The sequence below is a fragment of the Nyctereutes procyonoides genome, unplaced genomic scaffold, assembly GCF_905146905.1.
Source record: "Nyctereutes procyonoides isolate TBG_1078 unplaced genomic scaffold, NYPRO_anot_genome, whole genome shotgun sequence".
NCBI classification, from domain to species: Eukaryota; Metazoa; Chordata; class Mammalia; order Carnivora; family Canidae; genus Nyctereutes; species Nyctereutes procyonoides.
Window position 1 is genome coordinate 44,809,930 of NW_026575133.1, and position 144,179 is coordinate 44,954,108.

The window sequence follows — 144,179 nt, forward strand, 5'->3', positions numbered from 1 at the left end:
AGGCACTGAGTTATTAACTATTTCAGTCAGTTCTGATTCCACTTTTGAGATAAAAGTGAATTTATCTGAAACTGAAAATTAGGCCATGTGTACTCATGAAGAAGTAACGGGAAATAAGCACCCATCTCACAAATGGGTCAAAACGAGCAGGGGGTGAGTGCACAGCTTGTGTAAAACCCCCAGATCCAGTATTTAACCCCCAGATCCCTCGCAGAGGCAGTTATCAGACCTCCCTCGCCTCCCCCTCCCCCCCGTGCCTCCCTGCTCACCTCCACAGAGTCCTGTCTACTGTCATCCTGGGTGCTGCACCTGCTGAGGTTGCAGTGGCTGTGGCCCCTGTGGCTGTGGCGGTGGGGGCAGTGGCAGAAGCAATGGCCTGCTGGCGGGCAGCTGGCCTCTCCCGGAGTGTGCCCAGATGGCACTTGCCTGTCGGTGCGACTCTCCTCCAACCTTCCCCGTTTGTCTTCCCACGACCTGGCAGTCAGTCCTGGACCCTCAAGGGCTGGAAACGGATACTCTCCTCTGTGTCACATCACAAATCGGGTAAATTCCAAAAAAGACCCTGCTATTGACGGGAGCAACAAGACACAGCCCAGCTCCTGGAGTCAATGCACATGCTGCACGAACCGAACACGGAATCATAGTTACGAATTTATTTTTGTTTTTCTGAAATCCTTTCCTGTAACCCCGATGCCTGCACATCCTATGCCATTTCCACGATATTCATATAGACAGACCCAGCAGTTCTGTAAACCAAATGTGCAAACAGAATAATGTACCGTAGGTTGATGGCTAAGATCTCTTTTTTTATCTTTATTTGTTATCTTGCTATTAAAGGAGCGTTTCTGTTCCATAAATCCATGCAAGCTAAATAAAGAAATCCTTGAGGCCATGTGGGTGGCTCAGTGGTTGAGCATCTGCCTTTGGCTGGGGTTGTGATCCCGGGGTCCTGGGATCGAGTCCCACACCGGGCTCCCTGCAGGGAGCCTGCTTCTCCCTCTGCTTGTGTCTCTGCCTCTTGCTCTGTGTGTCTCATGAATAGATAAATAAAATCTTTAAAAAAAAAATAAAAGAAACCCTGTTGGGGAGAACATCCCCTAGTGTAGGAGTTGGGTCCTTTACGATCACAGGGCACTGGTCTGCATCACAGGCCAACACCCAGGGCTGCTCAAGCTCCAGAGGGATGAATAAGACCCTAGAGAAAGGATGTGCTAACCACAAGTCTTGCCTTAAAACCTATTTTCCAAAGAAAGGAATTGATGCGTCTTGCTCTATCATGTTTTGATGAACATGGCAATTCCCACGTATAGACCCTCAAAAGAATTGGATTTGCATGCCAGCCTCCACTCCAGGCAAGCAGCCCCGTCCCTGGGCATTGGTGAGCCCCTCTCATGGATGAAATTTTAATTTTCATCTTTAATCCCTGCCACAGACTGTGTAGATATTGCTTTATTAATCTTTAGTTTGAATGCTCTCCTGCCTCCTAGGGGCACTCAGGATTGGGACTGGCTCCATTTCTGGTTGTTGAAACTTGGCTTTCAGCTACCTGGCACCTGCTTGGGGGTTACCTGTGACCCAGAGGGCAAGGGGTCTGGGCTGTAGTCTGAAAGCCCTCGGGAAGAGGCACTTCTCACCACACACTAGTTACTCAGTGCCTGACAGAGCAGGACCTTTCCTCTACTTTGAGAATCGGAGGTGAAGAGATAGACCACAGCCATGCCCAGGGTTGTGCAGTAAAGATTTTTCCCTCTTCCTGCTGAAGTCACTTGGAATGGGAATTCCATCAGGAAGCCCAGAACTGGATATCTGCCTTTTCAGAAAAAGTCTTTCATTTTGCTTTGAGGTTTCGTGTCCTTCGTGTTACCCTAAAGCCAGAGCAATGTGTCAAGATGCACAGTGAGGTATCAAGGTAACTCTGAAATAAAAATCCCTATGGGATATTCCTGAACATAAACTTTTTCTCTTTTTTTCTTTATTAAAAGAGAAAATTCCATGAAGCCATTCCTTTCTCCAGTAAGAATCTTTCTCTCCCTGTTCACAGTCACAAACAGGTCTAGAACAGCCTTATTTACACAACTTCAATGTCACCTCTCACCATCTGGGACACTCAGTTCTTTGAAATCAATAGGATTTTATTATTCTTCCCTAAAAGGTCTACAACTTGCCTTGGGTTGAAGGAGCGTGATCCCAATTTGTGCTGTTAATGCTCTAGTAAAACAGCAGGTGTTTTACCCCAAATCAGCCTAACTCACCCCTGAAAAGGACATCTTAGGACAAACGTAATATACCTACCAATCTTCTTTAAGTCTTTCCATTTCAAATACCAATCGGAAGTATATGGCCTTTGATGCAAAACGCTTATCCCCAAGAATGATTTGTGGAAGAGTTCATGACCCGGTCATGCAAGCGCAGGCATTTAGCTCTTACATAGAATGGCTCTGTGCTGGGATGGGTTGAGAGGCACTGAGAGCAGGATTGTATACAACTGCTGTCAAAGTTCACTGATGCCACATTAGGCCTGTACCTGAAAATTTCAGTCCCAGTTTCTTCATTCTTACTCTGGCATTTGTCTTAGAAATGGTGAAAATACTTTAATTTTGCATTTTTCAGCTTCTGAGAGCGATTCTTCACCTCATTTTCATGAGAACAAACAAAGTAAGCGTGCAAAGTGGATCTAAGATGTTGACCAAGGATCTCCCCACCCTCCCCAATAATGTTTCTGTGCATTCGTGAGCGAGAAGATGAAGACTTTTGAAATCTCTGTGTGACATGGGGATGAGGACCCCAATGACTCTAGCACGAATATACCTACCATGAGTGCCCGATTATTAAGACCCGGAAAGATTCTCCTCCTGTGTAACTAGGAGACTACAAGTCAAGCATAAAGAGAAAACAGTTATACAGTTGAAGAATTTAATTACTACACCTAGTAGATTTAAAAATTGGAAAGAATTAATCTACACCAACTTTGCGGCATATCCTATATTTTGAGAGACTCAGTCATTTACCCTTAGATGAAGAACTTCCAAGTAATTCAGGCAAAAAATGTCCTGGGGCCTATTTTCTTTAGAAGGACTCAAGGTATAGAAAACCCATGCTCTCCTCTGTTGGTCCCAATGCACTATCACACCAGTACTTAATGTCTTCTATATCTACAACTGAAATCCACTCTACTTTACTATTTCTCCTTGTCCCCTGGAGACCCAAGAGTAACATCCAGAAATCTGCTCCTCTAAAGTTTTTATAGACCTGAGGACAGCCTTCAATCTTTTCCTTGTTGATTCTAACAACCCCAATATTTTTACCTTGGGGGGAGTGAAGAATAAACTATATTCCATCTCAGACAGGGTCCCTGGCACCAGCAGCCTCAGCATCATAAGGGAACTTGTTAGAAATGCACATTTCAGAGAGTCTGGAGGTGGGCCCTGGAATCTGTGTTCTAACAAGTCCTCCTGGTTATTCTGAGGCATGTTCCAATTTGAGACTTTTTGACTGTGTCAATCTAGAGGAAGAAGCTAGTTTCCATTTGGAGTTGGAGTGTCATGCCATCATAATAGAGACCTCATTTACTATTTGAATCTCATCTTTCGGGATCCCTGGGTGGCGCAGCGGTTTGGCGCCTGCCTTTGGCCCAGGGCGCGATCCTGGAGACCCGGGATCGAGTCCCACATCAGGCTCCCGGTGCATGGAGCCTGCTTCTCCCTCTGCCTGTGTCTCTGCCTCTCTCTCTGTCTCTCTGTGACTATCATAAATAAATAAAAATTAAAAAAAAATTTGAATCCCATCTTTCTGGAGAGGACGTTTTAAAAGTAGAGAAGATTAAAATTTTTTTTAATTTAAAAAAATAGAGAAGATAACTTTTTCCTAATTTGCATCATCCGCTCACCTTTCATATGCTTACTTTGCCTTGAGGATTTTCTTTCCATATCTTTTCTTAGACCCATGAGTCGATGAAGTCTATGATTTTGAAAGCAGCATCTTTTCTCACTATGGTTGCATCATCTGCTAAATTTGCACAAATATAATCCAAAATGCAGGGTTCCCTAATAATCACTTGGTGCTTCCAGGCTCACATCTCAATATATGTATTTCAACACATATACAATTTTTATATCAATAAATAATAACTTGGAACTCATTTAGTCAACTCTAATACCCAGTTTGGGGTTGGGAAGTGTGATCTCCCTAACAACACCAAGTGTTGAACATTTTTTTCATGATGTTGGTCAAATATACAAATCAAATATACAATATGAAATAGGATAGCTGTCCTTGGATCACAGCTGCCAGTCAGGCTAAGCCAGGTGTGTTTACCCTTTTCTGTGATCAGTGCTGCCAACCTTTGAGTTACATATTTTGAATATTAGTTCTTAGACTAGTAAGTGAATAAAATAGAAGCATGTAATTACTGCAGGTACATTTGGTACTTTCCGACAAAATATAAAACTCAAAGAGAGTGAAGTAAATATAGCTTGTATGAACGTTCTCTCAGGCCACCTGCCTAATTCTAAATAGAGCCAAAGAGCAAAAAACAGCAAACACAAAGAGCAGAGTGATTGCCCAAACAACAGAATCCCTTTCCCTGGAAACCGTGCTCCCCTCTTCTCTGACACACACAGACTCGCAGTGAATCCCAACCAAACATCACAAGCTTCCATGGAGGTAGAGGTGGTCTAATTCTTACCCAGATGAAGATTCAAGAAAATCAGGATTGAAATCGTGTTTGGGAAACTGCAATTCCAGGATGCGTGATTCTCTTAGAGATTTATATTTGCTAAAAGGTGCAACCTTTTACCTGAGAACAGATGGAGGGGTGGGAAGAGGGGGAAGTAGAGCAAAAAATAAGCTACATGCTAACAACAACCAACAAAATACCTGTGGAAACAGATTTAAAACAATACCATGTAAAATCACTCCAGAGAAAATGACACTTAGATATAAATCTAGCAAAACATGCCACAGAATCTACATTCTTAGAGCAAGTTACATAATGCAGATGGAAGAAATCATAGTCGACCTAAATAAATGGAGAAATACATCAAGTTGGTGGCATTTGAAGATTCAACATAGTGAAGTTCCCAATCTCCCCCACCTCCAAACTGGTCTGTAGGTTTGATTCCAAAATCCCATCCAGGTGTTTTTTTAGAAATAGACAAGCTTATTCGAAAATTTGTATAAAAAGGCACAGGACCTATAAGAGGTAAAACAATTCTGAAAAAGGACAGTAAAGTGAAAGGAATCACTTTATCTGACCCCCAGGATTATTATAAAGACACAGAAATCAAGACAGTGTGGAATGGGAAGAGAAACAGACTTACAGATCCACAGAACTAGACTTAGGGATCCAGAAGAGGACCAACACCGACATGCCCAGTTGATTTTTGATGAAGGAGCAAAAGCAATTCAGAATAGTCTTTTCAACAGATGCCCGCTGGACCACTTGGACATCCATAACCAAAAGAAAAAAAGAATCTCAACCTGAACTTCATACCTTATACAAAAATTAACTCAAAATCAATCATGAGTTTAAAGGTAAAATACAGGGATGCCTGGGGGGCTCCCTGGTTGAGTGTCTGCCTTCGGTTCAGGTCGTGATCCCAGGGTCCTCGGATTGAGTCCCCTCGTGAAACCTGCTTCTCCCTCTGCCTGTGTCTCTGCCTCTCTGTGTGTTTCTCACAAATAAACAAACAAAATCTTTAAAAATAAAGAAATAAAGGTAAAACATAAAGCTATAAATTTTTTAGGGAAAAAAAAGGACATTTTTAGGAACTAGAGCAAGGTGGGGGGTTCTTTGACTTAACACAAGCCATAAAAGGAAAATCGATTAGTCAGGCCTTGGCCAAATTAAAGTATTTGCTCTGCAAAAAGGCTGGCTTGACAGGATGAGAAGACAAGTGATGCACTGAGAGAAAACAGGTGCAAGCCCCGTATTCAGCAAGCAACTTGTTTCAGAATATGTAAAGAACACTCAACGGTAAAAGAAAACAACCAATTAGAAAACGAACAGGAGACGTGAACATACTTTTCACCGAACAAGATTACAGATGGCAAGTGAACACATGGAAAGGGGCTCAACAGTAATTTTTGAAGTTCCTAAAACTGAAAGGCATCCTCAAAAAAACCCTTTTTACTTATAGCTCCTTCCTCATAAAAAAATATATTTTATCAATATGTAAAACATCTAACATCAATAGATATATTAAAATATAAGTTTAATATGCAACTTTAAAACTTACTCCTTATCACATATTTCAAAATTTATGTTCATGAACATAGACTAATTACCATTATTATTTGGCTTTATGCATTGAAGTAGTCACGATTTTGAACTAATAAAAACTACTCATCTTAATAACATGCCATATGTTATGGACTGAATCGTATTCACTCAAAATTTATATGCCGATGCCCCAACCCCCAAAGTGACTGTATTTGGAGACAGGGCCTTTAAGGAGATAAATTTTTTTTAATTTATTTATTTATGATCGTCACAGAGAGAGAGAGAGAGAGAGAGAGAGGCAGAGACATAGGCAGAGGGAGAAGCAGGCTCCATGCACCGGGAGTCCGATATGGGATTCGATCCCGGGTCTCCAGGATCGCGCACTGGGCCAAAGGCAGGCGCCAAACCGCTGCGCCACCCAGGGATCCCTAAGGAGATAAAATTAAATGAGATTATAAAGTTGGGACTTAAAAAAAAAAAGGAAAGGGGCTCAACAACCACAGCCCATTGGGGAAATGCAAATTAAAACCACAGGGAGCTACCACTACCTACCTGCCAGAATGGCTAAAACACAAAATAGCGCTAACACCAAAAGCTGGTGAAGATGCTGAGAAACTGGATCGCTCACACTTTGTTAGCGCGAATGTCAAATGGCATAGCCATTCTGGAGAACTTTGGGCAGTTTCTCACAAAGCTAAGGTGTAGTCAAAGCATTCAGCACGTGCACTCTGGGGCAGCTAGCTCTCCCAGAGAAACGAAAACTCATGTTCACAAAAAACGATGGCACGTGCCTCGCCCTGGAACATGCAAAACGTTGGATGATCTCACCAGAATCATGCTGAGGGAAGAAAGCCTGTCTCAAAAGGGTCTCTACTGGATAATTCCATTTATATAACACTCTTGAGATGACAGGAGTCCAGGGACAGAGCACAGGGGAGGGGTTAGTAGGGGTTAAGCCAGGGGAAGCGGCTGGATGCGATGCCTCATGATGGAAGTGATCTGGATCTTCGCTGTGCTGTGGCCCCACGAGTCTCCACGCGTGATAACACTGCTCGGGTGTTCACAGGTGCAGACGAGCGCGTGCAGAACTGGTGAAAGCTGCCCACAGCCCCCCTACTGTGTCTCAGCTGTGGGATCCAACTGGAGTTGTGCAGGGTGTGACTACTGGGGAAACTGGGGAGGGGTGGAGGGGGTGCCGGACTCTCTCCAGCATTCCTTACACGTGCCTACGAACAGACAACCATCTCCCAATAACATTAAAAAAAAAAAAAAAAAACACCTGCTAGAAACACTTTGGATTAATATGGCATCAGGGCACAAAAAATTAAAAAATTAAATTAAATAAAAATAATATATAGCATCAGGAGGAATGGGATTCCCCAGCTCCCCCGTGTTCAGCTCCTCCCTGGTCACTGGTTGGCTGCTCCCAGCCCGGACCCGCTGCCCTGTCTCCCGGGCCTCCCTTCCCCTTGCACGCTCGCATCCTCTTGCTCTTCTGCAAACGTGCATCTCTTCCTCCAGCACCCCCAGCCCCCGGGACCAGGCACCGGGTCCCTTTTCTGAGCTCCCCAGGTAATCCCCCCGCCCTGTGGCTCCTGCCTCACTCTTCCCCCAGCTGCACCCCACCTTCCGCACAGCAGCCAGGGTCTGGACCACAGGTCCTGCCTGCCGATCCCCCACCCAAGGGGGCTCCCTTTAGCCTCGGGGTTTGTCAGAACCCCTTAGCCCAGCTCAGCAGGTGCCGCGGGGCCCTCCTCTGGCCCCTTCATCGGCCTCGCCACCTCCCTGCCGCTCTTGCTTTCTTCCCGAATCTCAAATACAGGCAGCCTGTCTCCGCCTTAATACCTCTGCCCTCACTCTTTCCTCTGCCTGGGATTTTTTTTCCCCCAAATCTTTGCACAACAGACTGCTGCCTAATCTCCAGTTCTGAACTTCAACTTCATGACCTCAAAGTCATCTGCACAGGTCCCCGCAGCTCCTAGGTTAGTTATGTTGTCGGTGAACCCCCAAGTTTTGCTGGCTAGTTGGCCCTTATTCATTTCTCTCTCTCTCTCTCTCTCTCTCTCTCTCTCTCTCTCTCTCTCTCTCTCTCTCTCTCTCCCCATGAGAGCTGAACCCCCTCCGCTCATCTACACCCTCGGGGCTGCGATCCCGCTGCTCATGGCAGTGCCAGGCACATGACTCGGCAAATGCCCGCTGAATACATAAAAGGAAGCTCTGTGAGCCTCTCTCTGCCCATCTCTCCTCTCCCCAGGTCACAGTCGTCACTCCCTCACCCGGGGGGGGGCACCTGCTTCTTACGCGATCTTACTGGCGCATCGACGCAGACATGCACAAGCCTGTTTACAAGACCTTGAAGTTTCTGAGGTCGGGAACCGTGTGTTCGGGGCTGCATTCCAGGCTCCCTCACCATACAAGGCATCCATTAATATTTGATGAATGAATGACCTCATCATCCTCTTTGCAAGGGTTGACACCAGGTGGTCACATCACCAACAATCCACTTAAAGCCATTTACAAGACCGGTGGTGATGGATATTGACTTGTGCCTTCTGTGGGGCGAGCGGGTCAGTCACGGGAGACCTGACGCTTCCCTCCTCCTTGAAGTCCACGACTGTGCCACGTCATTAAGCCTCTGGCCAAAGACCTGTTTCACAGAAAACACACAGAAAAGGAGCAAAGCCGCCAACCCAAAGCACAGTTGTATCATCTAGAAATATTTTGAACGGAAACACTTTTCCAGAAGGCACATCACCTAAAGCAGCAGAGAAGGGAAAGCCCCATAATAACAATACACCAAATTTCATCCAAATTCAAATCAGTGGTTTGCATAAGGGGTGTTCAAGTGGCCTCTGGGGACTACTAAGCTTCTGGGAGGTAACCAAAGTGGAGGATGGAACCTTGGAGAATAAAGTCATCCTAAAAGCAGACATGGCTTTTTAAAATCCATGCTATTATAAGATCACGCTAATCATCTTTTAAAGACACATTTAAACGATCCCCAATTCATCTAGAGCTTTATTGTTATTGTGGCTTTTATGGTTCGTTATAAAAATGTATAATTAGATACAAGCAAAACTGAGCTACCCCCCCCCCAATACAAGCCAAATAAAAGAAAACCTTTGAGGTGAAGTACCTAAAATGTCTGATCTTTGTGGATGTTGCATAATACCCTCGATCCACGTGTCTCAACTAGTTTTCAACAGGCTGGAACCTCAACCCCCAGAGAGAGGCCTTGCTCCCCGGCTGCCTCCCACCCAGTCCACACCTGCAGGCCACGCTGCCCCCAGCCACTAGCCCCGGGGCTCGGTGCCTTTGTTCAATTCACCCACCAGCCTCTTGATCCCGGGATACAAAGTTTTGCCAGCAGGAGTGAGACAAGAACCGAGTGACACACCTAATTCCCTGGGACCCAACGTCTTCAAAACGGCTTTTAACTATTTTTCAAGGAGGATGCTAGTGAATATTCTTTCCCCTTTGAGTTATTCTGACACAGAACAAAGAATTAGAAACTAAGAGCCATTGAAGGGAACATAAAACAGGTGTCTGGGAAACATTGCTAACCCGCCAGGAGCCAGCAGGTAAGACCAAAATCTCATCAAACGCTTCTCGGTGAGAGCCATAGGATATGGGGCTGAGTATTTTTACCCAGAAATAACCAGCTCTGTAACTGTTCATTACAATGAACTGTAGGAATGTAGGGGGGAGGCTATGGTTACCACTGGCAGCTCCATGAAACTTTTCGAACTGGAGGTCACAAAAGAGCCTGGGTGTTGGAAGGTTGATGAACTAGAATGAGTCAAGAGGGCGTGGGAGATGGAAGACGTTGGGCCTGGAGAGCTCAAACCGAGAATGGCAGAGACAACACAGAGAGAAAACCCCAGGGGCAAGTGGCCACAGTCACTCTTTGTCTTTTCCTTAACATGGGAGTTGATGCCTTGGAACAAGCATTGAGGGGGAGCGGGGGCGACAGTGTGATCTGGTTTTGTCCATACCACTGGCCAGCTCTCTGCCTATCCATGAGTCATTGAACCTCTCTGAACAACCTTTCTTCCCTGTAAACAGTGGCTCAGACCCCACCCCCCCCATGGGTCCCGTGAGCGCTGACATTCTTTAGTGATGATTCAGAATGGTCCGTTTTAACTAGACAGTCTTTCCCAGATACGTGCTTCTTTAGGGAAATACTCATTTGTCTAAACAGCGTGAAAGGAGTTATTTTTATTGGATCTGAATTGAAGCTCTCATTCTTACTGATTTGATGTGTACAATTAATGTGTGGATTTATTTCAATTAAATTTCTTTTCATGATGAGAGGCTAAGGAGGCAATGCTAGAATTGTAATTTAAATTAATATAAGCATATAGACCCAATTTTCTTTCCTTTTTTTTTAATATATTTTATTTATTCATAAGAGACACAGAGAGAGGCAGAGACATAGGCAGAGGGAGAAGCAGGTTCATTGAGAGGAGCCCAATGAGGGACTCGATCCCAGGACCCCGGGGTCACGACCTGAGCCAAAGGCATATGCCTAGCCACTGAGCCATCCAGGTGCCCCCAAATTTTATTCTTAAAAATTAGGTCAGACCGAAAAGAAATTTTAGACCCTGAACAAGTAAAAACTTGAAACTAGAGCAGCGATGATCACAATGAGGATAATAAGAGCTAACACCTATGGGGCACACACATACATCAATCTAATTTAATTCTGATGATAGTCCTGAAAGATCAATATCACGATCCACATTTTACAAATGGAGAAACATTCAAGGAAATTAAATAAGCTGCCAAAGGGGCAGGGCTTTCTGAGGAGGGGAGCCGGAAACAGAATCCAGATGTGAGGAATTCTAGAGCTCATGTTCTTGGTTACCTTGCTGCGAACCCCAGCAGAGTCTCGGGAACGGTGGGTTGCAGAACAAGGACAAACGACACTGGGGTTGACTAGATGTCTTTATGTATTTTAAGTGACTACTGGCCTTGTTCATTCTCTCTGGATATAGAAGACCGATTTATCAAGGTCTATTTGAAGGACAACTAAATTTTTTCTTGACTTGAGCAATGTCAGCGCCCCATCATGTTAAAAGTAGCACAGAAAAGTAACTATCAGGCTCTTTCTAAACTGGAGATGGGGCTATTTTCCATTTGCACCCAGGCTGATCCATCCCTTCTCTCACTGCCACTTGTACTTTCTCTCCCTCCTCCCATGGCGTCTCAACCCATGTCTGACATGGTGGTAATCGGATGCTTTCACTGCAGAAACATCCCATCCAGTTTCTTCATCCATGCTGTCCTGGTGTCCTATGTGAAATCTTAGAATGATCGTTAACAAATGATCCCATTAGGAGTAGGCCACTCATAGCACATCACTTGAGCAAATGGATAATATTTGGTAAGTGGCTGATGGCTTCCCTCCAGGGGAAGCTGTAGAATCACCAGCAGGGAAAGCAGCCACATCCCTGGGAAATGAGTCATAGAGACCCAGTTTTATCACCCCTGGGAAATGAGTCAAAGGAATTCAATTTAGGATAACGTATGTATTTAGTTCACTTGTCTAATTGCTCAAAGGAGAAAAAAATGAGTGCCTCGGAGGCACTGATCTGGTGCTATGGATTCAGATGAAGTCCTCTAGTCCATTAAGGGAGGTTGCTTATTTGTATAACTTATCCATACATAGCTTTTGCTTTTTTCAATTTTTAATTGAGATATAATTCACCTACCATACAATCTACCTTTTAAAGTATACAATGGTTTTTAGTTTATCCATAAAATTCACTATTTAAGGTCAGAACATTTTTATCACCCTGAAAAAGAAACTCTACACCCATTAGTGGTCATTTCCCATTCCCATTCCTCCCTCCTCCTAGTCCGGGTAACCCTACTCTACACTCCATCTCTGTGGATTTGCCTGAACACTTCATCTAAATGAATCATAAATAGGTGGCCTTTCGTGTCTCAATTAGTTCACTTTGCAGAATGTTGCCAAGGTCCATCCATGTTACAGCACTAATCAGTCCTTCATTCCTTCCTATGGCTGAAAATGATTCCATCGTCTGGTTAGTCCACATTTTATTCATCCATTTATCAGTTGAGACATTTGGGGCGGTGTCTACTTTTTGGCTATTATGAATAATGCTGCGATGAACATCTGTGTACAAATTTTTGTGCAGACATGTTTTGCATCATTTTAAATTTCCACCAGAAGTAGATGAGGGTGTGTTTCTTCCCATCCTCGCCAACACTTACCATTCTTTTTTTTTTTTTTTTTTTTTTTTTTAAATCACAGCCAAACCGGTAAGTGTGAAGTGGCATCTCATTTTGGGTTTGATTTGTGTGTGTGTGTGTGTGTGTGTGTGTGTGTGTGTGTATCCCTGATGACTGACGATGTTGCACATTTTTCCCATATGCTTATTGGCCATTTGTATATATTCACTGGAGATATCTCTGCTCTGCTCAGATCTTTTGCTCATGGTTTAGTTGGGTTGTCTTCCTTTTTGTCAAATTTTAAGAGTTGCTCCAGTTTAAAATACAAAAAGGAATACTGTACACTTTATGTTAAACAGACTTTAAAATACAGGTTTGGAACTCACATATAAGCATATTTTTGTTCTTTCAAGTTCAGCAATTTTTTTTACAAATTGACATTTAGGAAATTCAGTTCTAGCCACAGTTATCATCAAAAGGTAAGACATGCTAAAAGCTCTACCAACTCTTAAATAGATAGTAACAAAAAAAAAGTGCCAATAAACTTAGATTTTATTGTAGGAAAATAATTTCTCAACTGCCATGATAGCCAGTCACCTGCTAAGCTCTTCACTTGTAAACTGTCCACATGACTTTTTCCAATGATAAGCAATTAGAGAAAATTCTGTTATAGCTGCCTGAACTAAGATTATACACATACATTGAACCACAGGTCATTAAATATTGGGAAAACAAGATTTTAAATACCAAAATTGTGTTCTATAACACAGATATGCAATAATTTACTAAACATCCCAGCTTGCATTAATATTTTAATAAATATCCTTATACACAAATCGGTGTGTACATATAGTATTACCTTTTGAAAGATTTCCAGGAATAGGCTTACTGGGATTGATCTCCTCAAGATTCTTACTTCATATTACCAAAAAGTCCCTTCCAAGAGATTTTTTTTTAAGATTTTATTTATTTATTCATGAGAGACACAGAGGGAGAGAGAGAGGCAGAGAGACAGGCAGAGGGAGAAGCAGGCTCCATGCAGGGAGCCCAAGGCGGGACTAGATCTCGGGACTCCAGGACCACACCCTGGGCTGAAGGTGGTGCTAAACCACTGAGCCATCCAGGGACCGCCCCCCCCCCCCCCCACTTCCAAGAGATTTTGCCAAGTTTGCACTTTTACCTCAGGATGTGAATGGTCATCTTGCTTGATCTTTACTGATGGTGAATTTTTAAGTAGTCTTTAGTATTGCCATAAGCAGAAGATGGTATCTCACTGTCTAAATTTTATTCAAACTGCTAGAGAAGCTATTATTCCAAGTCCTATTTGCTGGTTCTAGTTCCTTTGGGGTGGGGGGTCAAGGGGACTTGTCTATTCACATCTTTAGTGTGTTTCTTAATTATTTAGTAAAGGAACATTTTTTCCTATTTGGAGTATATTCATTGTTCAAGATCTATTCCAGAGATTAGTTTATGGGACTGCAGTTGAGCAAAGATGCTGAAAGTTGGTTCATGACTAGAGAACACGAACAGCCTAAAGGTCCCCCGGGGCAGTGGGCCAACAGTAGCCTCCTGGCCTGGCTCTGTAAGTCGTGTCACTAGCACACAGCCCAGCTCTCCCATTTATATAGGGCTGCTTTGGCTCTGCTGAGAGAGTGTGCCCAGCAGGTGGGGACGGGAGACCATTCGGCCTACAAAGTCTAAATATGTACTATCTGGTCATTTAAGAGAAGTGTGCAGACCCCTCACCTACAGAACTAGTAAAGAAATTTATGGTCTGACTAAAGGAGACAGTTATTTCCATCATTAAAAATGACTTTATATACCACTAATGATGGGGAAGGAGAATTTTCAATTATTAAAATGTAAAAGTAGATACACTATTTACATAAATTGTATATCAAAAAAAACCCCACAAAAACCCCAACCAAACAAAACCCCACCCCCATTATAATTCTACACCGAATGCGGATACTGGTGATCTCAGGGTGATGAAGTTATTCTTTGGAGGGCGAGGGGTTCTTTTCAAGTTGTCTTCACAGCAGATTTTACTTTTGTGAAAATGCAAACAATTCATCTATGAAGTAACTGCTTTTAAATTTTCAAAGGTAAAAAAAAAAAAATTTTCAAAGGTAAATGGTTAGGGTACATGAAAAAATGGTTAAATCATTTCTTGAAGACCATCGTAGGAACCACTGCCCCTCTTTGGGCAGCAGAGGAGGTGCCACACACAGGATCCCCATCCTTTCCACCAGTGTTCTTCTGGGCTAACTGCTCCAACGTGGACTGGCATGGTTCAGCTGTCTCCACCAAGAAACACCTCCGGTGTCCTTAGGTGCTTCTGTTCTGTCATCTGCAGAGCCTTCTTCCCTTTCCAGTGACCGGCTTCGGTGACAGTGAAAACGGTGTCCTTCAAATTCCCCTCAACCACAATACCCGCCGAAGAGAATGGCTTGCCTCTTACACACACATCTGAGAGCATCGCCTGATGCCTTTGTGTTTTGAGGTCAGCACTGGTACATGACTTTACCAATTCTTTTTTCAGTAGATAAAATACCCTCTGCCCCGGCTCCTAATTCTGAGAAACAATGAAAACGGAGTATGTTTGAACAGGAACTGAATCCAAATGTGCTTTTACATAATTTTTGGTGAGTTTTTCTTAATCTCCCCTTCTTAAAATTCTCTAGGGCAATTTTAGCATGACCAATTTCTACAGATTTAAAAAGCTAGATGCAAAATTTATTTCTCTTAACATAGATAGGACCTAAATCAGAGCATCTCGATCTCTTCAACGTGTACAAATGTTACAATGCAGATGCTGACCTATTACCGGGGGATGAGATTCTGCATGGCTGACAAGTTCCCAGGCAACATGAAGGCTATAGGCCCCCAGGCCACACTCAGAGTAGGAAATGACCATGATCTGTAACACAATAGGTGCAATACAGATGTTGTAGAGAAGTCCAAATTACTACTACTTTGCAAAGGGAAGTATTTGCAACAAGTGTTTCTACACAGACACACACACCCACACACCATCTTTCAGTCTAATGCTCTAATGCCAGTTTGGGGACAAACTGGCCCAAGTGTCCCTAACAGCTGCTTTTCTAGCAGTATGAAATGCCCACAACCCAACCTCCTCTTCCTCCTGCTTCCTTTTGCTTCTTCTCAACCTTACCCCAGTCTTAAATCCTATTCTTTCAAAGGCTACCACTCCTTCATTGTCTACATTACGCAGGGTTGAAATCTTTTCCTACTCTCCGGAGCCCCTTTCCCTGCCCTTATTTGCACCCATCAGACCTCCCCTAGACCCCTCCTTGGCACCCCCACCTAGATGGTCATTTCCTTCAGGGGATTGTAAAGTGGTTCTGAGCACCTGCTGCAAGTCAGAGCTGGGTTCAATGCTCAGTTCTGCTACTCACTGTACCTGAGCAAGAAAACCACCAACTCTAAGCGTTTTGTCTTGTAAAATACGACCTATATATAAAGTTGTGAGGATTACAGAAAATAATGTTTAAAAATCATTCAGCAATGTGGCACCAAAATAGCATTAAATGGGAGCTACCATGACAAGGACATAAAGTATTCAGTGTATTTTACATGGGTATTTCTCACACATCACTTAAAAAGTCAAAATTGTTATGCATTTTAAAGACATTATTTCTAAATAGGAGAAACTCAAAATATTGGAAGTTTCTGAATGGCCCAGGATTGGCAAGTTCCTCCATCCTGAAATTCCCATAGTTGACTTGGGATGTTGGATATCTTATCTGGAAGATGTGGCAATTCCTCACTTCTCTCTTTGAGAGCTACCCAAACATGTTTAGTAACTGAAAATAAGGCTTGAAATGAACTGTACTGTTCTAAAATCATAACTAATGTATTCTATAAATACACAATATCCTTCTGTGATAATTTCATGGAAACTTAGTCTGAAATTTTATTTATAACTAAAGACGTTAATGTTTAAAATTCTAGGATTACACAGAATTTTATTTAGTTCTTTCAAAACCTTAAAAATTACTGTACAAGAGCATACAGCAGAGATAACATTTAAAGACAGAATGATCAAGAGACTTCCAGAACTGGTAAAAACAGCAACCCAGACTCGAGGCCCATCAAATTCCAGGCACAAAATAAAACACTTATATCCAGACACACCACAGCAAAACTAATACATCCCACAAAATAGCCATTTCTGCGTGTAGCAAAAGCAGGTAAGGGAGAAAAGAGCTCGTGAGCCAGTTCCAGTAGAGGATCTGAATAAGTAATCCTCTTCTGATCTAAAAAAACCCCAAACATTATGGAATTAGAAGGAATTTTAGCAGTTTTGTAGACTTGAAATCCCATTACAAATGAGGTTATTCATTCTAAATGACATCATTAGCATTAGAAAGGTTCTCCTCCGTGTCTCTGTAATCCCCCAACACAGAATGTGATGAATAAAAATATAAATTTAGGTGACCTAATTAATATTTTTAAATTAACTTTTAAAACAATCCATATGTGAGAAAATGCAACTAGGAAATCCTGGGGAAAATCAACTTCACCAGGAATCAAAGAAAGGAAAATAAGATGAGGCATTATTTCATATCCCTTAAATTAGCAATCATTAAAAAGAATTCCCTCTGGCAACTGGATACTGAAGTGAAAATGGGCCACATGCCTTTCTGGTATTTGTAAAAATTAAATCAATCCCTTTAAATAGCAATTTAGTTGAGAGGATAAAACGTTAATTCTTATAAGCCATTTGTGTGATTTTGTAAGAATTTATTCCAAGACATAACTCCAATGAAAAGTTATACACAGCAAGGTATTCAGTTTACATTAAATTATGAAAAATGATAAATGACCCAGATACATACAATTGCTCACTCAACAACTCCATTTCTAAGAAAACATGGTGCCCTAAGTGTGTAAAAGTGTATGTAAAATTTCCAATGTTGGAAAATTAGAAGCAATCTCAATGTTCAGCATTGGGATGTAAACCCCAAATAATGAAACATCATTGGCAGATAATGTAGATCTGTTTGAAAGAAACCCATGATATACCGAGGAAAAGATTACAAAATAGTGAGCATAGCATGATTCCACTGAGGAAGAGGTCTTTATATTTACTTATACATGGTACAGAATCCAGAAGTACTTAATATATCTACACAGAGTATAGTTTAAAAAAATAATTTTCCATATTTTCAGATTCTTTACAATAAGCCTATTACTTTTACAAGCAGGAAAAAATAGTAAATGTATTTCCAGTTTGGAAGAACATAGTTAATGTGGGGAAAGTATCTTAAAAATTAACTGGCTAGGACTACAATGCAAGATCTGCTATGGGCAAGGAGCAAATATGGACGGGAAAAATAAAAATCCAAAATTAGATGACATAGGATAAGACTTTTTTTTCACTTTCATTAATGTTTGCGAAATAAGTTGTTTCTTTAAAAATTCACTTATTAAAATTGCTGGAACCAGAAGCTTCAAAGCATGAATATAGGAGAGGATGAATTTTTAAGTCAGAGAGAATTCTGCTGCCACTTTCTAGATAACCATCATCTTGGCCAAACCACCACCTAAATATCAACTTTTCTATCACCAATACTGCCTGCAAAGTTGTTGTGACTGTTAAATTATAGCAATTACATGAGATGCAGGTCACAAAATTGCTAATTAACAGACAGTGGCCAAAAAACTAAACTGTATGATGTTGACACCTGGTATTTTTGATCTGTAAAAACACCCAATTTTGAGCTATTATTCTGAAACATTTAATTTCAATTGCCAAGGCTAATTGCTCTCTAATTTAAACATGTGTTCCGATGACTGAGGGGAATCTTACTTCATCATTTGGAAGAGGTCTCATTTTAAAGTTGAGAAACCGGAAGGATCTAAATTAGAGGCCCGAATGCCAGTTAATGGCAGAACTTAAGATTTGAATGCGGGAAATTTGACTCTAGGTTCTTTTACCAGAGCCCCAATCAAGTTCAGTAAAAACTGTCAGCAAACCATTTAAGCGGAAGAAAAAGGGGGGAAAAAGAAGTAATCTTTGCTCATTAAATGAGACTAAAATAAACATTAGTTTTCCCTGGGAGAAGAGGAAGTAATTCTGGTGGTCAGGGTGGAAATAAGGATTCTAAGGAGAGTAAATTTTCTTCTGGGTTCTGGTGATAGTTATTAACAAAAGTGATTTAAACAGAAATGTATAGGAGAATCAGGATGGATACAGATAATAGTGATGGCTACCACAAAGACTGGCGTGTAAAAAACTGGGTGGTAGTTTACCATTTTCCGGTTAGATGTTCTATAGGTCATGGAGTGAGTAAAACCCAATTACAGTAAATCTGTCTTAAAATCAAGCTAGGTCAACATGTATCTCAAGAAAAAAACATCTTTAAGGGGGAAAAAAAAGTATTGGAAACTCAGTAAAAACACATCCTTTAAAAAAGGTTTCATAATGTAAAAAGTAGACAAAAAAGTGAAAAATGTTACTAATGTATAATTAATGGAATAGAAAAGATGAAGATGGAATCAGATGCATGAGCTGTTTTACAGAAAATGTTATGTGACAATTAAAGAGGCTATTCTCAAATGGTACACAAATTGAGGTCTTTATTTTGAAAAAATTCTTCCAACAATATTTTACAAAGAACAAAAACTCAATAACCATATTTACCTACTATACTAAAAGGTTTCAGAGATGAATACTGAAATCAGCCTGTTACTTTTTTGTCCAACACCTAAAACCACCTCCTGCTTGAAGACTGGTCTTCATAAATGTTGGCATATCAAATACATCTTCCAAGGCATATTAAATATGCCTTCCTGGCTAAAAGGATCTTTCTTCTTTTCTTTCAGACTTCTCCATAAGTCCTCTCCCTCTCCATGCTTAGCCTGAAGGTGCTGCAGTACCTTCCCTATCAGCTGGGAGAGCTGATATGGGCCCTCATAAACAATTTCAGGAAGCACATCCTGTCTTGACTAATGGTAAATGCATGTTAAGAAATCCTCTGGCTCTAGTCTTTTGAGGAATAAGAATCAGAACTTGAAGTTATTACCCAAATCTTTTCTAAGGCAAAGGGAACTAATTTTGAAGAATAAAGTACACGGTTGTGCCAAAATGGTTTGCCATAATCTATACCTTTTCTTCTTAAATATAAGGTATATTTCTAAGCTAATGTTGATAAGGGAAGGTGCAACACCAACAAGCAGTAACAGGAAATGGCCCCAAAGCGCACTTTTAAAAAATTCCAGAGTCATGGGTAGGGACAACAGAAAAATTAAAGTGCAAAATGGGTATGAACTTGCAAAACCTTTCAATGAGCTGACTGAAAACCTTCGAAGTTCAATTAAAAAGCACAGGATTTTTCAGCTATCTTAAGATAGTCAATTTGAAGGATCCCCCAACCTCCCACACACACACCTTAACTGGAAGAATTTCCCTAAATAGATGCATAAGATAATAAACAGCTGGTGAGCCTCAAAATTGGATGAGGTCTGTTTTATTGAGTTTCCAGTTAGGCAGAGTCAAGACTTATTCTTCATATATGCACAAGGATGTTCTCAATTTAATTGTTTTTAGTAGAAAAATCTATACAAATACTCTTCAAAAGGAACATCCATATAATGAAATCCTGCAGCCATTAAAATAATGAGTTAGAGCTGGATGTGCTAATATGTAAAGATAACCAAGTTAAATAAAAAGAACCAAGTTACAAAATTGTACATTTAAAATAAGGGACGACAGCAAGAGGAGTATATATGTATACAGAGGCATATAAAATAAATGATAACATTTCTGAAAGACTGTACAAGAATACAAGAAACTATATTCCCCTGGGGCGTGGGAAAGAAGTCACAGGAAGGAGACAAGACATAATTTTTCACTTTACACCTTTTATATATTGCATAATTTTTAAAAATCGTAAGTATTATTTTATAACATATAAAAAAAGTTAAAGTCTTTAAAAAACCTGATTGTACCCACAGCATTCTATGAAACATTGACTGTATAACATCAGTTTACAATCCTTTGCTTCCTTTTATTTAATGGTCAATGAGTCAAAATTAGAAGGCTCCTTGGGTGTGTGCTTCCTCTCTCTCTCTCCACTCAAGATTATGGGAAAATTTAGAGTTGAGTTTAAATCTTAACTCTCATTGATTAAACTGTAGCTTGGATGACACCTAATGAAGATTCCAGAGAACCAACAACAAAATTAACCAACGAACATTTTAATCACTAATTAAAATTTCTTATCCAAGATCACTTTTCCTTTTTACAAGAGCCTGAATCACAACATTTCTCTTTTCATTACTCCACAGTCCTTTGAGTTGGACAAGCACAGATTTCAAAAATACATTTAAACACATGTTGAATTCTAATCTAAGGCCATAAAATCGGCAGAATACATAGATGCTACAGGTTTGAAAAGGAACACATTCTTAGCAAAAGTCTTCATTTAAAAGTAATACCATAAATTCAAATCCTACAGGATTCCAAAATCAGAACAATGAGGTGGCATAAGAGCTCTCTTACCTAGACACGGGATTTGCCAATTGGAAGATCTTAAAATACATCTGAATGTTTGAGGTTAAGAAAATTGGGATTGGTAGATTAGTGGCCACCTTAAGAGTGCATGCTTTAACGCTATTCAAAATCCAAGTTTTTAAAACACTGTGCTGGTCAAACAAAACAAAACTACAGACAGAATTCAAAGTATCTGTCATGGTAGTGTGTTGCAAGCCCTACCATTAGCACAATAACTGGACTTTTTAATAGCAGGGCTTACAATCCTTGAGTCTTTCTCACCTCAGTGCTCTGTCCACTTCTAAAAGTGATTTAGTGTCCAAATACTTGCAGAATTAATATAAAACAAAAAGCTCTTCAAATATTGGATACAATAACCAATAAATTTAATGAACAAGTTGTGGAATTTTGAGCACTGCGTTGGAGCTGGCATGCAAAGGCTTGGGAGCCAGGTGCACATCTCTTTCTAACTCCAAGTTAAATGACATCAGATTGATAGGTGACATCAGCCTTAGTGAGAGTCTTTATACCACAAATATAAGTTAATAGTACAAAGCAGGGCACTTTTTCATGAGAGAAAAAGAGTCTCATTAGCACAACACTAAGAATTACATCTTGGTCATATATTCACTTATCCAAATATACAATGCAAAATTTTAATGATATTATAATGTTTTAAAATATACAAAGAAAAATTTAACTAATGAGGACAAATTCCATACAATAGGCTAATTTAACACAAATTTTAATAATGGCCTCCTTTAGAAAGTAACCTTTAAAACTGCCTAGGGCATAAACGGTATCAATCAAAGTTGGAATGTTTCACAAAACAGGAATCATTATGATACTTCAGATGCCACTTTAGTTTAAAACAAGCTCCCCTAATTACCCCATTAATTAATTTGTAAAGTTTAAATAAAAGCCTAGTGAATAAACTGTACTGATTTCATCAAATTATGAATGGAACTCAAATAACTAAGTTTTATTAGGGACAGGAGAAATTTTAAGACTTTTTTAAAAGGCTACTTACACATAAATGTGACAGCTGTTCAATCCAACAGTGAAATATGTGCTCCCCAGAGCAAAAGCTGTCATTAGCTTAACCTCCCTATGCCTCATCGCCTTCTTTCATCCTTCAAGTATGCATCTACTTTAAGGACTGTATTATACATGAAAAGCACTTAGCAAGCTTCTCATACATTTAAAGGGCTTAATCAACCATACCGCATAATACCACCACATTACTCTGAAGTCATTACTTTTTAAAAAACATATCTTCACAATGGTCTCCTAGAGATTAATTTTCTGATAGAAGTCTGAGACTGCCGGTGGAGGCCAAAGATGAGAGGAGTCTCTCTGAATACAAGTTCAGTGAAGGAGCACAAACAGATGGACGAAGGCCCAAGAAGCAAGGCAGAAGGTCTGCCTGGGGCAGAAGGTCTGCCTGGGGATGGAACAGTATTACCTCAAAAAAGCATATTTTACAGTATGCTAATAAGAGGGGCAAAGAAGCCAGTTTGTGGTAACTATTGTAAACTATCTTTTAAAGTCACTTCCAGAGAATTTTGAAACATTTTGTTTAAATGAGAAGCAACAGTTTCTCCTTAAAAATGAACACTGTATAAAAAGACACTGGTGGGAAAACCACAGCAAACCTCTTTCTGAAGAAGTAAACACATTCCTTTAATTGTAATAGCAGATTTTCTGAAGGGTAGGGATTTTTGTTAGAATCCACTTTTCATTTAAAAAATTCAACTACAGCTAAAATTATTAACTATAAACATCAGAGATAAGAAACTATTCATTTTGAACTTTTCTTCTGCAAAATATTTTTTTTCACTTTTAAAATAGCTATTTGATAGCTATTAAACAATGACACAATTTCAAAGTGGTTGGAATAGTGAACGATTCCAAAATAAACATCAATAACCATGCATCAGGTCCTGATACCCTTGAAGGACTATTCACTAATGTCATCATTATTAAAATAATTTCAAATAAAAATAGAAGATCCCAAAAACAGTATTAAAAGTGTCTGCAGTTTCAACTCAACTTTCCATTTTTCCAACCAAGCAAAGAAAACTACTTGGAAGTTCAAGGAGCAGCAGGTTTACCCTAACCACACACTATTATTTTGGAAAATAGAAATTTAAAGTGTAGTGCAGTGGTTTTCAAAGTGTGGTCAGAGGACCTCAGAGAGTCTCCAAAAGCCAAGTGTCAAAACTATTTTCATAATACTACTAAGATGTCAATGGTCGGTCTCCCTCATGTGTTCACAAGTATGCAGTAGAGTTTCTCAGTGCCCACATGACATGTAATAGAAAATAACTGCAATGCCCAAGTAGCAGGAGAGTCTCCCTGCTTCTCAAGCCGGTGCTACAGCGATGTGCAAAACATAAAACAATTTTCTTCTTAATTAGTTGTTTTTGGAAGACAACTAGTTTTTATTTAAAAATTGCATTTACGTTAACATGCAATGGGTTTATTACTGTTATATTTAAATGAATAAACACATTTTTTAAGTATCTCAGTATTAATTTCTAAGACAGTTATTACTGAGAGATACAAGCTACATAAACAAAAGCTCTTTGGGCATCTTCAATAATTTAAAAGTTATGGTCCTGAGACCAAAATGTTTGAGAACTGTTAGTGCTGTCATACAAAAGCAGCCAGTTATTCTTCTCTCCATTTCCCCAACTTCCAGGAACTGTACCAAAGAAGGTGTGTGCTGGGAGCTAGGGCAAAGCACTGAGGCGCTTCTTCAAACTTATACAAGGAATTATTTTAAGGAAGAAGGTGATTGCCTAATCTCTACTGTCACAAAAATGAGAATAAAATATGCCTTTAAACTGTATCAACGATGTTTGCTGCTCTAAAAGAAATTTCTTTTGAGAGCAAAGACAGGAGAGAAGATCCCATTCAACCAGTAAGCAAGAAAACTTGAAGGTCTTCAGGCCCTATCACTTTTAAGGATCTCATCCTGTTAGGTGCTCAACACACTTCTGATGGGTCTATACAGAACCAAAAGCAAATCTGAATATAAAAGTCTAACAGAAGTGGATTTAAACCCACATTAAAGCTGGATCACTTTTTCAATTTTATAAACACTCATTTAAATCAGTAAGAGTTCTCATTTATTTATAAACTTCAAGATTTACCCAGAAAAAAATAGTCTTTAAAATTATTTTAATAACAGCTGTTTAATTTACTTATTTCTTAGATGGAAAGCCTCGTACGTTATTTGGGTAATGGCCTACAGTTATATAGCATAACTTTGTACACATGAATTGATTGGGACCCAATATAATCTAAAACACAGAAATTCAAAGACATCTCTTAAGTATTCCCTCAGTGAAAAAGGGGCAAGAGGGAGACCCCCAAACTGTACTTCAAGTATACATACACACCCCTAAACTTTTGTAGCATTCATTCAATTTTAAGAGAAGAAGCATAATGTTCAAAAAGGGGCAGAGATTTCCCTGTCTTCTTGCTCATCAAAATAGTTAAAATAAACCACACACTGAGCTGGAGATGCAATGGACAGCAATGCTTTAACAAGTCTGGGAAGCTACACAGACTTTAAGATTGTGTAACAACTCATGTAGTCACCACTGGAAAAGGTATTCAACACAAATAAAATGTTTGAAGAAACTGATGTTCATTTTTTTTAATGACAAAGCTTTTAAAAAATGTTTAATCATTGTAAAGATAAAACTTTTCAAACATGTATTACATATTTGTATATGTAATTTTACCTTTTCTTGATGACACAGAGTCATAGTACCAGACTATTATCAGAACATGATGTAATACTGATGTCTTCTAGGCTGGCCTGGCTGTCCTTAAACTAAATGGTCGACGATTTTTCATGCTTTTTCTATCTCCTTCCAAACCATCACATCTGAACTGCTAGGGCTGGCAAATCAAATAATCAAAATTTCACATAAAAACAAACATATAGAGACTTTGTGACTTATGTAGGCTGCTCAAAGACATTTAAAAACTATTCCAAGTTTCTCACTTGTGTTCTGTTTTAAGGAGACTGCTAGATCACGTCTTGATGAATGAGGCATTACTGTACATAAATACTTAAACAAGTTCATCTGACTATTAACAAAAAGATATAACTAAACATTAGTATCACTGTCTTTTTAAACAAAGTATTCTATAACTTTAAGGTAACACTGGGTTCCAGTTTGTTTCCCCCCAGAAATGAACATAAATAAAAGTCCTATTTCAATAATATGTTTGTCCAAACAAAGGAAAAAAAAAACTGAGGTGCAATCATGTCACAGTTAATGCATGTCTGCTTCCAATACATTCAAAGACAGTATTTTTGTTTAAAAATCAATAGTTAAAATAGGACTTCTGCAGTCTGAGAGTTCAAGATACTTAAAAAAATTTGTAAATACACATACATGCAAATTCTCATATATACAAATTTTCACAAAATTAAGAAGTTGCAAAGAAATTAGAAGGATTATGGTGACTCTGACAAGCTACATTTAAATGCTTTACCACTGACATATTCCTGAATATAGCAGTCATGGTAGTTTTAATAAATTTTCTACATGGCCTTTTTATAAAATTTTCTCTTTTAGACATAAAAGTCACTAGAAGTCTTCTGAAATTCTAATTTAAGAATTCAAGATGTTCTCAATTCACTACTCGTATTTTAAGGCCACTTTGGTAAAGGCATTGCAGCAAGAACACAAAAACAATAGCATATTTTCTAATATTTATTTTTTTTCACCTGCAAACTGTAGCAAAACATGATCAGCTGTATTATGCAGACAGGTATCCCTCTACATTTTTAAAGAATTTAGGTATGTATAAATAGAAGAGCTCTTTAGAAAGGAAAAATTCAAGAATGAATAAAACCTTCCAATTTTGACTTTGTAACTTTCCAGTAGCAATGGTTAAAATGATTTTAGGTCATTCATTCCAAGATATATGACAGCACCTTAAAAGTGGCTGATCTATTTCCCCAGTAACATTTCTCACATAACAGTGTGTTAAAGTTACAAATACTGATATGCACAAATAGCTAATTTCTAAGAAAAATATGTACAGTACTGCAGCATAATGAATGTGGTATCTGCAATAACTTAATATTAGCCAATTTTTAATATACATGATACCGCTACCTTTTTCTGCCAATTCACAGGTTAAAAGTTGTTACTGGAGCCCTCTGTTTTGCACATATTACCTGGTGTTTAATACACAATGCAGGCTTTTTAAAGACTTCTCTTGTGTTTAAAGCTAAGATCAGTGAAACAAGACAACAGTGCAAGAGGCGGAGAGATGTAATGTGACCACGTCAAAGTTCGTTCCAGTAAAGTGTCTATATAAGGCTATAAGAAAGGATTGGTTGATGAGCTTCCTGTTGGAAATTGTCCTGTTGGTGCACCGGTCTAAAGGAAAACATAAGACAAAATAAATAAACAGACAAGTAAAAGTGATATATGTGGGAGATTTTGAAAATATCAAACTTTCATTAAATTTTATTTAAACAATATTTAGATTAGAAATTATTTTATAATGATTGGGAATCATTTATTCATTAGTGTTATTAGCAACATAATATGATAAAATTATTAGGTGTCAGGAACTGTTTTATGGCCTTTAATATCTATTATTTCATATAATTCTGGAAAAAGAATCTAAGAAAGGACTAAGCCCTTAAGAAAATCATTTATGATTCAAACCAAATCTCTAACTCCAAGCTCTTTTCACACATTCACTAAATATTTAGCCTCACTAAAACATTATTTGGACAAGAGAGCAGACAAGTTTCATGCTATACAAAAGCTTATTTATTGTCAGTGCTTTGATTTGTAACTGATTAACGTGCGTGTGCATTGTCTTTTTACATCAAAAACAGATCGTACATGATGGCTGCCTCAATCTGTAAAATCTTACACTGTCTCATCAGAAGAGCAAAGAGCATCTAGGAAAGCCATATCTTGCTTTCCCCAATTTGAAAATAACACACAACAGCTTGTAAAGTGCTTAAAATTGCATCTCACTTACCATAAAAGGATTACTAGATACTCCAGCAGCTGCAACTTGACCAAAAGGGGTCACCACTGGCTTTGTTTGCCCAAATGCTGCAAAACTTGCACCTTGTTAAAACAGAACCACCAATTATAACCCATACCTTTCAGAAACAATCTGATGCTTGTAGAGCCTCATAAGGAGTTTCAGAGAAATTCCTACCAGAGCGACAATAAAATATTGATGTTAAATTGTTGAGTCTCATGCTTTCTCAAATACCAGAGACAAACTTTCCTGTGGCATATGTAAAGGGGCTTTCATATAGCTTTCTCAGAAATGGTTAATTCTGATTTGTTTCAGCTATGTAAGCTGCTGACATTCAAAGGATGGAATTAATGATGAGCCTGTGACTATTTGAAAGGGGCTGAGAACAAAACACAAAGGCTTCATGTGAACAGCACAAATTCCTTAGGAAATATTGTATCATTATGGCTCTGCCATGGGCCTTATTTCCAAATTTTTTTATCTAACCACAGACATTAAAAAATAAATCTGCAACTGTAATTTAAGAATAATCTTCAAATCTATGGAGGATTTGCAACATCCACAATAGTTTTCTGATACAAAACAAAAAATACTCAAGATCTAGAAGGTTTCTTTTTAAAATCAAGAGGCGTATTAGAACATGCAAGAGAAATTAATAAGAAAAACACTCGAGGAGGGCCTGGGTGGCTCAGTCAGTTAAGCATCCAACTCTTGGTCTCGGCTCAGGTCATGATCTCATGAGTTCTGATTTCATGGTTGGTGAGACTGAGTACCTCCTCTGGTTCCACTCTTAACAGGCATCCGTTTGAAGATTCTCTCCCTCTGCTCCACCCCCAACTCATTACACAAGCTGTCTGTCTCTTTCTAATAAATAAATAAATCTTTAAAAAACAGAAAAAAGATAAGAAAAGACACACATTCTAAGAAAGGGCACTCTTTAGAGAGTATCGGATTCCTCCTAAGTCTATAACCTGGTCACAAAAACTTAACCAAATCATTCAGTTTTCTAAGGCCCAAATCACAAAAGGTATCTGTTTTGGGGTAGTAAACGTTTAGCAGATTAACACCACAGCATTCTCTTAACAAGCCTTTCAGTCCAAACATAAAACATTATGATACATAAAGGATAACTGAAGTGGACAAACAGCTAAGCCAAGTGTCAGATCTTACCATTGGGCTGTTGAGAAAAAGCTGTCTGTTGAGGGAAAGCTGCTTGGGCTGGGAAGGCAGGCTGCTGGAAGCTGCCACTGAAGCTGGTGGGAAGACTATAGGGAGCAGGAGTCCCGAAGCCGGCGGGCATGCTCATGGAGGCGGTGCCAAAGGTTGCAGCTGACAGGAGAAAGCAAGAGCTGATCACTGACACAGGAACAAGCAGGCTTTGCTCCTCATACCACATACTACTGAATGATTTCACTTGAAAAACATTACATTGTACACTAAAGGCACTTTAATTTCCAAAACACTAAGTTAATAGTAAGTTTTAGCACTATGCAGTTTAACACCATCTATAAAACGTTCTCCTAAAACCCAATGTCCAGAATGACACTAATAAAGCTATCATTTGAAATAATAAAACTTCTCGGGACACCTGGGTGGCTCAGCAGTTGAGCGTCTGCCTTTGGCTTGGGGCATGATCCCAGAGTCCTGGGATCGAGTCCCGCATCAGGCTCTCTGCATGGAGCCTGCTTCTCCTCCCTCTTCCTATGTCTCTGCCTTCTCTGTGCTTCTCATGAAGAAAAAGGAAGGAAGGAAGGAAGGAAGGAAGGAAGGAAGGAAGGAAGGAAGGAAGGAAGGAAGGAAGGAAGGAAGGAAGGAAAGAAAGAAAGAAAGAAAGAAAGAAAGAAAGAAAGAAAGAAAGAAAGAAAGAAAGAAAGAAAGAAAAAGAAAGGAAGGAAGGAAGGAAGGAAGGAAGGAAGAAGGAAGGAAAGAAAGAAAGAAAGAAAGAAAGAAAGAAAGAAAGAAAGAAAGAAAGAAAGAAAGAAGAAGAAAGAAAGAAAGAAAGAAAGAAAGAAAAAGAAAGAAAGAAAAAAGGAAAGAAAGAAAGAAAGAAAGAGAAAGGAAAGGAGAAAAAGAAGAAAAAGAAGAAAAAAAAAAAAGAAAAAAAAAAAGAAAAAAGAAAAAAGAAAAGAAAAAGAAAGGAAGTAAAAGAAAAGGAAAAGAAAAGAAAAAGAAAAGAAAGAAGGAAAGAAGAAAGAAAGAACTTCTCAAAGTAATTTAAAAATCTAAACAGCAGTCAACCTTTTAAATCCCATCATCAACCAAGTCATATGTATACTAATATACATTGCTTTTAATTTTGTTTTGCCCTATACAGTATAAGAGCTAAAAATGGAATTTTATCCACTAAGTTATGTATGTTATGTATAAGTTAAGTATGTTCCTAACAAAAAAGTTTCAAAACCTCTAAAAAATAGTTCACTGAAAATAACAAGACTTATAGGAGAAATAGGGTTTTAGAAGTGGGTCTCCCAAAACCTATGCAGCTTTGTAACCAGAGCCCAAAAGGGGGCCAGGGTGGGAGAGGACTTTCCCTAATAAAACTACTAACACAATTAAAAGAACATGTGAGGTTCCTAATACATCAATTCAAAAAGAAATATATGGACCACCATATCTTGTTTGACAAACAGACTGTTTTGGATAAGGGGTTTAAGATTAGGACTGCTGAATTATAGAGATTAGGGCAAAATGCATAAAGATTGAAAAGGTAGTGAAATAAGCATTCTTAGAAAAAATAGATGCAGGGTAAATGAGCAGTGTGATCAATACTGCACTGAAATCAGTGTGTGAACAACCACTACACATGTGGTACACTGCCATCATTCCCCCACTTATGAATTAATTATAAACTAATTTGCATTATAGAAACATGTTGTAGGGGTGCCTAGGTGGCTCAGTCAGTTAGGTGTCCAACTCCTGATTTCTGCTCAGGTCATGATCTCAAGGTTTTGAGACTGAGTCCCACATTGTGCTCTGTGCTCTATGCAAGACCTGCTTAATATTCTCTCTCTGCCACTCCCCTACCCCTCTGTCTTAAACAAAAAAGAATGTAGTAGCAAAACAGTATTACTTATTGTTAGTAAGTATTAAAAACAGAACCATCTGAATATATGTTCTAGAAAAAGTCCCAGTAAATTAAGAGCCAATAATGGTGCTTTTAACTCAGAATACTAGCAATTATAATAGTGAAATATTGTTGGCATGATGCTATCAAAAACATGATAATTCACTGAATTTCTTGATTTAATTTTTTTTTAATTTATCAACAATCTCTGATTCAAGGCACAGGAATTAATACTGAAAATGTTACACAAATTATATTTTACTTAAAAAAAACAAACAACTGAAAGTCATGTTATAGATACTACCCAAAGTATGATCAGAGGAAAAAAGAGTAGTAATCCTCATAATCCTATTGTTTATAATCTACAGTGCATTTTTTCTCAAAGAACCTAATTCAAATGCTAAATTTTTTGAAATTACAATTGGTGAGAAAACAAGAGAAGCCACTAGGAAGCAAGTCAATTAAAGAATAAAAAGCACACTGCAAGGGTAACAGAAGGGTTTCATAACAGACAACAATGCACTGACAGACTTTGACAAATCACTTTTTAAGAAAGCACTAAGAAGCAAAACTCGTATACAGTTAAGCAAAACCAAACTCCATGGAACAATGTGGTAAAATGGTTTGGTATATCGAAAAAGTGTCAAAGTACTATGAATTCAAACTCAAGAAAAATAATCAAAAAAGCTATTAACATTCTAATGTGACCATGGAGGTAAGCGATAATGCTTTTCAGCATTAAAGCACAAATCACCACAATCTTCACGTAACTTTAAATAGAATGTAATACCAATGCCACACATCCATGCCCACTCCATTGTTAAACATGGAAAAAACTTAATTCCACATGCAGGGATCCAGAACACTAGCAGAAGCTTCCACAAGCAGCTAGACATATTGCCACACAAATCTAGATACAGTTGTGGCCACCTACCAAAATGAGCGTGAGGAAACACTTGAGAATGCATTGCTCCAGAAAGGCCTTATGGAAAGCCATAAAGAGACCAATGTCAATTAACTTACGGATAACTATTGTCAGAATAAAAGTAAATTTGTTTTGTTAAAAAGTCCTAAAATTAGAACATACTGTTATAAGGTGGGTAGCATAGGAATACATAATAAAAACACATCCACAAAGTCTTTTAATTTCAATGATATTCATGACACTAATATTTAACCTGTTTGAAATAAAGGGGAAATTAGAATAATAAATACCAGTGAAATAAACACCAAATGAAAAAACCCTTTATGAAGCCCATTTTTAAATAAACACTAACATCTTTTTCATGTCAAAATACAACTATGTCCATAAAAAGATTCTGTAGGCCTCATGAGTTACATTCAAAAATGCTGTTCATAGGATTACCTAAATTGACCTAGAATCCACCTTTTGCATCTAAAAAGTCAAATCTTGGCAGAGAGGACCTTAATGATGTCTGATTGTTTTATTTACAACTCTGTACACTAACTAGAAATAGAGAACTCAAGTGAACTAATTAAGTATGATCAGAGGAAAATTATTCAGTGTAGATCATTAGAAAGGTGAGTGCAACTTTCAGTTTACAATGTAATGGCTGAAAAGAGTAAAGAAAAATGCATCTTGTGCAAATCTTACCTGGCATAACTGAGGTCAGAGAGGTGTTACATATAAATACATGTAATGAACAGAAAACAAATTTAGGTTTTTAATTACTAGAAACTTTTTGTTTTAACCACCGGGAGTGGAAAGGTTTCTAAAATATATGTCCATGTATTTTAAATTAGAATACTTAACCAATTAAATGTGGGAAAACAGCGATTGAGAGCTAAGAGTGGTTGATTACGAGTCTTGGTTCTGTCATCTTCTAACTACAGGTTATTTAACAACCACAAGCTTCCGTTTCCTCATCTACAAACAGGGGGCAGAGAGCAGAGATAAGAGTACCTATTTGACAAAGCTGCCACAAAGGTAAATTTAACAATAATTTTTTAAAAAGTGCTCTAAGTTGTCTGCTAACAACTTTAAAAGATGTGTACTTAAAAGATACATCAGTACTGTGTTCTGAATCCAACAAAAGGGTAACTGGGTGAGAAGGGTTCTATAATAAATTAGGTCACTGTATATTTATCTCTTTTCTTAAAACTTCTAAGTCTCTTGAAAAGTCCTGCACTAATAATAAAGGTTAAACTCTTTATAGCAATGTTTCTCATATACATTTGGGCATAGAACCCTTTTCCATGGAGTATTTGATACCATCTTAAGAGATATGCTCTACAAAATATACTTTGGTAAAAACTAACCTTTAGTCAAGAGTGACAGTGAACCAGTATTAACTACTATAATGATAATGATGACAATGATGCCCTCTCAAGCTCTAGTCCTGGATTGCTATAAAAATTTTTTTAGGCCTTGTAAACAGCTTTTTTAGATATAACCCACATTTCACACTATCTGTTCACTTAACGTATAGAACTCAAGGACTTCTATCATATTCCCAGAGTTGTAGAACCATCATCACAATCAAACTGTAGAACCTTTTCATCCCTGCCCAGGAAAATTCCATACCTCTCAACTGTCATCTCCCTCTCACCTCCCCTCCCTTCCATCTCTACAGATGTGATCATTCTGGAAAGCCACCTTACAAATGGAATCACAGGTTCTATGTTATACTGTAACTAGCTTCCTTTAGTTAGCTTAGTGTCTTCAAAGGTCATCCATGTTGTAGCATGCATCAGGACTTCATTACTTTTAATTACCAAACAAATTCCATTGTATGATTACAACACGTTTAATTTATCCATTCATCAGTTGATGAACATATTGGGTTGTTTCCACTTTTTGGCTATTATGAATAATGTTGCTATAAACATTGTTATCAGTTTTTACATAGATGCACATTTTCATTCCTCTTAGGTGTATATTCCTACTGAGTACAATAAGTGGAACCAGTGGGAACAGTGCTGGTTTAAAAGAGTTCTGGGTGCAAATATTAAATTAGTCATTAATTAATTTTGAAAGTTTAAGACAAACCCATCAAATTGGTCTCCACCTGGGTAATACAACAAGGATACTGGCCTAGATGCTACTAGGAATTTTTCATCTCTATATTTCTATTTCTATTTCTCTTTATCTTCTTGGGGGTTAAAAAAAAATCTTTAAAATCATTCATTCATTCAAATGAAGTTAGGGAAATAAAGACTATTCATTCCATAGCAAAGGAGAGATTTAAGAATTATAAGAGAATTTCATAATAATTGAAAATTGTTATTAACTGTTAGATTTAAAATCTCAAAAACTCTGTAAAAAAGAATGCTATTATAGAATCCTAAAATAAAAAAAGTCTTAGGCCATATTGGCTAATATCCTAATGAAGGTTTCTATGTAACATGGTAAAAAACCAAAAAACAAAAAAAGCCCCAAAGCTTTATAAATGCATAAGAAAAATTATTATTAAAGTATGTATTTAGGAAAGAAATGTAGCAGTAAAATGTAGTAAATTTTGCATAGAACTATTATGAAATGCCCTCTTCCAAAAGCTACCTCAAATGGAATAAAATATCTAAAAGCAACAAAAAGTATTTCCTAAAGAATATTAATTTTGACATTGGAAATTCCTAAGCATAGTATGTTTATCAAAATACTGTTCATATTTCAATATTAATAGAAACAGATGTAGTTAACATTTCCTTTTAATCATTTCTATTACAAGTTAAATGAAGGTGATCAATGTGATAAATCAAAGTAGTTTATCATGGAAAACATTTTTTACCTTGAAATAAAAATTTATGAACACAGATTTACTTTTCAATAAATTCTGTTTAGCCTAATATTAAAGATTACCTTGTAACACCTGAACATACATCATACCTTCTATATGCATGTACATCCTATGTAGAACCTTAACTTTAAAGACTTGGATACTCTACATAAAATAAGCAAAAAAAGCCCTTAACTCTATATGACAAAACCAACTTGTGGAGGTACAGTCATGAAAGGAAAGTAAGAGGAAAGACTTGGCAACTATGTAGAATAATGCAAAGACCATGCACACTGATTTGTATCATCTAAATTCTCACAAAGACCCTGCCAGTAAAATATTGTTCACATTCTATAGAAAGGCTGACAATAAGGCTCAGACAAGTTAGATCAATACAAGCTCAGTCAAGGTACAATCTGAGTTTCCATCCTTCAATTGTGAGGTAGGGTTATAACAGCTATGAAAACTGTAACTATCTTGCAAACAAGTTTTTAAACACTCAACAAATGTTAGTACATCCTCCAATTAACATATAAAAAGATACCTTAGGTTTACTTCCATGTAAATACTAAATCACAATTTGAACACAAGTCTGGCGGTACCCAAAACATATTCACTTAACTTTTCTGAGCCTCACTTCCCTCAGCTGTCAACATGTATTTGATAAGAGTTAAGAGGACTAAATGAGACAATGTACAGAACCCTATGTGCTCAGAGACATTTTACATATTCATTCCACCAAGTCAAAATAACTGCTAAGAAACAGAAATGCTATATATGTTAACTGATGAATATTTCTATCGAAACACAACAGAAATTAATACAATCACTGATCAGGTACACTTGAACTAAAACAAACTATTTTTAAAAAATTATGTGTGAAATTAAAATACTTATTAAACAACTATTATGCGAGATACAAATTATGACTGAAGACATTTATATAGGAGGAAAGTTATAGTTTCAAACTTCTACTACCACAGTTCCTAATCTTGCCAATGACACAGATTTACTAATAATTACCAATTCTTAAGGCAATCATTATGTTACAAGCACCTTACGCTTTCAAGATTTCACATCAATATATGCTCTATGCTTAAAGCTTTAGTTCTAAAATTATTTGGACACGTACACAAAAACAAAGCTGGCCAACTTTAAACCTAATGGGTATCAGGCCATACCGCATACACTTGGTGACACCCCAAGGTACTGGCCAACAGTTCTGGTGTTCAGGGTGATAGAAAAAGGAGAGGATTAAAAAATTATCAAGAGAAAAGACTCAAATATTATACCCCAAATCAAATCAGGTTTGCACAACTTAAAACATGTGAACACCCAGAAGAGAGAAGCACTAGAAAGGACAGGATTGCTAAGACCTCCTGTAATGAAGCTCATTTGTTCCTCGCCATCTCTTGAAGAGGAAAACACAAAACAAAACAAAACAAAACAAAACCTTCTCATAAATTTTTCCTATTAAGCTTGAATGAGTAATAACCAGTAATTCCAAAACCAGACCACCAAATGAGTCAAAATTACTGCGTTCAGAAGTCCTGTTTCAGTCACAAAGTGGCTGCACGGCTCTAAGGAAGTCTCGCCTCCATGCTTGGGCTTCCTCACCTGAAGAATGAAAGCTGTGACTGAGCAGTGGGGGCCGCTAGACAACTTCTAGGGTCCCTCTCAAATACGAAAGTCCAGGATTTTATAAACTTTCAGCTAGTGTACGTCTTTATTGACAAACTCTTCCATCCACTTCCCATTCACTACAGTAAGAAAGAAAAACTTTATTTTCTGATATTCTTCCTGTGGTATCTTTGCAATAAACACCTTTCCCAAAGTTTTCTGTTCTATAATCTCTATTTCTTACCTGTCGCTCCTCTGGCATTGGTCTGAAATGGATTTGTAGAAGATGCCACAGAAGGACCAGCAGCAGCAACAAATGGATTTGTGGAAGGCGTAGCTTTAAAAAATTACAAAATACACTATAAAATCCTAATATATTTGTATTCAATTATTAAAAATATTTATTCATACACTTATGAAGATAGAAAATTAGAGCTTAAAAAAAATTAGAGCTTTATGATAATAAACTGTTGCTTTGATAGCGTTCCAGTACTTCTAAGAAAATGCAATACTATATACACAGGCTCTTTATAAAAACCTGCATGTACACCAGAAACACATACCTCCAAATGGAGCAGGCACACTTGAAGATGCAGGCTGTGTCTGTGCAGAAGCACCTACTGGCACTGTTCCAAAAACATTGCTGAAAACAAATATAGAAAGAGGTCTTTTCAGTTTTTTTTTTTTTTTTAAAAGCAAGGGTAATTTATCTATAGGGTGGCCATAAAATGTGGAAATAGGTAATACAGAATATACCATATATCCTAGCAGTTCTTAAACTTTATGTCTCAGGATTCATTTACATTTTGAAAAGTTACTTAGAACCCCACCAAAGAGTCTTTGTGTAAATATACTGTATACTAACACTATGTAAAGTACAGAAATTAAAAACAGAAGTTTTTAAAAATTTCATTCTTTTAAAATTAACCATAAAGCCATTACATGCTAACATTAAGTAGCATTTTTATGAAAAAGAGCTATACTTCCTAAAACCAAAGGAACTTAAGAGTCACAATATTTTTGCAAATCCCTTCAATGGCTGCCTTAATAGAAGATCAGTCTGTTGTGGTATGTTGTTTAGGTTAAAGCACAAGAAGAAAAACTGCTCTCATAGACACTTAGCTGAAAAAACTAGGAGACTCTGAATAGTTTTTTCAGGTTAATTGTGAGTACTTCCCTTGATATCATACTCAAAATCACAGTGATAAGTTCACTAAAGGTTAGCTGCAAAATGGAATCTGAAATCGTATCAATGAACTCCTTTGCGCTATATTGAAGTAACATCTACTAATCTATCTAGCACTTTAAATGAATCTTTTACTCATTTTATAGCATTTGGAAAATATCTGATGCAAATCTTCCAAATGTCAACAATTTTCTGATGCAAAACTAAAAAATTTATATTCATAATATCACCACTCATCAGAAACATAATGTGAAGCTGTCATGCTCATGGTGGAGTCAATAAATTTTCTAAAGTTCTAGTATTTGCTCAGAAGTGTCAATTTTATTAGTTATTTTCCTTAAAGTGACAGACTTAAACATTTCATTTTTGAGAAAATGTCTACCAAATATCCAAATTTGAATAACCATGGAATATCAGTCTTACTTTTAAGGAAAACCAATGTTCCATAAGACCAGCAGCTGGGGGGAATCCCTGGGTGGCGCAGCGGCTTGGCGCCTGCCTTTGGCCCAGGGCACAATCCTGGAGACCCGGGATCGAATCCCACATCGGGCTCCCGGTGCATGGAGCCTGCTTCTCCCTCTGCCTGTGTCTCTGCCTCTCTCTCTCTCTCTCTCTGGGACTATCATAAATAAATTAAAAAAAAAAAAAAAAAAGACCAGCAGCTGGTTCATTCTATGACTCAACCACACAAGCTGACTTTCCTCAAGCCAGCCACCATACTTAAATATGCAACAGAAGCTACTTGATACATGCCTTATTTGAACACATATAAAGAAGACATTATTTAAGGGTCAAGATCGAATAAAATTAAGTTTTTTTAAAAAAGATTTATTTTAGAGAGAGAAGGGGGGGGGAGATAATCTCTCCCTGCCAAGCTCAGTGCCAAACACGAACTGGATCCCACACCCCTGAGGATCATGACCCAAGCTGAAAACAAGAGTTGGACACTTAACGGACTCAGCCACCCAGGTGCCCCAATAAAATTAATTTTCTTTACTGTTTCATTAAAAATATTTGTAAGAATATGTAAATAAGTCATGGGGAAGTAATGTACAGCATGGCATCATGAAGTAGTCATATGTAGTCAATAATATTGTAGTGCATACTTGAAGTTATAAAGAGTAAATCCTAAAACTGAGCTCTGTATGGGGACAGACAATAACTACATTGACGTGATCATTTCACAACGTACACAAACATCAAATCATTATGTTGTACACCAGAAATTGATGTTATATACCAATTACACCTCAATAAAAAAATTAAAAAGAATATTCCTAAGAAAAACTAAATCAAGACTATCACAAGTAAAACTGAACGTATGGTGGTAAGAAATATAACGACTATTAGATGACTACTAGCACAGTTTAGTGTCGTGGCCTTAATTTGTGACAAAGTACTGGGAGGTTTGTACTAGCTACTGTTTCTGTGCCATCAATACAAATGTCAAATACTGAAAACACAAATAACCTATCAGAATTATTATGACCACAGTTTTAACTTTAAAGACTCCCTGAAAGCGTCTCAGGTATCCCAAATGTTCCAAGGACCACACTGTGTGGACCACTAATATACCGTAATATAATTTCAACAAACCATTTGTTATGTATACCTACGTTTCCAGACTCTATGGTCACCTTGCTATAGCTCACTATTATGTAAGTCTAACACAATCTTTTTTTTTTTAATTAATTAATTTATTTATGATAGTCACAGAGAGAGAGAGAGAGAGGCAGAGACACAGGCAGAGGGAGAAGCAGGCTCCATGCACCGGGAGCCCGACGTGGGATTCGATCCCGGGTCTCCAGGATCGCGCCCTGGGCCAAAGGCAGGCGCCAAACCGCTGCGCCACCCAGGGATCCCAGTCTAACACAATCTTAATGAAACAAATATATATTAATACTCTAAACTTTATTCTTTGGATTCAACTTTTCCTATTTGGCACACATAAAATCAATTACTGGATAATCCAAGTAGTTGATGTTACATTCCTCCCATTTCTCCCTAGAAAAGGTGCTGAACTGGGTGTTATTCTGTATGTTGGTAAATTGAACACCAATAAAAATTAATTTATTAAAAGAAAAAAAAAAGAAAAGGTGCTGAAGGGAAACAAAAACCTAGTCAGATAACAAAAGAAGAGACAATCTGCAGGATGGAAAACAAAACGATGGACAAAGCACTCTATAAGTCAACTGTACTTCTAGATCTGTTTCCTTCAGAAATGTAGAAGTTACAACTATAGGAGTTTTTAAAGATCTATTGCTCTTAAAATGTGTTAAGACTTCCCGCTGCTAAGAATTCCCTCACACCAGTTATATCTGAACACAGTTCACGGATATGTCTATGTGTTAATAGCAGCAGGACACTGACGAGATACAGAACTGGATCTTGGGTTCTCTTGCAAACATTCCTAAAAATGTTTATTTACAACTAAAACTACAACATGTTACTTTCAGTGTTTAGTCTTCATAACTAAAAACTGTACCTTAAAAGTATATAATTTGCTAAATGGATTCTCTGGTTCAGTATAATTAAAACTGTATATAACTCCCCATTCTGAGATGTGTACATACTCCATTACACTTCAGTGTTCAAGGAAGAGAAATAACAAGACCTTTGATTAAATAAAAAGATAAAATGGCAATTACTCAAGAATTATATTTTAATTAGCAAATTAAACTCAGATTCTGCAACTATAAAAAAATTTTGAGAATTTAAAAAATATGTCCCCTGTCATTATTTAACATTGTTATTCAGAGTCGAAGAAAAAGATCAAACACAAAGCCAAGAACAGTGACTGAGACAAGGTACCTGCTAGCATTACTTGTGGAAGTATATGCGTTACTGGAAGTGGCTGCAGAGCTGAAAACGCTGTCTAGTTCTGCCAAAGCTGCATATTTGTCTGAGGATGTACTCGACTGCCCGGGAACTGAAACCACAGAACCAACAGGAGCTTTACCTGTGGCCCCAAAGCCACTCCCTTGATCACCGCCTATAAACACACAGAAACAAATTACACTGAAAACTTAGTAATATTTTCAATTTATCAATTTAGTTATGCTATCAATTTATGCTTTCAAATTTATCAACTTGTTTAAATTTTACACCTTTTTCATTTGCCATGAAGAAGGTGTAAATTTAAAACTGATTTAAAGCTAAGCAAATAAATGGACAGAACTCTAGTCTTACCTAATAAACTACCTAGAAACTATCAGACAAGATTAGTTATTATACATACTACTGTGGTAAAGACAAAATGCTCTTTCTGTAACAAAAACTAAGACTCTCTACCAATAACATGTCTAGATTATGCATAAAGAACAAATTCTCAAAGTGCTATATTAACATCTCCAAAACCGGTGCATCTCATTCAAGTGAACATACAAATTTATAAAATGCCAGACCTAATGTGAACCCCATTAATAATACCATTTCCCCAGGGTTGATCATGAAAAAATTAGAGACAGTAATAAGAGGAAACATTTACACAGCACTTTATGTGCCAGGCACTGTTCTACACGACGGAGATGCAATAAAACATACACATCCAATCTATTACTACTATCTTCCTTCTGGAGATGACAAAGCATGGTCAAGAGATCAGGATGCAGACTCTAGTCTAAAAGCAGACCTCTGCCGTTCTCCAGCACACTATGCAATTTGCGAGACAAAATACTGGCCTTAAGAGCAAAACCAGGTATAAAAATATACTGTAAAAATGATGGGTTTGGTTTTTTAAATACCAAAATATTAATAATAAATATAGTTCAAAATAATTATATTACAAAAACCACAATATAACCGGGAGGCTGTCAGCGCTATTAATAGGATTTGTTGGCCCTCTATGGCCTTCCAACAGTGAAACATGCTAAGACAAAATTAAATTTTGTCAATTATTTTCTTTTAAAATTAGAAGTTTACAAATAGTTTCTAGGCCTTCCAAAAGGCCCATTATTGAATTATTTCACATCCAAAATGTCCCACACAGTCATAACCATTTAGTACAAAATTTCTTTACAAGTAAAGTACAACGACCTTAAAATGTAATAAACACAACCAAATTTAGAGGACTATTTAATAAACAAATTTGTATTTATTTTGTTTAAAGCTTAATACCTTGCCCAGCACTGAAGATATTGTCTAAATTAGCAAGTGCTGCGTATTTGTCTGTAGACTGTAGACTAGCTTTGTTCGTTGAAACTTTACTAACAGCTGATGCTGTTTGATGACTCTGGGAAGTACTGAAGGTTCCAAAATCAGCACTGGAGGATTTGGGGAAGTTATCAAAATGAGCAAAATTAGCATTTACTGATCCAGCACTTCCACCTGTAACAGAATAAACAGAACACTTGAAATTTCTATATTTCTCCTAAAATCCTTTGATAGATTATATGATTTCTTCCTTAATTAAGTGTTCTATAAGTAATCCTACTGGCCAATGGCATTTAACTTTAATCATCTACATATGAATTTTTATAATTTGGGAAACTATATTTTCAAAGGCCCTGGCAACATGTAGGGTAACAAGTTTCTTTGTGTAATTATCTACCCTGAGGTGAAGAATATAATTCACAGAGGAGTAACTCCAAACTACCAGGTTGAGACTCAGTTACTTTATAGAATATTCAGCTATCTATACACTACCATCTTTTACTAGTTCTCCTTAAATGGACTCCATAAGCAAGATGTAAAGTTATCTTATACTATAAACTCTTGTAGTTCCAATAAAGGCTGGATTGAAACTAATCCCAAAATAGAGATTTAAAATGTTTAGGAAGGGGCACCTGGGTGACTCAATGTTGAGTGTCTGCCTTTGGCTCAGGTCGTTGATTCCAGGGACCTGTGATTAAGTCCCCCAGCAGGCTCCCCAGAGGGAAGCCTGCTGCTTCTCCCTCTGCCTATGTCTCTGCCTCTCTCTGTGTCTCTCATGAATAAAAAAAAAAAAATCTTTAAACAAATAAATACAATGTTTAAGATGTACTATTTTGATCCACAATTTTTTTTGATCCACAATTTCTTAAAAAGTGGTCTTTGAGCTTTAGACTTATTTTAAGAGCCCATATTTAATTCCACATAATAATTTAATGTACATATAATGTCATGTGGTCCTCAGTAAAATCATGCCCTATTATATATAGTTCAAGGAATAAAAATTATAGTATACAATGTATAGTCTAAATATACCAATTTTTAAATTTATAGATCACAATTCACCTAATAATGGTCACTACTGTATATACACTGCTAAGATTTTAAAGACTGTTCTGTACTCTAGAGACTTCCCTAAAGTCCTACCAAAAGACTAAATAAAGCCAGACTATTTCATTCTATGCTTTTGATGCTATAAAAATAGTATATCATATAATTATATATTAAGTGATAATAAAACACAATTACAGGTATTTTAAAAAGCAGAAAGATTCAGTCCTATTTTAAAAAAGAAAACACAAACACTTTCCCATCAATTAGTATTATAGACATTCTAAACTATATACTGATAAAATTTTTTTTAGGAATTAAACTCCAGTCCTTTTGAATTAAAACTAAGTAATGTGTGTTGGTATTTAAGATTGTGATCTGTTACTAGTAGCTGGTGAACAAAGTACATAATAATACTAAGCTTTCAACATTTGTATGATGAAGTTTATTTCAAATTATTAAAAACTAAACTATTAAATAAACTTTTTGTATACTATTGTGTTCTCTGAGTTAACAGTGGAGAGAATAAAAGTGAGAATTTCAGAATGATTATCATTAGAAGATGAATAACATTCTATAATTGAAAAATCCATGAAACAACATAAAACATACAAATTAGTAAAAGATGCCTACTTGACAACAGAACTTACTGTTGGAAGCCTGGAGAGGAAAAGCGGAAGTAAATTCACCAAAACTGCAGCTAGATGAAAGCATTCTAAATGCTGGACAGCCAGAAATTATGTGAATGATGGAATTTAAAGAAGAAAAAAAAGAAAATTGAAAGAAAAGGCTTTAAGACAACACACACAGTTAAAAGTTGAAAGAAAAATAATCAGCCAAAGATCTAAACGAGGGTTCAGTGAGATTCTGAAAACAATACAGTTTATGGGAGAGCACTCATGTTTAAAGACCAATTCCTGCACTGAAAACTGTTTCCAGTCCAATCAAGTGTTCCATGATCTCCTTTTGAGTACTAGTATTTATCTTCTCAAGCTTCCTGCCTTGAAAATTATATTTTTATTTCTATGGAAGCGAGTCATTAGCTTCCTTTATTCAGAGCCTAAATCAATGTGCTCTGTCAACCTAACACATTTTTAGCACTGTAATGCTCCTGTGCATAAGAAATTTAAGGAAGATTCATATGCAGGAAGTGGAAAACCCTTTGGATTAGACAACACATCAAAGAGTTTAAAAAAACAGATGAACACAGACAAAAATAAAGATTTCAGGTTTCCCCAGAGCTTTATAAGATAGAACTATTTGAAAATCAAATAATTATAGAATTTAAGTTAATAGAATAATTTTTCAAACTACATCTAGAGAGTGTTTTGTGTTTTAAAGTAAACATTGAAGCATAATGCCAGAGAAGCTCTACCTGTAGTTTGGGGCTGAAAAGGAGAGTGACTCGCTGTGGGGAAACCTCCAAAATTACTCGAACCACTAGACTGTCCAAATGCATCAAAGTTTGCAAAATCTGCATTTGCAGAATTCTGAGCTGTAAATGGTAAGGAACAATATATGTTAATGAATATGAAAATTATAAATGAAAAATATGACAAATGAATTTAAGAAGTTTATGAAGAGTGTCTGTCTCACAACTCACTTTGAAGAGAATTCATTTAGAAATCAAATTTTAAATCATACCAATGTTTATTTAACCCAGTTTCAAGCAATTCATTAAAAAGTATCCAAAAATTTCCCCAAACACTTTTACAATGATAAATGTGTACACAATACCCTTTGAATAACCTCCAGAATAGTACTTTACAAGTGACTCTATTAAAGGAAACACTAAGAGCATTAAATGAGCTACAGTAAAGCAAACAGGGTTGTAGGATATAGATTACATTCTGGAAAATTCAGATTTAAGGTGGTAGTAAGTGATTCATCAACTATGTAAATCCAAAATAATGATACAAAGAAGGTTAAATTCCATTAATATTCTCTTGGGTTTTTTTTTTCTAAGTTTACAGCTATTTTACACCATGGCATATAAAAATGAAAAAAAAAAAAGTAGTGTACAAGGACATGATTGCCAAACAGATCAAAGATATTCACATTCTATTTGAAGCCGCCATTTTTCATACATACTAAAATTTGAGAAATGATGAAAACAGTAACATTTAAAACATTAGTGTACTTCAGACTCCTTGAAAACGACCAACTGGTATTTTCTCACTGATCATCAACATAAGAGCAAATTTTTAGACTTCTCTAAACTTAAACTATGTATCTAAATAAAACAATTCAAAAGATTTTTTTGTAAAGGCTAAAATGGATGCTATCTTTTTATTAGAGAGACTATGATGGGAAGTGGCTGGTATGCAGCAAAGGGAATGCTAAGTGGGAAGAATGAAAAGCATGCCAAAAGATAAAGGTCAAATGCCATCAACATAGTTAAGTCAGCCGCTTTAAATCCTTGCAGGGAATTCTACTTCAAGGAAATTCTGTAAAGAAATAATCTTGTAGGGGCGCCTGGGTGGCTCAGTAGGTTAAGCGTCTGCCTTTGGCTCAGATGGTGATTTCAGGGTCCTGGGATCAAGCCCCAAATCAGGCTCCCTGCTCAACAGGGAGTCTGCCTCTCCCTCTTCTTCTGCGCCACCCCCCTAAGACCCCCACCTGACCCCGTTCATGTGTGCATGCCCTCTCTCTCTCACTCTCTCTTAAATAAAACCTTAAAAAAAAGAAATAATCTTGTAAATGAGTATTATATCCAACAGCTAAATAACCTGCGTCTTATAGTAATGAAAAAAATTTAAAACTCAAATGGCCAGCAATGAGGGATCACTTAAATGTACTATGAAACATCATACAAAGAAACATAAGGCAGTCATTTAAAAAAATCACGTAAAATATGTAGTCCATTCAAAAATGCTTATGACAAAATAAAATAAAGAGGTTAATAAATTCCAAATACATTTTCATCTGCCAATTTTGTTAGCATGGTATCATGTGCATAGAAAATCTGCATTTTCATTAACTCAAAGCAGTGAGTTTTCAGATTAGTATCATTTTCTCCATTGCCTGAGTTTACTAAGCTTTTGCAATAAATATGTATTAACTATATACAAACCAAAAAATGTTACTAAATAAGGAATTTTTCCACTAACAAAGTAAAACATTATTCTAGGAAGATAATCAGGAAAATTTACATTTTACGTAATCACTGTTTTGTGTATAGCTGAAAGGGCATGACTGTAGTGGGGGGGGGGGAGACACCTATAAAGTAGACCTCCTTTTACTAGACTCCTGTGACACTTCTTTTCCTACGTCCCCACATCTAGCACTTCTGACAGGTAGGAAGTGTTATCCTATGTATACATATCACTGCTCACGCTTTGTTCTTGAAAACCTTTTTAAACATGGTTGTCTTAGCTCTCAAACATTACACGGAGGTATCTAAATTAAAAGGCTGCTTACTGCTTAACAAAAGAAATTCTGTATTTTTTTCTGGATACTCTGAAATCTTTTGTTATTGTTTTTACCTAACATAATAAAATTCAATTTCTTTATAAGCTGAGATTTTTTTTTACCTTCCCCCAAAATCAACACAATGAAAGATATACTAATAAATAATAGAAGATCAATATATTGAAAAATATTTTGGAAGAAATATTGACACAAGTATAAATAATAAAAATAAGTTTAAAAACACAGTTACCATTTAGTAATAATCAAGTAAGTTTAGTGAAAAGAGAATCCAAAATAATCAGAGAATTCCATCCTAACATAAACATCATACACAGCCTTGGACAAGTCCCTCAATTGTTTTGGCGTTATCAGTTTTTTCACTAGAGAAGAAGAAAGAAGAAAGAAGAAAGAAGAAAGAAGAAAGAAAGAAGAAAGAAGAAGAAAGAAGAAGAAAGAAGAAGAAAGAAGAAGAAAGAAGAAGAAAGAAGAAGAAAGAAAGAAGAAAGAAGAAGAAAGAAGAAGAAGAAGAAGAAGAAGAAGAAGAAGAAGAAGAAAGGCCTATACTTGCAAATCCAGCAATATGACTCTACAATTTATAAGGCAACAGGAATAAATATTTAAGAACTTCAGAATCCTCGGCCCAAAAGAGGAAAATTCCACTAAAAGACAAAATAAGTTTATATAGTCAAATATTTACTGGAAAACAAAAGAATAAGAGAATATGGTACAGGAAGTCGTCAAATTTAGAGTGGGTTATATTTCAAAAGACAAGTTCTCAGTTTTTTGAACATGCTGTATGTCCATGTGGCAACAGGGGGTTAGAACATCCCCCCTTTGCATGCAGTTCCCTCCACAATGCATTATACTACTCACTTATGTTAACTGGGTGGCAAGACAATAAAGTTTAACATCCTTAGTACAAGGTGTAACAAAAATCAATGACAGTTTATAGTTATAAGTTTGTGGTAAGCTTATTACCAAGCAAAATAACTATGAAATTCTGTAAGGTAATTATGTTTCTAACTGCATAAGTACTTTTGCAGAAGATGACTTTTTCTGAACACAGTAATAATCCCACCACTGATACACATCCTTACATACCATCTCAGCCAGGATGTTTGGGTGAAGGGTGAAGACATGTGGCTTTTAAGTCACTAAACTATCTGCAAAATACAACAGGTTTCCCTATAAAATAATGCTAAGTAGACTGGCATATCTATATAATCATCATTTGCTATTAAAAGTTCCATCTGTCATATCAATTTGTATAGGAGAAAATTTTCACCTTAAAAATTTTTTCTTAATTAAGGGGGTGCCTGGGTGACTCAATTAGTTGAGTGTCCAACTCTTTGGTTTTGGCTCAGTCATGATCTCTTGAGGGAGTCTGCTGGAAGATGCTCTCCCTGTCCCTCCTTCCACTTACTGTACTCATGCACACAGTCGCTTGCTCTCTCTCAAATAAATTTAGAAAAAATAAAAATAAACACGAAAATTTCAGGGTAAGAACTTAGCTATCAATGACTTTATATTTATGAACCATATATGGAAAAATAAAGATTCAGGGTTCCTGTAAAGGCTGGCAAAAAAATATATAGAATGGAAAAAGAGGAAATAAATAACTTTACAAGCTTCTTTTTGTAGCATGTGTATATATTTTTTTCACCCGGAATCAAATCATGTTTGAAAAAAGAAAAAAAAAAAAAGGTGACTTGAGTTTGCATTTGTAAACAAGAACTTTAGGCTAAAAAACTACTCCTCTTAGGCAACCTGGCCTAACTGACGTGGTTATTAAACTCTATCCTCACAGACTTATCCTTCCTACTATTTCCACCACATGTGGAAAAGAGACAAAATAGTTAAGATCTCTATCAATCTGATAAAAATTACAGGTTTCTTTTCTTTCTTTAAAAAAAAAATTCTACAATTAAATAAGGGCTACTATTCTCAAAGAGCATTTTAAAGGAGTCATTGATACTATGAGTGGGATCATGGTACAAAGCAACTTGCGGAGCTGCAATGACCTATATGTATAATGATGTCTGGCTAACGACACTACAGGGAAGAACATGGCACTAATTCCTTGAATAATGAATACTCACAAATTGTATTAAAAGACAAAAACACAAGAGAAACATGAAGTAAATTAAAAATTTATAAAAGATCTTGGTAGTTACTTATCAGTCATTTCAAATTCTATTTCAGTAAGTGTAAAACTGAGATAAATGTAAACTATTCATGTATTATAGAAGGTTCACTCTACATTCTTGGATTCTTCAACTCCTTTTGCTAGCATTCGAAAGCAACAGGTGGGAAAAAAAAGAGTTGGGGCACCTGTCTGGTCACAGGAGACTAGCTGCCCACCTGAAGGGTGAAGGGGAAGAAGTCTCCCTAGGTTTCCTGGACTTTCCCTGTTCAGCTAACACAGGAGAAAGGAAACTTACCACAGCCCCCAACATCTTAAGCTTCCTGATTTCTTACTCTTCTCAGTATAATCTCTGCTGAGAAAGAGATCCTCTTTATCACTGGATCTCTTTTTAAAGCAAACACACATACACACAAATTACACCATAATTTGCTTCTGTGGCATGCCCTTAGAAAATACTTTAATATTTATTTTCTCACTAATATTTAAAACAAAAAGTTCCTTTAATGCTTGCTAGAAAGAAATGTGGCTGAAGCACAGATTTCCCATAATTTTTCAAACCATCTTAAACAGTACATTTTGGATGTGTACATTTATATAGGTTATACTTTATACATTATCCAACTATAAGCCAGGTCTTCAAATTGAAAGAAAAAGGAGGAGTAACACCACAATCTTACAGGTGAGAAAAGAAGGTAAAATAAGTTCTAAAATACAAATAGGAAATCAATTCTCTAAGTGCTAGTTTCTGTTATACTCATAAACCAGTGAAATACAAGTTTTAGAAAGATAGTCTTGAATTTTTCTTGATTATATAATTAAAATTTTAAAAATCTGTAACAAATCAATTAAAAAACATTAGCTAACTAGTATCTCATACATACATGCAAAAATATAAAGCAAAGTTTCAAATGATCAAATAAAACAGCTATGAAATAACAACCTATTCTTAGTTTTAGTGCTCTACGTTTGGTTTGATGCTTACTCAACCATTCACAAATGCAGGCAGGTAAACTTTCTATGACATACACATCAAAGCTTACTGGCATCCAAAAGATTATTTCCCATTGTATAAATACAATGTAGGCGTTTAGATCGTTTACATCATACCTTATTTAAAAAGTAGAAGGAGGCATCAAGAAACAACTCTAAAGATTCATTCTGATTGCAAAGCCTATTTCTTTTCACTACATTATGCCATTTCACTATCCATTACAGTTATTTACTACTATAATTAGAAAGACACAAATGATTACATCTGTACTTTAATAATCAATTTTTAAATCAATTATCTAGATAACTGCAAGGTTTATATATTCATTTTCAAAACAAAACTGCAACTTCTAATTTTTGGTGAAGTGCATTAAACTCTTTGTAACAAACATGTTAAATCTGGAAATAAAAAAGAAGTTGTATCTTTTAGAGTCAACCTGAAGATGCTTGCTGCTCTAAAGATGGGATAATTTGAACATAAATAAAGATAATGATGACAACAGATTTGAGATAATAGCAAATGTTAAATCTATGAATCCATAATGATATGAAACAAAAAAACAGATCATCATTAAAATATGGTGGGGATTCAACTCATTCCAATATGTGATTGGTTAGAATCAGTCATGTATTAACTTTCCTCTGCTAATTATACCACTGGATATCAAAAATTTTTAAAGAAATATTTCAGCTCATAAATAAAGGAATGATAAATTTAGAGTATCAACATTCTGTATCCAGGCACAAAGCATCAACAGCTCACATTACAAATCAGAAACAATTGGTATTATGTGCCTCTTAAGTGGGTAAGTAGCAGGTTGCCCCCCTCCAAAGAAAGAACCTGTAATGGATCACGAATCTAGATCCAACCATCAATTTACAGAGAATAAAGAGGAGAGGGGAACCTGTTAAGGGACCTCAGAGTGGTGCAATCAACAAATTCAGATTAAAATCAAGTAAAAAACTCTACAGGACAAATAACCTGATTTCTTTAACAAAAGAATAACAAAGGAGAAAAATGAAATGGAAGAAGAACCCACAGACTAAGTAATATATCTCACAACTACAGTGTGTACACCTTATCTGAATAAACTGTGTGCGTGTGTGTCTGTCTGAACTGGAATGGAAAATCCAAATTGAAAAAAGAATAAAAAAATAAAAAATAAATTAAGAAAAAAGAAAATCCAAATTGTGACTAATGAATAATAATAAATATTATTACTATTATTTACGGAGTGATAACACTACTGTAGTTACGTTTAACAAAGTTCTTGTTTCATAGATATATGTAAAATCTTAAGAATAAACTAGAATGTCTAAAATTGCTTCAAAATAATGTAAGAGGAGGAAAATAGTAGAATAACAAATGAAACCAGATTAGTCATAAGCAATGAGTACACACGGGTTATATTAACTGGTCACTTCTGAGTATGTGCAATTTTCCATATTAAAAAAGTAAAAAAATATATTAAAAGTCTTTTCCCGTTTTTCTTTGGAAAGAGGTCATGTCAGTATCTGACATTAAGTATAATCTCTTCTATGATTAAAAAAGCACTACATGGCTACATATTACAACTCAACAGCTATGAGGGCCCACTCCCTCAACAACACATTTACTGATACTTAAGTTTTAAAAGAGAATGGATGTTTCTTGGTGCTATATATACATGTTGTCCAAAAAAGCTGTTGGAAAAAACACTTACCTGCATGACTGTTGAAATGTGCAAAGTTAGCAAAATTGGCTGTAGCTGTTGACTGAGGTGCTGGAGCAGCAAAGATGTCTGAGCCAAGATCACTTAAAAGGTCAAACTGCTTCTTTTCCTGCTGCTGCGCTTGAGAGCGACCTACAACCGGGGACTATAAACCACATATTAACTATAAAGAGTTTCCAGTCAGACCTGCTACATTTTTATAACATTATTTTCAATTCACCAAGCTTAAAACACAGTTTAAAGATTAGATCACATAATCTTTTATTTGTAGTTTTGAATACTTTGATATTTTTTAAAAAGCACAAATTTTCAACATCTATTCCCAAATTATCTCTCAATTCTAAGTACAAAGCCAAAAGCAAAGAAATACTGTATTACAACAGTTGTTATACCTTAAACACAAGACAGACTTACTGCTAAGAGAGCAATTATAAGAATTGCAGAAAACATAATCATTCTGTTTATGATGTGAAAGAGTACAATATACTGACCTAGCCTTTCATTTTTCACTCAAAACTCTTGTGAAAACTAAGTAATTTTATTCAGATGCCCTAGTGTGTATTATTAAAAAGGGTAGGTTTTAATTCAAATAGTACTATGCCTCAGAAGCATTCTTGTGTAGGACAGACATTGCAATGCCAGAGAAGAACAAATGTGTCACAGGTCAATCAACTGTAATAAAGCACAGAAACACACACTTTTACTTATGAAAAGACTTCCATCTGTTTAATTTTTTTTAAATAAGGTATGTAAGTCACCTGTGTTTCAATGATAAACATGCTTCACAATCAGGCAAGGAGAAAATTTTACTGCTAAGAAATCCTTTCTTGTAAAAGTCCATCACAGAGACTATACTGCTCTAACTGAGGAGTTAAAGTCATGTTTTACTAAATGTATGTTATACGATAGCTAACTATTAACAACCTTCCTGTAGACCTTTACAAACCTATGGCGCACATTCAAGGAAACTCTAATTTACAATAGCAAAAAAAGAACAAAAATATGCACATCTTAACCAAGATTCTTTAATATATTATAAACCATTAGGATAGAATGCTATTGACATTTAAACTTATGCGACGGTCTTAAAGAATTCCCAAATTCATGATACTATCCTTCTTAAGTAGAAGCCACTACGAAGACTTAAGACTACTCACCTGACTAGGCGTGCCCTTATTTAAGTGCAGAGCTGGTGCTGAATCTCCTAAGAGAGACTTCAGTGGTTTGACCTCAGGTGTGCTGCTTGTGCTACTGGCAGAGGACCCTGAAATAGATGCATGAACTGATGCCACCACTTTGGCTTGTTCTGGAGGGACATACCTAAAACATATGAAGAATTAAGCAGACAGTTACCTAAGAAAAATGTAGCGAATACTATGCTTAAAAATGATAAACTTAATTCTCATTTTTTACAAGATTATTTCAACATTAATCTTATTTCAAAACTCTCTTAGAACTGATTGGGTAAGACTGCACTTAACTGAAATACGCATTTAGCAAGGGTAATAAAGACTAACCACAAAACTTGTTTCAATTATAATTTTTCTTAGAAATAAATAAAATATAGCAACTGCTTTTTTTTTTTTTTTTTTAACAACAGAGGACCTATAGTTATTCATTACTATGAGCAGTTAAAACTCTAATTTTCGGGGATCCCTGGGTGGTGCAGCGGTTTGGCGCCTGCCTTTGGCCCAGGGCGTGATCCTGGAGACCCGGGATCGAATCCCACGTCGGGCTTCCGGTGCATGGAGCCTGCTTCTCCCTCTGCCTGTGTCTCTGCCTCTCTCTCTCTCTGTGACTATCATAAATAAATAAAAATTAAAAAAAAAAACCTCTAATTTTCATAAACTAAAGTATCATAAGATCATAAATAACATTTGGGAAGAGAGAAGAAAGGAAAAACATTTATTACATTACAGTTAATAGTCTAAAATATAAAGATCTATTACAAATCTAGGAGAATAAGATCAACAACTCAATTTTTAAATAAGCAGAAACAGTTCACAAATGAAGACACAGAAATGAAAACATTTGTAACCTTAGAAAAATGCGAATTAAAATATTCACATCTGCTCTGAGCATAAATTTTATAAATTTTGTTACTAAAATATATATATATAATTAAATATATAAAAGATATAAAAAAGTCTGCTCTGTATCCCAGAAGTACAACTTCCAGATACTTCTCTTTGGGGATTAATTGAATAATTAACACAGATACATGTACATGCATGTTTTCATAGCTAATTTCAAAAAACTGGCCCCATACCAAACATTTATCAAGAAAAATATACTCAAAGGGGAATACTACAGAGCTATTCTTGTTCTGACATGGAAAGATGTCCCAAAGACTTTACAGGTCTTTCAGGTTTGATCTCTATCATGTAAGTACAAGATTTGTAAGAGGAAGAGAGTAAAGAAAGGGAAGAGAGACAGGAAGAACACAATCTCAAACATCACCAATGCTAATCTCTAGGGCTGGGATCATGTAAGAGCCTTCGTTCTATTTCTAGGTTTTGTCCCACCCTACCCTACTCCCCACTCTCCACCCCCATATCACTTGGAGGACTTAGGAGAGAGAACAGTGGTTGAGAACATCTATGTGTTCTAGAGAGTTCAAATCACAGCTCTACCGCTCAACAGCTACAAAACCCAGGGCAAACTACTTTAACCCTTTGCGCCTCTGACTATTCATCTATAAAATGGAGATACAGCTATGAAGTATGACCAAGTTAACACTTGTAAAGTACTTAGAACAGTTCCCAGTACAGGTGTATTAGCTACATAAGTGTTAGCTATTATCAAACTATACAATAATAACAATACAACTGCTTTCCCAATTAATGGGACAGATACAATATGAAAATGAAAACAGGAAGTTATGTTTTCCCATAATCTGGTGTATTCACTGATGATATCCATTTTTGAGTACAGTCAAGTCTTATGAAAGGATAAAACCAGATAAAACTATATAATTCAAACATTCATCTGACTAAAAGTAAAAAAGCTAGGCTTGTATAGCACAGGAAGTGAGTATGAAAACTGGTCAATTTCAAAACCCCTTCAGATCTAAGACCATCGCCTCAAGGTTTTAAGTACAGTGAGGATCTTTAGGGAGAATATACTTGCACAGTGCTTATGTCATCTTAAAAACCCACCACACACTGCTCTCTCATTACAGATATGCGGCAGCCTGAGTTCAAAATGCAGTGTCTGGCCCGCCTGAATGTGGGTCACTCTGTCTAGGTGCCCACCGTTCAAGTGTGTATTTGTATCATTATCATTACTACATTGTTTTTCTCAGGACAGAAAAAGTAAAATGAATTATAATTATTTGAGTTTTTTGGGTTATGGTCTGAATTAATAATTTTATTATTATTACCATCATAAATGTGAGGGAATCTATGGTTTTAAATCTATCGACTCTTACTCATGCACACCTTTCTTTCACTAGCGGAAGATAAACTATCTGAAACCCTAGCTAAATTCTATTCAAACTAACTTTCTGAGTTAGTAAAGCTGTCGAAAAAATAAAAAATTAGGCGTTGGCTATCCAAGGAGAAAGGTCTAACTACAGGATACAAGGTCTTGGAAATTAAGACCTGAAACAATAGAAGGATAATTATACACTTCATTTTAAGAGAATCATTTATGCCACCACATTTTTACTACTACCCTACCCTCAAAGATTTTCTTCTTTCTTGAACTAGAATTTTACTAATATGCTTTTTTATCTGCATTCATACCTAATGTATCTAGTGCCACTGAATGTAGCCCTAGCTCTGGCTAATCCTGCCTTGCAGAAAGTAGTCTCTTCTAGAGAACAGTAAGAATCCAAGGTTCGTAGAGCACATAAATCAAAGCTCCTTCTTTCTAATGTGTTCACTGAATGAGGGTAGAGCTATCTCACCCATGAACCACAGCAAGTACTCCCTAAGGATTCCCTGGGTTAAAATACAGCTCCTCAGGGAAACAGCAGCCATTATTTCCTACTCATCTAGTCCCCCCTATTTGTGACTCCTAAATTTTCTGAAGCCCCTGAGAAGGAAATAATACACCAGTGAATAATGAGTCTTAGTAAACTGAATTGTGTTCATATAGCTAAAAATGATGATTCCAAAGTAGCTGAACACTAGCTTTAGACATATTTCCTGCTCTGCTTTTTAAAAGGCTTTACTAGCTGTAAGTCCAACCTGTTTTAACTTCTTTTTAAAAATTAACATCTGATGGATTTAGTCAGGGGAGCATAAATGCTCTCGTCTTAACCAGGTAGTAAAATGACTTCTTGGGTGAGAAGTGAGGATATTTTGAGCAAAGACTTTACTGCAAAATGCAATTAAGTGGATGGGTTACTCCACAAGAGCTTTAGCACAGTGCATACTATATAAGAGATGCTAAATTCTTGCTAAATGAATGAATATTTTAAGAAAGAGGCTGAATAAATCTAGAATGTCTTGAGAAGCTTATAGGGCTACAGAAGGATTTGAAAGGAGGATCCCTCTAGCTTTCCAAAAATGGGTAGGAAACCTGGGAATAAGGAAAAAGGAAGGTAGTGTTAAGCACAGGTGACTCAAATAGAAGTCAAGACTTTTAGAAACCAAATCCACAAAAATGCCAGGATATAATGAGTCTCTATCTACCTACATACCTAGTTCCTTATTTCCTATTTACCTAATTTTAATCCTTCCTTCTTTATGTCAGATTAATCTTACCCATAATTAATATGAATTTGGGAGTCTTTGCTCTAAATACAAACTATTCACTCACCATCTTTTCTTTTCATACTTTTCTTGTAGGAACTCTTTCACTTTTTGTGGATCCCTGAAGTCTGGAATTGCTGAAGATCTATCATCAAATAATCCTAGCCAAATCTGTTTACAGACCTTTGGAAAGAATTAAAAAAAAAAAAGTGTTAAATTCAACATCTTAACTTAATGAAATTTTAAGGGAAAATTAGAATTCTTTCAAAAAGCTAACCTACTTAATACCACAGCTTTCAATGAGTATATTTACCACAAAGAAGCACCAAATGAATAAATTTATTTTAATATATTCCAGTATGCAATAAAATCTTAGCAAAAGTATCATAAAAAATAACACTTCATAGGGGAACAACTAGTGAAATGGGATTTAAGAGGATCTGGGACTTGCTGGTCTTGAAGTGATCACACTGGAAACCTTGAGCAAAGTCATGTACCTTTATAAACCTCAGAGTTCCTTCACCCCATAAAACAGAGGAATTAGACCAGCAGCATTTTCATGGATCTTTGACAGATTTTAAAAATCAATCAAAAAGAGGTGCCTGGTTGGTTCAGTCAGTAGAGTACATGACTCTTTTTTTTTCTTTTTGGATTTATTTATTTATTTGGGAGCGAGAGTGAGCGTGCATGCATACATGCACACAAACGGGGGCAAGGGAGAGCAGAGGGAGAGTGAAAGAGTCTTAAGCCGACTTCCGTTGAACACTGAGCATGACGTGGGACTCAATTCAACCATCCTGAGACCATGACCTGAGCCAAATCCAAGAGTCAGATGCTTAACCAACTGAGCGACCCAAGTACTCCTAGAGCATGTGACTCTTGATCTCAGGGTCATGAGTTCAAGTCCCATGCTGGATGTAGAGATTACTCAAAAAAGAGAGAGAGAGAGAGAATATAAATCAACAACACCCGAATGAAAACTACTAGAATCATAAATGATGTGAGCTTAAAGTAAAATAACAATAACAAAAATACAAGGCAGATACAAATCTAGCTTTATAATTACCTCCTATGCTTTTCCCCTAACAGCTAAAAAGTAACTTTTTAGAAAAATTACAGGCATGAAATGATGCAGAACTCAAATAGAACACAAAGAGCAGAGAATCATAAAGAAAACTGATAAGGTGGATTTCAAAATTTTAAACCATTGCTCTTCAAAAAACTTAAAAAGTAAAAAGGCAAGCCACCAATTGATAAAAAGTATTTGCAAAATGTGTTAAGAACCTAAAAGAATGTGAATCCAAAGTACATTTAAAAATTATTAAAATTCAATTATAAAAAGCTTGTCAGAATAGTCAGAGAAACTGAACACACACTTCATAAAAGATACACACACTGCAAATATGCATCCCCAAATCCCTAGTCAAGCAGAAAATTAAAATGACACCAAGACTCCACTACACAGACACTCATAGATACCACTAAATGGCTAAAAATAAAGATTAACCATATCATGTATTGTTAACAATACAGAACAACTGGAACTCTCAAGAATGTTAAAAAGGTACAACTACCTTGGCATGACTGTTGACAGTTTTTTAAAAGCTAAATATATACCTACCGTATGATCAAGTCATCCCCATTCTAAGTTTTACCCAACAAAAATAAAAACACCTATCCAGAGGATCCCTGGGTGGCTCAGTGGTTTCACGCCTGCCTTTGGCCCAGGGTGCGATCCTGGAGTCCCGGGATTGAGTCCCGTGTTGGGCTCCCAGCGTGGAGCCTGCTTCTCCCTCTGCCTGTGTCTCTGCCTGCCTCTCTCTCTCTCTCTCTCTCTCTCTCTCTCTCTCTCTCATAAATAAATAAATAAAAATAAATCTAAAAACAAAACAAAACAAAAAACACCTATCCATACTCAGGTTTGTGCACATATGTTCACAGCAGCTTTACAGGTAACTCCAAAATGGAAACAGCGCAAATGTTCATCAACAGGTTAAATGGATCAACTTTGGAATATCCAAGTAGGATACTATTCAGCAATTAAGAGGAATAAACTATTGACTGAATAAACCTCAAAGTAATTATGCTGACTGAGAAGCCAGACTGTATGATTCCATTCATTTATATTTTAGAAAATATAAACTTATCTATAGTGATAGAAAGCAGATCAGCGCACACATTACAAATGGGCACCAAAAAACTCTTCAGGTTGAGGAAAATGCATGTTGTCTTGTCACTATAGTGATGACTACACATACATCAAAATTCATCAAAATTATATACTTTAAATATGCACAAGTTATTGCAATTGATTATTTCTCAGTAAAGCTATCAGAAACTAGTCTATAAGTTTCCAAAATCATATTATCTTAAAAAATATTTATGACACTGTGAAAAGAACACAGTATCCCGTTTCAAAAAGTCAAATAAATATTTGAGGAATCAGAGAATGAAAGGCAGCAGCATACCTATCAATCTTACCTGCTCACTGAAGTGGGTAAGTAAAAAAGAAGGACTTTTTCCTCTATCTGTACCTCAAGCATGTTTCAAGACAACTTTTCTTATACTTCCCTCCCACTCCAAGCTCAGTACAGATACTATACATACCATCACTGAGGCAGTGTAGCTTACACACCTAAATCCTAGGCTAAGGCACAACCTTGGGCAAAGCCCAAGAAGTGCAGACTCCCAGAAAGGGTGACACAACTTATTGCCAGAAATACTATCAACCCCGTAGAGGGCCAGTTTCTCCAAAAACTATTTAGCAACTTAAAAAGAACCACATAGGACTCTCCTCAGAAACCTGACCAGTGATTCTCCAAAAATGTAATTTTGAAGGAATCTGTGGCTTTACAATTACATGTATAAAGGGATGATTGGAAGTTTCTAATTCTTTTATCTTAAAAATTCCCAAATGAGAAAACAAGAGACATGGTAATCATTTGTCCAAATCAAAGAATAATTAACTGTAACTGACACAATTAGTTCAGGACACTTTACAACATTTAGTCTTTGCATTCCAAGAATCTCCATTAACTACCATATGCAAATTTTAAATTATCGACAGGTAGTGAAAAAATAACAAATATACAAATAAATAAAAAGGAGATGGGCTGAAGAGAGATCATTAAGTTACTGTCTTGGCATTCATCATGGTAATACAAAGCAAAGATGAAGTGCTTGATGGTAAACTTTATAGACAGCTGACATTAGCACCCTGTAGGCCCTGACACTCAAAATTCTGTAAAACTGCTACAGTTCTGCTCCTACTCTCTGACTGGAAAAATCAGCTGCTTTAGGGACATCTGGGGTGGCTGAGTGGTTGAGCGTCTGCCTTCAGCTCAGGGTGTAGCCCCTGAGTCCTGGGATCCAGTCCCACACTGGGCTCCCCTCAAGGAGCCTGCTCTTCTCCCTCTACATCTCTGCCTCTTGCTGTGTGTCTCTCATGAATAAATAAATAAAATCTTAAAAAACAAAACAAACAAAAAAACCTAGCTATTTTGGTCCGCTACAAATTCATGCTCTCTCACTATCAAAGTCACTTGACATTAGTCAGTTCTTACTTCTATGTTAACCTACAGTTACAATTTTCTATATTGCTCAAAATCCTAACTATAACGGCTACTCTTGGCAGTTGAATTTGTACCTTCATACCTAAATGAAGTGGCTCTCAAAATGCATTCCCCAGGGGCACGTGGGTGGCTCAGTCAGTCAGTCAAGCATCCTACTCTTGGTTTCAGCTCAGGTCACATCTCAGGAACCAAGGACAGAGTCCCAAGTCAGGCTCTATGCTCAGCAGGTCGATTTTCTCTCTCCCTCTTACTCTGCCCCTCCCCCAGCGCATGCAGTCTCTAAAAGTAAATAAATCTTACAAAAAATAAAATAAAATATATTCCCCAATTCCCTGGACCAGCAACATCAGTGTTACCTAAGAACTTGTAAATAAATGTAAACTTTCAGGACCCATCTAAGACCTAAGAAATCAGAATCTCAAGAGACAGCTGCCCAGCCATGTGTCTCAGGAAGTCCTTTGGGTGACTGGGAAATAGGTCAAAGTCTGAAAACCAATGCTTTAGTAAAATCTAGGCCAGAAGATGGAAACTTCCTTTCCATTTATATACAAACACTACGTATAGTTTTCAGTATTTCTCAAAATTTTGTAGTCACTAATCCTATCATTAGGCAACATTTAAGAGAAACAGTGTTCCAAGGAAACATCTGAGAAAATGTCACAGTCTCTGTCTCGTTGAGACGCATTCACCTTTTAGTTCCTGAAATTCTGGCTTCTGTTATTATTCTACTAAATAGTAACTGCACATTCAGGCTTATAGATTTCTTGATAGGAAAGTATAAAATTCTCTTTTTTTGCTTGTTTTGTTAGTAAACTGAAAAGGGACTATTTCTCCAAGTTAAAGGAGAATGGGAGAGTAAATTACTAATACAGCAAGCAGTATGGAAGCCTATGGTCATTAAGTATTAAAGTGAAACCAGTCATAGTAGTTGTAGGTTTCCCTCCAGCTCCCTCTGGCTATTTAGGTACAAAGCAGTCAAGTGCTGTCTTTAATCAAGGTAAAATACAACAGAAGTTAAAAAGAAACGGTTATAACAGATCATGGATCTAAGGTGAGAAAAACGCAGATAAGATGATGGAAAACAAAGAAGTTTAGCCTCCAGTTATACCAAAATTGTTGAGAGTCAGAAATTAGAGGGAATGCGCTGGGAAGAGAGAAGTGGAGGTGCTCAGAGAACAAGATACCTGAACTTGACCTCTGAGGGGGTGATACTGTTATTGATAAAAAGTCCAAAACAAAATGCAGAATTATTGGAGGTTAAGAGGTCAAGGAATTCAGAAGGCCAAATTATCTAATATTATGATAATCAATTGGATTATCCATGTGGATATTGAGATTGGCAGAAATGATTAACACTAGTAGAAAAAAGACATTATGTAAGGAGCTAAAATCTTTAATGAATGAGGGGTCTGACAGGTATGACTGCAATCAGAAGCCACAGCAGTTGATAAAATCTACTGGCACAAGAAACATGGGGCTGGGGGACCAGAAACCCCACTGAGGAGCAAGAATGGTACTTAAAAGCCACCATCTGGAAGAGCTGCACTCTTGATGGAATTAGTTTTGATAATCTCTTTGAGAGTGGTGGATAATCAGTTCTAATTATAGAATAAATGTGATGGATGGGGGGAGTTCAGAGCCTAGACTAGGGAACCAGACAGACTGAATATAAATTCCAACTCTATTATTTTTTAAGATTTTATTTATTCATTCATGAGAGACAGAGAAAGACAGAGAGACAGACGGCAGAGGGAGAAGCAGGCTCCATGCAGGAAGCCTGATGTGGGATTCGATCCCGGAACCCCAGGATCATGCATGCCCTGAGCCAAAGGCAGACACTCAACCGCAGAGCCACCCAGGCATCCCTCCAACTCTGCTTAGTCATAGAACCTGCTTCACAGGGATGGTGGAAGGGTTCAATGAGTTAATAGGTGTTTTCCACTCCGGAATAGGCATGCATATATAGTCAACTTTAACTAGTATTAGTTAATATTACTTTCAGAGGTAGATTATGGAATAATGAGGTGAGCAAGGGCTGGAAAGTAGAGGTCTCCTCAGGAACACAGGAAACTATGAGTCTCCCTTCTTTTCTGCTGCAGAGAGAATCAGAGTTGTCTTGATAAAATAATCTCCCTCCTCCAAACTTCTGTAGCACTTTGTACCTCTCACATGAGACTCATTACCAACTGCCTCATATTCAAATTACTGCACATGTCTCATGTACTTTTGAATCCCCTACAATGCTTAAAACAAGGGGTGGTGCCATACTGCGTGTTCAGTAAACGTATCGTTAATGCTCAAACCACACATCATTTATTTACTTTAAAGTAAAATTACACATCAGCCAACAGAATAAACTCATGAAATTGTCAGGATATTTTTTTTCCTTATCCTAGTGCTAATCCACTTTAGAAGAACGGAAAATATTTTAAAGCATACTTATGAGTCAGGGTTGCCACAGAAAACAGTGGTATACTCAATTTGGCAAATTTGAAATAAGTCTGACTATTTACAAAGCACAAGGAGGCTGTAAGGAAATCATATGAGAGTATAGTTCCCCACATTAGTAATGGCAGGGCCCAACCCCATCCACTTGCAGTGAAAGAAGGCCAGGGAGAGGTCAGCCACCTTAAAAGGAAGAGGGCTACTTGATGGGAGTTTGACCTTTAATCAAAGGATGCAGAAATACAAGAAATCCCACAGGGAAAAGGAAAATAAATATTTTAATCTCTTCCTCCTTCCCCTCCTTGATCTGCTGACCATACTCCCCATCAGCTAAACCCAAGTGGAAGCCAGGCGTCAAGAAAACCAGTTTGTGTATCCAGATAAACCAGCTACCTGGAGCCAGATCAGGTTAAAGACCAGAGCTAGAAGGGCAGATGGAAGCTATCCAGCACAGCACCCAAACCATGGTAATAAATACACGCAGTGGAAGGAATTTAACAAACTCAATTATGGACACCAGAGATAGGAAACATCCATACTAATTCTCAATTACTCATATAAAAAAAAAGGAAGGGTAAGAAAACAGTCCTCTACCAGGCTTGAGAAGGAAAATAGATACAGGTAGAGATTATAGCTTTATAATCCCCTCATGGACAGCAAAACAGAATAGAAATTTGTGTGAGTGGGAAGATTACTGACTCCATGTACGATATAATTATGGCATTTGATAATATTACCCTTAAAATAGAGAAACAATAGGAGACTTAAAGAATTGAAAATTTCATGAACAAATAACTAATATCCACTCTTTGAAAGCACAAAGAAAAACTGAACAGAAATAAAATATTAACAGGTAGAAGTCTCAAGAGAGATACTATGTATCATGAATACATTATTTTGCCCCAAAAAGAAAGTTTTTTGGCTTAATTTGCCCTAAAAATCCCATATCAGAAAAATATCTCCAATACATGTTATGACTCAAGTTAACTACTAGAAAAATAAGTTATTAACATTTCCTATACCCATCCAGCCTACATTAGCATGACTATGCTAATATTTCTAGGCTGGTGGGTATTTCTCCATTATAGCCTATCTAAAGGATATATATTAATTAATAATGCTTAGAGAAACAAAGACACTATCCATAGGACTTATGCAAGAGAAACCAAGAATTCTCCGTGTATATATCTTTTCAGGACTGTACTGTATGGTTTATTCAATCTTAAAATTTGGTTTTAAAAAACGCGCACAAATTAGAACATATGCAACTGATAAGCTTGAAGAGGCACTCTCAAACCTTATGTGCAGATCACTGAGACCAGAGCCTTGGAGAACCAGACACATAAATGGATATGTGAGGGAATATGACTTATATCAAATCCAATTTATTTAATCTTAGGCTGTTGTTATTTTTAATTTAAGCACAAACTAACTTATAATGGCTTCCTTAACATAAAAATCAAATTTTTCACAATTTTGGCTCCAAAGGAGCCTTGATAACTCTGTAGATTCATCTTCTATCATCACTCTTTCCAGCCACATAGACCTCCTATGAACGCCTTCCCTGAACATCCAATCCAAAGGGGGCAATATCCCCACACCAAATTTCATACATTCATTACTACAATATGGTATTTTTTTCACCCTCTATTTCATAGCTTCTAAATGTAAATTTCATGACGCAGGAATCTTCTGAATCACCACTAATTTCTTCTCTCAATGCCTGACACACAGCAGACACTAAATAAATAACCTAGCCCATGAGTGAAAGCAACTTCCTATCAAGTGTTGAAATACATGAACTGCAGAAATTATATTTTCCCTTTGCTCCATCTAAAATATACATGCTGACCTAGAACATTTGGCTTACCCACTTACTCATGCAGAAGTAATAAATTCACTGATCCAAATTCTCACATTCTATATAGACAAGAGGTTAGCAAATTACACCTCACAGACTAAATCTGGCCTACGGTCTGTGCTGGCAGCTACAGTTTCACTGGATGACAGCCACGTGCACTTGTTTATCTACTGTCTATTCTGCTTGTTGTGTAGTTACAACAGAGACCATGGTCCACAAAACCTAATATGTACTGTCTGACCCTTTACAAAAAGGTCTGCCAACCCCTGATTTATCTGAAACTATGGACTTACTATAATACCATCCCAGCATCCAAAAATAACAACAATTTAAATAGGAAAATAAATAAAAGCTTGTTTTAGAAGCAAGTATCCTACTCTACATGAGGAATAACAGAGATGAAACTAAAAATGAAAGAAGCCTTTCCCTGGAGGAAGAACTTTCCAAGAATGAGGAGTATCTAAGGGCCAATTTATTATATAGACCCACTCATTAGAGACTACAGGAGAAAAAGTACCAGAGTAAGTTTCATGTAAGGATTAACAGGTATTTAACACTTGTATTCTGAGTAACTGATAAGTACAAAGAAATAGAAAAGATAAAAGCAGCAAATACTTAGACTCTAGAGAGAAATTAAATGCAGTGGAAATAGTAAAACTTACCTGAAAATATCTACGGTCTGTAAAGGAGACCAGGAGCTTTAATTCAGAAACCTACTGTGGCCACTTAGTAAAAGGCAGTATACACAATACATAGCACATTCCCATACATGATTTCATTTTAGACTGTGTTCCAGGTAGGTTTCAAAGAACAAAAACCCAGCTATAACAGTTCAGATAAAACACGTTTACACAGGAAGCATATAGCAACACTTCAAGAAAACAAAAAGTTTATGGGAACCTGGGCTGCAAAAAGAAAACCATCTGGGACCTAGACTATCTATCTGTTGCCAAAGCTCCTCTCCACACTTGTCCCACCAAACACAGTTTATCACCTCTGATTCTCACAGTATGTCTACAAAGTCACTGCTCTTATCTTAGTACACGATTCTTTTTCCCCCTGTTTGTTAAGACTGCACATGGCCCAAACATATACTGTCTTTTTGGTTTAAGTGACTCACCATTTGAATCCAGCCTCTGTGAATCTTAATTCAATTTCTTAAAAGAGGAAGGATCTGATTAGTCACCGGCCCCCAAAATTAGCTGTCCATTCCTGGTCCAATAAGCTGTATGTTTTATATCTTTATTTTGTGTTTTTTCCAAGACAGGGAGGGAGTCTCTCCCCTTTCTTCCATCAGCCAAGGACCATGAGCATGGTAAGCACTCCCAGCCTGAAACACACCTTTATTCATGAATGTGCTTTGCAAATTATAAAAAGCTTTATAAATGTAAAATTTTTAGTGAGGTCACATTAGTTTCGAGAAAGGTTATCAATTGCCCTACTTTCATGAACTAAGATGACATATGTAAAATTTATGTAAACAATTGTTCTTTTAATTTTGTATGCTATGTCTTTAAAAAAGCTTCCCGGTATTAGTTAAATATATCAATATCTGATTTTTCCACTGCTTTTAGTATTTAAAGTCCTTATACATTTAAATGTTAAACAGATAGCTATATTTTCTATTAATTTTTATGATATTCTCTTGTGGCTTTTTTATTGTCTACTCCCAAGTATATACATCTTTAAACACTACAATTTAGTCTGTTTCTAAGCCACAAAATAATTTGTTTTACAGAAAAGTTGCAAGTGTAGTAAAAAAGAACTCCCACATACCTCTCTCCCAAAGTCTCCAATGTTAACATTTACTTTACCATTCTCTCTTGAGACAAAATCTTTTCTGAACCATTTAGATTTGAAGCTTCTCTTCCTAAGTGTGTATCTCCTTAAAATAGGGGCATTCTTTTATATGATCATAAGCAAAATTATCAAAATCAGGAAATAAACATTTTGTTTTATTATTATCTAATCCACAGACCAGCCAATTATCTTAATTATGTCCTTTAGAGCAAAAGGAAAAAGTTCACCCGGTACAGAATCCATAACCATCTTGTTGCCTTTAATCTGGAACAGTTCCTTTATGAACCATCCCTTCATGTGTCTTTGCTTTCATGATCTTGACATCTTTGAAGAGTACAGGCCAGGTATTCTGCAGTATGTTCCTTTTTTTTTTTTTTAAGATTTTATTATTTATTTATTAATGAGCGACACAGAGCGAGAGAGAGAGGCAGAGACACAGGCAGAGGGAGAAGCAGGCTCCATGCAGGGAGCCTGACGTGGGACTCGATCCCGGGTCTCCAGGATCACAACCTGGGCCAAAGGCGGCGCTAAACCGCTGAGCCACCCGGGCTGCCCAGTATGTTCCCTTTTTTAGGTTTTCTCATGACCAAAATTTATGTCACGCACATAGGTCATGTTGTCTTTCTCAGTGCATTGTATCAGGAGACACATGTCATTTAGTCCCTCCTGGGTGATGCTAAGTGACATATGCCAGATTTCTCCACACTGAAGTCATGATTTTTCCCTTTGGGATTAATAAGTATCTTGTAGGGAGATACTCTGAGACATTTTCCATATTTTTATTGTTTTTAGTTAACACTCTACCTGACTTGCCCTTTACTGAATAACCAATCCCTTCCATACTGTACTGCTGAAATTCATGTATTTTATAATAACTTGATACACTTGATATATATTAAGATTACAGCATATCTCAGGATCTAGTCTATAGATCTGTGCCTATTCTAGTTTCAGACTAGTGTTATTACTGCATTTATATTGCAAATTATTGCCTATAAGCACAGATACATTTAGTATGTAAGTAGAGCCAATCCTATTTACTCTTTGGCTTACAAATTCTTCTCAGTTACTTACTTCTTTGCTTTTTTTGAATGAACTTTAGAATCACCACTAAAAAGAAAAAATTCACACCAGTGTTTTGGTTTCAATCATTTACACTTAACTTGTGAACCTCTTAAAGCACAGCATTCTCAGTCCCAAAGATAGTTATGAATCTTATATGCAAGACTGCCAAGAGGGAAAGATTAAACCAAAGGTTTTCGTTCCTCTCCAAAGAGAAAGTTTTCAACTTCTGTATTTTCCAGAATGTAACCAGAACAAGATACTCAGCAAGGAAGCAGAATGGGCAAGTTAGCCTAAACATATTTCCTTTAGAACTGAATATGAAGAACAATTTTATGATATGATATGAAATAAGAACTATTTGTGGATCAATGGTTTGAGGATAGATAGCATCAATACCAGTAAACCACCTCCAACAAGAACACTACTCCAATGTTTAACTCAATCTATGGCTCAATGATAATAATGGATTTGTACTGACACTTGTATTGTCTGGTTGTCCTGGTGACTGAAGGCATGCATTTGCCAGGCAGCTGACTGAGACTGGGGATGTAGACTCGGGCTGAGGAATAGAGAGACTAAGGGGCCCAAATGCAAAACAAGCCTCTGAAGTAAACCTGATCTGAACCACATTCTGTAAAAATTAATGATCAGAAGAAGAAACATTTAGCTGTCTTTGAACATTTGCAAATACAAGGATGGCTCACAGGTTAATAAAAAAGGAAATAAAAAGGAAAAGGAATACTCAAGCAAAGCTCTTCTAAGCAGAAATGAGGTTTGAAGAAGAGTTGAGGTTTTTAAGTAAGGTTTCCAAAACAGATTATCTTAATGTACAAAGGGGACAATTTGAGCATCAATAAGAATAACTACAACAGAGAAACACATCAAATAACTAATTTCATAATGGTATCAAAAAACACACACAGCTAGTTGGTCACTGTTGGAAGATGCTAGGGAACTAACTCATTTTGAAAACAAATACTGAGAAAAATAGCTTTATCTGCACTATGTAGTTTTAATGTGATTTAAAAAGAATAAAAGTATTAATGTAAATGATATTTATGAAAATTGCTACATTTTCTAAAACCAAAAATATTAGTGAAAAAAAGTGGCACTGTTCTACATCTTTGCAGATTTCACTAATACCGGATTAAACATTAGACAGTGGATTTCTCATCTACTTCTGGATCTTTACATTATATAGCTTCTGGAAAAGTCTCCTGTTTACTCAGGAGAATGAAAGTAAAAATAGCAAATCAAGTCTTTAAATTATTGTTAAAAATTTCTGACATTACAGAATCCCTGAGAAGGTCTCAAGGATCCCCAACAGGTTCCCAGATTGTACCTACAAAACCACAAAGTTAGCAATCACCACTTTACAACCCCAAATTAATGGATGTAGGAATAAAGAACTGCAGTAACAGCTGCTAACCCCCCCCCCCAATACAATGTCTACCCATCACCCAATCTATGAAACACTGGATCTTCCCCATTCTTCAAATTAAATATGAATCTATGAAGCGACTAGATCCAACTATCAATTTACAGGTAACTACAATGACAGAGGACTACTGACACTATCACATGGACAGAATCAGCAAAATCCAGACACTGGAAACTACTAAACAAAAAACTGGGTTGGGAGAAGGGAGGAGCAAGAGAGAGGAGAAGGAGAGGTGAGGGGGAAGAAGGAAAAGAGGGAGAGAGAATAGGAGTAAATAAATGGAGGGGAAACTTACAAAAAAATAATTTAAAAAGGCAAGCAAAGTAGGTTCCACTTCCAGTCATGTCATAATAGCTCATATTAACACCCAACTCTCCAACAGATGACAGCTATAAACTCTGCACACACAGTGCAAAGTATCAGAAGACACTAAAGAGCAACCACAGCAAACAGAAACTGGAGAGGAAAACTAGGGATTTGCTGGGTTTTTTTTAAAGATCATCACTAGAAGGCAGGACCCAGTCAGTGTGAAGCAGAGCTTGTAAAACTCAAACAGAAATCCACAAATCTTAAAAAGGAGATTGCTGCAACCAGAGCAACTGAAAAGTGAGAGGCAAATCCAGGAGGGAGAGAGTAAGAGAATAGGAGCCACAAAACTTGCAGGACAACAAGAAACAGCAAAGTGTGGCCTACAATCAAAGAAGAGCAATCAGCAGAGACAGATCTGATCTGATCTGATATGATATGATGAAGACTTTGGAATTAGCAGACAATGATTTAAAGTAGCTCATATCCCCATATGTAAGAGCTTAAAATGAGTAAGACTATGAAATCTTAGAAGAGAAATAAAAACTATTAAAAAGAACCAAATGTAGAGTCCACAACTGAAAAATACAAATTAACTCCAAATAAAAAACTGGAGTATGGAGATAACAGAAGAGTCAGGTAGAGATAAATAGAAATTATCTACATCTGATGACTGGAGACTGAGCTGAAAAAAGTAGTTAAATAAATAGGAACACACAAATAGAAATCTGAAGAATGAAAGATTGAGAAAAAAAAATTAACAGAGCTTCAGGGACCTGTAGGACAATATTAGAATGTATAATATATGCAGGTGAAGTCTCAAGTGGAGAATTGAGGGAGAATAAGGCAGAAAAAAGTATCTGGGAAAAAAAGGTCAAAATTTTTCCCAATTTTAAAATAATTTTGGGTGCACCTGAGTGACTCAGATGGTTAAGCGTCTGCCCTCGGCTGGGACATCATCTCCAGGTCCTGGGATCACGCCCCAAATTGGGCTCTATGCTCAATGCTCAGCAGGAGTCTGCCTCTCCCTCTCCCTCTCCGTCCGCCCCCCCCCCCGCCCCCTTCATGCTCTCTCAAACGAATAAGATCTTTAAAAATAAATAAATAAACAAAATAATTTTGAGGACAAACTAACAGATTCACAAAGCTCAGCAAGCACCAAAAAGTATAAACCCACACACACACATACTTGTAAAGCATACATAGGTACATCATAGTTGTACTTTAGAAAACAAAGATAAAGAGCTTCAAAATGGCCACACTATAGAGCAACACAATATAAATATCAGATAATACACTCTTTTCAAAGAAAGAAATAGTATTACCAAAGGTAAAGAGAGACATTGTGTAATGACAGAAAGATACTTTATCAAGAGGACATAGTAATAATAAATATGTTGGCCCGAACAACTTTCAAATAAATGAAATAGGGAAAAATAAACAAATCCACAATCATTAGTTAATTACTCTATCAGTAACTAATAAACTATCTAGACAAAATCAGTAAAGCAGACCCTACAAGAGCTGAACAGCACTATCAGTCACAAACTTATTATTGACGTTTATAGAACACTATACCCAACAACTTCAGAAACACATTCTTTTCAAAAGCACATAATATGCTCACCAAGACAGACTATGTTATGTACTGGACCATAAAACAAGTCTCAAAGAATAAGAAAGGGTTGAGAGAACATACAGAGAATGTTCACTGACAAAAACAGAAATAAATTAGAGATTACAGTAAGAGACATAGAAAAACACCAAAGATGAGGAAATTAAACAATCACCTCTATATAATCCATGGACCAAAGAAGAAATCACAGGGGAAACTAGAAAACATTTTGAACTGACTGATAAAATATAACATATCAAAATTTGTGCAAAGCAGGTAAAGCAGAGGATAAAGAGAAATGTATTGCTTTAAAATACTAGAAAAGCTGTCGAAACAATTTTAGATTCTGCCTTAAGCAAAGAAAGAGCAAATAACACAAAGCAAACAGAATAAATGAAATAATTAAAGAGAAAAACTGTTACAGAATCTATACATATTTAAAAGAGGAGCTCTCAAGTTTATGTCAATAAATACGACAACTTAGATGAAAGACGCAAATTTTCTGAAAAATCCAAATCATCAAAACTGATAAAAGAAACAGAGCATCTGAATAACCACAGTGGTCACTTTCATTTTCTGCCCCAGGGACACTCAGATCCCAGCATTCCCTTCTGTCCTCAAGAGCCTGTTCATCTCAATTTGAGCAGCTGGCCAAAGATGACAGAGTCATCCACTGCCATGTTAAGATTCCAATACTTGGTACAGAAGATGCCAACAGAGGAAGGAGGAAAAGGGACAGAAGGGAGGCAGCCCAGGCTTGGTCCTCATGCCAAACAACAGTAGATCTCTAACTGGGACATATAAAAACAGGCAATACACCAAATTTGAGCGGGGGTGTGGGGAGCACAGTTTGCCAACTCCTAATTTAGCCATGTAGAGGAATCTTCAAAGGAAGGGAAACTGGAGGACTTGCGCTACCTGACCTCAAGACTGACTGGTGAAAAAAAAAAAAAAAAAAAAAGATTGACTGGTGTGGTACTGGTGTAAGGACCAATGAATAAATGAATGAAACTGAACAAAGAGCCCCGAAACATACTCATACTTACATGGTCATTTCATGTTTGACGAAGGTTTCAAAGCAATCTATTGAGGAAAGTCTTTTTAACAAATGGAGCTGGAACAATTGTATATATTCTAAGAAAAATAGAAACCGCAACCTCTAACATACCATATATTAAAATTAATCTGAGATTAATCATAGATATAAATGTAAAATGTAAAGATTTCAATGCTTCCAAGATAAAATGAGGTTATTATGATTTGGGAGTAGGTAGAGATTTCTTAAGACAGCTGAGAAAGCTGTTAACTATAAAACTAAAAATTGATAAAATTCATCAAAAAGACAAACTTCTGCTTGTCAAAAGACATCAATAAGAAAATAAAGGATAAAGCCACAGACTGAAGGAAAATACTAATCATAGAGAAGAATAAACAAATTCTGATCTTCAGATCTTCTATTCATATAATAGAAAAGTATTAGGTAATAAAAAGGGAACTACATGTGTTCACATGCACAACTCTCAAAAAGAACTTTTACACAAAGAAGCACACTTAATTTATATTTATGAATATAAAACCAAAAACCAAAACAGTGGTTGCTTCTGGATGAGGCAGAGATTATATAAGATGAAATGGCAAGGAACTTTTTGAGAAGACAGTCAGGTTCTGTATCTCTGCAGGGGTCTAGGTTATCAAATTGGATGCATTTATCAAAACTCTTCCCAAGGTTAGATTTTTACATTTCAGTCTATGTAAATTATACCTCAAACAATTTTTAACAAATACTGAATTCCAACTAATGATATCCTAAGATTTAAGTAGTGATATGAACTAATGTTTACAGCTTACTTTGAATTTTTTTTTTTTTTTTGCGCTTTACTTTTAAATGTAAGAAAAATATAAGATGGATGAACAGCCCCGGTGGCTCAGCTGTTTAGTGTCGCCTTCAGCCCAGGGCGTGGTCCTGGAGACCTGGGATCAAGTCCCACATCAAGCTCCCTGCATGGAGCCTGCTTCTCCCTCTATGTCTTTCCCTCTTGCTCTCTCTCTCTGTGTCTCTCATGAATAAATAAAATCTTTAAAAATATATATATAAGATGGACTAATAGATTCACAGGTATGTGCTAAAGCAAACATAGTACAATATTTACTGTACCTGCATAAATTTCCCACTTTTATGCATATTCGAATTTTTTATAATGAAATGTTACAAGGTGGAAGGGGCAGAAGGTAGGCAAATGTGGCCATTATGCTGTGGCTTTGAGCAGCCTCTGCCCAAGATGAGATCTTGGGATTCTGAAGACAATACAGCATGTAGCTCAACCTGGCAAGCAGAGCCACTACTGCACCACCACACTCACACTTCTGGAGACGCCCCCCTCACCTGCAGTAAGACCTACAGCACCATGCTGTGACAAGTTCTGCAATGGAAGATGACTGCTCACAACCACCTTATCCTTGCAAAGATCCTTGAGTCACAGGCCAGTAGGAGACTCAAGAATTGGTGGAGCCCATAGAAGACTGACAAGATATCATCTAAAACTCTAAGCAGTTCTTGCTGGGCATGGCCTTTGCTTACTCCTACCCAAAGTTGATCTTGCCTGTGCAGGATGGCTTGAATTTCATGAAAAAGAACAAAGAAATCTTCAATATAATTCCTCAAAAATACCAATACCAATTCCTCAAAAGTCTATGCTATGGTCCCAGAACCTGTTTCAACATTCTCTTACCGATTCATAAAGTACCATATAACCAGATGGCATCCTCTGCTGCCAAGATGAATGCTAGTGGTTATACTGGAAACCAAACAGTTTTCCTGCTCTGTAGTAAGAACTAAACATCAATTGTTAGAAGGCTATATATAGCAGCTGATGCTGGGGCAGTGGAGGAGACATAGGTGGACTATACCTCTGACGTGTACCACTTGGACACTTGTGCTGCAGGTCTGACTGTGAGGCCTAAAGTCATCTGAGCTCTTCTGTTTCCCAAAGACTTAAGATGGCAGGGCCCCCAGGCTACAGGGTATCCAGCCCCATTGGTCTGAGGCCCCCACAATCCTGATGCAAAACTGGCTCTATCCCACAGACCAAGTGGTACAGGCTCCAAACCATAATCATCTAGTCTCTGATCTCTTATCAGCAGTACAGTTTCAAAACCCATATTAACCACTCACTGCATGTGGACCTTGTATCTTGATTTATACAAACTCTTAAGAGAAGGAGAAACCTGAAATTTATGAAATAAAAGAAATCTGAATAGTGTCTAGATAACTAGATTATTGTTAATTTTTACGGATGTGAAAACTCTATGTATTGTGAGAATATATTTTTTAAAGTTCTTATTTTTTTTAGAGATAACATAAGTTGATGAGTTTAAGATGAACTCATAGGTCTCAAATTTGCTTCAAAATAATAAAAAAGGGACAAGACCATAGCTGGTGGAAGTCTGTTATATTATTCTATTTACTTGTGTAGATATATGAGTATCTCCATAACAAAAAGTTTTAAAAGAAACAAAAAAGACTAACAATTTCTATTTTTAATTAGATCCAAGGAAGTTTTTAAAAAGATAACACAATGATAACAAGAAAGAAGTAAACAAAAAAGCGGAGAGAAGAGGAAGCTAGAATGACTGAGACAATTAAGCTAGAAGGAAATAATGTGACCTGGGATACCAGTGCAAAAACAAAGTTAAATGCTCAGAACAGTAGTTACAAACTAACATCTACCTCCTTCTACAATACTATGGGTTTTCAGTCACCAATCAAAAAGACCATGTTACAATACGTACAAAACAAAGGTACAAAACAAGCACTTCTCACAGATTACAAAGGAAAACAAAGCTGAGGGAAAAGTAGTTTGCCCAAATGACAGGATTCATCTTATTAGTGGTGGTGAAATCAGACCAAAGATTATTTTGAGTCCTAATCTGGAGGCTTTAGTTGCTAGAGTGGTTTTCTCAAATGACAGTCTACAGCCCTCAGCTTAGAATCACAGTGCAGTTCTGGCCAAAAATGCAAACAGACAGTCCTTTGCTACACTCCACATCCAGGGTTAGTATCTCTGGGGAGTAAAGCCCATGATTTTTCACACCTACCTACCTACCTACGCTACTACAAGTAAATCCAATGAAACCCACATGGATCTAAAGTTTCCAACTCCCTTGGGTATATACTCTTGTACATTCTCACCGTTTTAAGTGTAATGAAAAAATATATAAGATTATGCCACAAAAATGTCTATACTGTTTTAAGGGTAGTATAGCCAATACAGAAGAAACTACAAGAGCAACAAAAATAAAATTTGTGTAGGGGCGCCTGGGTAGCTCAGTAAACTAAGCAAGCAACCAATTCTTAATTTCCACTCAGGTCACGACTTCAGGGTCTTGGGATTAAAGCCTTGTATCAGGCTCCCTGCTTAGCAGGAAGTCAGCCTGAGGTTCTCTCCTTCTCCTTGTCCCTCTGCCCCTCCCTCACACTCACTCATGCACACACACTCTCTCTCTCAAATAAATAAATCTTTAAAGAAAAAATTGTGTGGTATCTAATAGGGAATGTGTGTGCATATATAAAATTTTAAAGTATGAGTGAGGGTTTTATAGTCCCTGTCAGCCACAATACTCCTGGAAGACTTGATAGGAGAGTAAAAATTTTATAGGGCTGTAAAAAAGATTCACAATAAATAAAACAACATGAGCAAAATGGCAAGAAAACTGAAATAGAGAGCATATCTGGAAAACAAAACAGAGATCGCTATAGTTAAAACATTTCTGCTAGGAATGAAGCAAGAAAAAGATTAATAACTAAGAAGGTTATAAAAGGATTCATACTGAGAACTGAAAACTTTGGAATGCCATAAACCAGCAGTCTTCAGCCAACTAACTACCTACAGATCAAATTGTGCCACTGGCCTGCTCCTGCACTGCCCCTTGACCTAACAACAGTTTTTAAATATTTAAAGGATTATTTAAAACAATTTTTTTTTCAAACAAGGATATGAAACAGACTGTATGGAGGTGGCCCACAAAGCCTACAATATTTACTGGTCCTTTACAGAAACAGTTTGCCAACCTCTGCTAACAACAACACAGTAATTGTAGATTCTGAAGTAATGAGTTTGTAACTTAGCTCTGCACTCAATAATGACATTTAATAGGTTGTTACTAAAATAATAGCCAATTTTTGCTATTATTATTTAAGCTCAGCATAAAAGTTAAAATATTCCAAGAGTTCAAATACATAAAACAAGAATTAACGTAAATGTTACTTTTGTATTCTATGAAAACTAAAAAATTCCTGCAATAAAACCATTCTGTGCAGGGAGTAAAAATATTGATAATCCTACCCATATAACTTCTATTATCTTAGATTTTGATTCAATAAACATCTGCATATCTACATTATTCAACAAGAATTACACTAGGAACTTTCATAGGTTGTCTGACCTCAAAGTATTTTATAATACAAAGCTATTATTGTCACTACTTTATAGTTAGTAGAAATGGAGTCTCAGAGGCATCTTGTCCAATGTTCTCAGCCTGCCCAGTCCAAATCCTACCCTTTCTGCACAAGACCACTGCACCTCAAAAAGTATCTAATAAGCTATCAACTTCCCTACAGAGTTACAGGTTGGGTAAGATTGTCTATCTCTTAATAAAACTACATAAAGAAATGAATACAATAGTTTGAAACTACATGATATTTCCATACACTGATTCACGATACAAAGGTTCACTGTCTTTGCTGATAATGTCCCAAACACTTTCTGATGTTGGCTTTCTACTTTTCAGAGTGCACGATTCTATATGGAGAACCAACATCACATACTATAGTTTACTATAGTTTACAGGACAGGATCATTTAGGAAATAAACCACTAGTGTTCTGTTTAACCTCATAATAGGTTAGGTACATATAACATATCATAAAATGATACCTGCATAATCCAGCAAAACTGTCAGAGAATGTCAATCTGGAATTTTAAATTTTTTCAGAAACAAAACTTTTTTGTGTGTGATAGTGCTTGCTTCTGGTTATAAATAGCTCCAATCTCTCCCAAAGATGCAATTTAATTGACCCAAAGCTCTGAATAGCTTGTCTTATAAAATAAGGCCTATTTAATCATAACTTCCTAAAAAATACTATGTCTCCCATACTCTCGAAGTATCTACAACTCCCAACTGAAGCCCTTTCTTACTCTTAAACCAAAATGGAATTGACAAAATGGTTTTTGTTGTCTCTCTCCCTCACTAACCACTAAGCTTTACATAAGGGCAAAATCATGTCTGCTTTTACTTCTGACATTATCTCTAGCATCCAAAGGACAGTCCCTGGTACATAGTAGGTGATTAAGAAGTCTCTGCTTCAAAAATGAAAAGTCAATCCATCTTAAATGTTAATAGAGGGAAGCCTGGGTGGCTCAGCAGTTGAGCATCTGCTTTCAGCTCAGGGCATGATCCTGGAATCAAGTCCCACACAGGACTCCCTGCATGGGGCCTGCTTCTCCCTCTGCCTAGGTCTCTGCCTCTCTCTCTCTCTCTCTCTCTCTCTCTCTCTCTCTCTCTCTCTGTCTCTCATGAATAAAGAAATAAAATCTTTTAAAAGAAATGTTAATAGAGAAAAGAGTACCTTACTTTATGGGTTTAAAAAAGTTTTCTTTTAAGCAGTAGTTTCTTGGGTTGATAATCTAACATAAAGATAATTAAATACTGTCAATCAGTGCATGGTTTCATTTCTACATGTAGATTATATGCCTGCACAGCATCAGTAGTAACTCTTTTATTCTCAGCCCTAGAGCATAATTAAGAAGAGTTAATTTGCTACCAGAAAAGAAAAACTGATGCTGCAAATAAAAATTACCAATAAATTTTCTTTTTATTTAATTATCTATAGCACTGATCACCAGCCCTCCTTCCATTAACTTTGATAATCAAAAGTTAACCCGGTAGTGAAATTCTTTCAAACTGAGGACCATAAATTACCCACAATATCTAAAGATTTTTTCAAGTTAACATCACAATGTGAAAGTATTACAAGATATGTGGAAATTTTTTATAAAATATTTTACTTTTTAAAAAAAGTCAAAATAATTTCCTCAAATAATAAATACAAAGTGTTTTACTGCAAAATATTTTACAATATCTGCTATGCCATGTTCTACAATGTACTAATGTACATATCTGCTCCACCAAACATACTAGAGTCTGAGAATACGAAAGTAATATTCAAGTATTTTGTAAACCACATCTGTAGAAACTAATGATATACTATTATAAATATCGAGGATACCCTTGATATATGCTTATAAATAGTAGTAATTTTATTTGCTTACCACAGCTTACAGACCAATTCAGAAGTACTTTAATAAGTCAAATACCGGAAGTGGCAATGCTCGCAGTTTTGTGATTTTCCAAAACCACTGAACAATTCTTAATATAGTTCTGAATGAAAAATGAAATCTTCCCTAGATATATACATGTGCTAGGCTGCTGCACTGATGGTGAATTAAATGGTTTCCCTGTATCTGTGTCCTTTACCCTGCAACTTGGCAGTCCTCTCCTACTCTTTATTCTGAATTTGGCAGCATGATTTTCTTTGGCAAATTGTTCACAACTTAATGCAAGCATTAACACAGATTTAAGTTATACATACAGATGACTGTAAACAGGTTTTCCCACATATAAATGTCTGGAGGAACATTCAAAGCATGTGGAATGTAGGTTAATCCCATTCAACACACTGTGTGAGTCATCCAACAACCGCTGCACTTACCTGCTTAAGCCCGCAATACCCCAATCATGACAACCAAATATGCCCCTCAGAACGCTAAGCCCTCCAGAGGAAGAAGATCCCAGACAGCTGTCAATTTACTCTTTAAACTGGTGAAACACTCATCTTCTACATGACCCATTCATGCACAAGATGTATGACAGCAGTGCCTTTTAAACCCAAAATACACACGACTGAGTATGGTCCTTCCCAAACTACTGAAAAATGACACACAGTAAGAATATGGCAACATGTTTTCAAATGAAACATTAAGATTTGTATACTTTTCTCCATGTATGTTATACTAAGATTTAAATGTCTAAGTAAGATAAACTAATAATAAAACACCTGCACTTGAAGTCTATGAAGTTTTTAGGTTGTGCTAACCATCCTGCACTTAATATCAATCCTCATCTTCCATGCATCTCTCAAGTTTCTAAAAACACAGATACCGTTAATATTGTTAAGAATTAAATATATCGGGGGATCCCTGGGTGGCTCAGTGGTTTAGCACCTGCCTTCGGCCCAGGGTGTGATCCTGGAGTCCCGGGATCGAGTCCCACATTGGGTTCCCTGCATGGAGCCTACTTCTCCCTCTGCCTATGTCTGTGTCTTTCTCTCTCTGTGTCTCTCATGGATAAATAAATAAAATCTTTAAAAAAAAAAAGAAAAAAGAATTAAATATATCTAGCCCAATGCTTAGGTTCTAAGATATTCTTAGTGATGAAAGAAACTATGTGCATCTGCCTTAACAAATATATACAAGGTTGGTATATTGTCTAACAGTATGAACTACGATAATTTCCCCTTTTCTTTGTGTACTGTATTTGCTCTGCCTTTAATATCTTTTCCTGCCACAGGGTACCTGGTTGGCTCAGTCACAAGAGCATGTGACTCTTGATCTCAGGGTCATGAGTTCAAGTCCCACATTGGGTATAGAGATTACTTATAAACAAACTTAAAAACAAATGAACCAATATCTTCGTGCTAGCTTAGGTTCTAACTATTTTACCTCTATGAGATCTTCCCAATACTCTGTTTCACCAATAAAAGTCTCTCCTTGCATATTACTTCTGAAACTTATTTTTAGCTTTAATTAACATGCTATCACTGTTACACATATCTATCTCCCTAAGCAGACTGTAAGCCTTCTGTCAGCTAAACCCATGAGAAACGTCTGTAACTAAATCTGCAGTACCTAGCACAATAACTGCCCTGTGAGTGTTTTAAGTGACCTATTAATTTCCATGACTCCTTTTAGGATTTGAAATTAAAAAAAAAAAAAGTATTTGAAATTCATGAACCTATTCCAGTCATCTCTAAATTTAATTTTTTTCTACTTTTTGATATGAGTTGCCTAACATCAAGTATTTTCTTGTATGTACACTAAATTTATTTTGATGTCAGTCTTAGTGACTGCCATATTCGACAAAATGGTTGAACCTTGAAGAGACTATGCTAAGTGAAATAAAATAAGCCAGTCACAGCAGGACAAATACTGCATGATTCCACTTACACAAGGTATCCAGAACAGTCAAACTCACAGAAGCAGAAAGTAGAATAGCAGTTACCAGGGGCTGGGAAGGCAGAGTGGGCAGTTGCTATTCAATGGGTATAAAGATCACTTACACAAGATGAGTTATCGAAACCTAATGTACAATTCTATCCCTCTATATAAGAATACTGCATTGACACTTAAAACTTTTTTGAGAGGAAACCTTACATTAAATGCTTTTAACACAATTGAAAGTTCCTTCAATCTTAGTATTTGGAGACCAATCTTCACCTAACCTTAGCTACTTCCTGACAGATATAGATGTTTTTACTTACTTCTCCGATGGACTGTTATCTTTTTAGTTATACTACTCTGACTTTATCTACTATCAATAGACAATCTAAGCACAGAAAAATATTTATTTATGACTTCATATTCTGATGTCCAAAATTTTGCATACTAGGCCAACACTCTAAGAGTGCAATTAAAAGTTTGCTTTGCTGATCTAATCCCAAACTTCATAAAAACAGTCCAAATTGTATTTCAATCAGTAAATATATTATTCTATATGTACAGCCATTACAAATCTTCTGCCCTTTCCCCTAGGCTTTAGATTTTCCCACATCAGTCTGGAACTTGATTATACAAAATAATTTCTTATCAGCAAAATAGTGTGCTCTGTGCTCACTTCTCTAAACCACATATTTAAAAATATTTCATAATTTTGAATGTATACTTCTTCATTGTTTTAGAGCCAAAAACACACGTGCATAACAAGAAGGCAAGCAAGTTTAAGATATTACTATAAAAATGTTAGAGAGGGAGACGTCTGGGTGGCTCAGCGGTTTAGCGCCTGCCTTTGGCTCAGGGCGTGATCCTGGAGTCCCAGGATGGAGTCCCACATCAGGCTCCCTGCCTGGAGCCTTGCTTCTCCCTCTGCCTATGTCTCTGCCCCGGTGTCTCTCTGTGTCTCTCATGAATAAATAAATAAAATCTTAAAAAAAAAAAATAAAACAAAAAAAAATGTTAGGCAAAATGCAAAATGTTAACATATATCTTCTCAGGGTGAAAAAGACTACACTAATAAAATCTTAAAACAACTTTTTTTTTTCTTATATCAAAAATACACAAGCAATAGTATAAATAATTCTTTCCTCTCTATGAAACAATGAAATAATGGTTATTAATTAGAATGCATGGCTCATTCTTATCCCCAAATGCCCATTTTTCTGGTCAATTTTATAGCTTTCTTTCAAATATTAGATCACCACTTTTACCAACAGCGTGGTAAAAACATAGAACTAAAAACAAGAAAGCATACAGAATGAAACTACTGGAAACCTATTAAAGCAGTCAGAAGGAAAAAGCTCCTCTTCAAATTCTTATTGGGTTGTCCTTTTTTTTTTTTAAAGATTTTATTTATTTATTCATAAAGACACAGAGAGAGAATGAGAGGCAGACACAGGCAGAGGGAGAAGCAGGCTCCATGCAGAGAGCCTGACGTGGGACTCGATCCAGGGTCTCCAGGATCACGTCCCAGGCTGCAGGCAGCACTAAACCGCTGCGCCACCGGGGCTGCCCCTTATTGGGTTGTCCTTAAGGCTAGGCTCCCCAACACTGCCAGCCTCCTCCACCCTACCCAGCCTCCTCCCCACTCAGCACTGCCAGCCTCCTCCTCCCTACCCAACCTCCTCCGCATCCAGCACTGCCAGTCTCCTTCTCCCTACCCAGCCCCCTCCCCACCCAGCACTGCCAGCCTCCTCCCCAACCAGCACTGCCAGCCTCCTCCTCCCCACCCAGCTCTGCCAGCCTCCACCTCCCCACCCAGCACTGCCAGCCTCCTCCTCCCCACCCAGCTCTGCCAGCCTCCACCTCCCCACCCAGCACGGGCTCAACATGAAGTTTCAGCATATAATAAAAAGGCAGGAGGGGAACTCAGGTAAAAGCTGATCACACAACGGCCTAACAGAAGTTTACCACAGTACCACAAAGTTAATTCTCTTTCTCCTCTCTCTTTTGGTCTTTTAAAGCAAGCACTAGCAGTTATTCCAATACTAGATGTCCTCCAAAAAAATGCCTTTTACATTCAACATTGATGAATTTTAGATATATGTTTCACCTCAGGATAAAGGTACTTAATTAGATATTTAGTAGATATTAATTCTAAGTACATTATCAAATAGTACATTCTAAAATACCTAAATATAGAATACAAAGATAACTTTTTAGACAGTGAAATTCACCATTATAAACAACTTATTAAATCTTAATTAAAATGCCAAAAAGTTAAAAATTGTAAAAACACTTACTTCATTTCCATGTTTTTGCAGGAATTCAATTTCCTGTTGTGTGAATGTTGTCATGGAGATAGATTTCACCCTGTGTGGTGGATTTAACCCTCTCCTAAAAAATAAAATATTTTACAAATTTACTATTATGTATCTTAAAAATTTCACATCAATGTAAAACGTTTTTAACTAGCACATTTAAACGTGGAACACTGTTCACTCCATAAACTAAAAGTATTTACAATTTAATTTGAACTATTAATCCTCACAATAGATATGTCCAAGTAAGTTAGACTCACTAATGATATACATTTAAATATAAATTCAGATAACTATCTAGTTAGGAACACATCGCACCTATAACACCTGAGCTTCTAGGAAATACAAATACTGTGTTAGTGTGTTTCTAATGGAAGGAGAAGATTATGTAACATCTCTATGGTAAAGAATTCAAATAGTAACCAATTAAATATTTTCACATTTCCTCAGCAAGTAACAATGATTTGTTAAGTTTAGAGCTATACAAATATTCCACTCAAACAGCTATTACCTTTAAGCTTAAGGCTGATTTGAAAACTGAAAACTAACCCAAGAAAACTGGAAATTATTAACCCTTAAGAATGAAGTCTCAACTCTCCTTCAATTCAGATAAAAATTTATAATAAAGGATGTTTTCATCACCTCAGGAGGCATATAAGTGTTCATGAGGAAACTGAAGGGACCTGAGGGAATTCGAGAAATACTGGACACATGATTAACTGTTCTTTTACAACCTTGAAGCCTTTTCTGTATAGATGGCCTTAAGAGAACTCTATCTCTAAACTTACTGATGATCTTTACAATGCACGTAAAAAACTGAATACAAATGCACTCAGAGAAAAGTAAAAACACTACATTTTGTCCAACTATCAGAGTAGCCTACTCTACTACCCACAAAGTAAGAGTTAAATAATCTATGCAAAGTAACAAGTAATCTATGCAAAGTTTCATAAAATTATGTTTGAATCATGTCCTCTGCTAAAGGCCTCATTTGGAATCCAAGATCTAGAATAGATTATTAATATTTTTACATAATATGTCATACTCCTCTTGCAGTCATCCATACTAATTGATTTAACAATGATGCAAAATAGTAAGTGAATGAAAGGTCTTTCAAAAATAACCTGGAAACATTTTTGAATAATTAAGTATGGTGTGTAATAGTCCTAGAAATTCATAAAATTTTAAGTCAACAATAAGGGAAATTCGGAATTAACAGAAGGGCCCTCAATTATCATATCCCACTCCTCCTCTCTGTCAGATGGTACATCTTTCAGATCATGCTTTGGATTATGACAAAGCATATTATCTGTTTCATATTTTGAAAAGGGAAAATGTTAAGTTGGGTTTCGTTGCTGTCTTATTTTTTTTTTAAGATTTTATTTATTTACTCATGAGAGACACAGAGAGGCAGAGACACAGGCAGAGGTATAAGCAAGCTCCATGCAGGGAGTCCGATGTGGAACTTGATCCTGTGACTCCTGGATCATGCCCTGAGCCAAAGGCAGACACCCAACCACTAAGCCACCCAGGCATCCCTGTTGTTTTAAATTTTAAACTAATTCATTTACTTTTAGCTCCTGGGTTAAGTCATAAGATACAGAAATAAAGATTGCACAGTAGAAAAAAATGAACACAGCAATTTCATCTTCATAAAACTTTCAAACTTATCTATCAAGAAACAACTACAGAACAAATTATTTTCAAGTATTGTTGCAATCACAAATTAAGACTTTAAAAGTCTCTTGTAGGGGCACCTGGGTGGCTCAGTTGCTTGAGCATCTGACTCTTGGTTTCGGCTCAGGTCATAATTCAGGGTTGTGAGATCAAGCCCCATCCCCAGCTCTGCACTCAGGAGTCTACTTGAGATTCTCTCTCTCCTTCTATCCCTCCCTCCACCCAGTCGCATGCTCTCTCTAAAATAAAATAGATAAAATTTTTTAAAAATAATAAAAAATAAAAATAACTTCTAAATTTCCAAAAGGGAAAATTTAGGAAAGCCATTATTCATTTAAAGCAGTACACTTTGGGACACCTGGATGGCTCAGTGGTTAAGCATCTGCCTTCAGCTCAGGGCGTGATCCTGGAGTCCTGGGATCGAGTCCCCCATCGGGCTCCCTGCATGGAGCTTGCTTCTCCCTCTGCCTGTGTCTCTGCCTCTCTCTGGTTGTCTCTCATGAATAAATAAATAAAATCTTAAAAAAAATAAATAAAGCAGTACACTTTGTTTTCCAAATCATCTGTATCATGACAACAAGACTAGATTCACCATTTTCAGGGAAACTTATTTATGATTTGTATTTACATCCTACCTTGTACCAAAATAACTTAAGAAGGAATTAACTTACTGTTCTCTTAAATTCCGCTACTCCCTCCCTCTCACTTAGCAACTTACTCTCTCCTTAAATTATCTCCTTTCTTGTTCCAGCCAACCATTTACCTTTCCACCTCCCTTACAGTATCATTTTTAAAAAAGGAAAAGGCAAAAAGCAATAATTTTCTAAATAAGGAAACATCAAACACTATTACAACGGTATATGTTTTGGATAAGAAATTTTGGAGCTAAGAATTATACCCCTATCATTAAAAGAGGAAACCCCTGATTCTTTTTTAGTTATATTATACAAATGTAATCTATATACACTGCTATATACACTCATGAGAGCAGTGCAATGTATAGCTTATTTACTCACAGATCTCAAAAGGCCCTCTGGTATCATGGGGTCCAATTTACACATAAAGGCATTCATATTACTTAAATAAGTGACAAAATTTTGAACTTATGCAACAAATACAACCAGAATGAACTCATAACCAAACTATGAAACTTTTTCCCACTTAACAAGAACACTTACTACAGGAATTCTTTGAGTGAGCTGACTCAGTGCATTTAAAATAGGACTCGATTTACACAACTGGAAGACACAATTGCCAGGCCACAATAATTATATAAATTACATAATGTGAAGGAAATTTTACATTAGTTCATTTGCTTTCTCTAATTGCGCTTTTACATTTCATTTACTCAGGCCAATTAACTATATTCTCAATGCAAGGATATACAAGGATTCTTCTTCTTCTTCCCCATTTAGCTTCCAAAACCTTTATATAGACATTACACGTTTATAAAATAGTTGTTAAAAAAAAAAAGTGGTAAGTCCAAGCTTCATATACTATAAAATAGGATAAATTCACCAATTTGTATCAAGTCAAGAACCTCATTCACACCTTTTGACCTAGTAGTTACCTTTAACAATCTGTTCTAAAGAAGGAATCTGAAACATAGCCAACTAATTACATACAAGATGTTCATCATCAAACACTATTCATAACAGGAAAACATCAGAAACACCTCAATATCAAAGGGGAAGTGATTAAATAAATGGCAGTAACAATGTAAACACTATGCATACTTATGGTTATGTTTTAATTTTTTTAAGATGAAAATTATATTCTCAGAACTACATAAAAAATATCTGCAAAGAAAACAAACTAAATACCCCCAAAATGTTAATAGTCCTTGCATATAAATGATAGGATAGGATGATTTTTTTCTATTTATAATTTTCTATTCTCTACAAGTTTTCCATGATGAATATGCATTATTCTATAATAGGACAAAGAAACAGCAAGAAATAACAGAGTCCAACTGACTAGTGGCAGTAGTCAAAAATTTTGGACTTTCGGTCCTGGCTATATGGATGTGAATGTCTGTGCTGAAGAATTAAAGAAAGAAAATATGGGAAGGAGAGAACAATTTTCCTTTCTAAGGCTTTCTTTCAATTTTTCTAAAAAACCTGGAAAGCCTTTCCTCCCAAATATACCTACCAGCATCAACACCTTATCTCTACATCTCTAAATAAGGGTTTTCTCGACTTTGGCACTATTGACATTTAGGGTCAGGTTAACAGTTTATTGTGAGGGGGCTGTTCCATGCATTGTAGGATGTAGAGAAGTATCCCTCCCAAACCTCCACCTACTAAATAAATACCAATATCATCCTCAAACCAGTAGGGACAATGAAAAATCTTTCCAGATGTTGTCAAATTTCCCCCGGGGAAGCAAAATCCCTCTGGATGAGAATCACATCTCTAAATATGTCATATGTTAATTAAGCAGAAGAAATTACTGGAATTCCTCTGGATCTTTAGTGAATATAAATCTTACTTAGGTTCAATCTTCTACAAAATACCCATTTACCCCACAAATAACTAAAAAGTAAATTTTCCCATAAAGACATTATTTTCAGAAGAATAAAAAACAGAAATGAGTATTTTCTATGAAATGATAAATAACAAAATAAGTATACAAGTTTAAAATTTTTAGTACATATTAAATTTAAAAAGACTATGAAAAGTGTCCACAAAAAAATAATCAAAACTGGAACTCTATTGCGTCAAGCATGCTTAATACAAATACGTGGGCAAAATATAAGTTAATAAGGCAGAACAAAATTAATATTTATAAAATAGCTACACTGCACATTTAACCTCATCCAATTTCTACCTTGAGTCTTACAGCAGACTGGATATTCTGAAAAGTCTCCTCTGCTAAAATATGATAACTACTACTCCTTAAGTTACAAAACAAAACAAAAAAAATCCTGTTAACATATTGTTGAACTTTCAAGAAAGTAAAAAAAAAAAAACAAAAAAAACTCTCTAAGGATTCCCCTCTCAAAAGGAAAAAGAGACAAAAACTGAGCTGAAACCAGAAAAGTGACATGTTATATACACAAAATTTAGTACTGCTCAGAAGGCAAATGCCAACCAACAATACCTAAGACAAGATGACAGAGCTAAACCTGAGACAGACCTATTAAATCTAAGACCCTGGGTGAGAAATAAAGCTGCTTCAGGCTGTAGTATCCCAAGGTCCCAGCAGAAGAATATGCAAGTTGTTGGAAGGAATGCACTTCCAATTAATGTTATCAAAATTTGGAAAACTTAAGTGCAATAAAAATCACTACACAACAACAAAACATGACACTGAGCTTGTCAGTAGAAACAACATCTTCAGATATACCTCTCCCAAAGACTTTAGACACTAAAGTGATCAAATATACAAAATAGAAAATATAGTATATAGGAAACATTAAAATAAATAAAAGATGGTATAAAAATAAAAAAGACGTGTAGTTACCGGAATAACTATTCAACTTTAAAAGTCAGAACTTTTAGAAATGAAACATTCTAAATGTGGAAATTAAAATTCAACAAAGCAGGTAAAGAGCAGTGTTGTGTTTTTTGTTAAACACAACAAAAGAAAAAATTATTGAATTAGAAGATAGGAAAAAAACAACCCAGAGAGCAGCACAGACTAAGGAGAGAGAAAAGACAAAGGAAAAAAAAAAGGATACGAGAATATCTAACATATCTAATCAACATTCTTTAAAGATTTATTATTTTGAGATGAAGAAAGCAAGGTGCACAGCGGGGGTAGGGGAAGGGCAAAGGGGGAGGGAGAATCTCCAGCAGACTCTCCCACAAAGTACAGAGCTCAATGAGGGGCCAGTCTCATCACCCTGAGATCATGACCTGAACAGAAACCAAGACTCAGACACTCAACCAACTGAGCCACCCAGGCACCCTAAAATGAACACTCTTACTTTTGAGAGCACAAATGAAAACATGAAAAGAAATGATATTTGAAAAGATCATGGCTGAGATTTTTTGGATCCAATGAAAGGCATGCATCTACAAATAGAAATTATAGTTTATCAAAAACAAGATAAATAAAATCCACACTTAGAAACATTTTGTTGCAACCTCAAAAACATGATCTTAAAAGCAGTCAGAAAAGAAAGACCAAGAAAACAAAATTTGACTAAAAGTAGACTTTTCAATGGAAACCAAAAGATAACACATTATCTTTAAGTAGTAAGAAAAAAATAACTGTGAACCCAGCAAAACGATCTCTGAGGTATAAAAAATCAAAATAATATTTTCAGGTAAACAAAAACCAAGAGTTTATCCCAGGAGGTCCTCACTAAAATAATACAGAGTGTAGAAGAAGAATGACCCCATGAAGACTGAAATGCAAAGAGGTAAGGAAAGAAACTGGTAAACACCCTTAGATAAATCTAAACAAGCAACATCTGATTTTAAAGTGTTCAATTTATGAGGAAGAACAGACAAATTTAATGTTTCACCAACAATAGCCCTTAAGGGAGGGTACTTTGTATTTTTCAAGACCTTGTATTATGAGGGGAAGGCTAAAATACCAATTAACTCTAGAATGTCAGTATGGAGAATTTTTTTTAATTTAATATTTTATTTATTTATTCATGAGAGACACAGAGACAGAGGCAGAGACACACAGGCAAAGGGAAAAGCAGGTTCCCTTCAGGAAGCCCAATGTGGGACTTGATCCCAGGACCCTAGGATCACAACCTGAGCCAAAGGCAAAAGCTCAACAAATGAGCCAACGAGGCACCCCTGAAGAATAAAATTTCAATGATGACCATAAAAGTACAATGGAATTTACAACTTCCAAACCAGTGTAAAAGGAAAATCAAAACCAAAAAAACTGCCATTTTTTAAAATAAAATTAAGCGTACACTTTCCATATGACCTAGCAATCCCACTCTTATTTACTCAAGTGAAATGAAAACTTAAGTTCACCAAACAAATCCGTATATAAGTATTTGTATCATCTCTATTCATATGAATCAGAAACTGGAAACCCAACTGTCCTTCAAGTGGGAAACTGATAAATTCACAAGCAGCGGAATGGAATGCTAACTACTCAGCACTAAGGAGAAACAAACTATTGGAATATTGCAACTAACTTGGATTAATCTTAAAGGTACTACTCTGAGTGAAGAAGGCAATCTGAAAAGGATACATACTTAAGATACAGTTTCCCTGACATTCTCAGAAAGAAAAAATAATGCTGGGAGAACTACAGGTATTTGGCAGGGGTTAAGAACAGATAAGGGTTAAGTAGAGCCTTCATGGATGGTGGAACACTTCCATGTTCTAACTGTGGTGGCAGTTACACAAATTTATACACGTTAAGAGACTCATACAACTGTATACCAAAAAACTTAATATTGATGTAGGTTAACCTAAGAAACAAAATACTAGAGTCTTGATTCTGTTATTATTCACAGTAAAATCACAATTTTTACAATAATGAAAATAAGTTTTTTTTCATCAGTGGAGCTACGTTCTCCACCTACCAAGTTTGACCATTTAATTGAATGAAATATAATCAAAACTGAATTATTTACCTAGTTATTTTCAAGGTGTATTCATGGAAGCTGGCGCCACTTCCCTTTTTCTTTTTTGCTTAAGTCTAGTCTAGCCATCATGTGAATTCAATGTTTATAAAACATTTTACTGTAATGACATTAGTCATAACTATTGGATGAAAGTGTTGGACAAGTAAGCCACATCATTTTTATAGTGCCAATATTGAAGTACCACCCATTCCAGATCCTAAAATACACATTTTAAGTCTCCAATTTAGTGCAAAAAAAAAAAAAAATTAAATAATGACTCATTTAATAACAGCAGTATTGATATTTTGAAAGCATGTTTGCCAGTTAATTGGTTTCAAGAAGTTCCAAAGTCACCTACTGGTAGAGCCCAATATGCTTTCACAGTATAATTAAGTCATATGCAGATCACCAGGAGCTTTTATTTTAACGACCACCACCCAGGTATGACTGTAACCAGATGGTGTGACTCATTCCGTATGTCCACCAGTATGCTACTTTTAACTATGCTTTAAACAATCTTGCAAATAGCTATTTCCTCAACTCAAACAGCAATGTATGTTAGATGAGTAAGAAAGCCTGTTTAGTTTTATTAATTGTTTTTCTCCTGCTGGGAGAGAAACTGGTTAAAATATTTTAATAGACTGTGGAAATTTATGTGGTTGCTGATCTTGACATAAAGTAATAAAGTTAATTTGACATTTAGATCTATCCCAATCCTAATTATTTAGTAAAATATATTAGATATAATGTTTAATTCAGAAAAATTATACATTTAAAATCTACAAACAGATGGAGGATGCCTTTAACAGGATATCAAGATTCTACAAACTGTTGATGCCAAGGCCCTATATGTACTGGATAGTCCAAAATATTAGTCTATCTAGAACGCAACTTTAAAATACTGAAAACACACATACGATGTAAACCACATCTGCTATTTTGGGTCTGTTTATTTTTTTGAAAGTCACAAATACTACAATGTAAGGTCCTTGTAACGGAAGACATCTAAAAAATAATACTCGAGTAACAATTTAAACCCAATTAAAGTGTCCCAGTTAAATGTGGACACCACAACACCCCCCACACACAAAAGAGGAAGTGCCTGGGTAGCTCAGTCAGTTAAGCTTTTGATTTTGGCCCAGGTCATGATCTCAGGGTGGTGAGATCAAGGCGTCCCGGAGCTCCAGGCTCTGTGCTCGGCAGGGGGCCTGCTTAAGATACTCTCTACCTCTTTCTTTCTCTCTGCCCCTCCCTCCCCACCCTGCTCATGTGCTCACTCTCTCTCTAGAAAAAAAAAAAAAGTGGACAAAACCCAAGAATGTCTTCACAAACCTCTCCAAACTTCACTGAAATGAAAGCAAAGGAATAAAAAAGCATTAACCCACAGAACCCACACCAGCAGGACACAGAATAATGGAGGAGACCAAAAGCAAACTCTAGTTCTCTACTAACAAAATTTGGAAGATTTAAAAAGTGAACATACCAGCAGTAACTGACTCTGCAACGTAAAGAAAAGCAAAACAGTAGCTTCTTCGGAGAGAAGCCAACTGGAGGCGGATTCCCATTACGGAACTCCTACAAGATTCACAAAAGGAATAAAGGCAGGTTGGGGGGGATTTACACAGGGTCAAAAATAAACTCCCAGTCTCGCTACAGCCACAAGACTAACCTTACCAGGCCCTAAGCAGAAGTCTGAATGAACATTTAATCTGTAGAAATTATTCAAATAGATTCTAGACTCAGGCACAGCTAAGGACTGTTATTAGGTACCCTGCTAAAAACCGGGGGATTAACTGAGACCCCACATACTGAGTGATAGATTATGTGCCCCTAGTCTCCTCCCTAACTTGGACCCTAGAAAAATGGCAGCCAGGCTTTTTTAATCATCAACAAGAAAGAATACTGGAGAAAACATCTCTGAACTAAAAAAAAAAAGCATAACTTACAAATCAATGAGTCCAAAAGAATGGCTACAATATTTAGCCAAAGACCTAACCAAAATACCTCAATGTACAGTTCAGAAGAGCAGCAATAAAGATCACATATACTCCCACAGCGGGAGGAGGAAAATGGGGCACAAAGAATCAGTAATAAGAATAGCATCAAGAGGTGTCTGGGTGGGCTCAGTCAGTTAAGCGCCTGACTCTTGGTTTCAGCTCAGGTCATGATCCCAGGGTCCTGGATGGAGCCCCATCTTGGGCTCTGGAGCTCAACGCAGAGTCTGCTTGAGATTCTCTCCTTTGCCCCTCCTCCCCACACTTGTGCATTCGCTCTCTCAAATAAATAAATCCTTTGGGGAAAAAAAAGAATAGCATCAGACTTCCCAACATCAATACTGAGGATGTGATGATGAGTAAGCAATGCCTTAAAACTTTAAGGATGGGATCCCTGGGTGGCGCAGCGGTTTGGCACCTGCCTTTGGCCCAGGGCGCGATCCTGGAGACCCGGATCGAATCCCACGTCGGGCTCCTGGTGCATGGAGCCTGCTTCTCCCTCTGCCTGTGTCTCTGCCTCTCTCTCTCTCTCTCTCTCTCTCTCTCTCTCTCTCTGTATGACTATCATAAATAAATAAATAAATAAATAAATAAATAAATAAATAAATAAATAAATAAATAAATAAATAAATAAATTTAAAAAAAACTTTAAGGATAAAGTATTTCCACCTTATGAATGGGGACAAACTATCAATTTAAAATGAGGGCAGAATAAGACATTTACAGCCATATACCTCTCAATACGGTATCTCACTGACCTTTAATCAGGAGGTTAATGGAGATGTGGGGATCCTGGAAAGAGGGCCCAACACAGGTTAGACATGAAAAGAATTCCCAGAATGAAGGCAGAAGAAAAGTCCCAGGATGACCACTGCATAGCAGGTCTAGGGAGCAGGATTTCCAGACTAGAAGATGACAAAGTACCCAGAAAAGACTGATCAACCACAAAAACAAAACAAAACAAAAAGGCACCTAATGTGTCTGATCATATAGAAAGAAGTATTACACCTCAGTCAAGAGACTATCTGGGGATGTATTAATGATATGCACAGGAAAAACAAAGCAAATGAAGAGAACTATACAAGTACAAACTTCACGGGGTGAAAGGTTGTACAATTAAGAAAATAGGAGTAATATACTGTATGACTCAGGTGAGAACAATATGTATACTTGCAATAAGGCAAATACTAAATAATGATTTAACCAACGACTGTAATTAACGTTATAAGGAAGAGGTAGAAACAGTAGGTGGAAAAGGAGAAAGCATTAAGAGGACCAAATCCTTATCTTCCTCCTTGTACAGTAAAAAAGTCAATATATAAAGCCAAAACTGAAAACTTTTTAAAAATTGCTCTAAGTATGTTAGCTAGAAATACTAAGGTAAATATAGAAGGAGAGCATAGACAAAGAGTTCATGGTCACTGTCTGGGGCAATCAGAAATGGATGGAGGTAACAGGTGACTACTGCTGTTCATTATAAGCCTTTTGCCTCTTTAAATTATATGCATGTACCCTTTTGATAAAAATTAAAACTAAATTAAAATTAAAAAAGAATGGGTATAAACAGTTCTTGCTCTTCAAAATTAAATTTAACTGACAAACACAGGTTGTTTGTTATCTTTGATGAAAGATACCTATTGATGTTCAATAGGTACTTTTTGCTGAATTATCTACTGAACACAATTGTTCCAAGTTAGCACCAAGATTCACTAAGAGATAAAACTTTGAAGACAGAAATGAGCTTCCACATCTTCCCACATTATTAGTCCCACTGATTTTAATACCCTCCTCATCAAAGAGCTTGTGCAGTCTATTAAGAAACGGGGGCAAAACAAGATTTTTTAGAATCTGACAATAAGAAAAATTCCTTTCTTCCTTTTGTAAATATGCATGTTTCTCTGTAACTTCCATACACTTTTCTCCTACCTACCTCTCCCTCGAGAATAAATCATAATATTACCTCTTCCACATACAGGCCTTAAAATTACCCAAAGATAGTGACGTATGTACAGCTCCCCACACCCGCTAGTCTTTTCTTTTTGAAGCTAACACCGTTTCTAGCTCCTGAACTGTTCTTTTGATACACAGTTTTAAATCTCCTTAACATCCTGATAAAACTCTTTAGAGCATGCTACAGTTAATGTAAGTCTTCCAAGAAGCAACCAGAATAAAAGCAAGACGTAATTATGACTCCCCTCCCTCTAAAACAGTATAGTATCAATCAAAAAGAGACTACTACATCTTACTCAGGAGTCTTTGGGGAAAAAAATGTGTTCTAACTTAAAAGAAAAAAAAAAAAACTATCATTCCTCATATTTTGAACAATTCAAACAAGTTTCCCATCCTTATTGTAACATTAAGATAATGAATTTCATTCTTACCACACCGAATCAGGTGTCTTTAGGACAGGAGCTCTCACGTGTGGACCTGTAAAGGATGTCACAAGGAACATGCTACTAATCAAAGTACCTGAAGTTATGAATGATTTCTCTTTTTTATATATATTAACGGAATCCATGATGGGTATTCCTCAGCAATTATCACTGTGACTATATGAAGTTGGAAATGCATTAATGAGTCAAGAGGAAAATGGGAAGGGTAACAGCACCAAGTCCTGAGTATCTCCATAGGAGTTTCTCAAAAATATGAGCATTATGCATATTTTAGAGAAAAGAGTGAAAATATGATGCCACCATACTACATATGCTTAAGAGTTTTCCCAGGACAGAAGATGCACTACAGAAGAATCTCTCTTAACAATTTGCTGGATGAATCCATGTTTCTCCTCCCTGCCTAAATGCAGTGCCTACGGCACAACAAACATACACAAACATACACAGCTAGGTGTCTCTCCGCTGCTCCTTCCAACTGAGTTTTATGTTTATCAAGAACTGTTTAATATTATAACTTGGTAATACAGTTGGCAGAGTATTTGGTAAATACATAGTTGGATTGACTATTTTGTAAAATACTGACACGAGTGAGAATATTTTTTTCATAAAAACGATTTAGGGACTTAACTAAATTCAGTACTATGAAAAGGTATTATTTACCTGTAGACAAGAATTGTAAAAGACTGAAAAAGATCTAAAACAATCCAGCACTCGACTTGCTTTAAAAAGTAGCTTACAATTCTAAGAACTATAAACATAATGTGAGTCTGGGCTGTATCAAATGGACAAAGAATCTAATCTGTGGAACCACATTCAAAGAAAAGTACTAGGTGTTACATTAAAAACTTTGGCAAATTAAAAATTACATGTTAAAATAAAAAACCTAAGTACATAAAAATACACACACACACACACACACACACACAGAAGTAATTGACTTCTTAAATAAATCTAATCACTATCATCCTACATGCACAGGGTAAGAGGTTTCAATTACAATTCAGATACAGAAAATAGCAAGAGAATTATTCATGGCAGTATAGATGGAACAAATTCAAAACAGTAAGCACCAAATTCCCATTACACTCACAATACACAACAGCAGTTTCTGAATAGAATTCAAAGTTACGAAAACAGAAAGTTAAGAAAAACTAAGTTCCTTTCATTTCTTTTAAAAAGTTGGGGATTCCTGGGTGGCTCAGTGGTTTGGCTCCTGCCTTCCACCCAGGGCGTGATCCTAGAGTCTGGGATCAAGTCCCACATCGGGCTCCCTGCATGGAGCCTGCTTCTCCCTCTGCCTGTGTCTCTGCCTCTCTCTCTGTGTCTCTCATGAATAAAAAAAAAAAAAAAAAAAAAAAAACTTTTAAAAATAATTTCTTTTAAAAAGTATAGCTATAAAACAAAAATGAACGTACATCCATAATCTGCCCTGCTTTTTAAACTCCAATGAAGTTAAAATCTACCATCTGAGTTCCCAAAATACAGAATTCAAAACAATTTACAAAAATTCACAGGAAACCTTTACACTTTTTTTTAATGGTAGAATCAGCATTTGTAAAAAAAAAAAAAAAAAAAAAAAGAATCAGCATTTGTTCTGGATCCCAACATCAACCAGGGTATCACATCAAAGCATTAAGAACGTGCACTAATTTTACAATTAAAGCTCGGGGTGAGGGGGAGTAATAACAGTACTTTCCTCATAAAAGGAAATCGCACCTGACACACACAGCTAGCACTCAATAAATGTGATTAATAGTTATTATTTTTTCTATTTCAACAAATACTTTGTTATATCCCCGACACATGTCCTAATGCCAGGAACTTCATATTCGCTTAAAAACAATTCTATCCTTTATAATGAAGAATTATCAAATAATTTTCCCACTTAACAGTAAATAGAAATGGTACTACATTTTCAAAATACCTTATCAAATATAGCCACTTTAGAGTACTTTAAAAATTCTTAAAAAGGAATTAAAGATATAAATCACTGCTACTGTAACCTCATGAGGTCCTGAATATTGTAACGGAGCTCCAAAAGAGTATTTGATTCCAATCCATTCTAATGCTAGTAATTGTACAAAAACAAATTCAATGCCTTTTCATCTTTCAAGTTAAAGTTCTTACAATATTCACCATAAAAGTCAAAATGTACACAAAATTAATGAGGTGCAAGTGTATAAAGCTTAAATCCCCATTTTAAATACCCTGTCCACATAAAATAGCTGGTATTGAGACAAAGTGTTTCTTAAATTTTATTTATTTTATATAAACCCTCTCTAAAAAACTTGTGACTCATTTTTAAAGATGAACAATTCTTATTTACTGATTATACTGATGTTAACTAATATGGTCTAAGACTGGTCTTTAAATCAACTAAAAGTTCTTTAACCTGAAGGCAATGTTTTGTTGTTGGCTATCCATTCAAAATTTTAAGCATTTCTGTAGCTAGAACCAGAAAGAAAGTGACAAATTAATCTTACGATACCCCATTCTAGCTCAGTAATAGATAGTATAACTGCACCTACACTTAAAGTTTCACTATCTGAATTTAGTTATACACTCCGGATGAGCACCACACAAGCACATGACAGGGATTGGGAAAAAGATTTTCTGAGTCTAGTAATATAAACAACAAGATGCCTGTTCAATTTGCTTAAACAAAGATACTGCTAAATTAATGATAAAAGGTATGTGACTAATCTCTCCAATTTAAGAATTCATGAGAGTAAACACCATTTACTGTATAGGAGCATTTTCTAAACAATCAAGTTTTCCCAATGGTAGCTAGAGGCCTTATACTCTGTGAATCCACTGCTTAGCCTCACCCTCTCATATAGTATATGCTCAATAACCACTCAAATTGTACCATCTAATCCTCCTATCAACCTTAAGCTATGCATTATCTTCCTACCACAAAAGACACTGAGGCTGAAGAGATGGATCCAGGTCAATGGGCTCATGGTGGCCTGGATCAATAAGTCCTAAGTCACAAAGCTAGTGGCAGTGTCAGGATCGGATTTCAAACTTATATTCTTCCAAGCTACTATATTATCTGAATAGCAAATATATAATAGTTATTAAACTCAATAGTTATTTCATTCTTCTCAAATTATTTTCCTTTATTACTGCTTTTCAAGGACAGAAATCCTTGGGCACCTGGGCAGTTCAGGAGGTTAAACCGTTAGGCACCTGCCTTCAGCTCAGGTCTTGATGATCTCAGGGTCCTGGGATCAAGTCCCACAGCAGGCTCCCTACTCAGTGGGGGGTCTGTTTCTCCCTCTCACTCTCCCTTTGCGCTCTTCACGCCCCCCCACCCCGACACCCAGCTCTTTCTTTCATATAAATAAAATCTTTTAAAAAACAAACAAACAACAAGGACAGAAATCTTTAGGAGCAACTGTCCCTTCAATATTTCTGCAGTAGACATTTGATCCAGCATCTATTCCTTCCTTCCCAAGAATCCCAGATTTCTGATTCGAGAACTGTATTTGGCGATCTTTGTTGTTCCAATGAAGTCACTGTAGAATATGAGTCCAATCAGGGCACTGGTTCAAGGTAGCAGCTATATGACCTGAGCAAACTGCAGAACTTCCAGAAAAGTTGGGACACTGATATAAATTAAGGCAATATGCATCCCAGCAACTGGAAGCAGTCATCTCTGGATGAGAGAAATCTAGGCAACGTCGTTAAGCCATCCCATCGGAAAAAGCCTTACGTAAAACAAATAGGTTTTGGGTCACATCTGAAAAATCCAACCTAACCTATTTTTTAAGGGTGCTTTCTCATTTCAATGTCTTTCACATTACTATTCCCTACTCACGGAATATCCTTTCCTCCTTGTTAATATCTCCTATCTACTGGGCAGCTATTTCATAGTAGGCATCAAGTGAGATGTTGAACACATGTTATCACTAATACTGAAAATTAATCTATACCTAAAAAATCCACAAAGTAAATTTCATCCTCACTATTCATGGATGAGAAAATTCAAACTCAAGCTTGCAGACTGAGCTGTTCAATAGCACACAAGCCTAACAAGCAGAGCCAGGATTCAAGACCAGGTTTATCTAGCTCACAAGTACTTGTTCTTTCAACTTGAAGCAGCCAGCCACATGGATCTTGTCTTTAAAGGAAGGTCTTTGCTCAGACATCAAATCTTCTGTGAAGCTTTCTCTATCCATTTACATACTTCAGAGATAGCTCATTTAGGGAAAAATATTACAATGTATCACCACTGTTTACATAGTCAGAACTGCAAGCTCTTTAAAGATAGTAGGATCCAAGGAACACCAGTGCCTCCCACAGTGTATGACATAGGCCAAGCAAGCAATCAACATTTGTAAAATCACCAGTGAATGAAGATATTAAGTCCTGTCTATTACAGATTAAATTCCTTAAAATAAACAATTGTCATTATACTAAGATATCCTTTTACAATAGAATGTTTCAGAAATGTGGGTTTTAGGAAGAAATTTGTAAATATTTCTTAATCTTATACATCTGCTGTATAGGCTAAATGTCACCCTGAAGAATCACAGAGAAATGTCAGAAATTCAAAACAGTAGCTATGTACTTTTTTTTCAAACCAAGTATTTCACATGTACCAAAAGACCTTGTTTTTAGGATACATTTATTATGCACACAATAAAAATCAAATACACTTAAAACAGTGGTCTGTTGGTTTCATTTTAGAACCAAAGTCGCCTAATCCGTGCCGCTTAACTTCACATGTAAGTGTAAAGCAGGAACCAGAAAATCTCCTAGATCCGACTCATTTCTATGATTCTGTTGTGACTCAGTAATAACGCTACTTGTCAGCTTCTCAGAGTGCTTCCCTAACTAGGATCTAAGAGTAACCTCTCAACAAGGGCTCTCCGATCGATCGTACTATCTTAGCTCCGATACCTACCACCCGGACATTTTTCTCATTTACTTATGTGTCATCATCTCCCCTAGGACAACGTAAGCACCAACGGAGCCGAGATCTTACTGTATCCGTCAGCACACCCCAAGGCTTCACACCGAAGGCACCCGGTACATGCCTGCTGAAGAAACAACATGCGCCAAAGACTAATAACGCCTTGCTGCCCAACATGAAGAGAAAAAAACAAACAAAAACAGATAAATAAATAAGCAGATCATGCACTGCTGGGCACGTCCTGCATTTTCCAAAGAGGAGTTTTCTAATACATTATGTACTCTGTCTCTCAGGATTAACCTGACAATGGAATTTTTTTTTTTTAAGGGCGGGGGAGGATATAATGGCTAAATTACTTTATTTGAAAGGAATATATCACAGAGGAAAGAGCCCAAGTCGCTGTTTTGGTCTCACACACGCTTCAGGGATATTTAGTGAACCGCTTCGAATACAGGAGAATCAGCACAGAAAAGCAACTTATCCGTTCCCAAACCATCTGCAAAACCTCCCAGGGCCGCGGGTAAATCTCACAGTCGCGCTGTTAAGACAAAACCCTTGGCGGAGTGTACACGGACAGCACGGGGGGGGGGCACGCGGGGGCACGGGGGGGGGGGCACGGGGGGGCCCGCGGCATCCCGGGGCCCGCGGCGGCCGTCTCCGCCGGTCTCCAGCGGGGCAGGGCTGTCTTCCCATCATCCGGGCCCATCGCCACCACCGTGTTGGGGACAATGACACAGCTTCTGGACAACCTCTCCTTCCCACTGAAACTTTCCCCGGAACTCAAAGGACGTCTCTTTGGACCCTAAGAGCTAAAACCCCGCAGGGCCTCCACATCTGCTCCTCGGCCGCCCTGGGTCGCCAGGAAGCCTCTTCCCAACTTTCCAGCCCGCCCGCCCCCCCCTCCCCCGTCCCCCGCCCCGGGATTCAAACCGCAAGACATTTCAATCCCGCTAGTCCCCCGAAGTGCACGCGCTCTCCCAGGGACCTAGGTGCTGCGACCCGAGGAAGGAGGGGGATGGGAGTTAAAAAAAAAAAAAAGAAAAGAAAAGAAAAGAAAAAGAAAAAGAAAAAGAAAAAAAAAAAAAAGAGTCCCGGCTACGCGTCCCTGATCCTCCCCCTCCAGCTCCGCCGTCCCCCGGGCGCCCGGCAGGTGCCTCGCTGGGGATCCCCCCCGCCCCCCGCCCCCCGCGGCCCAGCCTCGCCCCGCTCCCTCCGCGCCAGCCCCGCCGGAGAGGAGCCGAGGCCCGGGGGAGGCGGCGCCGGGGCCCCGCGGGGACCAGCGATGCTCGCCGCGCCACCTCCGCCCACGCCCCGCCCGCGCCGGCCGCTCCGCGCCGGGCCGGGCCGGGCCCCCCGCATCCCCGGCCCGCGAGCCCGCGCCCCAACGGCCGCCGCGGCCCCAGCGCGCGCGCCCCCGCCCCGCCGGCCCCGGGAAGGGCCCCCGCCCCCGGCCCCGGCCCCCGCCCGCCGCCCGCCGCCCCCCGCCCCGCACTCACAGGCTGCCCGAGCAGGACGTGCACACGAACGAGCCGACCGTCATGTTCACGTAGGTGGGGCCGCGCTGGTCGCAGTCGAAGCACTTTCGGTTGTGCGGGAGGCCGGTCATGTCCCGCAGCATCTTCAGGTGCTTCTCCTCCTGCTTCCGCTTGGCGCTGGCCGCCATGGCCGCGGCGCCCGGGGCCGGGAGGCCGGCAGGGCCGGGAGCGGGAGCCGGAGCCGGAGCCGGAGCCGGAGCCGCAGCCGCAGCCGGAGCCGCAGCCGGAGCCGGGCGGCGCTGCGCCGGGGGCCCGCGCTCCCACGGGCCGCCCTGGCCGCGGCCGCCGCCCTCCGTCAGCGCGCGCCGCCCGCGCCGGGACCCCCTCCCCCCCGCCGCCTCGGCTCCACTCGGCTGCGCTGGGCGCGGCGCGGACGCTGCGGGGCGCGGGCGGACGGGCCGCACCAACCGGCCGGGCCGGGACAACCGCCGCCGCCGCCGCCGCCGCCGCCTCCGCCACCTTCCCGACTCCTCCGGAGGGGGACAGAGGAGGAAGGGGCACGGCAAGAGGAGGCCCGCCCCGGGCGGCCCGAGGCCAAGTGGCGGCCGGCGCCCCCTGCCGGCCAGGAGGAGCGCGCTCCAGCGGCCGCGCCGAGGCCCGGCCTGGGGCGGGGGCAAAGGAGCAAGGATGCGAAGGCGAGGGAGGCGGGCGGGCGAAGGCGCCGCTGAGTTATCAGACGGCTCGCGCAGCACCCGACTCAACCTCCTCCCCCGCTCCGAGATCCCCACCCGCCGCGCCCTAAAAGGGGCCCTCTCCTCCGGAGCCCCGCCTGCCTCTCTCACCATCCTGGTTTCTCAGCCACCCTGGCCTTCCTTGGCACCTGCACACTCCCCCCCCCCACCCCACCTACCCCCCCCCCACACACACACACAAGCTCCCTTCTGACCTTCTGACCCAGGCCCCTTGCCTTGCTGTTCCCTCTCTCTCTCTCTCTCTGAAGGTTTCTAGATCCTGCCACTATCCACATTTTGGACTTGATTGTTTTGGGGGTTTTCTTTCTTTCTTTTTTTTTTTTTTTTTGGTGTGGGGCTATAGCTTTGAGGGATGTTGCACACAATCCCCAGCCTTTAGCCACCAGATGCCAGAACGATTCCCCCCCTCCTCAAAGCACCCCCCCACCCAGCCCATGTGGCAACCAGAAATCCCCACACGTTGCCACATGTGGAGACATGATAGATGGATATGTGCTCAATACATTCGGGCACGTATGGCAGGCAACCTTCCTTTAGCCCAGCCAACGTATTTAAAGAGTTGCCATCCACCTTGCTGAAAGCAGCCCTCCATGAAATCGCTGCGTTGGGTTTTCTTCGTAGTTCTAGTTGTTCGAAAACTTCCTTCTTATGTAGGGTTGTCTGAGTGTTGTCTGGGATCCACCCCCACCCCACCCCCCACTGGACTCCAAACAGCTCAGACCCAGCATGTTCTTTACCATTCCACCCTCTGCCCCTCCCAGAGCTGGAAGCGAGGTGCTCAGTGTTCATGGGGTGGAGGCGTTCAGTGTCTCATTTAATCTCCGCAAGATCCCTTTGGGGTAAGCATTACTATTCTTTCCATTCTCGTAAGTCTGGAAGCTGAAGCCCTGGGGAGGGGGGGTTAAGTAAATCTCCCCCCCCCCAGGGGGAAATTTAAATTTAGTAGATTTACTTTACTATGAAAGTAAATTTCATACATACTGGAAAACTGAGATTCCAACCCAGACAGACCATAGAACCTGAATCTCTCCATCACTCTAAGCAAACACAGCCAGCAGGATGGTAGAAAGCATCCCTGCCCCTCATGTCCCAAAGGAGTACAGGGAGACCGGGAGAGCTGAAGTCCCAAGATCGCTCAGCTGGGGAGTGGGAAGGCAAGATTCGAACCCACATTTCCTAATCGCCAAGGCCAAGCCTTAGACCTCCCATGAAAGTGAAGGGATGAATCGCCCAAGAGGGACTTCATGTTAGTATAATACTATCAACAATAGCTAAATATTACAAGAAAGTGATCAACAGGTTTTGGATTGGTCAATGGATTTATTTTTGGTATTTTCTTTTAAGGAATATATTGAACTCCCATGAGACCATGGCCCACCTTCAGTAATTATCAGCTAATGGCTAATGTGCTTCCTACCCTCCCCATCCTTCCATCCCTCCTTCTATTATTTTGAAGCAGATTGCAGATAGCATACCATTCACCTGCACACATTACTTTGCGTTGCTAAAAAAAAAATAATTTTTAACTGAACCATGATACCATTAGCACAACTAAAAAATTAATAATTCCTTAAAATCGTGAAATATCCCATCAAGCGTTGAAGTTTCTCACTGATGTTTAAAAGAAGATTTTTACAGCTTATTTTAATCCATACATTGTCGTTGGGTAATATATGGGTTATAAAGTCTATGCATTTCCCCACTATCTCCTTTTCCTCTTGTAATTCTGTTTTTTTTTAATTTATTTTTTTATTTTTTATTTTTTTTAGGAACTGGGCCCTTTGCCATGTTGCTTCTCGCTGCTTATGTTATTTAACACCTTTACCTTTTCTAAAAATTTGTGGTTGGGTCTAGTTCACTTGTTTCCAGTTCAATATTTTTTTGTTCTTGGCAAAATATGATTTCTTTGTGTGCTTCCATCAGGCGGCAGATGAGGGTAGGAGTGCGAGGGGGGGGGGTCCTTTCTCTCTTTTTATGATATTAGCAGCCATTGATGATTAATGTCTAGATTCCTTAATTTATTAAGGGTTACAAAGAGGTGATATTCTAGCTCTGTCATTCCTTCCCCATTTGTCAGTGGCAATGTTTCCATAAAGATGAACTGCATCTCAGCTACTATCTGGCACAGTTTATGTCAGAAAGACAGGGTAAATATTAGATTCTTTTCCTTTATTCCCAAATTTTCCAGAGAACATATTGGTTTCCTATCACCTTGCAGTGGTGATCAATATTTTTGTCAATGTCATTACAGACTCAAGAAATTAAATACAGTTGACATATTTTGTCTCCTCGGTGCTCACATTGTTTTCTCACTGGCCTTTGGGAGCCTCTTAAAGTTGGCTCTTGAGTCGTTTGGACAAGACCCTTGACCTAAGGTCATCTGGAGTGCCATGACAGCAGGGCCCTGCGCTGTTTAGATGACAGCCCTGGAATGTCCAAACCTGGACTGATCAAAACAGAGGCTTACTTACCAGCCCCTGTCCGGATAAATATAAGACCCCCAGCAGACTCTTACTCATCACCCACAAACGTGCTTAACCCACAGCCAATGGCTTGTTTCTATGTTTGTGATGCTTCCTTGTCACTTGTATGTTTTCTGGTTGCTCATCTTTCCATGGTTTGTCATCTGATAAATGCCAAAATCAGAAGGCGTGGCTGCAGCACCTTGTACAAACAGTTTAATACGCGGTTGTTTCATTATCGTGTTGTTTAGAGAAGCAGGAGAAGGTATTTCCAGAGTATCCATCTGTAGGAAGGTGAGTTCAGGTGACGTCCAAAATATTTCCTACATGTAAAGCTGAAAGTCCATATGGCAGGCTGAATTTTGGCCTTTTCGTACTCTGTGTAATATCAAAGCAGGTTTCTACTTCTAAAAATCCCAAGGGAGGCCAGACTATTTATTTACTGAAATTTCCTTATCCCTCACATGAACGCGCAAGGAGGTATCATTATCCTCACTTTATATAGGAGGAAATTGAGAGTCTGAAAAGCTGGCTTGCCCAAGGCCACGCTGGAAATGAAGCAATAGGTTGGGATTCAAACCCACATCGGGCTGCACCTCACCGGGCTGCACCTCACCAGCTTCTACTTCCAGTAACTGAATCCTGGCCCTGCTTATGAAGCAGAAATTACCTTCAGAGATGTTAGCACTGCAGCCAAAGTGATCTTTCAAAATGCTAATGTGACTCAGACATCCCCAGTCTCCTCCCTGCCCCCCCCTTAAAGCCTTTCAGTGACTTCCCACTGCTCTGAGGCTGAAAGAAAAGCCCTTTGAAAGTGGCCTCCTTCTTGCAGACCATGCTAGGCCTCCCCATCCCACCCCAGCTCCAATGTGCCCCAGGCATGACCCTAAATCTCCACCACCCTGCTCCAGCCCTACTTCCTTCTCAGGGTTTCATATTCCCTTCTGTCCCACCTCAGGGCCTTTGCACATGCATTGTTGCTTCCAAAAAGAGTCTCTCTCTCTTTTCCTTCTCATCCCTTAGATCCAGCTCAATATCTGGTTTTCAGAGATCCTTCTCTGTCCCTCCTAGTTAAGCCAAACCCCATAGTAGGTGCTCATAGTAGCATGTACCTCTCCTTTAGAGTGCATGCTGCTGTGGCTATTTACAGTGCTTTGTGATTTCCAGTTAGGGTCCCTAGCCCCCTACTACATAGTGGAATTCACTCAGGAGGGGCTTAGGTCTACGTTTGCTCACCATTACTCCTCCAGTACTTAGCAGGGAGCCTGGCTCTTAGAAGGGACTCAGTAAATATTGGTTGAATGAATAAATTAATACAGCAGTGGGGAGCCAGAGAATAAAGCGTCCTTCAGTCTTATGCAGTGGGTTCTGCGCTCTGTTTATCACTGTCTCTGCTGTTTTGGCTCCCAGAATGATTACAGCTCTGTCCAAGCTACTATAGTTTTGTTAAAGAACTTGCAAATTCTGAAATCAAACCTCTTGACGGTAAGAATCTAAAACCTGACTTGCTTAGAGGCTCCTGCCGGTCTTATCACCAAGGGTGACTCAGAAAATGTCCTGAACAAACCCTGGCTTTGGAGAGGCCCCAAGGAGCCAGCAACGGAGCTGCCAACTCATCCTAGGCTACCCCACCCTCGGCGCCTGGAGGCGAGGCCCAGAAAGGAGGCCCTTCGGTGTCTTACCAGACAGCAAAGCAGGACAAGCAATAACAAGTATAGGATAACTAGAAGTGGCTTCATTGCCCAGAGCATCAGAGTGGGGAGGGGAGGGCTCCCCATTCAAGAAGAACTCAAATTTAGACTTAACAATAATCTCTAACTGAGCTACCCATAGGGTCAAGGAGAACCACCAACATAATAGAAGATCCTGGCAGGCACACGCATGCGTGTCCCATGTGATCCTTGCCACCTGCACGCAGCAGGCCCTAAAATCATACCTTTTTTCCTTTTGCGGATTTTTATTTAAATTCTAGTTAGTTAACATATGGTGTAATATTGGTTTCAGGAGTAGAATACAGTGATTCATCACTTACATACAACACCCGGTGCTCATCATAACAAGTACCCTCCTTAATCCCCGCACCCATCTAGCTCTATTCATACTTTTAACAAGTCCTGGATTTACTTTGTGGATAACACCATTCTCTTGTTTTCTTGGGTTGCTTGGGTATTAAAAGGTCTGATTTGTTAAGTATAATTATTTTTAAGCATATCACTGTTTTTGTGGCCCCATTTAGACATCTTTTCGTGTTCTAATATACTGGGAGCCTTGAAAACCCTGAAGTGGCATAAACCCTCTCTGAGATGAGTGCCACGTCCCCCCACTCCCCACCTCCCTGCCCAGCCCCAGCTTGAAGCTCTGACCTTTCAGAAGCTCCCGCTCCTCCCCCAGACACCCAGTTTTGGGCTGGTGAGCCTGGTCTGTTGGAGAACCTCGATCCTACATTCTTAGGGTCCTCATATCTTCTGTTCCTTTAGAACTCCCTGATGTGCCAAGGCGATTTCGATTAGCAGAGGAGCTCCTGGACAACGGTGAGCATTTACAATCTAGGAAAACTGGACCTGGGGGTTTTCCCTTTTCATTGACAACTTCCCTCCTTTCCAGGTTCTGGCCCTAAAACCAATGCTACTTTTTTATGGCCCATTTACACAGTGTAAAAGGCCAAGTGATGGTGGCCTCACTAATTCCCCTAGGCCCCCGGGTTTCATAGAATGAATAATCATAGGGCCTATGTATGAAGCACCGTGGAACAATATTCAACTCAATTTTTTCCCCATTCTTCTGTTGATAGCGCCTTCCTTTAGCTGTGGTTTGATTATTTTTAACCTCGCTTGCTGATGCGCTTTTTAATTTGCAAGAAGCAGTGAGATAGAAAAGGAAGAGGGGAAAAAACCTACAGAAGACAGGCAGTCAGTGCACACTTCCTGGAAACATCAGTGTGGTTTCTGGGTAGTCTCTGCAGAGAGTGCCAAGAAACTAGACACCTGAAGGACCCATGTCCCTCAGCACCAGGCAGTCGCCTGGCTTCCTTCTCCCTAAAGACAGCCAGGATAAACAAAGAGGCTGCTGAAGCTGCCCCCACAGCATCCGAACTGCTGAAGACCTTCTCTTCTGCTGGGATTCCTTTCACTGTGTCCTTCATGAGCTTTGTCTCACCAGCCAAACTCTGCTCAGAGAGCAGGGATCCAGTCATAACCTGTGTCTCGAGTTTGCCAGGCCATGGAAGGAACATGCCAGTTGGTTGACTGATCCAATCCCAGGCCATTCTAGAAGCCCAGAATAATTGCAACTAGACTTCAGTTATCCATTTATCAGAAAGGCATTTTCTGGACTTTGGAGGGAAACCAAAAAGACTTTTCAGCCTTCATTCATTCATTCATTCATGCATGCATGCATGCATGCATTCACTAGATATCCAGTGGGCACCTACCATCTGCCAGTCACTGTGCTAGACCCTGGGGGATTCCGCAACAAACAGGTCAGAGTCCCGACCCTCCTGGAGCCCATGCCCCCACAAGAGGGAGAGCAAACAATAAACACATTAGTAGAAATGGACCAGGTGGTGCCAAGCGCTCTGATGGAAAATGAAGCAGAGTAAGGGAGGGCATGTGAAAGGAAGTGGTCAGGGCAGGCCCAGAGGCAGGGGACACGGGACAATTCTGGGACTTGGGCATGTCAGAAATCATAGGCCAAATGGCCTGTTACAGACGCTCTGCAACTGCGCAGCTTCCCTTCCTCAGATTGTGCCAGGATCAGAAATCCTGAGCCGCCCTGCGCCGGTGGCCTCTGGAGACCTGGAATCATCTTCAGAAGCCAAGGGAGAGAGAAAAGGTCCCTGCGTCTGCAGCAGCAAGAGTCTCAGGGTAAGAAATGCTCCATTCACGTCGTCAATGGAACGTTGTTCTTGCCCATTACTGAGGACAGAAAGGGGACCTTCCCTTCTGGTTCAGGGGAAAGAAAGAGGCCCCTGTGGGGAGAGAAACCTGCTCTAGTTATCAGAAAAGAAAGACCAGCGGGGCCTCTGGGACTTAGAGCCCTCCGTTTTGAAGGGGTCAGATGGAGACATTTCAAAAGTGGGTCTCTAAAAAGACTCCTCTTCCTTTGCTATTTCTCACCTGAGGCTGGCAGATGGGTAATAGCTCCTTGTACACCAGGGGGTGAACTGAACACAAAGGAACTCTCTGGAGCCCGGCTGAATGATGTCACCATCACACCTCACCTCCAGAAGGGAAGCGATTGCACAGAATTCCACTGGTGACATCTCAGTAATGATGACTAACATTTCCTGGCCCCAAGCAGTAAGCCCTACGCAGAGCACGTGCTGCAGAGTAACCGCAGGAATCCTCACACACAGCCTTTGGCAGGTACCTTTCATTGTCATGCCCATTTTACAGATGAAGAAACTAAGGACCCACCCCTGAGTTAAGGACCTTGCCAACGGCATACAGCTGGGAAGTGATGCAGCTGGGATTTGCAGGTTGGCGGTTTAACTCCAGAGCCCATGACTCAGCCTCCAGGGTCAGCACCACATCATCTTGTGGGATGCTCTTGTCAATCAAACCCGATCCTACAGGAGAGCAGGAAAAGCCAGGAGGTATGTACGCTTTCCTGCTCTCGATCTGGCCCCTGAGGGTGCAAGCAGCCTGACCGTCACTAGGCTGCTTTAGCCTGTGGTTCCTGCCCTATGGGGAGGTCGCCTTCCCCCCTGCCCCCCACTCCCCAGAGCTTCAGGCTGTGCACTTGAAGGACCTGTCTTCGCTCAAGAAGTTATTTAGGTGAGGGAAATTACCCGAAAAGCCACACACACCAAGCTCCCACAGTAAAAATGTCCTGAATGTTCATTTAGGTCATGGTTGCCAGACAGATGTGTCCTCACTGGGTATGCGTGGCGCCAGAGAGCAGAGTCCACTGTGGAGGTTGTGGGAGCCCCTGGAGCAAGTTTACCTAGCCGTTTTTATCATAGGATAACCTACCACTTTATTATTAGTCATCATCCCAGCCCTGGGGCTACTGATGATTCAGAAGGTTGAAGTGAAGACTGAATGAGGTGCTCTACCCAGCACAGCACCTGGCAGTTCTGTAAACCCGACCGTCCTTCTTCTTCTTATCTTGAATGTGCCTCCTAATTCCCTTTCCTTCATTCGGTGTGTGTTGCTTGTAAGGTACCAAGTCAACCACAACTGCAGATTAGCAGCAATTTGCTAGAAGCCGCTCTAAGGGAGCCCCCCCACCCCCCTAGATAGGTGGCTACTCTTCAACCCGTACCACGTCACACTCTGGTTGGTGGAAATCACGTGTGGTCTGTAGGGCAGTCGGTGATGTGCATGAACAACGGCGTCTTGCTCAGCCCACACTGGCGCTTCATCTGTTCTGAGTAAGTGTCTGGCCATATCTGGTCAAATAGATTCCGCAGATGACATGTTCCAAGCACATCTAACCATAGAAGCTACGCGCTCATTCATTGCTGTTCTGTTTGGAGGGGAGAGAGAGCATGCCTGTCTGTGTGTGTTTAGGAAGTGGTGAGAAGTTTCTTGAAGCAGACCTATATCTCCTCTGTGTGCCTTACACAGGATGGCAGGGCAGTTATGAGCACGGTTTCTGGGCAGACTGTCTGGATCCCAATCCCAGGTTTCCCCTGGAAGCTTGAGCAAGTAACTTCACCTTTCTGTGCCTCTGTTTTCTCACCTATAAAATGGGAATGATAGTATCGCCTACTTTATAAGATTGCTATGAGGATCAAGTGATTTAATATGTAAGAGCACTTGAAACAGTGTCTGGCAGATAGTAAGCACTCTACAGGGGTTAGGTATCATTATTATATTCCCTTCTCCTCCCATCAATCACCTCACCTACAATTCAGCCAACGTAAGCAAACAAATGTGTGTGTGTGTGTGTGTGTGTGTGTGTACACATATGTACTGGCTTCCTAGAACATTCTTTTTTGTGATTGTTTCATTTGTTTTTTTTTAATATCCTAAGTACTACAGGAGTACAATCTCTCTCTCTTTTTTTTAAAAAAAACTTCAAACAATGCTTTAGTGGTGAGTTAAGTCATGTCCTCCATTCACCTGGAACCTCAGGATGTCATCTTATTTAGAAATAGGGTCTATCAGGACGCCTGAGTGTTTCAGCAGTTGAGCGTCTGCCTTTGATTCAGGGCATAATCCTGGCCCAGGGATCAAATCCCACATCGGAGCCTGCTTCTCCCTCTGCCTGTGTCTCTGCCTCTCTCTGTATGTCTCTCATGAATGAATGGATAGAATCTTAAAAAGCAACAACAACAAAAAAGAAATGGGGTCTATGAAGATGTTGAGGACCTCAAGATGAAATCATCCTAATTTAGAGTGGGCCCTAAATCCAATGACTGGTGCCCGTATAAGAAGACAAGAGAAGGGGTGCCTGGATGGCTCAGTTAGCTAAGCCTCTGACTCTGGATTTCAGCTCAGGTCATGCTCTCAAGGTCATGAGATTGAGCCCCACATCGAGCTCCATGCTCAGTATGGAGTCTGCTTCTCTCCTTCTCTCTCTCTCTACCCCTCCCCCAGCTCACTTGCTCTCTCTCACTCTCTCTCTCTCTCTCTAATATAAATAAATCTTGAAGAAGAAGAAGAAGAAGAAGAAGAAGAAGAAGAAGGAGGAGGAGGAGGAGGAGGAAGAGGAGGAGAGAGGACACACAGGGAAGAAGGCCATGTGACAATGGAGGCAGAGATTGGGGGGATGCTGTCATGAGCCAGGGAACACCTGGGACCACCAGAAACTGGAAAATGTAAGGGAAGATTCTTCCGTAGAGCCTTTGGAGGGAACATGGCCCTGCTGACACCTTGATTTTGAGCTCCTAGCCTCCAGATCTGTGAAAGGATAAATTCCAGTTGTTTTCAGCCACGTAGCTTGTGAAACTAGCAGCCCTAAGAACGAATACAGTCAGTAAAACCAAAGTTCCCCTGGACCACAGCCAGGACAAGGTCTGCCGCCACTGCCTATTCCTGGGTGCCTCAGGGACCATGTCCTGTCTCCCAAGAACACTGTCTCTGATTCGTGACCTTAAAAGACAAGGAGATCCTCTAGAACAGTGTCTCCTCTTTTCATAACTCAAGGCTTTCAGGGTAATTTTAACAATGCTACTTCCTCTTTTTCCCACAGGTTACGTTTTTGGTCTACCTCAGTCATTTTCTACAAAGTTGATTAATATAGGTCCTTCAATATTAAGATGGGTCTGTTCTGTGTAAGAACTGAAAGTTGCCCTTTGAGGAGTGTTTTGTCCCATCTTGCAGCTGTGAGCATGAGACACAGTGATCAATACAGAGGGAGGGATCTTTGATGCAACATTTCAAATGGAGAGAATATTAGATATCACCTCTGTCTGTGACTATTACCAGCGTGGGGGTTACAACTCCTTTTGATACAAGATGCCAACTCTCCATCCCTTAACTATGCACTGAACATATAAAATATGATCTCAGTCCTGCCCTTGTGCCTCGGTTAAAATCCCTCTTGTTTTACAGTTGAGGATCATCAGCCTCTGAAAGATAAAGAAAAAAAAAAAAAGGCCTCAAAGGAATCTGTGGCAGATCCAGGAAAAGAGCACAGGTTCTCCATGACCCACCATCTCATCTTTCTGTCTCTCAGTCTGAAGACCTCAGTTTGCCACCATAGGCGACAAACATGGGGAAGAGGCCGCCGAGGGAGAAGAAGCCCTGAATTGATGGAGTCAATGGCCAGAGCAAGGGGAGAGTCCAAGGTCTACAACCAGGTGGTGGCCAGGACACTACAATGGGTTCCCAGGACCTGGCATCCTCCACTCTCCACCGAGGCCAAGACAAAAGAAAAGAACTTTACAGTAAAGTAACAAAGCCTTGGATAATGCAAGGAGAATTTATTTTACATAACAAATCTTTGCATTTCTGAAAGAAGTTTATATAATGTCCTCTGCAAACCTCTTAAAAATAGAATAGCACCTCATCTTTCTAAGATGATTTAAATGTAGACAAATACGAAGGCAAGAGGACGGGCTGGTCAGGAATGATAGCTACGTGGTCCGTGGGCACCGCTTGGTACCACGTCTATACCAATACCAGATGTGGCTTCAGAATCCTTCACCTCAGCTCTCCAGAAGTTACTCCCAATAGGCAATGAGGTCTGCAACCTATTTGCCATCCTCTGGTTAAATGATCTTCCGATGTTGTTCTAGTCTCCTGTGAGTAGATATTTCCCTCTACTCCCATTTAAACTTTCTGATGGCTTTACTTGGTTCAGCAGAGACCTAGAGCCCTCCCTTTTTAGGGCAGGGATCTCTCCTAGGATTTCTTCTAATAGCTGTGCTCCTACATTCTCAGTCATGTGAAAGAATGGAGAAGGCCCTAAAAATTCTTTTTTTTTTCAAGATTTTATTTATTTATTCATGACAGACAGAGACAGAGACAGAGACACAGGCAGAGGGAGAAGCAGGCTCCATGCAGGGAGCCTGATGTGGGACTCGATCCCGGGATTCCGGGATCACACCCTGAGCCAAAGGCAGATGCTCAACCGCTGAGCAGGAGTCCCGGGCCCTAAGAATTCTTGCTGACTTCCCCATGTTTGCCTGGGCTACAAACACAATTCCTTAGAAGTATAAAATTCACCCTTAACTATGGCCCTGAAGTCTTGAGTCTTGGTTTTTGATACTCTCTTTTGTAGCAGCAATCTCTCTCTCTCTTAAAAACACACACACACACACACACACATCTCTCTCTTAAAAAACAAGAATGAAGAAGATAAGCTCCATGTATCCACTGGACATGGAGTTCAGATACATCGACTATAAGAGCCCAGTGGTGGCTCCCTTTCTTGACACTGTTCTTGGCTTGCATCACTAAGCATTCCGGAACTACTTCTGCAACTTCCAACCCTGCATTTGCCCCAGTGCCCCCTTCGACTTGATGATTTGTCTTCTGTGATATAACCATACAGGGAACTACCGAGTCAACTTAAATGTTCCACCCAAGTGTGAGAAGCCACATGCTAGGAACGTTGCAGCCGGTGTTGGGGAGAATGGCTGAGTTTTCCCTTCAAGACATGGAGTGCGCGAGAGAAGGGCTGGACAGGATGTGGTGCTGTGTTTTGGGTCTTCTAACTCAAAGTCTTGATTAAAACAGTGTGAACCAAAGAGGTTTGCATACTTTCTGATAGGATTCCTGTTTAAGAAGTCATTTGGTTTTTTTCCATTTCCACGCTCACCTTCCTCCACTGTCCATTTTCAACCCAGTGCTAGAGGGGTCTCTTTAAACTTCCAGATCATATCCAGTTGCCAGTCAAAATCCTATATTGCCCATCCCCCATCCCCGCCTTTATTCCCCTGTCTGCAGGGCTCCTCCTCTTCCTCTTTTTGCCCCAGCCCTTCTGACCTTGCCCACATCAGAAAGACACCAGGCTCCCACCTGGGGCCCTTACTCTTGCCCTTGCTTCTGCATTAAACTGAATATTGCTTGGCCAACTCCCTCACTTCTCTTCCTCCCAGTTTCTCCACAGAACCTGCCTGTTTGACCTGCCTGCACATATGCACACCCTAGCCTACTATCCCCATGAGCCTACTCTCCTTTTTGTCTTTGTTTTTATTTTTATTTCCCAGAGCACTTCTGAACTTCCTAGGTACTATATCATTCTTTCTTATTATGTTTACTGTTTATTATATATCTCCCATGAGAATATAAGCTCCAAGAGGACAGGAAGCTCTTTCACCAATTTTCTTTTTCACTTATGGATTCCAGGGGCCATGAATTGTGCTAGGCACTTAAGAGGTTCTCAGTGAATATTTGATGCATAAATGGTTGAATAAACCCATGAGTGAATAAAGCCCTAGTTCTGGGATGTATACTGGTTAGTAACAAAAACATCCCCTCCAAAAGGTTTCTAAAGTAAAGAAGTGGAGGGAAAAATCAACATTGTAAAAGGCTGAACACAAATAATAGCATTTACTCTTCTCCTTGATATATTACTCACTGGTGGAATCTACCTATCTTTATAGGAACAAAACTGACAAAATTTCCAGTGGGTAGTTAGTTTGTAGAGTTTTTTTGTTTTTTGTTTTTTTTAACTGAAGAAGTTCCCACCAGATCTTTGGGTCTTTGAGGCAAAAACCAAACTGTTGCCTAGATTGCTCTAATAGAACGTTAGGTTTCTCTTCATTGGATGGGAAGCAGAAATGTGCGTACAAGGAAGTCACTTAAAAGTCATAAATATTTTGCCCAAAGAAAGATGTTTTTGTGATTGAATGATGGAATAATTTATGCTAACTACCTTTCAGTGACTCTAATTTTGTATGCAGAGGTGAGCTCATGTAATGAGGAGCCAAAAAGCCTTAGCAAGACACACTCTCTGGACTGTTAATGAAATGCCAGGCCCAAGGGTAACTCTAAGGCGGTGTAATGTATTATCATGTATTATCATGGAATAACCATCATCCCGTCCAATTAACTTTTGCAGATGAAGCAACCTTGAATCTAAATGCCAACAATATTGGGCTATATAAAGACATCATGATTCTTTTTGATACAAAGTCTGATGCCTGAGGCCCGGTGAAATTGTAAAACTCTGAATCTGAGACAGGAGAGGAAATCTCACACAAAATGACAGTACAGACTAGATGTACTCAGAGGCCTTATGCTCCTTAAGGAAAATGTACATTTGTGTAGCAGTTTGTGTTTTAACAACTAACCACTGTTTCTTGTTCCCTTCACTGTACTTTGCCAAAGTTCTTTACACAATCTAGATGCCGATGTGATTGATTAGACACGAACACCATGGCATTCTACTGTGCAGGCATAACAACCCTGTAAGTCTAACCTTTTAAAAAGCTCTACGTAATTGCTAAGACTTGATGAGAGGGTACACTGGAGGAGAGCTTTCCAGATGAGTCTCTGGTGAAAGTCCAAAGTCAACAGCATTTTATGGACATAGCAGGAGTTAGCCTTGGATTCTTAGACTGGGTACCCTCCTAAGAAAACCCAGGCCCTATGTTGAAACCTGGCCCGGATTTGCGAAGTCTGGAACCCTCCTTCTTGCTGCCTCCAGAGTCAACAGGCTCCATGCCAGGCATTCTCTGTGACCTCTCTGTGGCCACTGTGCCAAGCCCGGGCCCTCTGGCCCTTGCATCCTGAAGCTTCTCCATCACACACCATTTCTTTCTGACTGTTCCTCTTTCTCCTCTTTACATGGCTGCTTCTCAGGAGAGGAAGATTCTGAGATTTTTCTGTTCAGCAACTCTGCTCCTGTACTGCTTTCTCTGTCCTTTCTCCCCCTTCCCTCTTACCTCTCATCTGCCCCCTGGCCTGGCCTGTGCCGAGATTAGGAGCTGAATAAAGCTCAGGCACCTGGCCACTCAGGTGGTTAACGCTCTGCCCCCAACCATGTGTGGGACTTTGGGTTAGCCACCTCACTTCTCCATGCCCCGATTTCCTTGTTTGCAAAGTGAATGACAACTTTTATCCATGTTTTGGTGAGTCTTCAATGAGGTGGTCCATGTAAAGTGCTCTGAACAATGCAAGGCACATATTACCCATTGCTACCATTATCTGCAAATGCAGAAATGTGTGTATCCTTCAATCCTCTGGCCAGATTGCAATCTTATATGAAGCCTTGTCAGATTTTTTCAACCAGAAATAATGGTTCTTGGTTCTTGTTTATTAATTTGAAGCCTCGAATACTAGCCTGGCCTTTTTCTTACCCCCCTTGGAGCGGTAGCATTACTGAGCAACTAGATGTGTCGAGCCTAAGGCTCAATATTTCATGTGTATCATCTTATTTGGTTTTGAGAAGTAGATATTACTACTTTCATTTTCAGTCAAGGAAACCAACATCCACAAAAGTGAGATTCACAAAGCAAACATGACTAAACTCACATGTCTTCTCAACTTCATTTCTGGATTAACTGCCCTCCAATGGCAAGGTCAGCATCTCTTACTCACTTTCTCTGTCCCTCATGGAGAAGGTATTTAAACATCAAGTACTGTTGATTTGAAATGAATGTATGGTTCGGATACTGGACAGTCTGGTGGTATAAGAATTGGCATTTATCTCACATTGAAAAACATTCTGATGCATGTTCACTGTGTTATTAAAATCTTGCAACAATTTTAGGAGATATGTATTATTGTTGCCTTGACTTCTCAAATACGGAACTGGAGAAAGAGAGGTTAATTGGCTTTCCCCAAACCAAATTGCCAATAGTGGCAGAGCCAGGATGCCAATCCAGGTGTCCTTCCATGTGCTGCCCACTAGAACACCATTGCCTTTTCCCCAATACCATCTGAGATCCAACCGATGGCACAACCTTGGAGACAGAATAAATGTTACATGAATTTCAAATACTGCAAAAGTGGCAATGACCACAAATTGGCAGAAAACATGAAACAGTTTTGCCAGAGTTCAGCTCTTTAAAGGAGGAAGACAGAGTAACCCCATACCAAGCCAAGTTAAAGAAATCTCATTCTCATTCTGTGGGAAGAAATATTCAGCTCAAATAGTTCCTTTAATCCAATTATCAATTTATAGAAAGCAACAAGTCAATGGATTTAGGCACTCTACTTGTCGTACTTCCTAAGCCAAAGAATTCATTTCTAGAACATTCTCATCTTTCAGGAAGGTCAGGCATGGTGTCATTTCAACATCTCTCCTGCCATGGCACCCCTACAAACAGACTGGACTAGGTGACGTAATTGTTTCTATATTTCTAAATATGAATGAGCACGTTGGTGTGTTATACAACAGAGAAAGAAAAAGAGTGGCTGTGTCTTTAGCAACATGCCCCATTTCAAGAAGCAGACCATGTTTACTAGGAAGTTTGTTCATCACAGATCTGTAGAAAGAAGGGTAGCAAAAATGCTGATGCATGTTTGCAAAGGGAGCAATTGCAACATGAGTCCGGGGAGTTGAACTAAAACTGATATTTGCCTTTCTTCACCTGATGAGGTTGGAGGGGAGCTTGACCCCATTCTCTTGACCTCCAGGCTGATTTAATTAGGGTAGAACAGATTTCAACATGGATAGGGTACCTACAGGGCCATATACTGCACAAGTTATATACTAAATGCAGTGCCCTCGGCCACATGGTAAGAGAAATAGAGCAAGGAATCAGAGATAGAGCCTTCGCTGGAAGGATTTTGTGTATAATAGGAAAGGAAATGTAAATGACCTCAAAATGAGACAGAAAGTGAAGTGTCACCAGAACGGTGAGATAATATGAGAAGGCAGCTCAAAGAAAGGTGCAATTGCCCTGGTCTCAAAAGGATGAGGGATAGGAAAGCTCATGGAGGAGGTGGCAGTGGAGATGGACAGGCTTTCAAAGGCACTTGGCCCTGGAAAGAAATACCATCCCAGACAAGGGAAACAACCAAGACTAATGTTAAGAGTGGGAAAATCCGAGAGGCAGACAGAGAATACAGAATTTCATTTGTTTGTAGAATAGGATGCTGGAGATGGGCAAGGTTTGGAGGGCACCCAGCCCTGGGAAGAAAGACCATCCCTGACAAGGGAAACAACCAAGACTAATGTTAGAGTGGGAAAATCCAAGAGGCAGACAGAGAATAGAGAATTTTATTTTTTGTAGACTTTTTAATAGTAAATTCTATTAATGAGGTTTAGTAAACATAGATGGGGGTGTTTTTCAAGAAAGGGAACCTCTTCTCAATTAACCAGTCCCTTGTCTGACCCTTTCTTACCTCTCCTAGGAGGAGAAGACATTTTAAGATGCATTAAGCTACATGGCTGGTGCAGCCAGTCGGCCACCCACTAGGAAGCATTTCATGGAATAACGTTTAGCTTTGACAACTGAAGACCTGCCTGTGGTTCATGTAATATAAAAAGTTCTGCGAGCTACAGAGAAGACAGCAAAATCCCTTCTTCACAGAGCTTGCTAAGGCAGCTACTTGATTTTCAATGTTCAATTGCACATCAGCGGTACGTAATACTTGTACTGACACATCCATGCCTCGTACTTGATTTTACAATCCAGATGTGTTGAATCAACTTTTCTTATATCTGTGAACACCATCATGGAAAAAAAAAGGGGAGGGGAGAAAAGAAGAAAGAGAAAAACTGGTCCCGTGTCTCAATTTCTGCATTTCATAATTCAGCAGAATCGAGGAGGCATAGTGTGATCTCTCTCCCAAAAAGGAAAGAAGGTGTTTTACTGCCAAATTGAATATCTAGATTTGGCTGTGATTTTTAAGCCACCTGGTTGCATATTTCAAGATTTTTCCTTTTGCGACTGTATCTTAGCTCCATCTATATACAAATATGTGCCGGCCCTCACTACCATAAAAAGGCCAACTTTTACCTCGCCTCGAATCTCTAACATTTTCTGCCTTATGAAAAATGGACACTGCAATGTTGTGTTTGGCCCAGGCTACTACAAAAGAAAGAAAGAAAGAAAGAAAGAAAGAAAGAAAGAAAGAAAGAAAGAAAGAAAGAGAAAGGAAAGAAAGAAAGAAAGAAAGAAAGAAAGAAAGAAAAGAAAAAAAAGAAAAGAAAAGAAAAGAAAGAAAAGAAAAGAGAAAAGAAAAGAAAAGAAAAAAGAAAAGAAAGAAAAGAAAAGAAATCTTTCTTCAGGAGAGTTTGACCCTGTTCCCATTGTTTTCTCAGCATGTTTTCAGCATCAGCACATTGATTATGCTGTCATTAGTCAGAATCCTGAGACAGGAAAAGATCTATTAGGTCATCAAAGCCCAGTCCTAAAGCAGGCTGATGTCCCCTGGGAGAGGCTGTGACACGCCATCTTAGGCAAATGACCAAGGAACATGAGGAGGCATGTGTAATTTTACCCTGCTACAGTTTTTAATTTTTTTCAAGTTTCTGAAATAACTCCCGGAGACTGTCCATAAAACAGTTACACTGCTCTATTTAGGTTAGAGGTTCTCAACGGAGAGCGATTCTGCACCCCCCCACCCCACCCCCAGGAGACGTTTGGCAATATTTGGAGACATTTTTGGTTGTCAGGGCTTGGGGGGAGGAGAGGCTGCTACCGGCCTCTACTGGGTAGAGGCCAAGCGATGCTGCTGAACATCCCACATTGCCTGAGGCAGCCCCCCCTCCACCACCACTAAGAATTATCAGGCCCCAAATGTCATTACTGCCAAGGTTGAGAAACTGGTCAAGGTCTTTTCCTATGCTTTTTTTTTTTTTCTTTTTTCCTGCTGTCTAGCTGTTCACTCAGCCCCAAGCAAAGCAGATTCCTTGGCTTCATGACTTCAAGGAGTACACACTATTCTGAAATAAACCATTTTAAACATTTCCTACTAATCCTGGCTCTTAGTCCCAGCTTAAGCAAGTATTAAAAATCATACAGAGAAACAAAAGCATCTTCTCTAGTTGTTTCAAGAGTAGGATGATTGAATTTCCTAAGACTTCAAATCAGGTAATTGACTCTCAAGAGCCTCAAGGAAAAGGAAACCGTCACACATGCCTAAATTATCAGAGCTGTACCGTTCATCAGAAGCTTGTATTTTTGTTTCTACATATTCTTCGAGTGTACGCTTTGATAGGCAGAGTAGATCTTTAAAGTCAGAACCTTAAATGAAACCCTATTGGTAGCAAGCAAGTATCTCAGGAGTATCCAAGAGATAACCCTATTGCCTTCCCTTACCCCAAATCATATCCAGCATTCATTCTCCTTTAGGAAGTAAAGAAAGGAAAAGAGACTATAAGCTAGGATGGAGCAGGAGCATAAGGACAAGGTAAGGAAAGGAAAGACGAAATAGAAAGGAGAGACATAACTGAAAGTTTTGAGTGTGCATGTTTGGAAGGACCTTGGCAGCCCAAAGGTTCCTGGTTAGCTCTTCGACCTCCAGTAATGGAGATTTCAATCCTACAGGTCAGAAGAGGTTATAAAGAGAAAAAAAAATGGATAAAACAATTTACTTAGGAACTGTTACCAAAATACTAGCATCAAAAAAGTAAGCACTGTTATGAATACATTGGCTCAAGGTTATCATTTGTCATAATATTTTTGCTTGCTTCGAGTTTCTGGTTTGGGACATCTAATTTGAGTTTATATTTTCAAAGACCAAAGAGTTGTTACAAATTCCACGTTAGCTCAGATGTTTTGGAAGTACGAGGAGCAAGCCAGATCCCCTGCAAATCCTTATGAAACTCTTTGGGCTCCGAAGCAGAATAAGCAGTGCCCACGTGAAACATTAAAGCCCCTCCCTCTGTAACCCATTAAGGAGTCACTCTTTCCTTGAAATTATGCCTTGATTATGACAGCCTTCCCCCTCCCCCACCCCAAACAGAATCAAGGTTGGGCTTTTCTGCACTATTGGGCTAACTTGAATTAAAATCTGTCACTTGCATTCAGTTACAACTCTGTTAACATTTCCTAATGAACTGTGTCTGATCTTCGGGCATTTTCTGGGGTATTTGTGACAATAGTGCAGCTAAGGCTCAGTGGAGACTCCTTGGTGATGTTTACTAATTTATTTTTTAATTCTGTTTTGTTTAAATTAAGTCAATTAATATACAGCGTATAATTCATTTTAGACGTAGCGTTCAGGGGTTCATCAGTTGCATATAGTACCCCGTGCTCATCGCATCACGTGCCCTCCTTGATGCCTGTCACCCAGTTCACCCATCCCCCCATGTCCCCTCCAGCACCCCTCAGTTTGTTTCCTACAGTTGGAGGAGTCTCTTATGGTGATATTGAATACATGAGACATCTTCATAAAGGATAGAGTCTAGAATCTTAGTCCTTTATTGTTATTAAAAATCAGTTGCCTGCAGTCCTCCTCTACTGAATGAGGCTGCCCAGGATAATTCAAACCCGAATTCTTCACAGGGAAGACAATAGCAGGGATCATAAGGGAGCCAAGAATCAAAAAATCCAGCCCCAACTTTCTCCATAAACTCACTTAATAAACACTTAAGTACACTTAATAAACTCTTTTCTTTCTGTTTTACTTAATTTCTACGAATTGCAATAGTCATTTAAGCTCATGGTAAATGGAAAAATGCCTACCTCACAGAGTGGTAGCGAAAGCAAAATTTCCTTTCCCTACCTGCCCAACCTCCAGCCTCATTGCTCAGAAACGGGCACTATTAATAGTTTCTCATGTGTTCTCCTAGAAATTTTCAGAGAGGAGAAGAGAGAAAAAAATGATTTTTTTTCTGTGCCCCAATTCCTTGTCTCTCTCTCTCTCTCTCTCTTTTTTTTTGTTTTGTTTTGTTTTATTTCCAGAGCTCACAGTACTTTATATCACCACTAAATCTTTACCAGGCCAATCCCATAAATGTCTCAAGCTATTCCAAATATTTGAGAGAGATAATTAGAGAAAATAATCTCTTAATATTAGTGGCAGACTTCAAATAACATTGTCCCTAGCCTTTGATGGGTTCTGTATTTATATGCTTTTAATCCAAGTTCCCAAGTTCATTTGGAAGTTTGTAGCTGTTTTTCCTTAATTACAAAAAGGGCTTCACTTAGTGAAATGCAGTGGAGCTTTAAACTAACAAACGTTGATCCTGCAAATCCGAGGGGAGCGCGTGGAACTGGGATGTTCATTAACAGCCACACAGACCTTGAATGTGTTGTTGCTTCAAGACGCAGGACCCTAACCATCCTCTTTAAAATCCTAAAACAAGAATGCATCATTCTCTCAGCTATCTTCCTGGCTGGCTTCCTGTTCTCCCTGAACACACCTTTCGCCTTTAACCTTTGTGCTTTTAAACACATACCAGAAAGGCACCGCTTTCTCTGGGCCTGCCCCTGAGGCTCTTTGTGGAGTCTTTCTGGCCTCTAGTCTGCTCTTAGGGAAACTCACCAACTTGACCCAAGCCTCAAAGGGACTGCCACAGGGTGACCAACCCCTGGCCTCCTGTCACCTGCCACACATTCTCTGGCTTTCTAACCCCTTGGAATCAGAGCTCCACCCGAGTCATCTCTCCCGCAGCCTGGGCATCTCTCCCTGTGATGTTTAGGAGTAACAAGCCCCATCTGGCCCTAACCTGGGGCCTTTTAGCATATAGCATCACGAGCAGAAAACATGTGGAAGAAAGTTCCTCTCTTCTCTTAAATTCAAATCCGCCCAGAATTTTAAACTCCTGGTACCACCTCATTAACAGAAATAAAACTGAGTAAATTTGCAGAAAGAGAAAGGCAAAAATAAATAGCCCCTGAATGAAGGGTTGATAGGGAGAGAGCTTCCTTCCATCATCCCACCTGAACCCCAGATTTCCCCCTGGCATGGGTGGGGGTGGGGAGGTGGGAACTGGTTGGTGTGTTCAGAAACCCAACCCTGTTGTCAGCAGCTGGTTTGGCCATGCCCAGTGAGCAGGCCAGCTGAGCAGAGAGCTGTCCTCAAGTCTCCCCTGTCGGAGGAGAAGACAAGGTCTTTCCTTTCTCCCTCCAGACACTGTCACCAAGGATACCAAGCCCAGGACTTCTCAACGTTTGCCTCCAAATGAAGTCAGCCCACAGGGGTGACAGAGCAAGGGAATCTAGAACTAGGGCTGTAGACCCGGCCACCCCGACCACACCATTCTGACTCTCCAGGCCTGTGAGCCAAGGCAGCGGCTCACTGTTTAAGCCGAGGTTAAATTCAAGGTCTGCTGCTTGACGCCCAAGGCATTTGGAATGATACTAAGAGAGAGAAGCCAGCATCAAAGGAACAAACACAGACTTTTCACTCCACAAACCATACTTTGTCCTCTTGGGTGAAGTAAATGCTTTGAAGGAAAAAAAAAAAAAGCATACTGTGAGTATGGTATATGTGCTGCAATACCTTATGGTTTCTTTGAATTTCTGTACAATTTCTATTATGTTTGTTTTGGCCTGTTTGTTTTGTTTTCTTTATGGAATGAAGACTCAATCTGTGTGGGTTTTTTTTTTCTTTCCTTTTCATTGAGAAGCCCTAGAACACAGCTAAATGTATAATATTGACAGTATCAACAAGAATAACAATTGTATTCAAGACACTGGGCTCAATCCAGGGGTCCGAGAGGAGGTGTTAAGAAAGATAAATAGACTGTGCTAGATGTAAGATGCTCCCATTCTGACTCTATCCCCACAGTCATGGAGAAAGAGCAATTAATATAATTTTAACTGACAGTAGTCTTGACTGCAGGTGACGCGTGACCTGAGTCTTAACACGCTCTTTATTTTTTTCAAATAAAGGAACTTCCAACATAAAAAATATGGAAAATTGCATAATCCGCACTCATGTACTGTTTTTATAAATACTAAAATGTTGCCATTTTTGCTTCAGATCCACTTTTCTAATTAAACTTTTTATTTGGAGATTATTGTAGATTCCCATGCAGTTATAAGAAATAATACGAGGCTCCCCTGTAACCTTTACCCAGTTTCACCCCATAACATCTTACAAAACTATACTGTAATATCACAAGTAAGTCACTGACACTGATACAGTCAAGACCCAGAACATTTCCATCACCCCAAGGATCCCTGATGGTGCCCCGTTATAACCACACTAAACATCTTTCCCACTATGACCTCTCCTTAACACCTGAAAACCACTCATCTGTTCTCTGTTTCCATACTTTCATGACGTAGCCATTGTCTTGTAAATGGAACTATATAATTTGTGACCTTTGGGGACTTGCTTTTTCACTCAGTTTAACTTCCTGGAGATTCATCCAAGCTCTTCTGTGTGCTAGTAATTCTTTCTCTGTTGTTGTTGAACAGTCTTCCAGGTACACAGCTTGTGTAGCCCTTCATCCGTTGAAGGGAATCTGTATTGTTTCTGGTTTGGGGCTATTATTGATAAGCATTATTATCATTGCTACAAACACTCATATACAGGGTTTTTTTTTTTTTTTTTTTGTGAACTTAAGTCTCTATTTCTTTGGGATAAAGGCCCAGGAGGGCAGTCACTGGGTTGTAGTAGTTGCATGTTTAATTTTTTTTTTTAGGATTTTCTTCATTTATTTATTAGGAGAGAGAACAGGAGCTGGGAGAGGGGTAAGAGAGAGCAAGAGAGAGAATCTCAAGAAGACTGAGCACTGAGCATGGAGCCTAATGGAGGGCTTGATCCCAGGACCCTGAGATCATGACCTGAGACAAAATTGAGTTGGATACTTAACCTACTGAGGCACCCAGGAGCCCCTGCATGTTTAATTTCTTATGAAACTGCCAAACTCCCAGAAAGGCTGTACCGTTTGAGATTTCCATCAGTAGTTTGATGAGTGCTCAAGTTACTCTGCATCCTTGCTTAGCGTCTTGTGTTGTCACTATTTTTTAGTTTAGCTCTTCTGGTCATTATTTACTGGTATCACTGGTATCTCCTTGTGGTTTTGATTTGCCTTTTACCAATGACTAATGGTGTCAAATATCTTTTTATATGCTTCTTTGCCATTTTAAAAAAGATTTTATTTATTTATTCATGAAAGACACAGAGAGAGGGGGGCAGAGACACAGGCAGAGGGAAAAGCAGGCCTCCTGCGGGGGGGCCTGATGTGGGACTCGATCCCAGGACCCTGGGATCACGACCTGAGTCGAAGGCAGATGCTCAACCACTGAGCCACCCAGGTACCCTGCCTATTTGCCATTTGTTTATCCTCTTCTGTGAAATGTCCCTTCCTGTCATTTGCTCATTCTTCCACTGGATTGTTGTTTGTTTTCCTGTTGAGTCATGAGAGCTCTTTGTATATTCTACATACTAGTTCTTTGTCAGGTATGTGGTTTGCAAAGGTTTTCTCCCACTCTACAGCTTTTCTTTTTTATCCTCTCAACAGGGTCTTTGTCAGAGAAAGAATTTTTAATTTTATGAAGTCTAATTTATTAAGTTTTTTTCTTTCAGAGATTGTGCTTTTCCTGTCAAGTGTAAGTACTCTTTGCCTAGCTTTAGATCCTGAAGACTTTCTCCTCTGTTTTCTTCAAAAAGTTTTATAGCTTTCCATTTTACTAGGTCCATGATCTGCTCTGGGTTTTTTATAAGGTATTTTTTTTTAAATAAGGTTTGAGACTTAGGTTGGGGTTCATATTTTTGCCTGTGGATGTCCTAGTGTTCCAGCACCATTAAGGTGACATTTCCTCCTCCATTAGATTGCTTTGCACTCTTGTCAAACATTCATTGTCCATATTTGTGTGGGCCTATTTCTGGGTTCTTTATTCCATCCCACTGATCTGAGTGTACTCTTCCACCAATACTATGCAATCTTGATTCCTGCAGCTATATAGTATGTCTTAAAATCACGTTGGCTACTTCCTCCTTCCTTATTCTTCTTTTTAAAAATTGTTTTATCTATTCTGGTGCCTTTCCCTTTCCATATACATCTTAAGATAATCTTGCCTAAATCTATAAAAATTCCTGCTGGGATTTTGATAAGAATTATGTTAAAACTGTATATAAATTTGGGGATAATCGACATGATCATGATGTTGAGTACTCAAGCCATACACACAGTGTGTCTCTCAAAGAAGTAAAGATCTTCTTTGACTTCTTTCATCAGCATTGTGTAACTTTCCACACACGAGTCCTATACATGTTTTGTTAGATTTATACCTAAGTCATTTACTTTTCTAAAGCAATTGTGACTGGTATCATATTTGTAATGTCTGTCCACATATTCATTGTTAGTATATAGAAATAAGATTGATTGTTATAAGTGTATCTTGTATCCTGTGACTCTGCTACACATACATATTAGTTCTAGGAGATTGATTAATTGATTGGTTTTTCCCTTGGGATTTTCCACAGTAGAAAATCATATAATTTTCATGGGGACAAATTTCCTTATGTGGCATTATTTCTATTTTTATTAATGCCACTGTAACTTTTTATTTCCTTTGAGACAACCTCTTTGGATCATCTTGCAGTGTGTTGTTTAGTTTCTAAGAGTTTAGAGATTTTCGTGTTATCTTTCCATGTTTGATTTCTAGTTGGATTCCACTGTGGTTGGAAAATACACTGTATGATTTCAATTATTTTAAATGTTTTGAGCTCTTTTTTGTGGCCCAGGGTATAACCTATTTTGATATATTTTCCACTGGTACTTGGAAAGAATGTGTATTCTGATGTTATCAGGTGGAGGGTTCTATAAATATCAGTGAGGTCCTATTAGTTATTGATGTTGAATTCTATACTGTTGCTGATTTTCTATTTAGTTGTTCTACCAATTGTTGAGCAGAGTGGTGAAGTCCCCAAATATAATTGTGAATTTCTCTAGAATATGTATGAGACAGAAAAAAAAAAACCCAGAGAACTTAGCACCATTGTCATTATTAGAGACCTGAGGGCCCTAGCCAGTCTGCCTTCTTCTCTCCACCTTTTAGAATCTTACATTTGTTTTATATATAGTGTCCAGGATTTATAGTTGTGCTCAGGCTATGTAAAATTGCATGTACCCATAACTTCAAGATTCATTATTTTTATGGAAATAAAATGTTATGGTTCATATTGAACACTTCTTTGTAAATTCTCTACCCAATTCCATGGTTTTTTCTCCTACCCCATGTGTTTTTCCCATATATTTTATGTTTATCCAGAGGTGCTTATGTGGTTCAAATTTTATGTTACATCTTATGCAAAAAGAAATCCAAAATGGATCATAGATCTAAAAGTAACATAAAGCTATAAAATTTTTTGAGGACAATATAGGTTAGTCAAAGTGTTCTTTGGTGTGATGCAAATAGTAACAAACTGTAGAAGAAAAAATGATTAATTAGACTTCAATGTCAAAAAGTTTTGCTCTGCAGAAAATACCTTTAAAAGATTGGAAAGAGAAGAGGAAAAAGAGAAAGTATTTGCAAATTGCATATGTGACAAAGGATTTTTACATAGACTATATAAAGAATTCTCAAAATTCAACAATAAGAAAACAAACAATCCAGTTTTTTTAAGAGTTTATGTATTTATTTGAAAGAGAGAGACAGTGAACATGAGCATGGAGGGAGAGACAGAGAGAGAAACAGATTCCTTGCTGAGCAGAGAGCCCAATGACTCAGGACTCAATCCCAGGACCCTGGGATCATGACCTGATCAGAAGGCAGATGCTTAGCCAACTGACTGAGCCACCCACGCACCCCCATTTGGTTGTTTTTTTTTTTTTTAATGAGCAAAACATTTGAGCAAATACTTCTACACTAGATAGATATACTAATGACAAATAATCACTTTCAGAGATGTTCAAATTGATAGTAATTAGAAAAAAATCGAATTAAGCCACAATGAAATATATACCTAGAGCTATTAAAATGGCTAAAAACTAAAAAGCCTGGCAATGCCATGTGCTGGAAAGGATGTGGCAAAACTGGAACTCCCATTCAGAAAAACTGCTTGGCAGTTTCTTATAAAGTTAAATATGTACTTACTCAACTGCCTAGCAATCCTATTTCTGTGTTGTTGCTAAGTGAAATGAAAATCTATGTTCACACAAAAACTTGTGTGTGAGTGTTTAACAGCAGCTTTACTGATAAGTGTCTAAGGCTGACAAGAAACCTAAATGTCTCTCAACTTAGGAATGGGTAAATAAAACAGGGTCATCCATGAGGTGGGATAGTACCTAATAATGAATAAAATAACTTGATATAAGCAACAACTTGGAGCATATCAAGGGCATTATGTTGAGTGAAGAAAGCCAATCTCTAAAGGTTACACTATGGTTCCATTGATAGAATGTTCTGGAGAAGAAGACTGTAATGACAACTTAGAGATCAGTGGTTGTAAGAGCATGGGGGGATTGGGGGGAGTAGGGTGAGGTTTGACTAAGGGGTAGCAGAGGCAAATTTAGGGATGTGTGTGATGAAACTGTGCTGTATCTTGATTGTGGCAATAGCAACGTAACTGTCTGAATTTGTCAAAACTCATAGAACTGTACAGCAGGAAAAGTACATTTTATTGTATGGAACTAAAAAGTAGAGAAGTTACATGAGTGATGTTATGTACTATACTCCTCCTTCTGCAGCTTTCTTATTTATTCAACATTTTAAAATTTTCACATCTATCCATGTCTTGGAAAATGTTTAATAGGTAGAAAGAATTTCAAGTGGAGGGACTATTGAGTACAAAGATTCAGAAATAATATGACCGGGAGGGTCATCTGTGCACTTGATTCTAAAATGGAAAATTCCTTTTAAGTGGAGCAGGTTCCAGATGACCCCCTGGGGATCGCTGCTTGGACATGAAGGTTGACAGAGTTTATCTGTCACAGCCACTGATTCTGACTTCAAGGCTGTTGTTCTCAAAAGGTGAATTTTTCCAGGGACTTCAGCTATATCAACATTAAGTAAAGAACATGGGGAGAAAAGTCTCTACATTCTTTCTAGTTTGTTTTTGGCCAGTCCTGTAAGAATCAAATTTATGTATGCATATCGCATTGGAAAGAGCACCAGATGAGTTCTAGTCCTATTTTATCATCTAAATACTTGGTGACGTTGGCAAGTCATTTAAATACATGGAGTTGCTTTCCTCTTCCATAAAACGTGGGGTTGTGCTGAATTATTTTAAGTTTCTTTCTGCCTATGAAATGTAAGGTGATATTAATCAAACCTCTGAAGCATTCAGTTGTCCATTCAACTGCCTGACATGTCTCAGGAACTTATCTAGGTGTCCTAGATACAAGTAAGAATTAGAGTCCTCGGTTGAGTGGGGGACTAAACACAATCATAGGACAATGGATGGGTTGGTTAAGGCCTGGAGAAGCACCAACTAGAGAGCAGTTCATAGCCAATGTGGGAGTCAGGGGAGGACATGAAGGCCAAGAATGCCGAATAAGCATCCAGGCACACCGCCCCGACCCCCCCACCCCCCAGTTTCACCGCTGCTTCTCTGGCTCTCCACATCTGATTTTGTTTGAGAAAGAAAATCTTCTTCTTCCTCCACCAATCTGTCAGTGGACTTAAATGAACAGGAAGCTCCAGCCCCTTGGCCATGCTTAATGCTCAGACGTGTCTTCTCTCAAGTCGTCATTTCTTATTTAACAAAACATAAAAGGAAGACTATCTGAAACTGGAGGGCCCAGCGCTTCTGTAGATGTAAAGCTGTGAAAGCTTTCCCAGCGATGAGTAAGCATTTAGAATCTGGTCGTGTTGTGTTTTTTTTTTTTTTTTTTTTTTAAAGTGGTAACAGCCTTGCTTTGAGAAATATGTGTAGCACATTTTCCCACACTTCTAAAGAAACAACAAAATAAATAAATATTCTAGAAGATGATTTTAGAGAATGAACATAATTCCTGCCCATTAATTACCACATGATTTGATGCCAGGAATGTTCATTTAAAAACATTAAAAGCCATCCAGGAGGTTAAATGACAAGAGAAATTATGATGGCAAAAATCTAATGGTCCACAAATACAGTCCCACGTATATGTGAGAAAGCATAAAACTCTAAGTGTGAAATGACTACTATGTATTAGGAATACATGTGTCAAAGACAGAACAGAGTTTCTGCATATACTAGAGAATCTTGATTAACTGAAAGTGTTTATTCAAGTTTGAATAGGAAATGGGAAGATTTTTTTTAGCACTTTAACATCTACTGTTGAAACTCTTACTAAAATATATAACCTTTCCTGACTTTCTAACCACAAAGAATCATCATGATTGAATTAACCCTTGAAGACTGAGGTATCAAAACATCCATTCTAATGGCCAGCTGCGGTAGATCCCGGGGTTCAAGACCAGTCCTCTCAGAACCTCAGGTAGACCCTAGAATATCCTTTTGGAGAGATAGATTCCAGATGCCAGCTTTACTTTTTTAAATTTAAATTCAATTATCCAGCATAAAGCCCATCATTGGTTTCAGATGTAGTGTTCAACGATTTATCAGTTGCCCATAACCCCCAGTGCTGCTCACATCATGTGATGCCAGTTTTAAAACATTGTTTAAATCCTCTCTTCTCCCCAGGTCGTAGGGAGCAACCAACAGTCTAGCAAAGAACAACTTCCATTTTATTGACTCTGGTCAGTTGAGATTTGACTGCTTTTGGAGAAGAATGCTCATGAGTATAGTTGCTGAATCATATGGTGCACCTCAAGGAATATTCCTCCCAAATCCTTTTTAATTATTATGGGCAAAGCAGTTACTTTACAGTGGAAAAATGTGGCAGACACCACCTTAACCAAATGACCAAAGGCAACCACCTTGCTGACCCAAGTCAACAGCACGTGTCTCCTGCTGGGCCACTCTGAGAACCCGGCATCACTCCTGTGGTATTCCTGCCCAAAGTGCATACTCTGAATCTAGTCATGAGGAAACATCAAACAATCTGAGTGGAGGGAGAGTCTGCCAAATAACTGACCTGTACGCTTCAAAAATACCAATGTCATGAGAAAGAAAGGCTCGGGGAAATGTCCCGGATCACAGGAGACTGAAGAGACAAGACATCTGAATTCAACATTTGGATTGTTTTGCTATAAAATGAGACATCGTGGGGACAACTGACAAAGCCTTAATAAGGTCAATAGGTAAGATAATAACTTTGTTTGAGTGTTCATTTCCTGATTTTGATCCTTGTCCCACGGTCACACAGGAGAACTCCTATATAATATAAACAAGTATTTAGGAAATAGAAGATCATCACGTCTGCAACTTATTCTTAAATGGACGTGAGAGAACCTATTGGTTGATGAAAATGTTTCATCTCTTGACTGTCGTGGTGGTTACAAAGGTCACACAAAGTATGTATTTGTCAAAGGTCATCAAGCTTTATTTAGTGCATGAATTTTACGGTTTGTAACCATACTGCAATGAATAAAGCTGATTTTTTTAATGTTCATTTTGATATTGTATGATATTTTTTGTGACTTATTGTGACCCACGTGATAAGCCATATGAACTACCTTTCTAGCTTTTACGTGTATAGTTTGATATTGATTGATTGATCGATTACCTAACCCGACATATGAAATTCAATAGTCCCTGAATGGTTACAAGCTCACTCTTTCCATTATGTCTTTTATCTCATCTGTTTTAAGTAGTTTGCAAATAGGCACAAGGCTCTCATTCAAATTTGCCTGCTTCTTAAACACTGCAAATATTTTGTCTAAAAAATCTTTTTTTTTTTTTGCCCATAAAAGATCTCTCCAACATAAAACAATCCGTATAGTTTGTATTACATAAAAAAGAAAAAAGAGGAAAAGCGTGTTGGCTCCTTCAAAGGAAATGAGAAACTAGGACTAGGGCCATTTCTGATCACTAAATAATAGGATTTCAGTTGGTCCGTATCCCACAGGAGCTTAGCTATTAACTCAGCCTAGGAAAGGAATTGCAAAATGGACTATCTCCTGTTGAGAAGCCATTCAGATGCCTTTACATCGCACCACCAAAGGCTTGAAGAAAGGTGAGCCGCCAGGGTCAGCAGGTACCATAAAAATTGGCTCTCAAACCTCAGGAGTGAAAGGCTGTTAGTAAAGTAGAAGCATTTCCGACCAACACGTGGATTTGGACCTGACCCACATGAGCAAGGCAGCATGAGGCTGCAGGCTGCATCCCGGGGCCAGAGCTTCACAGAGAAGTGAGCTGGCAATGTGGCAGCTCTCCTTCCTCCTGGACCTACGAAATCAACCGGGTGTCCAAGCACACCTCCTGCTCTGTGGCTCAGTTTCCTTATCTGCAAGATGAAAGGCTGCACCGAGTAATCTTTACAACTGTCTAACATCCCATGATTCAGAATCTCAGCATCTCTGGTATGGAGCACAGAGGCTTTTCTACTCCCCAATTTTTGTCATTTCTCTCCCTCTCACATCCCAAACTGGCAATATTTATTTTCTGCCGTACTACAGGAGACATTCTCTGGATAAGAGGAAACATTTAAATTGTTTCCATTGTGTTTTTTGCTTACTAGGGAATAGAACATATACCTTTTTCTCTGCCTCCCCAGCCCCCACCCCACTAATTCCTGGGAGGAGCCATAAAACTCTCCACAGGGTGTACAGTAACAGGGTACAGATACAGCTATTAGATAGAAATACTTTATGTTCGCTTTAAGTACCTAGGGATGCCTAAGTAATTGAGTAACTTTATCTCATAAGTAGCAATAACATCTGTGTGAACGAACCTGTAGATTCTGTTATCATCACCTACAAATGAACAGATTAGATTCTGGATTGTACGTTCCTGACAATGCAAGAGGCCAGTTTAAGCATCATTTTAGAACCTCACCCAGTTTTGCCTTATGGTGCAAATGGCTGGTTTAAAGTTGGCCTACATTTGGAAACGGGAACATGCTGGAAGGCACCAGGATCTAACACCCCAGAACATTGCCTCTTTGGCATATGGATCATTTTGAGAACCAGCTGGAGAAGGAAAAGCTTTAAAAACAGGGTACGGGTTTTCTTTTGTAAAGGAAATTTACATCACTAGAGACATCTTCCCCTCCTGTGCTGGGAAGAGGAGGACTCTTGAAGAGGCACCACGATAAATGTCACTAAGCAGTCTTTGTTTAGCATACTTTTCCTCATTGCCTTACAACTTGTCTTCTCTCCCAGGAGCCAAGACCCCTCTTCCTTTGTCTAACCTACGATGGTATATAAACCCGAGTTCCAACGTCCGCGTTAGGTTACTCGGTGCCGAGTGCTCCCATGTTTACACACAAAGCACAAAATTAGGTTCTGTTTGCTTTCTCTTGTTAATCTTTGACCAGCCTAATTTATAGAACCCCAGCAGGAGAACCTAAGATGGATAGAGGAAGAGATTTTTTTCCCCTTTATCCAAGTCCTCTACCTGGACTAAAATATTAGAATATACATTCTTACCTTATAGAAGAGAAATGTACCCAGACTTACAAAAGAAGCTATTTTTCATTCATTTGAGGTTACCCTGGGGAACTGTTTGTCAGAGTGTCTTCCTGAGAACGGTAGTCATGAGAGAGAGATGTGCATGAAAAAAGAGATTCTGAGGTCAAGTACATAGAGAAATGGTACATGTTCTACCCCTCATGGGAGAGTCACAGTCGACACTGGCCCATTCAAGGCTCTAAGATGTTCTGCAGCATTAAAATACATTTAACTTTATGATTAACTTTGTTTAACTTGTAGCATTCCAAATTTAAGTGACTCAGAACCCTTTTCCCATATAAACTCTTCTTATTCTGCAAAACACACTTTGGGAAGCCTAGTACCAGGGTTCATTTTCCTGGCAAAGAGTCCACGATAATTTCTGGGCCAGTCTTTTCAACACTCCCAAGCTTCCCTGGCAGGACAGAAGTCTATCTCAGCGTGTAGGACACAGGGTAGCAATCACCCTGGCAGCACGACGCAAGAGTGGCAGAGGAAAGGGTTTGAGCAATGTTTGGGTCTGTGTAGTAGGAAATGGTTGTGGGTAGTGATGGAGGAGAAAAAAAGGATCCTCATTCTTTCTTAGGACCAGCAATCCCAGATTGCTAAACCTGGAAATCTGATCTGAAAAGAAAAGAAAATACAGAAAAGACAGTCTGTACTTTCACGATGAAGAGCTCGGACTCCAATCTTGGTCCCTTGCTGGTCATGTAACCCTTGGCATTAAGCATATTTGATGTCTTTATTTCTTTGTTGTAAAATAGTAATTAATATAGTACCTATTTCTTTAGCTTGTTGTGAGGATTAAATAAAATATTACAATGAAGAGATTTAACCCCGTATCTGGCATAAACCAAGTGCTTGAAATAAAGTTTGATACTGTCTTTGTCAATGGTAAAGATAGTTACAAAATAAGTTCAGAAATGCTGGCTACCAGTTCTATTAAAAAGTCAGCCAATGGAGAGCTACAGAACGTAAGTAGCAGGGGGACCTTCTGTATCGATGACGATCTTTGACTAGGACCCAAGCTCTTTGGCCCTAAAAGTGAAGTTAGGAAAGAAAGCTACAACTTTGTTTAACAGTGCTTAGATAGGTAGATGTAGGTGATATATATATATGTATATATATATATATATATATATATATATATATATATATACACACTTTGTGTTTGTAAATCTCGGACCACATTATATCTCAGAGCCTGTTTCTAGATTTTTAATTTTATTTTTAAAAGTCCAGTCTGTTGTTTAATGGGTATAGAGTTTCAGTCTTGCAAGAGGAAAAGTTCAGGAGATCTATTGCACGACACTGTCAACATACCTAACATTAGTGAACAATACACTTGAAGTGGTTAAGAAGGTAGGGGCGCCTAGGTGGCTCAGTCAGTCGGATGGCCGACTCTTGATTTCAGCTCAAGTCATGATCTCAGGAGTGAAATGTAGTAAAATAATTTGAGAGTGGTGGCTTATGATGAGAATTTATTACATTTGTATTTAATATAATTTATTTTATTGTCAATATATATCATTTAGTTTTTAGTAATAACTACGTATACATACAATGGGATCACCTCCTGGCTCTGGAATATCACCCCTTGAAGGTCATGTGAGCTCCCCACTTTCCTCACGCCAGCTACACCAGTTTTCACGGCTTATACTTCCATCCCCTGAACCTCTGTTAACATCTGTTCTCTTCCTTAGTGTTATTGTTTTACCTCTGGACATCTTCATCTTGTGACCAGACTATTATAATTTCTTAAACTGTATCTTGACTTCCAAACGCTTCGCTCCAATCCTTCCTCGTGACAAAGCTTCTTAAACTATAAGGTGCATGTGAATCATCTGGGATTCTTATTAAAATGACGATTTCCATTTAGTAGGTCTGGGAGGGTCTTGGGATTCGGCATCTCTAACAAGCTCTTGGATGGTGCTGGTACTGTCGATCCTCAACCACACTTTAAGCAGCAAAACTGGGCTTTGTTAAACTCTTGATAAAGTAACTCTGACCTTTCTACGCCCTGTTTCCCAAATACATCAGGCTGTTTCACATCTTTGTGCTTTATTAATATTGTGCCCACTGCTTGAAATCACTCTGCTCCCTCTTGCCTCTGCCTAGGAAATGCCTTCTCTTTCAAAGCACTGCTGTGTGGCAGTGTCTCCTGTGACACCTCTTCTGACAACCCCAGTTAGGAAGGGGCCCCCTCCCATCGAGTCCCCCATTGCCAGCACATCCGTCTTATGACACTGCTGCATTAATTTGTTTGTGTGACTTTCTCCATCATTAAATTCTGACAACAAAAATTCCCCAGGCCATGTTCTGACCTCAACTCAAATGTCATTTCCTCACAGAGTTCCTCTGACCCCCTGAGAAGCATCCATCCTTGCCTGGTCCCTCTCCATTCTACTATGCCTGATTTTTTTGTTTGTTTGTTTTTTGTTTTGTTTTGTTTTGTTTTTTCTTGAGAGCACCATTCACACACTACAATGATCTTGTTTTAGTTTTTAGCAGAAGCAGTCTTAATGCATTTGAGACTAGTAGTTGGTAGGCTGATTACACAAAAATTGGGGAATCATAGAAAAGTGATTATGTCTATGTTAAATATTTCGGTGAAAATATAAATAAATGCACATTCATTTGCCTCGGTTTCAACCGAGAAACAAGGTCATCATACTGAATAGGAGTTTGTTGATTCAGGTTCCGCATCATTTTTCTTGCATAAACTACAGCCATAGTGCATCGTCTATAATTTCTGGTTTCGGATGCTTCAAAGTGAAGCATGAGCATAAAGGGACTTGGAAAGCAAGATTGAAACTTTTTTCCTTATCTTTTACAATTAGGCCTTGCCCACGTCTAATTTAAAGGCATTGTTCGAAAGCAACCCACAATTACCAAATCTCCCGAAGCATGCAATTTAGCTTTTTTTTTTTTTTACAACAAACATTTTATTTTGGAGTAATTTTAGATTTACAAATAAGTTGCAAAGCTAGTACGGGGGTTCCTGAATACTCCTCACTCCACTTCTCTCAGTCATTAACATCTACATTTGTCAAAACTAAGAAACCGACAATGACATATTAACTAATAATTAACTCCATGCTTTATCTGGATTTTACTCCCTTGTCCATTGCCTCTTTCTGTCCCAGGATCAAAGCCCCAGTGCCACATTGCACTTGGTTGTCCCATCTCCCCAGATTCCTCTGGTCTTTGACAGTCTCTCTGTCTTTTCTTGCTTTTCATAACCTTGACTATCTTGAGAAGTACTGGCCAGGTATCTGTAGAATGTCTCCCAATATCTAATGTTTTTTTTCATGAGACTGGAGATGTGGATTTTTGGAAAGGATACACAGAGATGAGATGCCCTTCAGGCACATAATATCTATCCACTTGCATCACTGTTGATAATAACCTTCACATAATTTACTTTTTGTAAAAAGGATGCTCATCCTTTGAGCACTTACATTTTGTTGAGTTATATACTATTTCGTTGAATAAGGTAATCAGAAACAGAAATAGAAGAGGCACCCACTGGATCAGGAGCCAAAACACAATGGATCTGGGTCAGTGTGGGTGTCACCTGGTGGGAACAGAGGGGTTAGGAACACAGCCATCAACCTGACAGGGGCTGTTTCCCTCCTCCCCCGTGAGTGCAAGGAGCTTGCCTGACATATTCATCACTGAACCCCCAGCATTTCGTACAGTGCCTGGCACACGGCGGGAAACTCATAACCTGCTTGTTGAATGAATACAAGCACAGGGCGAACTCCAGGTGTGTGTCAGTCAGGGTCCAGTGAGAAGATATTTGAACAGAGAGAACTTGATTGATAACCTAGTGCAAAGTTGGTAACTAGATCACAGAAATGGCAGAAAGATAGCAATAAATTATCACGGAAGCAGCAACTACAGGAAGCAGCCATCACCTCTAGGGCTTGGAAACAAAGACATGAGGCTGAAACCATTGAATCTTGGGTGCTTGGAGGAATTGTCACACACACACACCCCACCCCCCAGGGTTGAAAACTAGAGCAGGAGCAAAGATGGCTTCCTGAGGGAGTGTGAGGAGAACAGCTCTGTGAGCGTTGGAAATACTGCACACTCGATTAGGTTGCTGTCATGGACAGAACCACTGCTCCGGGGCGAGGAAGTGTTGCCAGCATTGCTGCTCACAGGAGCCGGAAGTGGTCAGGGAAGGAGCATGTCCTTCTTCTTCTTCCTCCAGCCTTTCAGTTCCCCTCCAGCATCTTCTAGGCACACACCAAAAATGTGGTTGGCTGCGCCTCAGTGGCAGATCCCAGAGCAGGCTGTGGAAGGCTGGGTTTGGAGCAGAGAGAAGCTGGCTGGGTGGCTGCCCAGGTATAAATTAATTCACAATAATTGTTAATGCAACTTCCCCTTCCCACCCACACCACTGTAAGGGCTCAGCCGCCATGTCTTGGCTCCTTCCCTTCCGGTATCTTGTGGGGTCCCTAGAAGTGTCTCAGCAACAGTAGGAATGCCTTTGATGTGCAGATTTCAACGCTGCCCTTGTCTCCAGGTCAGTGACCAGGGATGTGATGATCCAGGCCGGTGATCTCATCTCACCCTTTTCACTAGGAAGCAATTCTTCTTCTGGGTTCTATTCTCTGAAATGTGCCCACCCCCAGAGTTATTTGGACCCAAGATGTAACATGTAACATTGTGGACATTAAGTCAACAATTCTTTTAATTTTATATAAACTCCTTTTCTCCCCAGGTCACTGACACACCTCCATTTTTCTGGCTGGGTCAGGTGTGGGTTCAAGAGCAGGTGACTCCAGATTTAAGACCTGCTTGCTTTCTGAATAATTGTCACACATGGAGGAGGCTGAAGTCAAGCCTTTCCTATCTACCCCAATTCTAGAAGCCTATTCAAACCATTGAATCTATGGACATTTATTTTGATGATAAAATAAAGATTGATGCAGTTATAAACAGTTAAGGATATGGATCCAAACATTTAATATAAAAGCTGTTTTGCACATGTCTCATCAGGAAGATTTTTTTTCTCCATTGAGGTTTCCAAAAATATAAGTCCAGTAGAGTTTGGACTGAAGAAGCCTTCCTTTTCTGGTAAATCTGCTCAGCAAATATAGCCATTCCTTGTCGCAATAAGGAATTTCAAATCAAATTTAGGATTATCTTTCTTGAACAAATAAGTGGTAGGGCACCTGGGTGGCTCAGTTGGTTAAGCATCGCCTTTGACTCAGGTCATGATCCCAGAGTCCTGGAATCGAGCCCCACATCAGGCTCCCTGCTCAGCGAGGAGTCTCATTCTCCCTCTGGCCCTCACCCCACTCATTCTCTCTCTCTCTCTCTCTCTCTCTCTCTCTCTCTCAAATAAAAAAAAATAGAATCCTTTAAAAAAACAACAACAACAAATTAAGTAGTATTGTCAGTGTGTTGAGCACCAAGGCTTCCCAGTACTTTGAATTGTAAATATGAGAGGAGGGACAAAAAGGGAATAGTGCTTTCTCCATGGCTTCACTAATGTCTTGCTGCTGTTTCGTCAGAGTTACCTGCCTAATGCCAGTCAATCATTTTAACGCATTTCCCAGGTCCCTACAGAAGAACCTGCAGCTTCCCCCAGACTCCCATCTGCAGCTGAGTCTTTTCCTACATTTGATCAAATCATCCTCCCCTTGGGCTACAGATATTTCCTCTTCTTAAGCATTTCAGAATTTCAGAAATAACATCAACAGGGAGAGAATTTTTGAGGGCGGTGAAGCTACTCTGTATGACACCATAATGGTGAATCCGTGTCATCATACATTTATCAAGAGCCATAGAATGTACAACACCAAGAGCCAACCCTAATGTGAACTGCGGACTGTGGGTGACAAAGACGTGTATCCATGGTTCATCGACTGTAGCAAGTGAACTCCTCTGGTGTGGGGGCGTTGTGATAGTGGTGCGTTGGTGGAAGATATGGGAAATCGCTTCTGCTCAATTTTGCTGTGAATATAAAAGTGCTCTGAAAAATAAAGTCTATTAAGAAAAAAGAAAGTAGAATAACGCCTTTGTTGAAATCGTTATTTAGTTTAAAGGCAAGCCACCGTGACGATGACTTTTTCTCTTAAGGAACCTCAGTCGTTTCTTTCAATTCGGTGTCTATCATCCACTTCCACCCTCCCAAGCCCAATTCACCACTCCTGGGGGGAGGGGGGAGGGAGAAGAGCTATGTGTGTCAGGGTGGTGGTCACCAGACATACTCGAGCCTCAGTTCTGGATAATCCAAGAACCCATGTCACTGTAGATCTTTCTTTTTCTCCTCCCCACCCCCTCACTTTTTAAAATATTTTATTTATTTATTTGAGAGAGAAAGAGAGAGTAGGGGGGAGGGGCAGTGGGGGAAAGCAGGCTCCCCACTGAGCAAGAAACCCGACTCAGGGCTCCATCCTGGGACCCTGGGATCATGACCTGAGCTGAGGCAGACGTTGAACCAACTGAGCCACCCAGGCACCCTCCCTAGGTCGCCATAAGCCTTTTAATGGCTGGGACCGAGTCTGATTTCTCTGGGCTTCCCCAGCACCTAACCCAATGCCTGGAACACATCATTTGCTTAATAAATATTTACTGAGTGAATGAATAAGGAACAAAGAAGAAAAACAAATGGGAGATTCAGGAGTTGGGTAGAGGCGTTTCATGGAGAAAAGGTTTGAAGAAAAAAGAAGAGAAGGATGACAAAGCTTATATTTTTAGTATCCCTTCTTCTGTTCCTTGGCAACTCCCATGTAAAAAGCAGCAGAGACTGAGTCAGGAAGCCTCACTCCAGGTTTAGAAAACATTGTCAGGGTGACAGAAGAAGCTAGTCCCATCCTTCCTGCTGGCCTCACTCAGCCTGACTCCTTGCTTGGGAACACACAGTTCAGAAGCTGAGATTTCCAACAGCAGTGGCTTAGAGATCCCCACCAACCTCAGTACCCTGAAATACAGGGAAGAGAGAAATTGGTCGGTCACGGGACTGGGGGGGTCAGATACAGCCACAGCAAAATGCACGCGCAGGCCCTCGTTGAAGCAAGGTTTTGAAACTCGTGAAGATGAACACATGTGACTTCAGGCCCACTTTGACCTTCGATTTTGCCATACAGGCTGACCCTGCAGGACTCATAACCCGGGGGCCCAGGTTGGATCCCGTCCACGGACAAAAAAAATATCTGGCATAGGTGTTTATTTTTTTTTTTTTTGGTTTTTTGTTTTTTAATTCTAGTTCATTGCCAAGATTTAGAAATTGAGAAATTTCAGATCAAATCTGGATTTCCGGCTTCTGGTGAAAAAGCAGATCTGGGAACAGCTGGCCTGTGTTTCCTCATGGCCACAATGTGCTGGCAGGGGAGGGGCAGCTTCCTTCACCTGACTGGTCTCTCCCTTTAACCCACCCGGCTGGCCCTGTGGGGGCTGGCAGGTCCACCCCTTGCTTCTCTGAACACCACCCAGAAAGGGCCTTCATGGGAATGAAGCCGATGGTGAGGGCAGACTTGTGTGATATATGCCTAAAAGGAGATTATTCCACTCATGAGCCATTCCGTTTAGCAGGAATCGAAGCTTCCTGGAGCCTCTCAAGTACAAGCCCCAGTAGAGAACATCACAGTACTGTAATTGTATGGGGTGATTTAAAGATCCAAGGATCAAGTCTTTGTCAATAGGACCGATTGTTCCTCTCTTTGCTCTGGTCCATTTGGCCCATTTCAAATGGCAGGGGAATGTCTTCATTTTTATATCACGTGTATATCTGGGCCAAACGTCCAAATGGAGGTATGTTTTTTCCACATTAACATTTCACCATAACTCAAATTAAGGAAAGACTGCTGCGAGAAATAGTCTAAAAAAATCGGCTGAATTATGAAATTTGCACTTATTTGAAATACCATTTCCTACTGACATTTCCCTTCCGGCTGCCTTGGCATTAATGTAAGAATTATTTATGACTCAGCATTTCCCCACAACAGCTGCCCACAGGACAGAGCACGAACCCGAGGAAGAGAAAAGAACCACGCTGACTTCATTCTTTCAGCGACTTTCCTCCCAGCTGGGAAGAGGCAGCAGCTCCAGGAGGCAGGGCACAGGCTTCACGGGGGCCAAGCTGGGTTCAAACCTCGGCTCTGGAATGTACCAGCTATGTGACCTTGAAGCTATTGTCTGCAACAGGGGTCAGCAAACAATTTTTATAAAGGGGCAGCTCGCAAATATCTTCCGCTTTGCTCCCCATGGTGTCCCCGTCACAATTTCCCAATTGTTAGCAACTATTGTAGCACAAACCCAGCTGAACACAGTGTATTCGTCTACAGGGCTGCCATCACCAAGCACCCCGGCCTGGCTGTGCTTAAGCACCAGAAATTAATTTTCTGACAGCTTGAAGTCCAAGATCGAGGTGTGGGCAGGGTTGGTTTCTTCTGAGGCCTCCCTGTCTGGCTTGGAGATGGCCGTCTTCTTGCTGTGTCTTCACAGGGTGATTCATCTCTGACCGAGGTATCTGTGTCCTAATCTCGTCTTTCTCTAAGGACATCATTCCTATTGGATTAGGACCCACCCTACTCGGTTCATTCTCACTTAATCACCTCCTTAAAGGCCCCCATCTCCAAATGTAGTCATATACTCAGGTACTGGGGGTGAGGACTTCAACGTATGGATTTGGTGCGGTAGGGGACACAATTCAGCCCATGACACCTTGTAAATGAGTAGTCTGGCTGTGTTCCGGTGAAATTTTGCAAAACCAGGCCTGTGGCCGCATGTAGCTTGTGGACCCAGCTTCGCAGACAGCTGGTCTCTACTGTCCCCTCCCTCGGCGCCTTCCCACCTTAGCCTCCCTCACAAGCTTCCACCTAAAAGGCCTCCCCCTAGGGTCATCAGTGGTCTCTCTTGCCCCTCACAGAGTCAGCTCCACCAAGGTGACCTCCTAGAGAGCCTCTCTCCCTGGATTCTAGTGAAGGAATCCACTTCTTGGATATCCTATTCTACTGCCCCCACCCTTCCCTGATTCTTTGCTGGCACCTCCTCTTCCCAACCACTAAATGGTTCTAGAAGGGGTTCTCCTCCCCTCTTGCAGTATAATCTCTTCCAAGCTGATCTCAGCAACACTTAATGTCAGCTACCCTCTAGAAGCTGAGGACTTCCAAATACACAACTCCAGCCCATATATCTGACTCCCTCCCCGAGATTTCCTCTTGTCAGTGTTTCTGTGATTTTGTGTGGTGCATCCTGGCTATTTACTGTTTGCTCTTAACTACTATAATCTCCAGGGTAAATTTAGTTCTGTCCTAAAACTGTTTCCAGGGCTCATCGTCCCTGACCTAACTTCCTGCCCCACTGTCAAGATCAGAACCCTCTTTTACCTGTTCCCCGAGCACGCCATGTATTTCTTCATTCTTCACAGTTTATAATCACAAATGTACATGATTGACTGATGTCTGTCCACTTTGGAGGACAGTGAACCCAAGGGAAGCGGGGATCCTGTCTTTTATTCTCTTAGCACGGAGCCTGGCACACTCTGGGGCTCAATCAATGCACATGGGACGATTAAAGAGCTTTAAGTAAAATAATTAAGTTCTCTGAGATACTGAGAATTATTTGATTTCAGTTCAGAATATTTTTATGTTAGGCTCTGCTTGCTTAGTTTAAGTTTTGACCCTCAGGAAGGTTCTCCCTGTGTATTTCCATTCCTTCTATATCCCTCAATTCTACTTGTGTGGGGAAATGGAGGCCACTGGGAGAATGAACATGCTGGACTCTACGTATTTCTTCAGTTTTGTGCATAAAAGGAGGGATAGAACCCCGGAGGCAGACAATCTAGGTTCATCTTTTTTTTTTAAGATTTTATTTATTTATTCATGAGAGATACACAGAGTGAGGAAGAGACATAGGCAGAAGGAGAAGCAGGCTCTCCTGTAAGGAGCCTGATGTGGGACTCGATCCCAGGACCCCAGGATCATGACCTGAGCCAAAAGCAGACGCTCAACCACTGAGCCACCCAGGGGCCCCTCTTGGTTCAGGTTCCAAGTCCATTCCTTCCTAACTGTGTGACCCTGAGTAACTTGCTTGACTTCATTCCTCCTCAGTTTCCTCACCTGTAAAATGATGATGCTCACACTTGTGTTAAATGTACGGGGTCTGGACAGGACCTGACACAGTGCTGGCATTAGTAAAGTTTCCTTATTTGTTTAACAGGTATTTTTTATGTGCTCACAAGTGAAACAGGTACTATTTCAGGCTTTGGGGATACAGTGGTAAGTGAGTCAGCCCAATCCTATGCTTGGGGGTTCACATCCTGGTTGGAGAGACAGGTAGTAAAGACAAAGCCAGGCGAGGGTATAGAGATTGATGGTGAGGGGGCAGGAGAGGAGCATCTGAGCTGTGGGGACCAGAGAAAGCCTTCCTGGTGAGCTGAATGGAAGTAGATAAGAAGTAGATACCTGAATGAAACAGGGACCCACAAATGTCCATTTTTTCACCCATTTGCTCCCCTGGAGGAAGAACTCCCACTCCACCTGTCACTGGGAGGATGCCTCACCCATACTCATTTCTGTCCAGGTGACAGCAGTGCCAGCAGAAGTAGGAGGTGGGGTTCAGGGGGCTCTGGGCTCTTACAGGCACAGATCATTCCACTCAGCTGGGGCTCAAATGCCAAAGTCTTGGGCTTGGTTTCTAAACTCCGTAACAGGTGGTATGCAAACTAGATTAGGCACAGGGAAATGCTTCTGTGCAATGGAACTTCTTCTCCTTGGGGAATCTAGGGAAACATAACAGTGCAAGGAATCCCAGGTCTCTTTCAGTTGGGCCTGAGGTAGGAGTTGGCAGGCTTATTTTGTATTTTGCCTTTGGTCGCCTGTGAACAGAAAACAAATGAGTCAAAAACACAGCCAGAATGAAATAACTCAAACCGTAAGAGCCTTAAGGCTGCCTCAAGGGTTCCTGGGGCCCCCAGGATCTAAGGAGAGGCAAGGTGGCTAGTTCGGCTAGACCGGGGTGTGGTTGCCTGTCTTTCCACATGGTGTCTACTCCCAGAAGAGCAAGGGTGGGTGGGTTGAGTTACTGACCTGACATGTTGGACCTGAATAAAATTTGAAAGACTCAGAAATTTCTCCCCGGGAGACCTTATCTGGTCGAAGTGAGAGAATGAGGAGCAAAGAACCGTGACTCTCACGAAGAACTCAGATCTGTTTGGTAGCATGAATAAGCCCAAATAAGGGGCGCCTGGGTGGCTCAGTGGTTGAGCGTCTGCCTTCAGCTCAGGTCATTATCCCGGGGTCCTGGGGTAAGGCCCCACATCAGGCTCCTCACAGGGAGCCCGCTTCTCCCTCTGCCTATGTCTCTGCCTCTCTCTGTATGTCTCTCATGAGTAAATACATAAAAATCTTAGAGAAAAATAAAGGACTTCCCCCACCCCCACCTCATCTCCAGAATCCCTCTCCAGTCATATGGTTTGGAGCAATGAGGAGGTGGGGTCCTGACTACGTGAAAGGGAAATTTGGCTGCCAGGAGGTACCAAGAATTGTCAACCTGTAAAGAGAACATTTCAGCGAGATTAACGGTTGAACCACAGGAGCAGCTGAGAGATTAGAGAGGGTATCAATACATTAAGATTTAAGAAGCTGAGAATTTTTAGAAGCATTTGATGGGTCACCAAGTCGCAAATGCATTCCAAGCTCCAACGTAGCCGCAGCTGGGGAGCATTCGCAGGAACCACCCCCCTCAAAGTGCTGAGGAGGGGAATTTGAAAGTTGGTATGCATCTAATTCCTGAGGCAAATTCCTTAGCAAGGAAGTCAGACACTTCTCTCACACATCTGAAAGTATCAAATAGAAACAACTGAGTGTCCAGGTACCTTGGAGTTCAGATCAAAGTGATGAACTTTAATTCAAAAATGATACATCAATAAAATAAGGGTATAGACTACAGAAGAAGTGTGGTTGTGGGACACCTGGGTGGCTCAGTGGTTGAGCCCCTGTCTTTGGCTCAGATCATGACCCGGGGTTCTGGGATGGAGTCCCATGTCGGGCTCCCGGCAGGGAGCCTGCTTCTCCCTCTGCCTGTGTCTCTGCCTCCCTCTCTGTATCTCTCATGAATAAATAAATAAATATTTTTTTTTAAAAAAAAGTGTGGTTGTTCCCATTTTCTCCTCTCAGCCTGCATTTATGGGGGTCTACTTTGTACAGGGCATTCTTCCAGATGCTATAGAAGAAAAAGATGAAGTTGACCCCCTCTTGGACCTGGAGAGCTTTCCCTTGGGGGTTGTATGATGTGGAGCAGAGCATAGAAAAAGAGATAAGCAGCTGATTTCTTGTGCCCTCGGCTAAAACCTGGACAGAGCCAGGTCTGGTTGGTCTGGCTGGGCCTGGCCTGTTAACGTGGGATCGTCCACTTGACCAGCTGCTGTGGCTCCCTTCAACTCTAAGCTTTGGGAGCATCACAGGTGTGTCCTCTCAGACCCAGCCAATTCCCTGCCACCCAATATGCTCCCAGTGACCAAGTGTCCCCTCTCAGAGTGTGGCCATTTGGATTCCAACTGGCTTTTTCCTGATTTTAGCAACAAAAGGTCTCATCTTAAGAACTCCATTCCTTCATTTTCAAAGTGTGGAGCTCTTCTCTTCATTTCAAGGGGAAATGACTAATAACCCTAAGGAAGGAAGGATGAACTGGATATTAAGGCACAAGAACACGCCTTAGATGTTTCCAGAGTCCCTAACATGTTTCCAGACTGATTTACAAGTTCAGTCACATCTCCATTAGAGCAATGTAACAAAAACCAATCAAGGGACGCCCGGGTGGCTCAGCGGTTGAGCATCTGCCTTCGGCCCAGGGCATGATTCTTGGGTCCCGGGATCGAGTCCCACATCGGGCTCCCTGCATGGAGCCTGCTTCTCCCTCTGGCTGTGTCTCTGCCTCTCTCTCTCTCTGTGTCTCTTGTGAATAAATAAATAAGATCTAAAAAAAAAAATGATGTAGTCTAGCATCGAAGCTTTAATTGGCCAATCATTTCAGTGCATTCAGTAGACTTGGACGTATATTTAATATATGGTTGTGAGAATTCATCCCAATTGAGAAATTAGAAAAAGCTGTTCTCAAAAGACAAATGAATTTCTTTGCTAATTTATACAGAGACTTTGTTCAGGAAGACGCCAGACCTAGTCCCCACGGCTGTCTCTGTAGGGAGGAACCAAGCGTCTGGGAAGGGGGGGGGGCATGTGGAGCTTTCTCCTCTGTCCCTCACCTTTGAACTTTCTGCCTTTTGTACCATGTGGATTCATTACCTACTCAAAATTAAGTAATTTTTAAATTATATATTAAGTAATTTTCTTACTGCATACGAAGAAAGAGCTGTAATGCTTATTTAATTTTTGCCATGAGGTCACTCCCTCTGACACTTTCCCTCTCAAGTAAGAAATTCTCTCAAGGCCTGAGGAGAATGATGAACTGAACTCTTTCTGACAGGCAAGAGGAGGTCTGAACATTATGCCTGACGGCTAGAATGAAGAATCCTGGCAAGAGCCACGGTGCTGACAGATGAAGACGTGTGCGTCTGACAGGATCTGGACTTTTCACCAGAACTGAGACAGAGCAAGAAGTGAAATGTGTTTGGAATCATACCCTCCCTTCTTATTGTCAATTTATTCAACTAATCAATGCACTTTCTAGTCACTGCATCCACTGCCCAGTTAGCCTCGTTCAACTAACTGAGGGGCCTTTTTCTGTCCTCTGAACCGACGCAGAAGTCCCAAGTCCCACGTGGGGCTGGGCCCCTGTGGCCGGCCGGGGGCCGTGTTCTCAGCACGGTGGCTCCCCGTGCCCCGGCAGTGACCCGCGAACGCCTCT

At 39.1% G+C, this 144,179-nt stretch overlaps 1 protein-coding gene across 6 annotated transcripts; it reads right to left on the reverse strand.

Moving 5' to 3' along the window:
* Positions 1 to 19,886: 19,886 nt before the first annotated feature.
* Positions 19,887 to 98,782, reverse strand: AGFG1 (ArfGAP with FG repeats 1). Of its 6 annotated transcripts, XM_055300008.1 has the most exons (15): positions 98,467 to 98,782; positions 80,420 to 80,513; positions 54,814 to 54,929; positions 51,204 to 51,366; positions 50,038 to 50,191; positions 43,163 to 43,282; positions 42,438 to 42,509; positions 40,705 to 40,914; positions 39,400 to 39,580; positions 35,966 to 36,045; positions 35,647 to 35,739; positions 30,980 to 31,027; positions 28,152 to 28,310; positions 26,973 to 27,064; positions 19,887 to 26,353 (listed from the first exon to the last, which is right to left on the reverse strand). In XM_055300008.1, exons 1-15 carry the CDS (start codon positions 98,631 to 98,633, stop codon positions 26,294 to 26,296), a joined length of 1,809 nt encoding a protein of 602 aa, XP_055155983.1. In that variant the 5' UTR covers positions 98,634 to 98,782; the 3' UTR covers positions 19,887 to 26,293. The 6 variants fall into 6 exon arrangements, with proteins under 6 accessions (XP_055155983.1, XP_055155985.1, XP_055155984.1 ...); XM_055300010.1 differs by lacking the exon at positions 42,438 to 42,509; XM_055300009.1 differs by lacking the exon at positions 30,980 to 31,027.
* Between the last annotated feature and the right edge of the window lie 45,397 nt (positions 98,783 to 144,179).

Bases quoted from the DNA above. Each gene is read 5' to 3' on its own strand.
- AGFG1 (XM_055300008.1), bottom strand. From the start codon at position 98,633: ATGGCGGCCAGCGCCAAGCGGAAGCAGGAGGAGAAGCACCTGAAGATG. The intron at 80,514-98,466 runs GTGAGTGCGGGG...TTTATTTTTTAG, and splicing joins ACGTCCTGCTCGGGCAGCCT to GAGAGGGTTAAATCCACCAC. The intron at 40,915-42,437 runs GTAAGTTCTGTT...ATTCTGTTACAG, and splicing joins TCCTCTCCAGGCTTCCAACA to GTGGAAGTGCTGGATCAGTA.